Source organism: Salmo salar, chromosome ssa22 (assembly GCF_905237065.1).
Source record: "Salmo salar chromosome ssa22, Ssal_v3.1, whole genome shotgun sequence".
In the NCBI taxonomy this organism is placed as follows: Eukaryota; Metazoa; Chordata; class Actinopteri; order Salmoniformes; family Salmonidae; genus Salmo; species Salmo salar.
Window position 1 is genome coordinate 31,194,637 of NC_059463.1, and position 144,179 is coordinate 31,338,815.

Genomic DNA, 144,179 nt, shown 5'->3' on the forward strand with positions numbered 1-144,179 from the left:
CTTTGATGCCCCAGCTTTGATGCACCTGTACTAGAGGTCGACCGATTAATCGGAATGGCCGATTAATTAGGGCCGATTTCAAGTTTTCATAACAATCGGTAATCGGTATTTTTGGACACCGATTACATTTTTATTTTTTTTACGCCTTTATTTAACTAGGCAAGTCAGTTAAGAACACATTCTTATTTTCAATGACAGCCTAGGAACGGTGGGTCAACTGCCTTATTCAGGGGCAGAATGACAGATTTTTACCTTGTCAGCTCGGGGATTCAATCTTGCAACCTTACGGTTAACTAGTCCAATGCTCTAACCACTTGCTTTACATTGCACTCCACGAGGAGCCTGCCTGTTATGCGAATGCAATAAGAAGCCAAGGTAAGTTGCTAGCTAGCATCAAACTTATCTTATAAAAAAACAATCAATCAATCATAATCACTAGTTAACTACACATGGTTGATGATATTACTAGTTTATCTAGGCCTGTCTTGCATTGCATATAATCAATGAGGTGCGCATTCGCGACTGTCATTGCTCCAACGTGTACCTAACCATAAACATCAATGTCTTTCTTAAAATCAATACACAAGTATATATTTTTAAACCTGCATATTTAGCTAAAAGAAATCCAGGTTAGCAGGCAATATTAACCAGGTGAAATTGTGTCACTTCTCTTGCATTCATTGCACGCAGAGTCAGGGTATATGCAACAGTTTAGGCCGTCTGGCTCATTGCGAACTAATTTGCCAGAATTTTACGTAATTATGACATAACATTGAAAATTGTGCAATGTAACAGGAATATTTAGACTTAGGGATGCCACCCGTTAGATAAAATATGGAACGGTTCCGTATTTCACTGAAAGAAAAAACGTTGTTTTCGAGATGATAGTTTCCGGATTCGACCATATTAATGACCTAAGGCTCATATTTGTGTGTTTATTATATTATAATTAAGTCTATGATTTGATATTTGATAGAGCAGTCTGACTGAGCGGTGGTAGGCACCAGCAGGCTCGTAAGCATTCATTCAAACAGCACTTTCGTGCGTTTTGCCAGCAGCTCTTCGCAATGCTTCAAGCATTGCGCTGTTTATGACTTCAAGCCTATCAACTCCCAAGATTAGGCTGGTGTAACCGATGTGAAATGGCTAGCAAGTTAGCCGGGTGCGCGCTAATAGCGTTTCAAACGTCACTCGCTTTGAGACTTGGAGTAGTTGTTCCCCTTGCTCTGCATGGGTAACGCTGCTTCGAGGGTGGCTGTTGTCGATGTGTTCCTGGTTCGAGCCCAGGTAGGAGCGAGGAGAGGGACGGAAGCTATACTGTTACACTGGCAATACTAAAGTGCCTATAAGAACATCCAATAGTCAAAGGTATATGAAATACAAATAGTGTAGAGAGAAATAGTCCTATAATTCCTATAATAACTACAACCTAAAACTTCTTACCTGGGAATATTGAAGACTCATGTTAAAAGGAACCACCAGCTTTCATATGTTCTCAAGTTCTGAGCAAGGAACTTAAACGTTAGCTTTTTTACATGGTACATATTGCACTTTTACTTTCTTCTCCAACACTTTGTTTTTGCATTATTTAAACCAAATTGAACATGTTTCATTATTTATTTGAGGCTAAATTGATTTTATTGATGTATTATATTAAGTTAAAATAAGTGTTCATTCAGTATTGTTGTATTTGTCATTATAACAAATAAATAAAAAATAAAAAAATCGGCCGACTAATCAGTATCGGCGGTTTTTGGCCCGCCAATAATCGGTAGCGGTATCGGCGTTGGGAAAAAAAATCATAATCGGTCGACCTCTAACCTGTACTGACCTAGCCTTCTGCATGATAGCGGGGTGAACAGGCCATGGCTCGGGTGGTTAATGTCCTTGATAATTTTTTTGGCCTTCCTGTGACATCGTGTGCTGTAGGTGTGCTAGAGGGCAGGTAGTTTGCCCACGGTGATGCGTTGGGGAGAATTCGCCACCCTCTGGAGAGCCCTGCAGTTGCAAGCGGTGCTGTTGGTCGTACCAGGCGGTGATACAGCCCGACAGGATGCTTTCAATTTCAATCTGTAAAAGTTTGTGAGGGTTTTAGGGGACAAGCCAAAAGTCTTCAGCCTCCTGAGGTTGAAGAGGCTCTGTTGCGCCTTCTTCACCACATAGTCTGTGTTGGTGGACCATTTCAGATCGTCAGCGATGAGTACGCCAAGGAACTTGAAGCTTTCCACCTTCTCCACTGCGGTCCCATCGATGTGGATAGGGGCGTGCTCCCTCTGCTGTTTCCTGAAGTCCATAATCAGCTCCTTTGTTTTGTTGACGTTGAGTGAGAGGTTATTTTCCTGGCACCACTCTCCCAATGCCCTCACCTCCTCCCCTGTAGGCTGTCTCGTCATTGTTGGTAATCAGGCCTACTATTGTCTTGTCGTCTGCAAACTTGATGATTGAGTTGGAGGCGTGCATGGCCACGCAGTCATGGGTGAACAGAAGGGGGCTGAGCACGCATCCATGTGGATCCCTGTGTTGTTTCATATGTTCACCACTGGGGGGCCGCCCATCAGGAAGTCCAGGACCCACTTGCACAGGGTGGGTTTCAGACCCTGGGCCCCGAGCTTAATGATGAGCTTGGATGGTACTATGGTGTTGAATGCTGAGCTATAGTCAATGAACAGCATTCTTAGATAGGTATTCCTCTTGTCCAGATGAGATAGGGCAGTGTGCAGTGCGATGGCGATTGCATTGTCTTTGGATCTATTTGGGCGGTAAGCAAATTGTAGTGGGACTAGGGTTTCAGGTAAGGTAGAGGTGATATGATCCTAAATTAGCCTCTCAAAGGACTTCATGATGACAGAAGTGAGTGCTATGTGGCGACAGTCATTTAGTGCAGTTACCTTTGCTTTCTTGGGTACAGGAACAATTGTGGACATCTTGAAGCAAGTGGGGACAGCAGAGTGGGACAGGGAGAGAATGAATATGTCCGTGAACACTCCAGCCAGCTGGTCTGTGCATGCTCTGAGGATGCGGCTAGGGATGCCGTCTGGACCGGCAGCCTTGCGAGGGATAACACATTTAAATGTCTTATGTCAGCCACGGAGAAGGAAAGCCCACAGTCCTTGGTAGCGGGACGCGTTGGTGGCACTGTGTTGTCATCAAAGCGGGCGAAGAAGGTGTTTAGCTTGTCCGGAAGCAAGACGTCAGTGTCCACGACGTGGCTGGTTTTTCCTGTGTAGTCCATAATTGTCTGTAGACCCTGCCACACACGTCTCGTGTCTGAGCTGTTGAACTGTGACTCCACTTTGTTTCTGTAGTGATGTTTTGCGGCCATATTCCCAGTCACCTTGCCATGGCTAAATGGCTACCCGGAACATATCCCTGTCCGCGTGATCAAAACAATCTTGAAGCATGGATTCCGATTGGTTAGACCAGTGTTGAAAAGACCTTAGCACGGGTAATTCCTGTTTGAGTTCCTGCCTATAGGAAGGGAGGAGCAACATTAAGTTGTGATTAGATTTGTTCAATGGGGGGCAGGGGAGGGCCTTGTAGGCATTTCAAAAAGTTGAGTAGCAGTGGTCCAATGTTTAACCAGCGCGAGTACTACAGTCAATGTGTTGGTCTAACTTCGGAAGCGCTTTCCCCAAATTTGCTTTGTGAAAATCCCCAGCTACAATAAATGCGGCCTCAGGAAATGTGGTTTCCAGTTTGCATAAAGTCCAGTGTAGTTCCTTGAGGGCCGTAGTGGAATCGGCTTGAGGGGGAATATACACGGCTGTGACTATAACCAAAGAGAATTCTCTTGGGAGGTAATACAGTCGGCATTTGATTGTGAGGTAATCTAGGTCGAGTGAACAAAAGGACTTGAGTTTCTGTATTAATCATGAGTGGTTAATCATGAAACATACACCTCCGCCTTTATTCTTCCCGGAGAGTTCTTTATTCTTGTCTGCGCGAAGGACTAAGAACCCAGATGGCTGTACGGATGGGGGCAGTATATCCCTGGGGCTTAGGATAGTCGAGGTAATATGTACATCTACAGTTGAAGTCGGAAGTTTACATACACCTTAGCCAAATACATTTAAACTCAGTTTTTCACAATTCCTGACATTTAATCCTTGCAAAAATTCCCTGTCTTAGGTCAGTTAGGATCACCACTTTATTTTAAGAATGTTAAATGTCATAATAATAGTATAGAGAATGATTTATTGCAGCTTTTATTTCTTTCATCACATTCCCAGTGGGTCAGAAGTTTACATACACTCAATTAGTATTTGGTAGCATTGCCTTTAAATTGTTTAACTTGGGTCAAACGTTTCAGGTAGCCTTCCACAAGATTCCCACAATAAGTTGGGTGAATTTTGGCCCATTCCTCCTGATAGAGCTGGTGTAACTGAGTCAGGTTTTTTAGGCCTCCTTGCTCGCACACACTTTTTCAGTTCTGCCCACAAACTTTCTATAGGGTTGAGGTCAGGGCTTTGTGATGGCCACTCCAATACCTTGACTTTGTTGTCCTTAAGCCATTTTGCCACACCTTTGGAAGTATGCTTGGGGTCATTGTCCATTTGGAATACCCATTTGCGACCAAGCTTTAACTTCCTGACTGATGTCTTGAGATGTTGCTTCAATATAGCCACATAATTTTTCATCCTCATGATGCCATCTATTTTGTGAAGTGCACCAGTCCCTCCTGCAGCAAAGCACCCCCACAACATGATGCTGCCACCTCTGTGCTTCACGGTTGGGATGGTGTTCTTCGGCTTGCAAGCCTCCCCCTTTTCCCTCCAAACATAACAATGGTTATTATGGCCAAAGAGTTCTATTTTTGTTTCATCAGACCAGAGGACATTTCTCCAAAAAGTATGATCTTTGTCCCCATGTGCAGTTGCAAACCATGGCCTGGCTTTTTTATGGCTATTTTGGAGCAGTGGTTACTTCCTTGCTGAGCGGCCTTTCAGGTTATGTCGATATAGGACTCGTTTTACTGTGGATATAGATACATTTGTACCCGTTTCCTCCAGTATCTTCACAAGGTCCTTTGCTGTTGTTCTGGGATTGATTTGCACTTTTTGCACCAAAGTACATTAATCTCTAGCAGCCAGAACGCGTCTCCTTCCTGAGCAGTATGATGGCTGTATGGTCCCCTGGTGTTTATACTTGGGTACTATTGTTTGTACAGATGAACGTGGTACCTTCAGGGTTTGGAAATTGCTCCCAAGGATGAACCAGACTTGGGGAGGTCTACATTTTTTTTCTGAGGTCTTGGCTGATTTCTTTTGATTCTCCCATGATGTCAAGCAAAGAGGCACTGAGTTTGAAGGTAGGGCTTGAAATACATCCACAGGTACACCTCCAATTGACTCAAATGATGTCAATTATCCTATCAGAAGTGTCTAAAGCCATGACATCTTTATCTGGAATTTTCCAAGCTGTTTAAAGGCATGGTCAATTTAGTGTATATAAACTTCTGACCCACTGGAATTATGATATAAGTGAAATAATCTGTGTCATGCACAGAGTAGATGTCCTAACCGACTTGCCAAAACTGTAGTTTGTTAACAAGAAATGTATGGAGTGGTTGAAAAACAAGTTTTAATGACTCCAACCTAAGTGTATGTAATCTTCCGACTTCAACTGTAGGTAGATATAAAGTGACTATGCATGGAGAATAAACAGAGAGTAGCAGCAGCGTAAAAATGCAAATAATCCGGGTAGCCATTTGATTAGCTGTTAATGAGTCTTATGGCTTGGGGGTAGAAGCTGATCAGAAGCCTTTTGGACCTAGACTTGGCGTTCCAGTACCGCTTGCCGTGCGGTAGCAGAGAGAACAGTGTATAACTAGGGTGGCTGGAGTTTTTGGCAATTTTTTAGGGCTTTCCTCTGACACCGCCTGGTATAGAGGTCCTGGATGGCAGGAAACTTGGCCCCAGTGATGTAATGGGCCTGTACACACTATCCTCTGTAGCGCCTTGCGGACGGAGGCCGCAAGTTGCCATACCAGGCAGTGATGCAACCAGTTAGGATGCTCTCGATGGTGCAGCTGTAAAACCTTTTGAGGATCTGAGGACCCATGCCAAATCTTTTCAGTCTCTTGAGGGTGAATAGGCGTTGTCGTGCCCTCTTCACGACTGTCTTGGTGTGTTTGGACCATGATAGTTTGTTGGTGATGTGGACACCAAGGAACTTGAAGCTCGTAACCTGCTCCACTACAGCCCCGTCGATGAGAATGGGGATGTGCTCGGTCCTCCTTTTTCTGTAGTCCACAATCATCTCCTTTGTCTTGATCACGTTGAGGGAGAGGTTTTTTTCCTGGCACCACACTGCGAGGTCTTTGAACTCCTCCCAACAGGCTGTCTCATCGTTGTTTGTGATCCTTGCCCTGAGCTTGTCTACTTTATTATCCAGAGACTGAACATTAGCGAGTAATATACTCGGAAGCGATGGATGGTGTGCATGCCTCCTGAGTCGAACTAGAAGTCCACTCCGAATACCTCATCTCCGCCCGCGGTGTTTTGGAGCAGCCTCTGGAATAAGTTCAATTGCCCTTGGTGGTAAAAACAAAGTATACAATTCGGAAAAGTCTTATTTATGGTTGTAATGCTGGTGACTTACCGCCACTCTGATATCCAAAAGTTCTTTACGGCTGTATGTAATAACACAAAAAAATATCTCGGCTAATAATGTAACATATAACACACCTGGCCTCCTAATCTTTATTTGGCGATGCACAAGGCTGCAATATTTAGATAAATAGAAAGGCTCCGTGTTCATGGCTGCATGCTTAATATTAAAGTGGAATCCTGTAGTGTTGATTAACCATATTTGACCTGTGCTAGCCTAAAGATCTGGGCTCTGATAGCACATAGCTCAGGCTGCTAACATGCCTCTGGGGAATGCATTGCAATTCAGTGGCAATTAAATGGGTACTTTTCATCACTCTGTAGTCCGTACCACAGCACACCGCACACATATTCACCAGTCACTCACAGGATGTCTAAAGTTTAAACAGGCTGTCAAACTCTGCCCCTCGTCTCAGAATTAAGTTAGAACTGATTTTCAGTTTAGTATTTGACTGCCTGCTTCATGTGTCATTACGCATACGGCAGCATTTACAATATGCCTCTGAAAATAAATGCAATTAGAAAGGGAGGAAATGCAATAACCCGTAAATGAAACGCATGAACGTGGGTGAAATGCTTTTCCCCCATCTGAATGTGAGAAGAGCAACCCAGCGCTAAGACAGACTGGGGCACTAAGGCAGGAACTCAATATAACCCCTCATAGCAATGTTAATACAGTGTCTTTGTTTACAAGACTTGGCACATCTTATTCTGAAAATTGGAAATGTGAAACTAGGCCCTGCTCTGTACTTTGTAAATGCTGCAATGCAGTAGTAATTGAATTGAGCCCATAATGTACTGCCAACCCAGCAGTGGAGGAGTTCAGCAGGGCAGACAGGGAGGTGTGGTGCATGACTGGCTGTGTGTGAAGGAGAGTTGGATAAACTGGCCCTGCCCGAGGGAGAGATTGCTCTGATCCCTGACTGTGACATTGAGATTTGACCCCACTCTCTGGAGGCTGGTGGACACCCTGAGGGTCTTAACTGGGACAGCTCTACTGTCTTCTAGGATATTCTTGTACCTTTTGTTACAGGTTTTGGAGTTTGGTTCTATTTGGGGGTGAACGTGCCCTGATTGGTCATCCTCGTTGGTCAGGATGTGTTGCACCTGTCACCTTGATAGTAAGTCATTACAGGTGATATTTAATAGCTGCAGAGCCAATGCTCCAGGTGGCATGAGAGATGTTAGAAGAGCTAGACTGTTGTTTAACTCTCACTCTTTAAAGCTGCACTATGTAACTTTTTGGGCGGCCTGACCATATTCATTTAAAAATGTGTTATAGATGTGGCATTCTCATTGAAAGCAAGATAAGAAGCGGTAGATGTTCTATGTGTGCTATTTCTATGCTTCCCATTCTTAAGTTTTGTTTTTGCGTCTTTTACTTTCGGTTTTGCACACCAGCTTCAAACAGTTGAATACAATATTTTTGGTCATGGAAAAGATACGTAACAGCAGTTTAGATGGTAGAATTATTATCTACACTATACTTGCTTTTTTTTGTCACAAACTGAAATTAGGCAAACTGATTTGGCAACCAGGAAATGGCTGTGTGATATTTGCATAGTGCATCTAAGTTTGCTCTCCAGCGTGCGGGACGGAGGGAGGAAAACTGGGAGAGAGTGAGGAAGCAGTGTGCCGGGATGAGCACGTCACTTTAATATTGGGCCAGTGTCTGTATCTCTGTGCCGCAGTGAGGTGCCCCTGTCCGTCTTTGCTCAGTGTCCAGTCAGTGCAGTTGGCCCCTGCAGTGTGAGGGGCCGAGACACCTCCCTGCTCTGGTCCAGTGACTGGAGCAACACCATATCACGGTCCGGCCTAGCTCCAGCTATGCTGTTTTCATTTGAGGTCAGGTCTCCAAAGTGCTCCTGCTTCTTCACCCCTACATAGAAAACCGGCAGGCCTCCTCCTTACAGTTCTCTCGCTCTCTTTTGTTTTCTTTCTGACCTTGACTACATATTGAATTATATTGGCCCGCTCTATGCTTTCAAACAAACCCAAAATCAGTTTGAGAGCTGTTTATACATAGGCGCTCAGCGTGAATTGCAAATGACAGGCAAATCCGACCCGTCTCAGCTCCAGCTAATCTGTGGCAGACAAACAGCAGGCCAGGCATGGGAGCAAACACCTGATGCGGGGATTGAGGGTCGGACAAACTAAAGGAACAGATTAACATTGAAACAACCACATCACACATCCAACAACTGCACAGGCACAGAGCTGGGGAAGGGCAAGGTGAATTACCAGAAGAATCATCCTGGTCTTTCACTTAACTTTCCTCTTAAATTTGTAGTCCCTGGGGTCATTTGCACAGCTGCAATCTTAAGCACAATAGCAGAGCTCCTCTAGAGAACATCTCACCTAACCTCTGCAAATGTGTACCAGAGGTCTTTGTGCACAAAACCACCTGTATATTGAGGCCCCGGTGCACTGCTATCAGGGGTGTCATGCACAAAGTATGTGAGGAAGGGGGAGGGGGGTCTTTATTCTATAACTAGAGGACGCCTGATATCTCCAAGTATACGTTGTCTAGTATTGTCTCTTTGCTACAGTTGAAGTCGGAAGTTTACATACACCTTAGCCAAATACATTTAAACTCAGTTTTTCACAATTCCTGACATTTAATCCTCGAAAAAATTCCCTGTCTTAGGTCAGTTAGGATCACCACTTTATTTTAAGTATGTTAAATGTCAGAATAATAGTAGAGAGAATTATTTATTTCAGCTTTTATTTCTTTCATCACATTCCCAGTGGGTCAGAAGTTTACATACACTCAATTAGTATTTGGTAGCATTGCCTTTAAATTGTTTAACATGGGTCAAACGTTTTGGGGAGCCTTCCACAAGCTTCCCACAATAAGTTGGGTGAATTTTGGCCCATTCCTCCTGACAGAGCTGGTGTACTTTTTCAATTCTGCCCACAAATGTTCTATAGGGTTGAGGTCAGGGCTTTGTGATGGCCACTCCAATACCTTGACTTTGTTGTCCTTAAGCCATTTTGCCACAACTTTGGAAGTATGCTTGGGGTCATTGTCCATTTGGAAGATCCATTTGCGACCAAGCTTTAACTTCCTGACTGATGTCTTGAGATGTTGCTTCAATATATCCACATCATTTTCCTCCCTCATGATGCAATCTATTATGTGAAGTGCACCAGTCCCTCCTGCAGCAAAGCACACCCACAACATGATGCTGCCATCCCCGTGCTTCACGGTTGGGATGGCGTTCTACGGCTTGCAAGCCTCCCCCTTTTTCCTCCAAACATAACGATGGTCATTATGGCCAAACAATTCTATTTTTGTTTCATCAGAACAGAGGACATTTCTCCAAAAAGTACGATCTTTGTCCCCATGTGCAGTTACAAACCATAGTCTGGCTTTGTATTGGCTGTTTTGGAGCAGTGGCTTCTTCCTTGCCGAGCGGCCTTTCAGGTTATGCCGATATAGGAGTCATTTTACTGTGGATATAGATACTTTTGTACCGGTTTCCTCCAGCAGGTCTTGCCTGATTTCTTTTGATTCTCCCATGATGTCAAGCAAAGAGGCACTGAGTTTGAAGGTAGACCTCGAAAAACATTCACAGGTACACCTCCAATTGACTCAAATGATGTCAATTAGCCTATCAGAAGCTTCTATAGCCATGACATAATTTTCAGGAATTTTCCAAGCTGTTTAAAGGCACAGTCAACTTAGTGTATGTAAACTTCTGACCCACTGGAATTGTGATACAGTGAATTATAAGTGAAATAATCTGTCTGTAAACAATTGTTGTAAAATGTACTTGTGTCATGCACAAAGTAGATGTCCTAACCGACTTGCCAAAACTATAGTTTGTTAACAAGAAATTTGTGGAGTGGTTGAAAAACGCGTTTTAATGACTACAACCTAAGTGTATGTAAACTTCCGACTTCAACTGTATGTAGGGCCAACTACTTGAAGCGTTGTCTGTCTTCCCAGTAGCGTACGTGGTGTGTGAACTGCTGACTGCTCATAATTTGCAGATGATCGTTGACACATCAACCAGGATTAAGGGGCAGGGCAATTTGTGACTGTTGTTGTTTCCGTAATCAGTGGCTGTATTGGAGGGGAAATAGTATCTCCTCTCCTAGGCAATCAGCAATTACACTTAACAAAAATATAAATGCAACATGTAAAGTGTTGGTCCCATGTTTCATGAGCTGAAATAAACATCACAGAAATGTTCCATATGCACAAAAAGTGTATTTCTGTAAAATGTGGTGCACAAATTTGTTTACATCCCTGTTAGTGAGCATTTCTCATTTGCCAAGATAATCCATCCACCTGACAGGTGTGGCATATCAAGAAACAAATTAAAATGCATGATCATTATTACCCAGGTGCACCTTGTGCTGGGGACAATAAATGGACAATCTAAAATGTGCAGTTTTGTCACACAACACCACAGATGTCTCAAGTTGAGGGAGTGTGCAATTGGCATGCTGACTGCAGGAATGTCCACCAGAGCTGTGGCCAGAGAATTGAATGTTCATTTCTCTACCATAAGCCTCCAATGTCGTTTTAGAGAATTTGGCAATACCGGCCTCACAACAAAGCCAACTCCTCCTTTGGCTGCCTTTCCTTCCAGTTCTCTGCTGCCAATGACTGGAACAAATTGCAAAAATCACTGAAGCTGGAAACTCATATCTCCCTCATGAGTTATTTTCTATTAAGGTATCTTTACTTTTACTCAAGTATGACCATTTAGTACTTTTCCCACCACTGGATGTGGCTGGGGTTTATAGAATTTATTTCACATGACCCATCAATTTAGAGAAGTGTGTCTGAGTAAGCGTAATCTAATATTTATAAAATAATTGTACTTTCTGTTTACCTGGAATTTTTCCTTATTGTAGGCTACTACTTTAAGTCTTAATCTTCACTACACTACTCAAAGGTTTAGCACGACCTCACATGTGAATCCTTAAAGAGATAGTGGGGTTGGCTTAACAGGGTGTGAACAATGCTGAATGGGTATAGACAAAGGAGAGATCTCCAGTAGTATCAAAACATTCAAAGGTCCTTTTCTCAAAAGTGAGGTTAAAAATGTATCAAGTTTCAAAGCAGAATTACTTTCCCATTGTTCCTCAAAAATGCAGTATATGATATACAATTTTGTAGCTCTGAGTCTCTACTTTTATCCAGTGTTAAAAAACATAATTTCACATATGTGCTCTTTATGACAGACTGTTACAATTAGGTGAAATAAACTGGGTTTTTCGCCACCAAGTTTCACCACTCAAAATGTATCTAATTGGTGGAACAACCCAGTTATAAAATGACAAATAAAATGTATTGCATAACATGCTATATCCTGAAAATGTGCTTAAAGTAATTAGATAGAAAGGTGAAGGCGTTTAACAGAGTTCAGCTCGACTCCTTCCTGTCCTCTTCCCAGGTTTTCCGCGCTCGTTTTCCCAGGACAAGTGGCGGAGAAGAGTCTTCCTCCTTGGAGCAGGAGGCCCGTTTCCCACTCGAGGCGTTCTCCAAAACTCTGGGGAGAGAAATTCTCAGAAGTGAGTCTAGGGCCTTTGATCATATAACAAGCCCCAGGATAATGGAGCAGAAAGGCCAAATCACATTATTAGAAAATAATCAAGTAGGACAATGCAGGACATCTATGGAGATATTCTCTCACAGACAAACGGAACAGCAACAGCTGTCTATTAGCCCGGATGAGTCCTGGTTCATGTGGTTGATCCGGGGGAAAGAACAGAAGAACATTATGGTTATATCTCCCATCCCTATGTGGTATCACCACTAATGATATAGCTAGATTAAAGCACTCCTTGGCAACAGTGTTTCCAGGGAAACGATGCTGATGTGTTGAAGTGTTGGTCATGGTGGTCAATGCAGTACAGTGCAGATCCTAATTGACTGTCTACGGTCACTGCAGATGGCTAATAACATAAAGGATCTCCCTGTTCTGCTCTGTTCTCTTCTCACATTCCCTTGTGGCCACATACCCATGAATACAGACAGAAGGTCAACATGTGGAGGTCATGTCTCTGCAGAGGGCAGCAGGTCACAGACCCCCTCTACACTGTCAGGCTCATTAGGGCCCTGTGGAGTGAATATAAAACATCACTAAATGTAAAGCAGGGATAGGCAACTTTGATGGGAGTGGGGGCCACAGAAAAACGGAACTAATCCTGAGGGGCCGTAGTGGCTCATGGGCCTGCAGTACCCACATCCATACACCCCTCCTGCAATTCAACACATTTTGCCATGGGGCAGAGAGAAGATTTAGCAATTTTATAACGGATTTCCTGCAATTCTACACATTTTGCCATTGGGTGGAGGAAAATGTTTGCAGTTTTTAATATGATAACTGATGATCAATGGGCCCTATCCCGGTTAGTAATTCAACCATTCTTCATACAAGTTTAGATAGTCCAGCGTCCGGCTAACTTACCAATCTAAAATAGTTTTGCTGACATGGGCTAATTGAGTGACAGCTGATGCACAACCACATTTCGAAATTGCACCTTATTGGTCCGCAGTTGCCCATCCCTGACGTAAAGTGTCAGCCTGGCAGGGTGCTGCAGCTCAAAGAGCACAGTCTCAATAAGAGCTACGGTGGCCCTTCAGGTCACCCTCCTAGGATTTTTTATTCTATTTCACCTTTATTTTAGCAGGGAGTCCAATTGAGACCAATGCCTCTTTTTCAAGGGAGCTCTGCATGAACACAAAATATAAAATGTAATAATAGCATACAATACTAGAATTCATTTAAGAAGCAAAACACATTCTTCAACAATGAGGTCCTCCATTATCAACTTGAACTGCCCTAAAGGCACCAGAACATCAAGGTGCAGAGAGCTCTGCAGATCATTCCATATACAGGGCGCATGCAGATATACCTAATTCCGTAGAGATCAACCGGACATCTAGAGTTAACCATCGGGTCTGCTGATACGTATGTCTGTAATTTAACAATGAAGTAAGGTATGGCGGAAGTTTGCAAAAGAGGGTTTTATAAAGAAATAGAGAACAGTGCATTGATCTACGAGACTTAAAAGAGGGCCAGCCTACTTTCTGATACAGAATGGAGTGACGTGTACTGAAACTGTAGCCCATAAGAAAGTGCAGTGAGTGCACTATGACAAACATCCAATTGTTTCAATACAGCAGTAGCAGCATTCATATAGACAATATCACCATAATCTATAACCGGGATGAATGTCAACTGAATGTCTGTTTTTTTTGTTGCTATTTAACGAAAGGCATGACCTATTCCTATAAAGCAGTGTTCACCAACCGGTCGATCTCCAAGCAATTCCTAGTTGATCACCAAACATTTCTGTAAAAAAAAATAAAAAATGTTTTCTTTCTTCACGCTGTTAATAGTAGGTGCACTTGATTCAGCAGTGTAATGTCGTGTGTGTAGGTGGCAGGGAAGTCAGGCGCAGGAGAATCGAACTTGGTATAAATGGAGTAGTTTGATAACGTTTAACAAATCTCCAAAACCAAAGTACATAATAAGAGGGATGGTGAGTCAGGTGGGAGGCAGCCTCACCACTGCTCTCTCCTCTGACTGACCATCAGATGCAAGCCATCAGTCCAGTAAAAAAATAAACAAATGATTATGCTCACTCAGCTGTCACTCACAAGTATTACAACAAATGATCAAGTACCAGTGGGATCAAATACCTAAAATGTTGAAATATAATTTATAAATGGTCTGAGAAGTACCACATTGGCAGAGAAATTCAAGCGTAGCCAATATGCAGTGAAAATGTATTGGGCCTATAGTCTACTGCACAAACCTTATCGCTACAGAACAGTTTTTATTTGGTTAATGTTGCATATGCTTGTTTTTTATGTTTAAAAAAAATCAGAGTGATAGATCTCTGCTTCCATTTTGACTCAGAAAAGGTTGGTGACCACTGCTACAAAGGAAGCCCATTTTAATTCTTAACTAACTCATCAATATGCTTTTTGAAAGATAGCTTTTCTTCAATCCAGATTTTTATAAGCCGGGACAAAAACAATGTGGGCACCATCCAAAGCAAATATGCAGAAACCATCAGATACATTTGAAAGCTTTTTGGAAAATAACATACAGTTGAAGTCGGAAGTTTACATACACTTAGGTTGGAGTCATTAAAACTCGTTTTTCAACCATTCCACAAATTTCTTGTTAACCTGTTAGGGCTAGGGGGCAGTATTGACACGGCCGGATAAAAAACGTACCCGATTTAATCTGGTTACTACTCCTGCCCAGTAACTAGAATATGCATATAATTATTGGCTTTGGATAGAAAACACCCTAAAGTTTCTAAAACTGTTTGAATGGTGTCTGTGAGTATAACAGAAATCAAATGGCAGGCCAAAACCTGAGAAGATTCCATGCAGGAAGTGGCCTGTCTGACAAGTTGTGTTTCATCTTGGCTCTTTTTATTGAAGACTGAGGATCTTTGCTCTAACGTGACACTTCCTACGGCTGCCATAGGCTCTCAGAGCCCGGGAAAAAGCTGAACGATATCGAGGCAGCCTCTGGCTGAAACACTTTATCGCGTTTGGCAAGTGGCCGATCAGAGTACTATGGGCTTAGGCGCGTGCCCGAGTCGACCCCATGCTTTATTTCTTTCGTCTGTTTACCTAAACGCAGATTCCCGGTCGGAATATTATCGCTTTTTTATGAGAAAAATGGCATAAAAATTGATTTTAAACAGCGGTTGACATGCTTTGAAGTACGGTAATGGAATATTTAGAATTTTTTTGTCACGTATTGCGCCATGCTCGTCACCCTTATTTACCCTTTCGGATAGTGTCTTGAACGCACGAACAAAACGCCGCTGTTTGGATATAACTATGGATTATTTTGAACCAAACCAACATTTGTTATTGAAGTAGAAGTCCTGGGAGTGCATTCTGACGAAGACAGCAAAGGTAATATCATTTTTCTTATAGTAAATCTGACTTTGGTGAGTGCTAAACTTGCTGGGTGTCTAAATAGCTAGCCCTGTGATGCCGGGCTATTTACTGAGAATATTGCAAAATGTGCTTTCACTGAAAAGCTATTTTAAAATCGGACATATCGAGTGCATAGAGGAGTTCTGTATCTATAATTCTTAAAATAATTGTTATGCTTTTTGTGAACGTTTATCGTGAGTAATTTAGTAAATTCACCGGCAGTGTTCGGTGGGAATGCTAGTCACATGCTAATGTAAAAAGCTGTTTTTTGATATAAATATGAACTTGATTGAACAAAACATGCATGTATTGTATAACATAATGTCCTAGGGTTGTCATCTGATGAAGATCATCAAAGGTTAGTGCTGCATTTAGCTGTGGTTTGGGTTTATGTGACATTATATGCTAGCTTGAAAAATGGGTGTCTGATTATTTCTGGCTGGGTACTCTGCTGACATAATCTAATGTTTTGCTTTCGTTGTAAAGCCTTTTTGAAATCGGACAGTGTGGTTAGATTAACGAGAGTCTTGTCTTTAAAATGGTGTAAAATAGTCATATGTTTGAAAAATTGAAGTTTTTGCATTTTTGAGGTTTTTGAATAACGCGCCACGGGATTACACTGGCTGTTGAGTAGGTGGGACGATTTGGTGCCACCTACCCTAGAGAGGTTAACAAACTATAGTTTTGGCAAGTCGGTTAGGACATCTACTTTGTGCATGACACAAGTACATTTCACAACAATTGTTTACAGACAGATTATTTCACTTATAATTCACTGTATCAGAATTCCAGTGGGTCAGAAGTTTACATACACTAAGTGACTGTGCCTTTAAACAGCTTGGAAAATTACAGAAAATGATGTCATGGCTTTAGACGCTTCTGATAGGCTAATTGACATAATTTGAGTCAATTGGCGGTGTACCTGTGGATGTATTTCAAGGCCTAGCTTTAAACTCAGTGCCTCTTTGCTTGACATCATGGGAGAATCAAAAGAAATCAGCCAAAAAATTGTAGACCTCCCCAAGTCTGGTTCATCCTTGGGAGCAATTTCCAAACGCCTGAAGGTACATTTACATTTTACATTTTAGTCATTTAGCAGACACACTTATCCAGAGCGACTTACAGTAGTGAATGCATACATTTCATACATTTTATTTCTGTGCTGCCCCCCCGTGGGAATCGAACCCACAACCCTGGCGTTGCAAACACCATGCTCTACCAACTGAGCTACAGGGAAGGCTACGTTCATCTGTACAAACAATAGTACGCAAGTATAAACACCATTGGACCATGCAGCCGTCATACCGCTCAGGAAGGAGACGTGTTCTGCCTCCTAGAGATGAACGTACTTTGGTGCGAAAAGTGCAAATCAATCCCAGAACAACAGCAAAGGACCTTGTGAAGATGCTGGAGGAAACAGGTACAAAAGTATCTATATCCACAGTAAAACGAGTCCTACATCGACATAACCTGAAAGGCCGCTCAGCAAGGAAGAAGCCACTGCTCCAAAACCACCATAAAAAAAGCCAGGCCACGGTTTGCAACTGCACATGGGGACAAAGATCGTACTTTTTTGAGAAATGTCCTCTGGTCTGATGAAACAAAAATAGAACTGATTGGCCACAATAACCATCGTTATGCTTGGAGGAAAAAGGGGGATGCTTGCAAGCCGAAGAACACCATCGCAACCGTGAAGCACAGAGGTGGCAGCATCATGTTGTGGGGGTGCTTTGCTGCAGGAGGGACTGGTGCACTTCACAAAATAGATGGCATCATGAGGGAGGAAAATTATGTGGCTATATTAAAGCAACATCTCAAGACATCAGTCAGGAAGTTAAAGCTTGGTCGCAAATGGATCTTCCAAATGGACAATGACCCCAAGCATACTTCCAAAGTTGTGGCAAAATGGCTTAAGGACAACAAAGTCAAGGTATTGGAGTGGCCATCACAAAGCCCTGACCTCAACCCTATAGAAAATGTGTTGGCAGAACTGAAAAAGCGTGTGCGAGCAAGGAGGCCTAAAAAACCTGACTCAGTTACACCAGCTCTGTCAGGAGGAATGGGCCAAAATTCACCCAACTTATTTGGGAAGCTTGTGGAAGGCTACCCGAAACGTTTGACCCAAGTTAAACAATTTAAAGGCAATGCTACCAAATACTAATTGAGTGCATGTAAACTTCTGACCCACAGGGAATGTGATGAAAGAAATAAAAGCTGAAAAAAATATTTCTCTCTACTATTATTCTGACATTTCACATTCTTAAAAATAAAGTTGTGATCTTAACTGACCTAAGACAGGGAATTTTTGCAAGGATTAAATGTCAGGAATTGTGAAAAACTGAGTTTAAATGTATTTGGCTAAGGTGTATGTAAACATCCGACTTCAACTGTATACTTATTTTTCCCTGCATTAAGTACCAAGTCCAGTTCAACAAAGGCTTTCTGAAAACCATAAAAGTTCTGAAAGAGCCTTGTCAACAGAAGGGCCAACAGAATGCACTAAAGTATCATCCGCATACAAGGGGAGTTTACAATTTCTTACTGAAAAAGAAAAATTGTTATATAGATAGAAAAAGTACAGGGCCCAACATCGACCATTGGGAGACAACTTTTCATAATATCAAGGAATCCTGATTTAACACCATCAGAAGAAACACATTGTGTCCTGTCTGTCAGGTAGTTTTAAAACCAATTGCAGTCTGCCTGACCCAGGCAATTTACAATGTCATTTATCACCAAAGAAGCAGCAGACATAGTGCTATGAATGGCCTGAAACCAGACCGATGGACACTAAGCTGTGGCTGAGTGTTTATTAAAGATTCAACATTTTTCGCTAAGCAAGACAGTTTAGAGATCGGGTGATAATTATTAATGTCAGAGCGGCACCACCTTGAGGAGAGGGAGCACATGAGGAGCCTTCCAGGTCCTAGGGATCACACCCGAAATACAGTCAGGTCCATAATTATTGGCACCATTTAATAAAGATGACCAAAAATAAATACAAATACTGATCTATATTGTATGCTCAAAGAAATGAGGAAATAATATTATTTTATACTAATACAAATGCTCAGGGAAATATATTTTGCTTAGCAAGTAATAAAACAAATCTCAAAAAGATGGGGTCAAAATTATTGGCATCTCTGTTTTCAATACTGTTTTTCAATAACCTTTTCTAAAAAGTTTTATGAGATTGGAAAACACCTTGGGAGGGATCTTAGACCATTCCTCCTTACAGAATCTTTCCAGATCCTTGATATTCTTCATCTACTCGTATGAACTGCCTTCAATTCAAACCACAGGTCCGGAGGCTAAGATGACCATTGCAAAATGTTGATTTTATGGTCAATTAACCATTTTTCTGTGGATTCTGATTAGTACTTGGGGTTATTGTATTGCAGGAAGATCCACTTGCAGCCAAGTATCAGCCTTCTGGCAGAGGCAACCAGGTTTTTGGCTAAATTGTCCTGGTAATTGGTAAAGTTCACAATGCCGTTGACCTTAACAATAGCCCCATGACCAATGTAAGCAAAATAGTGCAATAACAGCAATGATCCACCACCATATTTTACAATAGGTATGCGGTACCTTTCTGCATATGCTTCTGTTTTTCAACCTGTTTGCCTTCCAGCAAGACAATAACTCCAAGCACACATCAAAATCCACAAAGAAATGATTAATTGGCCACAAAATGTACATTTTGAAATGGCTATCTCAGTCAAAACAGGGGTGTCAATAATTTTGACCCCTACCATTTTGAGAAAAGAAATGATTACTTGTTAAACAAAATATTTTTCTATGAGCAATTGTATTAGTATAAAATGATACAGGTTAACTATACATTCACGTACATACTACCTCAATTGGGCCGACCAACCAGTGCTCCCGCACATTGGCTAACCGGGCTATCTGCATTGTGTCCCGCCACCCACAACCCGCCAACCCCTCCTTTATGCTACTGCTACTCTCTGTTCATCATATATGCATAGTCACTTTAACCATATCTACATGTACATACTACCTCAATCAGCCTGACTAACCAGTGTCTGTATGTAGCCTCGCTACTTTTATAGCCTCGCTACTGTATATAGCCTGTCTTTTTACTGTTGTTTTATTTCTTTACTTACCTATTGTTCTCCTAATACCCTTTTTGCACTATTGGTTAGAGACTGTAAGTAAGCATTTCACTGTAAGGTCTACACCTGTTGTATTCGGCGCACGTGACACATAAACTTTGATTTAATTTGATTCACGGTACTACTGGACTCTGACATTGCTTTGCAAAGTCTGATTAAGGACATTATTCAGTTGTACATGTACATGTCTACCTCGGTAACCTCATTGCTGCTATCCCTGCATTTCAGTTGCATGCCTCCTTGCACATTCAATTTGCCTTCATTGCACATTTAGACTTGCCATTTGTACTTGCCATCAAGAGTCAGAATGCACTCCCAGGACTTCTACTTCATCACCCAATGTTGTTTTGGTTCCAAATAATCCATAGTTATATCCAAATAGCGGCGTTTTGTTGTGCGTTCAAGACACTATCCGAAGGGTAACGAAGGGTGACGCGCCCGGCGCGTATCGTGACAAAAAAATGTCAAAATATTCCATTACCGTACAAACAGCGTTTGACATGCTTCGAAGTACGGTAATGGAATATTTATATTTTTTTTTGTCATGATACGCGCCGGGCGCGTCACCCTTCGTTACCCTTCGGATAGTGTCTTGAACGCACAACAAAACACCGCTATTTGGATATAACTATGGATTATTTGGAACCAAAACAACATTGGGTGATGAAGTGGAAGTCCTGGGAGTGGATTCTGACGAAGAACAGCAAAGGTAATCCAATTTTTCTTATAGTAAATCTGAGTTTCGTGAGTACCAAACTTGGTGGGTGTCAAAATAGCTAGCCATGATGGCCGGGCTATCTACTCAGAATATTGCAAAATGTGCTTTCACCGAAAAGCTATTTTAAAATCGGACACCGCGATTGCATAAAGGAGTTCTGTATCTATAATTCTTAAAATAATTGTTATGTTTTTTTGTGAACGTTTATCGTGAGTAATTTAGTAAATTCACCGGAAGTGTTCGGTGGGTATGCTAGTTCTGAACGTCACATGCTAATGTAAAAAGCTGGTTTTTGATATAAATATGAATTATTTCTGGCTGGGTACTCTGCTGACATAATCTAATGTTTTGCTTTCGCTGTAAAGCCTTTTTGAAATCGGACAGTGTGGTTAGATAAAGGAGAGTCTTGTCTTTAAAATGGTGTAAAATAGTCATATGTTTGAAAAATTGAAGTTTTCGGATTTTCGAGGAGTTTGTATTTCACGCCACGCCTATCATTGGATATTGGAGCAGGTGTTCCGCTAGCGGAACGTCTAGATGTAAGAGGTTAAAATCAATTTTTATGCGATTTTTCTCGTAAAATAGCAATAATATTCCGACCGGGAGTCGTTGTTTTCGTTCAAAGACTGAAAATGTAAACATGGAGTCGTCTCGTGCACGCGCGCCCCCGTCTCATTGTTCTCAGATCGACCACTTACCAAATGCGCTACTGTTTTTCAGCCAGACTGCAAAGTCATCATTCAACGTTCTGCCACCTTCTGAGAGCCTATGGGAGCAGTAGAAAGTGTCACGTTACAGCAGAGATCCTTTGTTTTGGATAGAGATGGCAAAGAAGGCCAAGAAACGGTCAGACAGGGTACTTCCTGTACAGAATCTTCTCAGGTTTTGACCTGCCATTTGAGTTATGTTATACTCACAGACACCATTCAAACAGTTTTAGAAACTTTGGAGTGTTTTCTATCCAAAGCTAATAATTATCTGCATATTCTAGTTTCTGGGCAGGAGTAATAACCAGATTAAATCGGGTACGTTTTTTATCCGGCCGTGAAAATACTGCCCCCTATCCATAACAAGTTAAGTCTTTTTTTTTGAGGGTCGGAAACCTTTAAAAATCAAGATTTAAAAAAATTATTTTATACAAAACCAGGAACTTTTTGTGTTGAATTGTGTTGCGAATTCCATTATGTGAGCGGTGAGGCAGTCATAGCTTAGGCCTAGGCTACCAGCTATGCGAGAGAAAGATGAGCAGGGTGTCATGTAAAAATCTTCCCAGCTTGAAATAGTTCCCAATTGTTCTGCTTGTGTTGTGATTGTGACGTCATGTTGTAAACATTTTCCCAGTCAATAATTACAGCACGTCTGTGTCGATGGCTATAGCTCATGCAGATGTTTCTCTCACACCCCCCTCATCCTTGATTTATCTAGCTAACCAGCATAATTAGCTGTAAACTGGTCGAGATGGCTTGTTCTCAGAGGTGTGCAGTTTTAAGTTGTTTGTATGCTAGCTAATTTAGAAAATGCACATATTTTCTTTATGAAGATTTTAGAATATTTGCATGAAAATCTGTCACCAATTTCATGGAAACCTAGCTACAGACACACACGCAGAACATTATGGTGACTGATAAGGTAGGAAAACATGTACACACACACACTCTCTCTCTCTCTCTCTCTCTCTCTCTCTCTCTCTCTCTCTCTCCAATGAAGTTGTGCAAATGTGCCTCATTTAAGGCTGCTGTCAGTATGGCTGAGATGAATGTAGGGGTGGCTTTGCATGTGTTCAGAGTTGGATGCAGAACCGTACCACATACACATTTTAGTTGCATACAAAGACCTGCTGAAATTTAATCCACTAAGCCTTTTAAGGAACATCAACCCCACACTTTTGTTCGGTGAAAAAAGTTGTCTACACAGATACACACACTCAAATCTGAGTGTGAGAAGTGGACAGCTACATTTTAATGGCAATTTTTTTTACCCCCTTTTACTCCCCAATTTTGTGATTACGATCTTGTCTCATTGCTGCAACTCCTCAACGGGCTCGGGAGAGACGAAGGTCAAGTCATGCGTCCTTTGAAACATGACCCACCAAGCCGCGCTTCCTAACACCTGCTCGCTTAACCCGGAAGCCAGCTGCACGAATGTGCTGGAGGAAACACAGTTCAACTGATGACCGAGGTCAGCCAGCAGGCACCTGGCCCACCACAAGGAGTCGCTAGAGCGCGATGAGCCAAGTAAAGCCCCCCCCCCGGCCAAACCCTCCCCTAACCCGGACGACGCTGGGCCAATTGTGCGCCGCCCTATGGGATCAAACCCCCAGGCTGTAGTGATGCTGCAATACAGCGATGCAGTGCCTTAGACCACTGCGCCACTCAGGAGGCCACACCGAGACTGATGCGGATCAAATTGACATCTGACTTCTCCCCAGGATAGACTTTCCTGAAACTTGATAAAACTAACTGTAGAAAAAAGGCACTGATGGCCAACTACATCTGTTGAATGGTAGAGCATGGCGCTTGTAACGCCAGGTTTGTGGGTTCGATTCCTACGTGGGACCAGTATGAAAAAGTTTGAAAAATGTAGGCACTCACTACTGTATGTCGCCCTTGAGAAGAGCACCTGCTAAATGACAAAAATGTAAAGATTTATAAAAAAAAACTCTACTGGTCCTTACTCAAACTTTTGCTTAGACCAGAAGCTTAGAACTTTGGTCTAAAATGGCTAGCCGCTAGCTTTTCTCATAAGCAAACCTGGAACAATTAGATACTATGCTAAGTAGGATTAGCTAAGCACCTTGATTATATCCGGTAACAGAATAACGAATCAACCTATGAGAGATCTTACACTGTAGAGCCACCATCCAATTGCATTTGTTAAAACAGGCCAACTTGGCCATCAGAGGGAGATTCTAAAACCTCCAACTTCAAGGTTTACTTTGTTACCATTGGTCAGAGTTAGAAAATAAACGCATAAAATGAGGGATTTTTGTATGGGGTCAATGAGTGTTGAATTTGGTCATCAAAAACTGTTATGGCTAATTTACTACGTGGGGCTTACTTGATCGAACAGAAGTTTCGTAATGGCTAGGTTACTACGAATGCACTGATATAAATTGGACACGTGGCATTTCGGCAACTTAAAAAAAATGACTTTATCGGAGTTGTGCCTGTTGTCATTGAGATAGATAGGACATATCATTGACATAACACATTACATCATGGACATTGGACATGGACAAGTAGTCAACAAAGTGTGGATTCCTATAAGTTTGGAGCAATGAAGAACAAAATGTACTACTTTAAAATGGAGATAGCCTTAATTGCGCTGCCAATGTGGTCACAGAAGCTATAATGGCACAGATACATAGATGAGTCCTCTCTCTCCATGGCCTGTTGTTCATATGTGTATTTGCCTATTCATTGGCTAGAATAGTCCCACCAGATCTCACAGCTGAGTGAGCATAATAATATACAGTACCAGTCAAAAGTTTACTCATTCAAGGGTTTTTCTTTATTTTAACTGTTTTCTACAATAACAGTGAAGACATCAAAACTATGAAGTAACACATATGGAATCATGTAGTAACCAAAAGAGTGTTAAACAAATCAAACATATTTTATATTTGAGGTTCTTCAAAGTAGCCACCCTTTGCCTTGATGACAGCTTGCACACTCTTGCATTCTCTCAACCAGCTTCATGAGGTAGTCCCCTGGAATGCATTTCAATTAACAGGTGTGACTTGTTAAAAGTTAATTTGTGGAATTTCTTTCCTTCTTAATGCGTTTGAGCAGATCAGTTGTGTTGTGACAAGGTAGGGGTGGTATACAGAAGATAGCCCTATTTGGTAAAAGACCAAGTCCATATTATGGCAAGAACAGCTCAAATATGCAAAGAGAAACGACAGTCCATCATTACTTTAAGACATGAAGGTCAGTCAATGTTGAACATTTCAAGAACTTTTAAAGTTTCTTAAAGTGCAGTCGCAAAAACCATCAAGCACTATGATAAAACTGGCTCTCATGAGGATCGCCACAGGAAAAGAAGACCCAGAGTTACCTCTGCTGCTGAAGATAAGCTCAGATTTACCAGCCTCAGAAATTTCAGAAACTGTTCAGGGACTCTGTGAACCAGGCCTTCGTGGTTGACTGCTGCAAAGAAACCACTACTAAAGGACACCAATAACAAGAAGAGACTTGCTTGGGCCAAGAAACACAAGCAATAGACCGGTGGAAATCTGTCCTTTGGTCTGATGAGTCCAAATGTGAGATTTTTGGTTCCAACCGCCATGTCTTTGTGAGACGCAGACTAGGTGAAAGGATGATCTCCGCATGTGTGGTTCCCACCGAGAAGCATGGAGGAGGAGGTGTGATGGTGCTTTGATGATGACACTGTCTGATTTACTCAGAATTCAAGGCACACTTCACCAGCATGGCTACCGCAGCATTCTGCAGCGATATGCCATCCCATCTGGTTTGCGCTTAGTGGGACTTTCATTTGTTTTTCAACAGGACAATGACCCAACACACCTCCAGGCTGTGTAAGGGTTATTTGACGAAGGAGAGTGATGGAGTGCTACATCAGATGACCTGGCCTCCACAATCACCCGACCTCAACTCAATTGAGATGGTTTGGGATGAGTTGGACTGCAGAGTGAAGGAAAAGCAGCCAACAAGTGCTCAGCATATGCGGGAACTCCTTCAAGAGTGTTGGAAAAGTATTCCAGGTGAAGCTGGTTGAGAGAATACGAAGAGTGTGCAAAGCTGTCAACAAGGTCAAATGTGGCTACTTTGGAGAATCTAAAATATATTTTGATTTGCTTAACACTTTTACGGTTACTAAATGATTCCATATTTATTATTTCATAGTTTTGATGTCTTCACTATTATTCTACAATGTAGAATAAGATCACACTATCTACCAAGAGAGTTCTCATCTATATTATTCGTAGACATCTATTTTCCACCACAAAACGATGCTGGCACTAAGACCACACTCAACCAACTTTGTAAGGCCATAAGCAAACAAGAAAATGCTCATCCAGTAGCGGCACTCCTAGTGGCTGGGGACTTTCATGCAGGCAAACTTAAATCGGTTTTACCTCATTTCTACCATCATATCACATGTGCAACCAGACGGAAAAAAACTCTAGACCACCTTTACTCCACACACAGACATATATACAAAGCTCTCCACCGCCCTCCATTTGGCAAATCTGACCATAATTCTATCCTCCCGATTACTGCTTACAAGCAAAAACTAAAGCAGGAAGTAGCAGTGACTCGCTCAAAATGGAAGTGGTCAGATGACGCAGATGCTACGCTACAGGACTGTTTTGCTAGCACAGACTGGAATATGTTCCGGGATTCATCCAATGGCATTGAGGAGTATACCACCTCAGTCACCGGCTTCATCAATAAGTGTATCGACGACGTCGTCCCCACAGTGACCATACGTACATATCCCAACCATGAACATGGATTACAGGCAACATCCGCATCGAGCTAAAGGTTAGAGCTGCTGCTTTCAAGGAGCGGGACACTAATCCGGACGCTAATAAGAAATCCCGCTATGACCTCAGACGAACCATCCAACAAGCAAAGCGTCAATACAGGATTAAGATTGAATCCTATTACATCGGCTCTGACGCTCGTTGGATGTGGCAGAACTTGAAAACTATTGCGGACTACAAAGGGAAACCCAGACGCGAGCCTACTAGATGAGCTAAATGCCTTTTATGCTCGCTTCGAGGCAAACAACACTGAAGCATGCACGAGAACACAAGCTGTTCTTCTCAAAGCATGCACGGACCAACTGGCAAGTGTCTTCACTGACATTTTCAAACTCTCCCTGACCAAGTCTGTAATACCTACATGTTTCAAGCAGACCACCATAGTCCCTGTGCCCAAGGAAGCAAAGGTAACCTGTCTAAATGATTACCGGCCCATAGCACTCACATAGGTAGCCATGAAGTGCTTTGAAAGGCTGGTCATGGCTCACATCAACAGCATCCTTCCGGATACCCTAGACCCACTCCAATTCACATACCGCCCCAACAGAGCCACAGATGACGCAATCTCAATCGCACTCCACACTGCCCTTTCCCACCTGGACAAAAGGAACACCTATGTGAGAAGCTGTTCATTGACTACAGCTCAGCGTTCAACACCATAGTGCCCACGAAGCCCACCAGTAAGCTAAGGACCCTGGGACTAAACATCTCCTTCTGAAACTGGATCCTGGACTTCCTGATGGGCCACCCCCAGGTGGTAAGTGTAGGCAGCAACATGTCTGCCACACTGTTCCTCAACACTGGGACCCCTCAGTGGTGTGTACTTAGTCCTCTCCTGTACTCCCTGTTCACCCACGACTGCGTGGCCAAACACGACTCCAACAGCATCATTAAGTTGCGACCTGCATGCTCTCATCGGCTGGCCCTCGCTACATATTCATCGTCAGACCCACTGGCTCCAGGTCATCTATAAGTCTTTGCTAGGTAAAGCTCTGCCTTAGCTCACTGGTCACCCTAACAACACCCACCCGTAGCATGCGCTCCAGCAGGTATATCTCTCTCGTCATCCCCAAAGCCAACACATCCTTTGGCCGCCTTTCCTTCCAGTTCTCTGCTGCCAATGACTGGAACGAATTGCAAAAATCGCTGAAGTTGGAGACATATCTCCCTCACTAACTTTAAGCATCAGCTATCTGAGCAGCTTACCGATCACTGCAGCTGTACACAGCCCATCTGTAAATAGCCCATCCAATCTACCTACCGCATCCCCATAGTTTTTATTTACTTTTTTGCACACCAGTATTTCTACTTGCACATCATCATCTGCGCATCTATCACTACTGTGTTAATTTGCTAAATTGTAATTACTTCGCTACTATGGCCTATTTATTGCCTTACCTCCTCACGCCATTTACACACACTGTATATAGACTTTTTCTATTGTGTTATTGAGTGTACGTTTGTTTATTCCATGTGTAACTCTGTGTTGTTGTTTTTGTCACACTGCTTTGCTTTATCTTGGCCAGGACGCAATTGTAAATGAGAACTTGTTCTCAACTGGCCTACCTGGTTAAATAAAGGTGAAATAAAATCAAATAAAAAAGTTTGCTGACGACACAACAGTGGTAGGCCTGATCACTGACAACGATGAGACAGCCTATAAGGAAGAGGTCAGAGACCTGGCATTGTTGTGCCAGGACAACAACCTCAGGAGACTGAAAAGATTTGGCATGGTCCTCAGATCCTCAAAAAGATCTACAGCTGCACCATCGAGAGCATCTTGACCGGTTGCATCACCGCCTGGTATGGCAATTGCTCGGCATCTGACCGTAAGGCGCTACAGAAGGTAGAGCGTACGGCCCAGTACATCACTGGGGCCAAGCTTCCTGCCATCCAGAAGCAATATACTTGGCGGTGTCAGAGGGAAGACCAAATAATTGTCAGAGACTCCAGTTGCCCAAGTCAGACTGTTTTCTCTGCTTCTACCCCCAAGCCATAAGACTGCTGAACAATTAATCAAATGGCCACTGGACTATTTACATCGACCCCACCCCCCCATTTGTTTTGTACACTGCTGCTACTCGCTGTTTATTATCTATGCATAGTCACGTCACCCCTATGTGCAAATTACCTCGACTAACATGTACCCCCGCACATTGACTCGGAACCGGTACCTCCTGTATATAGCCTCGTTATAGTTATTTTATTGTGTTACTTTTTATTGTTTTTTGCTTTAGTTTATTTGGTAAATATTTTCTTAGGTCTTTCTTGAACTGTACTGTTGGTTAAGGGCTTAAGGGCTTGTAAGAAAGCATTTCATGGTAAGGTCTACACTTGTTGTATTCAGCACATGTGACAAATAAAGTTTGATTTGATTTGAAAATAGTAAAAATAAAGAAAAACCCTTGAATGAGTAGGTGTGTCCAAACTTATGACTGGTACTGTGTGTATATATATATTTTTTAGGAACTCAGTCGGGGTGTCAACTTACTGTTGAGAGTCAGAATAGTAGAATACACAAGGTACAATTTACAAATTTGGTTGCGCACCAGCAGTTTTTATCTTGTTATGTCAGTCAATCAATTATTCCCATGTCAGCTGACATTTTTTAGATTGGTAAGTAAGTCTAGCCAGCTATCTAAACTTGTAGTAACCATGGTTGATTTCCTGACCATTGGACCCCCATTGATTGTGTTAGTCACTCTCACTCAGAGATCATATTAAAAACCGCAAATAAAATGTCTGTCCTATGTTGTTGTTCCCAAAAATTTTCTCTGCGCTCAATGGCAAAATGTGTAGAATTGCAGCAAACTTGCCATAAAACCTGTTTGGGATAGGGGCAGTATCTTCACAGCCGGATAAAAAACTTACCCGATTTAATCTGGCTACTACTCCTACCCAGAAACTAGAATATGCATATAATTAGTAGATTTGGATAGAAAACACTCTAAAGTTTCTAAAACTGTTTGAATGGTGTCTGTGAGTATAACAGAACTCATATGGCAGGCCAAAACCTGAGAAGATTCCATACAGGAAGTGCCCTGTCTGACAATTTATTGTCCTTCTGTAGCATCTCTATCGAAAATACAGCATCTGTGCTGTAATGTGACATTTTCTAAGGCTTCCATTGGCTCTCAGAAGGCGCCAGAAAGTGTAATGTGGTGTCTGCAGTCTCTGGGCTAAGTACAGCAGCTCTGTTTGTGAGTGGTCAGGCTGAGAACAGTGACACCACGAGACTACTCAATTTTTTTCTTTCAGCCTTTGAATGAATACAACATCGCCCGGTTGGAATATTATCACTATTCTACGAGAAAAATAGCATACAAATTGATTTTAAACAGCGTTTGACATGCTTCGAAGTACGGTAATGGAATATTTAAAAAACATTGTCACAAAATGCGCTCGCGCGTCACCCTTCGGATAGTGACCTCAACGCACGAACAAAACGGAGCTATTTCAATATAACTATGGATTATTTGGAACCAAAACAACATTTGTTGTTGAAATAGAAGTCCTGGGAGTGCATTCTGACGAAGAACAGCAAAGGTAATCCATTTTTTTTTATAGTAAATCTGAGTTTGGTGAGGGCCAAACTTGGTGGGTGTCAAATTAGCTAGCCATGATGGCCGGGCTACGTACTCAGAATATTGCTAAATGTGCTTTCGCCGAAAAGCTATTTTAAAATCTGACACCGCGATTGCATAAAGGAGTTCTGTATCTATAATTCTTAAAATAATGATGTTTTTTGTGAACGTTAATCATGAGTAATTTAGTAAATTCACCGGAAGTTTTCGGTGGGTATGCTAGTTCTGAACATCACATGCTAATGTAAAAAGCTGGTTTTTGATATAAACATGAACTTGATTGAACAAAACATGCATGTATTGTATAACATAATGTCCTAGGAGTGTCATCTGATGAAGATCATCAAAGGTTAGTGCTGCATTTAGCTGTGGTTTTGGTTTTTGTGACATATATGCTTGCTTTGAAAATGGCAGTGTGATTATTTTTGGCAGGGTACTCTCCTGACATAATCTAATGTTTTGCTTTCGCTGTAAAGCCTTTTTGAAATCGGACAATGTGGTTAGATTAACGAGAGTCTTGTCTTTAAAATGGTGTAAAATAGTTGATTGTTTGAGAAAATTGAATTGTGGTATTTTAGTTGGTTTTGTATTTCGCGCCGTGCGATGCCATTGGCTGTTGGCTAGGGGTTCCGCAGGCGGAACGGCGTTAAAATGCACAATTTTCTCTACACCCCATGGCAAAATGTGTAGAATTGCAGGAAATTAACTCGCACATTTTTCCTCTGCGCTGTCAATTGGGGGATCCCAAAAATGTTTTGCCCTAAATTCCACTTTGGTCCCCCAAAAGGTTAGGGCCAACTCTGACTGCTATGTGTACATAGCCCATCTGTAAATAGCCCACCAACTACCTCACCCCCATATTGTTATTTTTTTTTTTTTCTGCTTTGCACCCCAGTATCTCTACTTCCACATTCATCTTCTGCACATCTGTCACTTCAGTGTTTAATTGCTAAATTGTAATTATTTCACCACTATGGCCTATTTATTGCCTTACCTCCCTAATCTTTTTCTATTGTGTTATTGACTGTACATTTGTTATCCCTTGTGTACCTCTGTGTTGTTTGTGTTGCACTGCTTTGCTCTATCTTGGCCAGGTCGCAGTTGTAAATGAGAACTTGTTCTCAACCGGCCTACCTGGCCCCTCTTGATGAGTTCAGATTTTTTGTGGCCCCCACCCTAATCAAAGTTGCCATCCCTGAGCTAAATGGAAGGAGCTTCCGATAGTATACAGCTAAGACATGACGTACATAAACTAAAAAAAAATACAATTGAAGTGTAGCAGTTTGGTAGTGGAAAAAGCATTAATCTGTGTCAAGTCAAGCGAGACAGCTGTCCTGGCAGATGCCTCAGTAATTTCACAAGGAGGCCTACAATTACCTGCTATTGGTAATTTCCCTGCATCAGCTAACTCCAAATGACAAAAAGCCAGCAGAGTGAACTGAGCAGAAGAATGCATTTCTCCAACAGATGACAACAGTGGCAACATGGCAGGAGCTGACATGGGTGATAATTATGATGATGATGAACATCAGGAGTGTGTTGGTGTGAAGGTTTTGTTATTAACTTTGTCTGAAGATCAGAGTCACTTACTCATAGCATCTGCCAGCGAAGATGTCGGAGACGGAGCTGAAAAAACAGAGGAGAACATACCATTAATAAACTTCTCAGAGCATCAGTCAGTCATCCCAGCAGAGCATCACCTCATTGGAACAGCAATGCAGCAGCATCTGATAGCAATGCAGTACAAAAGTAACACACAGACAGAGAGAAAGAGAGAAAAGAGAGCGGGAGAGTCATTGGCACCAATACCAACAGGCTATGAATAGGACTATAACACTCCTGAATCTGTCACTGATGTCCATGGGCTTTCACTTCTCTTAGCTCAGCATTTATCACACATACAGCCTGCCACAGGGAAAACCTCTGTAAAACGTTGCTAAACAAGTCATGCCTCTGAAGGACATGGTGACTCAGAGCTCTGGTTCTGGGAAAGAATGGGCCTAAGCTGTAGGATTTATACCAGTCAGGATTCTTGGCTGACTGAACCTGGGGGATGATATGGGATTCAGAGATCAGCATGGGGCACACAAACAAGATAAAAGGTCAACCCAGCTTTCAGGAAATGTTGGATCCTAAGCAAACAATAGGAAAGTTTAGGTACAAAATATATTTTTCTGATCATTGCTAGACAACCATTTTCAGGTCTTGACATAGTTTTAACTTAAATCTACTTGAAAATCTAACTCGGCCACTCAGAAACATTCACTGTCTTCTTGGTAAGCAACCCCAGTGTATATATTGGCATTGTGTTTTAGGTTATTGTCCTGCTGAAAGATTCATTCATCTCCCAGTGTCTGGTGGAAAGCAGACTGAACCAGTTTTCCTCTAAGATTTTGCCTGTGCTTAGCTCCATTTCATTTCTTTTTTTATCCTGAAAAACTCCCAAGTCCTTAACCATTATAAGCATACCTATAACATGACGCAGCCACCACCATGCTTGAAAATATGGAGAGTGGTACACAGTAACGTGCTGTATTGGGTTTTCCCCAAACATAACACTTTGTATTCAGAACAAAAAGTGATTGCTTTGCCACATTTTTTGCAGTATTACTTTAGTGCCTTGTTGCAAACAGGATGCATGTTATTCTGTATAGGCTTCGTTCTTTTCACTCTGTCAATTAGGTTAGTATTGGGGAGTAACTACAATGTTGTTGATCCATCCATTAAACTCTAACTGTTTTAAGGTCACCATTGGCCTCAGAGAAATCCCTGAGCAGTTTCCTTCCTCTTTGGCAACTGAGTTAGGAAGCACTCCTACATCTTTGTAGTGACTGGGTGTATTGATATACCATCCAAAGTGTAATTAATAACTTCACTATGCTCAAACGGATATTCAATGTCTACTTTTTTATTTACCCATCTACCAACTGGTGCCCTACTTTCCAAGGCATTGGAAAACCTCCCTGGTCTTTGTGGTTGAAATTCAGTGCTTGACTGAGGTACCTTACAGATAATTGAATGTAAGAGGTACAAAGATGAGGTAGTCATTCAAAAATCATGTTAAACACTATTATTGCACACAGAGTGAGTCCATGCAACTTATTATGTGACTTGTTAAGCACATTTGTACTCCTGAACTTATTTACGCTTGCCATAACAAAGGGGTTGAATACTTATTGACTGAAGACATTTAAGCTTTTCATTTTTTTTTGAAGGGCCTCCGGAGTGGCGCAGCAATCTAAGGCAATGCATCACAGTGCTTGAGGCTCCACTACTGAGTCGGGTTCGATCCCGCACTGTGTCACAGCCGGCTGCGACAGAGTGACCCATGAGGCAGCGCACAATTGGCCCAGCGTTGTCCGGGTTATGGGAGGGTTTGGTCGGCCGGGATGTCCTTGTCCCATCACGCTCTAGCAACTCCTGTGGCGTGCCGGGCGCATGCACGCTGACATGGTCTCCAGTTGTACGGTGTTTTCTCCGACACATTGGCTGGCTTCCGGGTTAAGCGAGCAGTGTGTCAAGAAGCACGACCCTGCGAAGCCGCGCTGCTTCTTGCCACACTGTGGGCAAATACTCTCCTTTGATGGCCCTGGCACGCTGGAGAAGTGTGCTCTTCACAGATGAATACCAGTTCCAACTGTACTGGGCAAATGGCAGACAGCATGTATGGCGTTGTGTGGGCGAGCGGTTTGCTGATGTCAACCTTGTGAACAGAGTTCCCCATGATGGCGGTGGGGTTATGGTATGGGCAGGCATAAGCTACGGACAACGAACACACTTGCATTTCATCGAAGGCAATTTGAACGTGACGTGATCCTGAGGCCCATTGTCGTGCCATTCATCTGCCGTCATCAACTAATGTGTCAGCATGATAATGCATGGCCCAATGTCGCAAGGATCTGTACACTATTCCTGGAAGCTGCAAATGTCCCAGTTCTTCCACGGCCTGCATCCTCACCAGACATCTCACCTATTGAGCATGTTTGGGATGCTCTGGATCGACATGTACGACAGCGTGTTCCAGTTTCCACCAATATCCAGCTACTTTGCACAACTATTGAAGATAAGTGGGACAACATTCCACTGGACACAATCAACAGCCTGATCAACTCTATGCGAAGGAGATGTGTCAAGCTGCATGAGGAAAATGGTGGTCACACCTGATACTGACTGGTTTTCTGATCCATGCCCCTACCTTTTTTTTAAGGTATATGTGACCAACATGTGCATATCTGTATTCCCAGTCATGTGAAATCCATAGATTAGGTTCGAATACATTTATTTAAGTTTACTTGGCATTATCTGAACACCCCTGTAGGATCAAGCAGCAATTCATCAGGCCTATGCAGAGTGCCATAGGGCAGACTATGTGACCGGCTGCTGGCGTTGGCTTGTTTAGCTCATGACTATTCCTGATGACAATTATAGCCAATTGAGCGTCAGTCGCTCTCTGGAGAAGGCCAGTGGCCTTTTAGCTTTATTGGATGGTCTTACATCTGCTGATCAGATCATACAGGGTGCAGTGCAGACTAGCCGCAGCGGCCCTCAGCTCAGACAGGGGATGTTTCTTTTCTCTGCTTAAAAGACCAGCTACAGTCAACGGTAGTAAATAGCAAGAGGCTTGGGCAATATGGAGCCTAAACAGTTATATAAGGCAGCTGTTAGTCAAAGTGAAACACCACAGCTGCATAGAACAATTAAAGCAGCAGCATTAAAAGGGAGAATAATCACTGTAGAAAGTTTCTGCCACAATCCAATAAGATGTCCATTTCGTTGGTCTGCTTTACTCATTACTCTCCACAGACAACTCAACGGTTGCCACTTATAGCAAAGGGGAAGGTGTGTGGGCGCACATGTGTGTCTCCTGCAATTGTGTGTGGAAAAATCTAATTAAAGATACAAACTAAGTAAAGCTAGTTGTCAAGGCTAGGACAATAGAAGAAAGTAATGCAAATGCAATCTGTTCAGGGTGCACCTAAGTGGATGTAGATAAGATTTTTTTATAGTAAAACATTGCACTGTTCAGCTCTATGAGGTGACTCCTATATACCGTACACGCTCCAGCTCAGACAGGCAGAGACCAATGATAGATGAGATGGCTAATCTGGAAGGAGCAGGTCTTAGCCTACTGTTTAGGCTTATTCAGTGCCGGGGTATCTCACTAGAACCCAGTGTTTTCCATTAGCACCTGCTAACGACTAACCAGCCGGTTACAGACTAATTTTCAGACGGATACTTTTTACACTTCATATTAACTAGGTTACTTTTCATTTAAAAGCCCTCTCTCGCTAGAATGAACTATATGTATATTCTAGCAATTGATAGGATAGGTACCTGTCAGTCACAAAGCAAGCGATAACAGGGAAACGCAGTCTGCTGTCTGGCTCGCCTCCTGGTACAATGTGTGCATGCCGTGGTTGGTTGCGGTCAAATTTCTTTAAAGAGTGATGCTCATGAAATTGCACGTCCCATGTAATGTAAGTGGTAACGATGAGAAGAAATACATGACTTAATTATTGTTTTCTGGCACATTCATTTATTTTCTTTTGCGTGTTTCACATAGCCAGCCACACGGAGTCGTGGCGCATAGTAGCCTATTTACTATGCTTTGACAACTGAACAGCAAGTGTTGACTAGTTTATAAAAGGGGTCGAACGATCTGAATAAAGTCTATCTCCAATATCCCTTTTCCATTCATAAATCATGCAACGTGGTTATATGTCCATAGTATCACATCGGGACAAATAAACCAAAGGATTTCATAAGTTTCCTTTCCTAGGATGTCAGGGCTTGCCACTAAAGCGAGTGACTTATCTGTCAGTGTAGCCGACCGAATCGCATCGGTGGGAGAAAACATTTGATGAAGATGGTGAATCATCACTGCAGGAACAAAAGGCAACGGAGAGCCTCATTCTGGTCCAAATATGATAATTAGGGCCCTCACAGAATCCAGACATTAAAACGGAATTCAACAACATATTTTTTTAATTAAAAATGTATTAATTTGCCCAAGTTAATCATAAGACATGAACATAATGCATCAGTGATTTGTATTTCTTGCAACTTCTGAAGAGGCAACGAGAATGCCCCTATCTGTGTGTGTGTGCGTCACTTTGTGTAGCCATTAGCAATGATGCTAATGAAAACAGTCTTCTGGTAAACGGAAAGGCTTTCCCAAAAACCTTCTCAATTAAATATTAACAAGAAAGTAGCCTATGCTTACTTGGCAGAATGATATCATGATTGTTTCTGTTATACCAGTGGGTATTTGTTTAGCAAACTCTGCCATTACATGTGTGCTACAAAAACACCGCTAAACAACAGCCTATTGCTAGGTGCACACTTGAATTGAAGGGTAACTACACCCAAAAATCTACATTTCTCAGATTTTCCCAGACCTCAAAAGTGGTCTCCTGATGCGGTTTAAAGCTGCAAAATGTTACTTTTTGGGCAAACCGACCAAATCCATATAGAAATGAGTTATAGATTTGTCATTATCATTGAAAGCAAGTCTAACAAGCGGTAGATCTGTCTTATGTGCGCTATTTCTATGCTTCCCGATCTTAAGTTTTGTTTTTGCGTCTTTTACTTTCGGTTTTGTACACAAGCATCAAACAGCTGAACATACAATATTTTTGGTTGTGTTAAATATATTTCACAGCGGTTTAGATGGTACAATGATTCCTTACACTATACTTGCATGTTTTTCTCACATAAACTGAAATTAGGCAAACTATTCACATTTTTGCAACCAGGAAATGGCGGAGCGAATTCTGCATAGTGCACCGGTTGTAGACTTAGAACATCCAATTTTGTTGTAAAAGTGTGATTTTGAGAAAGAAAATGGAAACCTGTCTATTTCTTACCACTCAGAACTTCAACCAGATTGAAAACGCCCCTGTGACCCACATGGAAACAAATGTGTGGGGAACGTGCCGGGAGTAAAGTGACATTCAGCAGCAAACATATCAAATTGACAGAGAATAAAAAAAACGTTTGGAATAAAATAACCTCCAGTGCTATGACAGTCTGTGTGTGGAAGGGGTGAGTAATAGATGATGTGATATGATTTTGTTCATGGTACGCATCCAAAAGAGTTTGAGATCTTCCAAGGACACGCCAACTGTGGACAGACAACTATATCCCATGGTCATCATATCAAGCAGATAGTTTGGGTCTGAATAAATACAAAAGCCAGGATAATGTGAGGTCCACTGAGTATTTTATCCAAAAACAGCAACTGAAAGGATGAGTCAAACTTGGCCTTGGAACAGAGGAACGGAGAGTGTGTGGCGCGAGGCATAATCAAATATGACCCCTTATCAAGCTTAAATCCACTGAGATCAGTGTCTTGGAGCCTTGGAGGGCCTGGGAGGCAGGTAAGGACAACCCAGCACAAGGAGCACATGTCTGGGGATTTAAGCAGGTCTTTTTGAAGCTGGTTCCAGTGTCATTGGAAAGCTATTAATAATGAAAAGACCAGCGTAAATGCTTTGAGACTAGGGGAAAATGAACAAAAAATAATGAACTAACAGAGAGGAACCTCTAGTGAACTACTGAGTGCTAATAAAGCACACTTTTTCAGCAGATTAACTCTGGCTTTGTAAAAACTACAAAGTCCCTCTGAGTCCATTAAATTAATGAGTCGTTATAGTGGGATGGGAGGTGTTACCACATTTTAATTGCCTAATTCAAAGAAACCTAGCTAATTTGACATTTACAGTATATTAAGCGCATTTATTTTTTGCCTGCAGAACAGCCTGAATTCTTCGGGCATGGAAACATTGCTCAATTGATATCAAGGGACCTACCGTGTGCCAGTAAAACATTCCCCACACCATTACACCACCGCCACCAACCTGTACCGTTGACGCTAGGCAGGATGGGGCCATTGACTCATGCTGCTTATGCCATCAGCATGACACAACAGGAACCGGGATTCGTTGGACCAGGTGATGTTTTTACACTCCTCAATTGTCCAGTGTTGGTGATCGTGTGCCCACTGGAGCTGCTTTGTCTTGTTTTTAGCTGATAGGAGTGGAACACGTGTGGTCATCTGCTGCAATAGCCCATCTGTGATGGGTAAACCCTAGACACTGTCGTGCGTGAAAAGCCCAGGATGTCGGCTGTTTCTGAGATACTGGAACCGGCGAGCCTGGCACGAACGATCATACCACGCTCAAAGCCGCTTAGGTCACTCGTTTTGCCCATTCTAATGTTCAATCAAACAGTAATTGAATGCATCGATGGCAATCTGCCTGCTTTATATAGCGAGCCACGGCCATCTGACTCACTGTCTGTAGGAGTGAACCATTTTCGTGAACTGAGTGGAGTACCTAATAAATTGGCCATTGAGTGTATTTCACTAAATTGTTGTATGCTTTTATCTTCATACATCCCTGAGAGAAATGTATCGCTAAAGTAAATCCTTATCTTACATTGTGTTGCCCATGCTGCTCATAATTAGACTGAAGAGGCAGTCCTTGGTTTAAGCTGGCCCTTGAACTCAGTCATTACTCTCTCAACACTGAAACGGTTTTGTCTCCATGTTTGATGAATGTGTTAGGCCCTCATTATAACCTCTTACCTAAGGCCAAAATGCTAACATCTACACACCCTCTTCTATTTTAACTTCCAGTCTCCAAATGTTGTGGCAGGGACAGTCTAAACGTCCCTGTCAAGCAATGTGTAGCATGACCACAACCCTGATGTGAGACCGGACAGGATCCTACAGTAGCTGGTACCATATTCTGTGGACCAGGTATCAGACAGAGAGTGAGAGTGGTAGTGGTGAAGAACATCAGGGTTTGTCTAGCTTCTGTGACTGCAGGACATACACCTCCAAGCATGATGGCGTTCTGCCGTCCTGTGGGTTCCCTGCGGGCTGTATCCTGATGTGACTGCTCAGACCCTGCCTGGATGCACTGAAGATATACTGAGGGATGCTGCAACACAATGACCGAGGGCTTAATACTGACTGTGGAACTAGTACTTTGCAGAAGCTTATCTAAGTTCAAATGATTCCAGCTCTAAGATGGCCTTATTAAGATACAAATTCATCTGGCTATAATTGTTGAAGCCTATGCCTACTCACTGTTTTAGGGTTATTTTTGCATGCTCTTTGATATATTACTCCCCTCTCTGCTCATGGAAGTAAATCAATGCATGCCAGGGGAGCGCAACTTAAAAGTAAAAATCAATAAAGTAAATGTAGGCAGAAGAATCTACAGTTGTGCCTAGAGGGAATGAGATTCACCAGAAAGATAAACCGGAGAACCACAAAAAAGCAAACACATTGGGTCAATCTATCCATAACAGCTGTTGTGAGCAGCCCTGATTTATCCCATAATGAGCAAAAAGCTGGAAGTAATGAGTCTCTCCTAAACATTAAATCAAAACCAAACAAGGCCCTGCTTTAAGAACACTTAGTATTCACCTCCCTAAGCTGGCCTTTCTATGATTAGAAGACTGCATTAAATGTTCTCTTCAGAGACACTCAAAACACCCAACACCGGCAGAGAGCTCTGCACTACTTCTAAGGAAACTTCAACAAAACCCACCACGTTGAATAAATTAAAGAGATAACCCACTTCAGAAATGAAATTCCTATCAATTTGGTGATAGTCTATGTTCTATGAGTAGGTAAAATAACTATTTCAACCATGATTTAACTACTAAGTGTTGTGTCTGTGAAATAAGGAAATCGTGTTGTAATGCGTCATCACAATGTTCTTGTCACTGGAGATAGGGAATAACTATGACATTTCATAACGCTTTTAAAACAATTATTTGCACTCCAGATCACTAAATCAACCAATAGATGGTATGGCAATACTTGTCTAGAACACATCCATCCGTCTATATCGTCATAAAGTATACACTACCGTTCAAAAGTTTGGGGTCACTTAGAAATGTCCTTGTTTTTGAAAGAAAAGCAAAACAATTTTACCATTAAAATAACATAAAATGTATCAGAAATACAGTGCAGACATTGTTAATGTTGTAAATTAATATTTTAGCTGAAAAAGGCTGATTTGTTATGGAATATCTACATAGGTGTACAGAGGCCCATTATCAGCAACCATCACTCCTGTGTTCCAATGGCACATTGTGTTAGCTACTCCAAGTTTATTATTTTAAAGGGCTAACTGATCATTAGAAAACCCTTTAGCAATTATGTCAGCACAGCTGAAAACTGTTGTTCTGATTAAAGAAGAAATAAAAATGGTCTTCTTTAGACTAGTTGAGTATCTGGAGCATCAGCATTTGTGGGTTCGATTTACAGCTCCTGTTCTGAGAAATGAAGGCTATTCATGCGAGAAATTGCCAAGAAACTGAAGATCTCGTGCAACGCTGTGTACTACTCCCTTCACAGAACAGCGCAAACTGTCTCTAACCAGAATAGTGGGAGACTCCAGTGCACAACTGAGCAAGAGGACAAGTACATTAGTGTTTAGTTTGAGAAACAGACGCCACACAAGTCCTCAACTGGCAGCTTCATTAAATAGTACCTGCAAAACACCAGTCCCAACGTCCACAGTGAAGAAGCGACTCCGGGTTGCTGGCCTTCTAGGCAGAGTTGCAAAGAAAAAGCCATAACTCAGACTGGCCAATACAAAGAAAAGATTAAGATGGGCAAAAGAACACAGACACTGGACAGAGGAACTCTGCCTAGAAGGCCAGCACCCTGGAGTCGCCTCTTCACTGTTGACGTTGAGACTGGTGTTTTGCGGGTACTATTTAATGAAGCTGCCAGTTGAGGACTGGGAAATCTGACTTCAGTGACTGGGAACTCGGGGGGAAAAACGAGCTCCGACTGGGAAAATACGCTTTGAACGGTCATCCAACTCGGAATTATAAGTTGGGAACTCGGGCCTCTTTCTAGAGCTACGAAGTGAAGATCACTGACATCATCATGATTCGACCTTGTTTTTTCCCAGTTCCCAGTTGCCTTGAAAGCACCATAAATCCAGTGAATGCCAGACTTTGATGTCAAAATCTGCCCACGAAGGACTGCCGCACCACCTTCCTGTTCAAGTGAGCAAAGCATAACAAGGTGATTCCAAAAATGCCTTTGTATGCTGCTGCATAAATTATGTTATATGCCAGGGAGATATGTACAGAGCATTCGGAAAGTATTCAGACCCCTTAACTTTTTCCACAATTTGTTACGTTAGAGGTTTTTAGTGATGTTTGCAAGTGTATACTGCTCAAAAAAATAAAGGGAACACTTAAACAACACATCCTAGATCTGAATGAAAGAAATAATCTTATTAAATACTTTTTTCTTTACATAGTTGAATGTGCTGACAACAAAATCACACACAAATAATCAATGGAAATCCAATTTATCAACCCATGGAGGTCTGGATTTGGAGTCACACTCAAAATTAAAGTGGAAAACCACACTACAGGCTGATCCAACTTTGATGTAATGTCCTTAAGACAAGTCAAAATGAGGCTCAGTAGTGTGTGTGTGGCCTCCATGTGCCTGTATGACCTCCATACAACGCCTGGGCATGCTCCTGATGAGGTGGCGGATGGTCTCCTGAGGGATCTCCTCCTAGATCTGGACTAAAGCATCCGCCAACTCCTGGACAGTCTGTGGTGCAATGTGGCGTTGGTGGATGGAGCGAGACATGATGTCCCAGATGTGCTCAATTGGATTCAGATCTGGGGAACGTGCGGGCCAGTCCATAGCATCAATGCCTTCCTCTTGCAGGAACTGCTGACACACTCCAGCCACATGAGGTCTAGCATTGTCTTGCATTAGGAGGAACCCAGGGCCAACCGCACCAGCATATGGTCTCACAAGGGGTCTGAGGATCTCATCTCGGTACCTAATGGCGGTCAGGCTACCTCTGGCGAGCACATGGAGGGCTGTGCGGCCCCCCCAAAGAAATGCCACCCCACACCATGACTGACCCACCGCCAAACCGGTCATGCTGGATGTTGCAGGCAGCAGAATGTTCTCGACGGCGTCTCCAGACTCTGTCACGTCTGTCACGTGCTCAGTGTGAACCTGCTTTCATCTGTGAAGAGCACAGGGCGCCAGAGGCGAATTTGACAATCTTGGTGTTCTCTGGCAAATGCCAAACGTCCTGCACGGTGTTGGGCTGTAAGCACAACCCCCACCTGTGGATGTCGGGCCCTCATACCACCCTCATGGAGTCTGTTTCTGACCGTTTGCGCAGACACATGCACATTTGTGGCCTGCTGGAAGTCATTTGGCAGGGCTCTGGCAGTGCTTCTCCTGCTCCTCCTTGCACAAAGGCGGAGGTAGCGGTCCTGCTGCTGGGTTGTTGCCCTCCTACGGCCTCCTCCATGTCTCCTGATGTACTGGCCTGTCTCCTGGTAGCGCCTCCATGCTCTGGACACTACGCTGACAGACACAGCAAACCTTCTTGCCACAGCTCGCATTGATGTGCCATCCTGGATGAGCTGCACTACCTGAGCCACTTGTAGACTTGTAGACTCCGTCTCATGCTACCACTAGAGTGAAAGCACCGCCAGCATTCAAAAGTGACCAAAACATCAGCCAGGAAGCATAGGAACTGAGAAGTGGTCTGTAGTGTCCACCTGCAGAACCACTCCTTTATTGGGGGTGTCTTGCTAATTGCCTATAATTTCCACCTGTTGTCTATTCCATTTGCACAACAGCATGTGAAATGTATTGTCAATCAGTGTTGCTTCCTAAGTGGACAGTTTGATTTCACAGAAGTGTGATTGACTTGGAGTTACATTGTGTTGTTTAAGTGTTCCCTTTATTTTTTTGAGCAGTGTATAAAAAACAAAAATATGAAATATCACATTTACATAAGTATTCAGACCCTCTACTCAGAACTTTGTTAAAGCACCTTTGGCACTGATTACAGCCGAGTCCTCTTCGGTATGACGCTACAAGCTTGGGGAGTTTCTCCCAATCTTCTCTGCAGATGCTCTCAAGCGCAGTCAGGTTGGATGGGGAGCATCGCTGGACAGCTATTTTCACATCTCTCCGGAGATGTTAGATCGGGTACAGGTCCGGGCTCTGGTTGGGCCAATCAAGGACATTCAGAGACTTGTCCCGAAGCCACTCCTGCGTTGTCTTGGCTGTGTGTTCAGGGTCGTTGTCCTGTTGGAAGGTGAACCTTCGCCCGAGTCCTGAGCGTCTGGAGCAGGTTTTCATCAAGGATCTCTCTGTATTTTGCTCCGTTCATTTTTCCCACGATCCAGTCCATGCCGCTGAAAAACATCCCCAAAGCATGATGCTGCCACCACCATGCTTCATCGTAGAGATGGTGGCAGGTTTCCTACAGACATGATGCTTCGCATTCAGGCCAAAGAGATCCATCTTGGTTTCATCAGACCAAAGAATCTTGTTTCTCATGGTTTGAGAGTCACTTAGGTGCCTTTTGGCAAATTCCAAGCGGGCTGTCGTGTGCCTTTTCCACGGGGTGGCTTCCGTCTGGCCACTCTACCATAAAGACCTGATTGGTGGAGTGCTGCAGAGATGGTTGTCCTTCTGGAAGGTTCTCCCATCTCCATAGAGGAATTATGGAGCTCTGTCAGAGTTACCATCGGGTTCTTGGTCACCTCCCTGACCAAGGCTCTTCAACCCCGATTTTGTTTTTTTAAGAATGTGTTCTTGCGGACCTTCAATGATGCAGACATTTTTTGGTACCCTTCTACAGATTTGTACCATGACACAATCCTCTCTCGGAGTTCTACGGACAATTCCTTCAACCTCATGGCTTGGTTTTTGTTCAGACATGCACTGTCAACTGTAGGACCTTATATAGACAGGTGTGTGCCTTTCCAAATCATTTCCAATCAATTGAATTTACCAAAGGTGGAATCCAATCAAGTTGTAGAAACATCTCAAGGATGATCAATGGAAACACGATGCACCCAAGCTCAATGTCGAGTCTCATAGCAAAGGGTCTGAATACTTATGTAAATAAGGGATCCGTTTTCACTTTGTCATTATGTGTGTAGATTGATTTAGATTTTTTTTTAAATCCATTTTAGAATAAGGCTGTAACATAACAAAATGTGTCAAAAGTCAAGGGGTCTGAATACTTTCCGAATGCACTCTATACTGTAGCTAAGAAAGTAATACTCAGTTTATGTTGTGTAGTAAGCTGTTAGTAGCCATGTGCCTCACCCTAATAATTTGGTCTATTTTCACCTCTTAAAATGTTGCCTAGTGTTCTGACTTGGTGGTGCACATGTAGCCTATAACCTGTTTTAGAGAAACTTCATCATTGAATATTGTAACAGCTTTCATTGCCTGCTTCTATGCTCGCTTTACTTATCCTACGGTTCTGACTTGGTGTACTGGGAGAATATTGTAAGAACGGCCCATGTTCTGAATTCTGTCGCTGTACATTTCAAAAGTGCTGAACAAATCGTTATATTGACTACGTCCGCCCTAGCGCGCTCATGAATGTCTTAATTGAAATTAAGGATTGCCTCTTATCTGCTTGTCGTCCCCTTATGCCATTGTTTGTACATCTCAATTGTCAGTAGAAACCACATCAGCCACATCAGCCATATCAGTTATGTTTTTAGGCTGATTGAACTATTTCGCTGCCAGACAAGGCTCCGCTTATAGCCAGGTGTAGCAGTGGTAAGGTGTTGGGACTGCCGTTGGGACTCTGCTGTTGGGACAGCTTTCGGCCCTAACAGTTTGTGGGCACCGTTTGTCACCGTTACAGTGCAATACATGTATTGTTTAGTGTGGTGTTGTGTAGTGGCTTTGCTGGCATGCATCCCCAAAAAGGTTGTGTGTGTCCCCACCACCAAAATATACATGCTGAACTCGCCACTGGATGATATGCATGCAATGCTTAATTATAAAGGTACCTCAGAACTCCCCAGGTCACCCCCCTCTAGCGCTAACTTTGTGTTCCGGCACCTCTTGATTTACAAATTAAGCACTGGTTAAGGTAAAGGTTAAGGTTAAGTAAGGATTATGGTTAAGGTCAGGTTTAGGGTAGGGACGTCCCAACGATCTCAGATAGTGCTGACCGTTTGTTTAGGCGATTTAACAGCTTGCTAGCTACATCACATGCTGATACTGACTTTGATATTATCACAGACAGAAGTGGAAACCAAGACACTTCACAGGGGCTACAAAGCAGAAGCATCTGTTTATTACGTTTTCTCACTAGCCAATATGCTAGTGAGAGGAAGTGCAGTAGCGGGTAGCAGGAGAGGATGGACTGAAACTGGCCCGACATTCTGCTAATTTTCTCATCAAAGAAACATCTGATCTCAATACATTTTTCCTTTTTCCAAAACTATAATCAGTTACAAACACAGTGAACTAAGTTTTATAAACGTCACCCTTTGCCAAAGTTTTTTTTAAATTGCGTTGTTTAGAAGGAGAGCAAGATCGAATTGAGTTTGTGAACATGCACACTTCACAGAGGAGGCGTTAAAGGAGTTTTTGTAGGGTTTTTTGATAAACGCTGAAAATAAGGTCTATGATAAACACATTTTTAGGATATCTTACACTTGTTTTTGAGATAATCTTCATCAGCTAATGTCACTTTTTGTGAATTTTGAAGCATTTATGTAGGCTAATTTTAAAAAAAAATCACAAACCACAAAGGCTTTATAATTCATAAAGGTCAATTCAACTGACTGAAATTATCTCATATAACACAATGTATAAGATCTCCAAAGCCTGTGTTAACCAAAAACAGGTTAAATTACCAGAGATGCTCACGTCGCTATTATATTAGGCTATCGGTATTACTGGGCTATATCAGCCAATAGGCTAGACGTAGTTTGAAGAGAGCAGAGTTAGAGAGACTTGCACTTTCTCTAAAGCTACGTGTCATAGCCTACCTTCTAGGAGAGGGATGATTTTCAGACTTGGGTGATCAATATGGGTGATCAATATTTATTTCTAAGCAATGTAGTAAACTTTAGCCTAATCATATTTAGGAATTACATTTCCTTGAAAAGATAACTGCCCCGTGCTTCTCCGCCCAAGCATAGGCTTTAGACTACTCTATTTAATTGAGACCACACCCAGACCTGGTCTTGCACATATGGCTAATGAACTGGAAACAGCAAGAATGATGAGATTGGACATGTGCACTTTCTCTTGAGCTACGTTTTGCATATAGGATATAGCCTACGTTTTAGGATGATTTGCAGGCAGAGACAAATAAATGGGTAACAACTATTTAATGAAAATGTGCATCGCTCACTCACCATGGTAACCTATGCACGCGTTGCGCCTTTTCAATGATGATTACATTTTTCTATTGCACCTTGACTAATGTTGGTTGAGCATCCTCCACTTATTTTCATTATCCACATTTTATTTACAGACACTGTAGTAAAATATAGTCAGCCTACTCAATTTCATTGAGACTACACTACTACTAGGCGCACTTGATCTCGCATGCCCAACATGGAGGTAGGGTACTTAACTTTAAGCAGGAAATTCTGCAAGTGTGTGAATAACGTGACAAAGATGTGCTTTTAATACAATAGCTAGGCTAACGCACACAACGCAGAAAGACGACTGCTTCCAAATAACCCGTGGGACAACAAAAATATTTTCATCCCACAATTGTCAGTCTGACTACCCACTCCCAACCGCAGCATGAAAAATACCGACCGTGCTGAAATGTTCCACGGGGATCCAGCTGGAATGCAGCCCTCTACCTCAGACCTTATTTATGGCATTTATCTCAAAACCCTATTTTTTCCCATTCAATTAATATGCCCCATAGGAATCGTTGAACGAACCACAGGTAACTCGTTTCAGTTTTTTAGTAATGCAAACGGGCAAACTCCTAGTGTTGGGTCGTTCGGGAACGACTTGGCTCTAAGAGCCGGCTCTTGTAGGCGAACGTTGGGAGCCGGCTCGCATATCAGAAGAGACACATTTATTTATAAAAATACAAAATTCAAAGAACGAAAAAATTAAATATAGGCCTAAATGCTCAAGAGCACACATTCGTTCTGACTGTCTGCTCAGACTAACAGTCTCACCTGCTGTTCCTGTCAATCAGACACGCAGTGTCAACCAATGAACTAAAGATGCGTGAGGGAGGGCCGAGCCAACTCACTGACAGTCACACACTTAGCAGCAGAGGAGAGAGAGGAAGGACAGCTGTGAAAACAACAGCTGGAAAATGAGTCTGAAGCACAGTAGCATTTGGATGCATTTTAATAATGTAGACAATGTTAGAGCACAGTGTAGAATTTGCCAAAACAAAATCTCATAAAGCTGGTTCTACGCACAACCTACACCGGCATATGCGAACTGTGCACCCAACTGTGAAGCTAGCTGTAGCGGAGCTTTGAGAAACTAGCGGGCCTGCTACGGATAGTGGTGGAGCCAGCACCTCCACACGTGAAGATTTTTCGATGTCTAGCTGTCTTCTGGACTGCTTTGAATTCAGTGACAGACACACCTCAGAGAATTTGGCAGAGGAACTGTTGAGAGTGGCCAGAGAATGGCAAGTAGATGGAAAAGTGGTCTGTTGTGTTAGCGACAATGCAGCTAACATAAACAAAGCCATGAAAATGTTTAAATGGACCCATCATCCATGTCTTGCCCACACAATCAATCTGATTGTAAGAGATGCTCTGAAGGTGATGAAGTCCACCGTGGACAAAGTGAAAGCAGCTGTGGAATACTTCCACAGGAGCACAGTAGGTGCTGAAAAAGTCTACACAATGTCAAATGGGAATGCCTGAGCTGAGGCCTAAACAAGACTGCAGAGTCCTGGAACCCTCTGAGCAGGTCACTGTGGAGATGAGTGGAGAGAGGTACAGTAAGCAGTTATTACTACATCATTATTTAATCCAGTATTATACATGTATATGAGCAGTAGATGAGAATGTAGCACCAGTAGACAAAACATGAACCTGAACTAATACATTTCTGTTCTCTCTTTTCAGCTATGTGACAGCCTCAAAAAGTATACTCCTGTGTAAGGGAGTATAATTTGGAATTTGGAATGGAATATAATTATGTGCTATCAGAAACCGCTGCACTTGACCCCAGGTTTAAGAAGTTAGCCTTTAGTGATGCCAGAGTGATTGATTTGGCTCTTCAAAGAATAACCTCAGCAGCATGTAGGGACAGCACCAGCAGTCAGCTGGCTCAGGCACCAGGGCAACAGGAAGAAGAGGGATCAGATGGAGCAGAAGCACCAGCAGTAGCGCCACAAACGTCTGCTGTTTGGATGCTGTTTAACGAGAGAGCAACTGGGGATGCAGCACGAAGGAATCCCTCAGCAGATGCCGAAATGGAGGTCCGATCCTATTTGGAGGAGCCCCTCTACCAAATCCTCTGAGCTGGTGGAAGAACAAGGCCTCGGTCTACCCACGGCTTACTAAAGTCATGACAGGGAGACTCCGCATAGTGGCCACATCCGTTCCCTCTGAGAGGGTCTTCTCGCAAACGGGAAAAATAATTACTGAAAGAAGAAACCGCATCAGCCCCTCGAAAGTGAGGCAGCTTGCATTTCTGAATGCAAATATCTCATAAATGCAAAATATGGTCAGCATTGCTGTGGCTGCTGGTTATAACATGGCAATAAAGAAGAGAGAAAAGAGGGACCTGTTTAATGTTTTAAGTGGGATACTGCAGTTTTGCACATTGACATTTATTTTTCTTTGATATGGTGCAATATTCTATTATTATGCTGTTCAGATTGTATTAGTTTTGAATTTTTACATTTATATGCACTTTGTTTATATACATTAAAAAAGTTATATTTTAAATGCAAATGTTTAATAGCATTCTTTTTCATAACAAACCAATGCATTTTTAAATACATTGTGGTTAAGGTAGAGTATGATTTCATTCACTAATTGAATTAGAATTGTTTTAACACCAATCATAGTGAAACTATCGCAAACTGTTTGACTTGAAAAAATACAAAACATTTTTTTTTTTAAAGAGCCGTTCGGGAGCCAAAAGAGCTGTCTCTTTTTGGTGAGCTGAGCCGAACGAGCCGGCTTACTGAAAAGAGCCGGAATGCCCATCACTACAAACTCCATGCTCAGAGAGTGCATTGCATTGTGGGTTTTATAGATCGACTTGAGCTGCAATCGATTTCCACATGTTGCTACCAACCTTATTATTTAACGAAAAAAATGAAACATGTTGAACAGGGTGGTATGTTCAACAAGTACAGTAACTTTAGTCTTCAACTAACCAATGTTGGAGCGTCTTTCTAAAATAAAGTCAATTTGAACTATTCTGGGCTATAGTGTAGGCAGGCTGTGGGCGTATGATCCTGATAGAACTCTTTCCAGAGGTGCGTGTTGAGCTCTGTGTGAGCACCAACGAAATACTCCTGCTGAGAGTCCAACTTTAGCTACATACAAAATGTCTCAGTAATACTACGCACAGGACAGATCTCCTGTTTTGAGAAGTGTGAAGCATTAACACAGAGAAACCCTGAAGACAAGTCAAATGTCTGCTTGTTGAGGAGTGGAGCATCAGCTATTCAGCTTGCACAGGATAACGTTTTCCCAAGGTACAGATATAGGATCAAATTCAAGATACCCTCCTAGGACTGTGGCGGTCACGAAATTTCGACAGCCGGTGATTGTCAAGCAAATAACTGTCGGTCTCACGGTAATTGACCGTTAATTAACATAATCACATTTAGCATCTTTTGGCTTCCACACAGGTGACTACCTCATGAAGCTAGTTGAGAGACTGCCAAGAGTGTGCAAAGCTGTCATCAAGGCAAAGGGTGGCTATTTGAATATATATTTACATATTTTGTGGTTACTACATGATTCCATATGTGTTATTCATAGTGATGTCTTCACTATTATTCTACAATGTAGAAAGTAGTAAAAATAAAGAAAAACCCTTGAATGAGTAGATGTTCTAAAACTTTTGACCGTCAGTATACATTTTGAAAAGTCAAATAAATCCATGTAATATAGTCTACACCTTCACAATAAATCCATTATTTACTTTAGATAGGTCTAACGAAACATGATATGAAGAAAATGTAGTCTATTTCAGAAGAACAGAATAGCATACTCTGAGTTGACCTTATGTTAGGTCCTGACCTGGCTATGCCATATGACTGTGGGCTACACTAGATTATTTAGCAGACAAAATTTGCTTAGAGGCATTATTTTATATTATTTTATAGTATAAAGAATACAATTGAACAAAGCTGAATAAAATAGAAAGGATATTTTCTCCAAACAATTTGAGGGAGTCCACTCATGCAGCTATTCTGTGTTGAGCGGATAAGAAAGAATTAGGTACTCCTATATGCTTAATTAAGAGTTATTAATGTAATGTTCTACAAACGTTGGGCTATATGTTTTGATTTTTAATACATTGAAAGGCATGAGCTCCGCTTTGTTTTTTGCACCGGCTCTACACACTTCCTCAGTCTCTCATTCACAATTAGAGAAGCACTTGATAATGCCTAAAAATTCCCAGGGGCATCCTCTTTGTGTGGCCATAATACACCGGGAAAAAATCCATGCCTTTTGCAGCCCTTCTCCTGGAGTGCTACCTGCTCCAAAGCAATTCTCACTCACAGGCTACAAGTGAAGACAGACATCGGGGACGCAAATGCGCGCGTCCTTATCCAATTCCTAAGTGCATAATGAAGATATTAGAAGAACTGTCCACATTTACTTTTCGTCAGCCAACAAGATGAGTAGGCCTAACGAACAGCAAAAGCACTAGCCTACGTCAATCTACTATCCCCCATAGTATAAAAGTTGTTCCTATTATATTCTGTGCGAGAAATAAATATTCCATACTCTTGGACAGTTGTGGGATGTGATAGATCCCAAATTAATACAACCACTACCATCACTCAAACTTTTTTACGCAATGAGGCTGACGCAACAGATCAGAACATTTAGCTTAAAATGTTGATAAACTATTAGGCTATTTCTTCACATTATAAGCACAGCAATGCGCACACGACAGTAAGGGCAAATGTTCCATTAGTGGGAAAACACCATTATCAAAATTGACCACAAATGTGAATATGCATGTAACGCTTTTATTATAAAGGTGCATTTTTATGGTGAAAATGATCTTCCACAAACTTGAAACTCCTGCGCTGCTTATGTATGCCAGTTAGGCTCTACACCCCTTGTAAAGGGGATTAATGTGCTTAATTTTAAGAAGTTATTTGGCAACTTTAGTTGTGATACAAACCTTATCAAAAGATATAGGCCTATGGGCTAGTCTACATGAGGTGCGTGACCATGATTCTAAAAAGTAAAAAAAACAAAAAAATGGCATTGTTTCTTGCCTTAAAATGGGCTTCATTCAGAAGTGATAATATATAATTCACAACTGATAAGCTAACAGTCACCCATCAGACTATTCTTGATTTAATCTAGACTTTACATATACTAAATAATGTATGCATAGTCACTTCAGCCCTACCTAGATGTACTAATTACCTAGACTAACCGGTACCCCCACACATTAACTCGGTACTGGTACCCCCTGTATATAGCCTTGATATTGCTATTTTATTGTGTTACTTTTGTATTATTTTTACTCTTTCTTGAAGTGCACTGTTGGTTAAGGGCTTGTAAGTAAGCATTTCACATTAAGGTCTACACCTGTTGTATTCGGCGCATGTGACAAATAAAATTTTATTTAATGTGTGAAATTCGTTTTGATTTAGAATGGACCATTATCATGCACCTGTCTCGAAACAGGGGCAGGGAAAAAATGCATGTCATCTGGACTTACAATAGCAAATGGAAGACGCTTTTCCTGTGGCTAATTTTCATGCTAGCCAGGTAGGTTATACACCTGTTGTAAAGATAAGCAATGTGCTTAATATTTGCTTAATATTAGGAAAGTTGAGAAATAAATAGTTGGCCTAGCCTATAGAAAGATGATGAAATCCTCCTCTTTTTAAGAGGCCATCACTCTGTTTTCTCAAGCAATTTCATAGTCTATAGAAATGTTGCTCATGGGCTCTCATGAAGTGTTTGATTAGATTTTCAATTACATTTGCAATGATGTCAGAGTGATTACAGGGACAATAGAGTGGCTAATATGGTCATCGCAACAGCCCTATACCATCACACACGCCTAACCTTAACCATTAGTGGGGAAAACGCAAAACTGACCCAAGATAAGCGTCTCCGGGCAACTTCACCTTACTCAATTCTGCCGTCTCCTGGGCTCCCTCACCTGCTGATGGACACCTCACTGAGACATGGGCTCGGTGACCTGGAAATGACCGCTACAACAGAAGGCTGCTGCTGCTTCTCAGAGGGCTCCTCCACTGGTGATGTCATCAATACGCAGCAGGCCTCTGAGTCACTGGGGCTGGGATCACTCTGTTCCTGTTGTGCTGCCTTATCTACGGGATGGAGGGAAAATAACATGGACTGTACACATGATCATAAAACTGGTATAAAATCATTTAGTGGTGAAAATGAGCTACGAGGAATCTGTGCTAGGAAACTTTGCTTGAAATCCATGTCATGGCTTATAATCTGGATCGGTCCTATTTTAACGTTGTAAACATGATTTGAGCAGACTGTGTGATAGATGCTAAAGTCATCCATGTTAAATTATATCTTATCTCATAGATATTTCCTCAAAGTAATGGGGAATACTTTTAACCACAAACACACCACTGTGTCTTCTAGGCAGAGGGCAAAAGGTTCATGACCATCAGTTAATGACATTCTATATGTGGCTGACATTCTGAAGTGTGACTAATGCATTATGAATATGATTACCTCTGCATGTACTGATGTTTCGGTCTATGATGGGGGATTTCCATGGAAAAATATTAAATGCTTTATTTGGCAACAGTTGATCGCCATGTGGGTGTTTTTTTAAAGGAGCAAGCCAACAGCATGCTAGGTAGTGGTAGGTATCAATAGCAAATCCAGCACGGCTGGAAGCTATAGCGAGCCGCGATTAGTCAATGTTGCTGCCATATCGCCAACAATTTGCAACTTGAAGCCTGGCCTGTTCATGCTCTGTTTGACTAGCTCCACTAGCTTCAAACACTTTGGCGCTAGCTTGGTGTTTGGTCTTGCCTTGGTGTTTGGTCTTGCCTTCCACTGAAAATTAATAGGCAGCATCACTTTTTCACCAAGTGTGACCTTTATCAAGACATACTGGGCATGAATCCCAATAGAGCTTGCGGGTGTGTTGCATGGCAGCAAAAAATAATATACATAATAAATCATGTGGAAATATGTTTCCAAATGTTATGCAATGCATTTGTTTATTTTTTTGCTTACGTGCAAAGACGAACAACACATGCAGAGTTAAGAGTGTGTATTGTCTTTCATAATGAATTGTAGTCTGGGGCTGTAACTCCCAACACCACATGAGAAAGATGGCATGAGTATGGTGGTGTCAAATCAAATCAAACGTTGTCACATGCGCCGAATAAAACAAGTGTAGACTTTACAGCGAAATACTTACTTACAAGCCCTTAACCAACAGTACAGTTCACGAAGAGTTAAGAAAATATTTACCAAATAAACTAAAGTAAAAAATAATTTAAAAAACGAACACAATAACATAACAATAATGAGGACATATACAGGGGGTACCGGTACCGAGTCAGGGTGCGGGGGTACAGGTTAGAGGTCATTTGTACATGTAGGTAAGGGTGAAGTCACTATGCATAGATGATAAACAGCTAGTAGCAACAGTGTATAAAACAAATGCTGGGGGGGGGGTCAATGTAATAGTCCGGTGGCCATTTGATTAATTGTTCAGCAGTCTTATGGCTTGAGGGTAGAAGCCTTTTGGTCCTAGACTTGGCGCTCCGGTACCGCTTGCCGTGCAGGAGCAGAGACTTGGGTGACTGGAGTGTCTGACAATTTATGAGCTTTCCTCTGACACCGCCTATTATATACAGTTAAAGTCCGAAGTTTACATACACTTAGGTTGGAGTCATTAAAACTAGTTTTTCAACCACTCCACAAATATCTTGTTAACAAACTATAGTTTTGGCAAGTCGGTTAGAACATCTACTTTGAGCATGACACAAGTCATTTTTCCAACAATTGTTTACAGACAGATTATTTCACTTATAATTCACTGAATCACAATTCCAGTGGGTCAGAAGTTTACATACACTAAGTTGACTGTGCCTTTGACCAGCTTGGAAAATTCAAGAAAATGACGTCATGGCTTTAGAAGCTTCTGATAGGCTAATTGACATCATTTGAGGCAATTGGAGGTGTACCTGTGGATGTTTTTAAAAGCCTACCTTCAAACTCAGTGCCTCTTTGCTTAACATCATGGGAAAATCAAAAGAAATCAGCCAAGACCACAAAAAAAACTGTAGACCTCCACAAGTCTGGTTCATCCTTGTGAGCAATTTCCAAACGCCTGAAGGTGCCACATTCATCTGTACAAACAATAGTACGCAAGTATAAACACCATGGGACCACACAGTCGTCATACCGCTCAGGAAGGAGACGCGTTCTTTATCCTAGAGATGAACGTACTTTGGTGCGAAAAGTGCAAATCAATCCCAGAACAACAGCAAAGGACCTTGTGAAGATGCTAGAGGAAACAGGTACAAAGTATCTACAGTGAGGGAAAAAAGTATTTCATCCCCTGCTGATTTTGTACGTTTGCCCACTGACAAAGTAATTATCAGTATATAAGTTTAATGGTAGGTTTATTTGAACAGTGAGAGACAGAACAACAAAAAAATCCAGAAAAACGCATGTCAACATTTTTATAAATTGATTTGCATTTTAATAAGGGAAATATGTATTCGACCCCTCTGCAAAACGTGACTTAGTACTTGGTGGCAAAACCCTTGTTGGCAATCACAGAGGTCAGACGTTTCTTGTAGTTGGCCACCAGGTTTGCACACATCTCAGGAGGGATTTTGTCCCACTCCTCTTTGCAGATCTTCTCCAAGTCATTAAGGTTTCGAGGCTGACGTTTGGCAACTCGAACCTTCAGCTCCCTCCACAGATTTTATATGGGATTAAGGTCTGGAGACTGGCTAGGCCACTCCAGGACCTTAATGTGCTTCTTCTTGAGTCACTCCTTTGATGCCTTGTCTGTGTGTTTTGGGCCATTGTCATGCTGGAATACCCATCCACGACCCATTTTCAATACCCTGGCTGAGGGAAGGAGGTTCTCACCCAAGATTTGATGGTACATGGCCCCGTCCATCGTCCCTTTGATGCGGCGAAGTTGTCCTGTCCCCTTAGCAGAAAAACACCCCCAAAGCATAATGTTTCCACCTCCATGTTTGACGGTGGGGATGGTATTCTTGGGGTCATAGGCAGCATTTCTCTTCCTCCAAACATGGCGAGTTGAGTTGATGCCAAAGAGCTCCATTTTGGTCTCATCTGACCACAACACTTTCACCCAGTTGTCTTCTGAATCATTCAGATGTTCATTGGCAAACTTCAGACGGGCATGTATATGTGCTTTCTTGAGCAGGGGGACCTTGCGGGCGCTGCAGGATTTCAGTCCTTCACAGCGTAGTGTGTTACCAATTATTTTCTTGGTGACTATGGTCCCAGCTGCCTTGAGATCATTGACAAGATCCTCCCGTGTAGTTCTGGGCTGATTCCTCACCGTTCTCATGATCATTGCAACTCCACGAGGTGAGAACTTGCATGGAGCCCCAGGCCGAGGGAGATTGACAGTTCTTTTGTGTTTCTTCCATTTGTGAATAATCGCACCAACTGTTGTCACCTTCTCACCAAGCTGCTTGGCGATGGTCTTGTAGCCCATTCCAGCCTTGTGTAGGTCTACAATCTTGTCCCTGACATCCTTGGAGAGCTCTTTGGTCTTGGCCATGGTGGAGAGTTTGGAATCTGATTGATTGATTGCTTCTGTGGACAGGTGTCTTTTATACAGGTAACAAGCTGAGATTAGGAGCACTCCCTTTAAGAGTGTGCTCCTAATCTCAGCTCGTTACCTGTATAAAAGACACCTGGGAGCCAGAAATCTTTCTGATTGAGAGGGTATTAAAGACTTAAAGGGAGAGGTTTAAAATGTCAGTGAAGACACTTGCCAGTTGGTCCACGCATGCCAGGATTACGTCCTGGTAATCCATCTGGCCCCACGACCTTGTGAATGTTGACCTGTTTAAAGGTCTTTCTCACATCGGCTACCGAGAGTTATCACAAAGTCATCCAGAACAGCTGGTGCTCTCGTGCATGCTTCATTTTTGCTTGCCTCGAAGCGAGCATAAAAGGCATTTAGCTGTTTTGTAGGCTCGCGTCACTGGGCGGCTCGCGTCTGGGTTTTTCTTTGTAGTCCGTAATAGTTTTCAAGCCCTGCAAAATCGGACGAGCGTCAGAGCCAGTGTAGTAGGATTCAATCTTAATCCTGTATTGACGCTTTGCTTGTTTGATGGTTTGTCTGAGGGCATAGCGGGATTTCTTATAGACGTCCGGATTAGTGTCCCGCTCCTTGAAAGCGGCAGCTCTAGCTTTTAGCTCGATGCAGAGCTCTAGCCTTTAGCTTGATGTAATCCATGGCTCATGGTTGGGATGTACGGCCACTGTGGGGATGACGTCGTCGATGCACTTATTTATGAAGCCGATGACTGAGGTGGTATACTTCTCAATGCCATTGGATGAATCCCGGAACATATTACAGTCTGTGCTAGCAAAACAGTTCTGTAGTGTAGCATCCGCGTCATCTGACCACTACCGTTTTGAGCGAGTCACTGGTACTTCTGCTTTAGTTTTTGCTTGTAAGCAGGAATCGGGAGGACAGAATTATGGTCAGATTTGCCAAATGGAGGGCGGTGGAGAACTTTGTATGCATCTCTGTGTGTGGAGTAAAGGTGGTCAAGTGTTTTTTTCCCTCTGGTTGCAAATGTGACATGCTGGTAAAAATCTGGTAAAACTGATTTACGTTTGCCTGCATTAAAGTCCCTGGCCACTAGGAGCTTCGCTTCTGGGTGAGCATTTTCTTGTTTGCTTATGGCCTTATAGAGTTGGTTGAGTATGCTCTTAGTGCCAGCATCGGTCTATGGTGGTAAATAGACGGCTACAAATAATATAGATGAGAACTCTCTTGGTAGATAGTGTGGTCCACAGCTTATCATAAGGTACTCTACCTCAGGCGAGCAATACCTCAAAACTTCTTTAATATTAGACATCACGCACCAGCTGTTATAGCTCTATATTGTCCGTGTCGTCGTTCAGCCACAGCTCGGTGAAACATAGGATATTACAGTTCTAATTGTCCCATTGGTAGGATAATCGTCGGTCATCCATTTTATTTTCCAATGATTGCATGTTAGCAAGTAGAATTGGTTGCAATGGGAGTTTACTCGCTTGCCTACGGATTCTAAAAAGGCAGCCTGATCTGCGTCCTCTTTTCCTCCGTCTTTTCTTCACACAAATTACATGGATCTGGGCCTGTTCCCGGGAGAGCAGTATATCTTTCTCGTCGGAGTCATTAAAGGAAAAAGCTTCTTCCAGTCCATGGTGAGTAATCCCAGTTCTGATATCCAGAAGTTATTTTCGGTCATAAGAGACGGTAGCAGCAACAGTATGTACAAAATAAGTTAAAACAGAAGTTACAAACAACGTTAAAAAACAAACAAAATAGCACAATTGATTATGGCCATGTAAAACATCTGCCGTCAGTGCCATTTTATCATTTTATCATGAATCTTTAAAGGGGTATGACTAATGCCCACATTGAGACATCACTATGACAGAACACGGATCAGAGCCAATATAAGAGGGCTGGCTGGGGTCATAGAGGTTCGAATAAGCTACCTCCTAATAAAGAAGATAGATTAAAGCTTATTGACTGAGCTCTGCTGAGAAGGCTGGGGGCTGTAAGATCTCCTGTGGTGACAGTGTTAACCCTCCTGTTTCATTCCCTCGGCATGCTAATAAGGGTTACGGTGGTACCTGCAGAGCTGGAGCCCACTCCCTGGTCCTCCTCTCCTCCCTCATCCATTACTTCCTGCTTTATCTCCCTCTTCCTTGCAGTCTCCAGGCGACAGCGGACCTGGGCGATAAGGCGGGAGAACTCACTGTTATGCTGCTTCCCTGCAAGACAGAGGAGAAGGAGGGGTGAGAAACCAGGACAGGCACAGAGAGTACAGACATGCATATACACAGTCTCACACCCAGGCAGACATATCCTGTTTCTGAACTTTGCAAAGCGGGAGACCTGCATTTCGATTCCATTTAACACTCAAAGAAAAACCCACATCCAAACACATCGAGAAACAAGTGTGGTTTAAGTCAGATAAATCAACGCACCTATCATACAAACTCTCTCCTAAGTATTTTCTTGTTACAGTGAATTCAGAAAGTAGCCTTATTCTAAAATAAATTACATTTAAAAAATGTCTTTGTCAATATACACACAATAACCCATAATGACAAAGCGAAAACAGGTTTTTAGACATTTTTGCAAATGTATTAAAAATAAAAAACAGAAATAGCATATTTACATAAGTATTCAGACCCTTTGCTATGAGACTCAAAATTGAGCTCAGGTGCATCCTGTTTCCATTGATCATCCTTGAGATGTTTCTAAAACTTGATTGGAGTCCACCTATCGTAAATTCAATCGATTGGAAATTATTTGGAAAAGCACACACCTGTCTATATAAGGTCCCACAGTTCACAGTGCATGTCAGAACAAAACCAAGCCTTGAGGTCAAAGGAATTGTCTGTAGAGCTCCGAGACAGGATTGTGTCGAGGCACAGATCTGGGGAAGGGTACCAAAAAATGTCTGCAGCATTGAAAGTCCCCAAGAACACAGTGGCCTCCATCATTCTTAGATGAAAGAAGAGCTGGCCTAGAGCTGGCCACCCGGCCAAACTGAGCAATCAGGGCAGAAGGGCCTTGGTCAGGGAGGGGACCAAGAACCCGATGGTCACTCTGACAGAGCTCCAGAGTTCCTCTGTGCAGATGGGAGAACCTTCCAGACGGACAACCATCTCTGCAGCACTCCACCAATCAGGCCTTTATGGTAGAGTAGCCAGACGGAAGCCACTCCAGAGCCCGGACTTGAGCCCGATTGAACATCTCTGGAGAGATCAGAAAATAGCTCTGAAGCGACGCTCCCATCCAACCTGACAGAGCTTGAAAGGATCTGCAGAGAGGAATGGTAGAAACTCCCCAAATACAGGTGTGCCAAGCTTGTAGCGTCATACCCAAGAAGACCCAAGGCTGTAATCGCTGCCAAAGGTGCTTCAACAAAGCACTGAGTAAAGGGTCTGAATACTTATGTAAATTTGATATCAGTTTTACATTTTTAATACATTTGCAAACATTTCTAAAAACCTGTTTTTGCTTTGCCATTATGGGGTATTGTGTGTAGATTGATGAGGGGGAAAAAACGATTTAATACATTTTAGAATAAGGCTGAAACATAACAAAATGTGGAAAAGGTCAATGGGTCTGAATACTTTCTGAATGCACTGTATATCATAACTAGAGACATGCGCTCTGGAATAGAGACCATGTTAATGTAAGGTCCTGGTGGGAGTTCGAATATAGGGGCCCTCTCTGTGTACATTGTTGAAAACAGCCCAATATCCAGTTGCAGTGAAGGGGAAGGATAGTGTGTCATGGGAGGAGGTTTTTGTTTTGAATAGGAAAAGACAAAGACACTCAGGGTTTTACTAATATGATATTTCAACTGACGAGGGAGAACTCCATAAAAAGGCCTCTTATCAGCCTACGCAGAGTCTGTCAAATGATAACAAAAATCAAATCACAAGTTCCTGCTGGTGAAATAAACTCATCAAAACACTGGCCGATTTAGGCAGACAAAGCTAATGGATAAAGTTTGCAGAAGGGATTCAAGTAGAGGGCCAAAACAGATGTGTTCAGTTCAGCAGAACAAAAACATAAAATGTGGGGGGGGGGAAAAATACAATAACATAACTGAGAACAAACTCCAGAGAATGTAAAACCAAGAGTATGGAATCGCAATTTCAGGGTTGTTATGGCGAAACAATGGATCTGAGAGAAACAAAAAGCACAAAATATTTCTGCTCAGACCTCATACCTGGTTCCAGATTTAACTGAAAGGACAGTGTTTCATTCCTGTGCATATTAAACTCCTCATAGCATACGTGTCCTGTCAATACAACTTAGGGCCAAAGTAGTCCAGATCACACAGAGAACACACGCACCAGGACAGAATTGCATTACACCCGCCAGTGTAGTTAAGTGATTTCAACATGAGATTCCTTTCCTCTGCTATGCCTGTTATAGCCATGTTCTGCAGGACATTGTGTTCTCTCAGCTAGAGCACAGCTAACCTCCACTCATCTCTTGTGATCTGACTAAAGCAGATCATAATGATAGTAGTGACGGGGGACAAAATTGATACAGTTACATGTCGGGATATTATTTTTAAATAGGTACCCAATTTGTTTTCAGCACTTTTATTTCCATGACTGATAAGTTTTCTCATGGCTCTCATCCCTCTGTAGCAGACATAAGGTGAGCAATATGTTTGGATAATGGAATCGCAATAAATATAGAATTGTGAGGACCGTGATAATATCGTATCGTGAGGTCCTTGGCTATTCCTAGCCCTAATGGATAGATCCTCTGGAATCTGCTCAAGATATTCTTATTCTGATCACTTTCACATCTTGTACTGTAAACCAGTATCTAAAACCACTCATAAATCACCATAAGACAAGACCAGACATTAGAGTCCTCCCATCGTAAAACATTGTGGACAGATATTCAGCTTCTGAAAGCACTGGACCCTGGCTGCAGCTGCTTAGGCCATTCTTGCAGCACCAAACATTCCAGCAAGTCCGATGGTCAGAGTAAATTGAATTGAAGTGTGTGCGTGTGCATGCATGTGTGTGCCCCTGCATGATCCTGCTGCATGGTCCACATTAGGCCTCCATTTCACGCCTCCTTCTTTCCCCGAACCCTGACTCAGCAGTACTGTTCTGTTTGCACATGTACTGTACAGTAAATTAGATTCACCAGATTCACCAAGGTGGGATATTCAGTGGCAGAACACTGATAAATTGTACCCGTTTACTTGCTTATCAGCAGGACTTTACAAAGCAAGAACGAAGAGGGCTAACATTGTGTTTTGGATTCCAAGGTATAAATATTAATTACAAAATATATATATTTTTTAACTCAGATTAGGCCTACAAGACAAGTGGCTGAATCAGACTATTATTCTGAGGACTGTTTCTGACGTGGCTAAGACAGGTTTCCACCTTGAAGAGTCTTGAGTGAGACCACTGAATGAAGGTCAAAGAACCCAAGTTTTATTGGAATGTCACTGTGATCTGATGGCATGTAATATTTGAATATATTTGGAGGAATGAAAACAGACTTCAGTATATTACACCACCCAGTTAGAGCAGCATTCAGAAAGCCAAGGTGAATACACACAATTCATGGGTTCATTATGTCATGACCGTTCACGAGAATCCAAATAGGTCAGATCAGGTTTGCAATAAATAACTTTACTCAGACCCCCTCTCACCTGCAGAGGGGGAAGAAGGGAACTGGTGGGGATTAACCACTCACGTCCTGTTGTAAATCAAGAAGATTCTGGTCTGCCTCTCCAATATTCATCAAAGAAATGTACTTTGTTTCAAGATATTTTTTCCAGCTGAAACTCGAACACGTTCAAAAGCAACTACTGGAACAATATTTCTTACCTAGAATGTGGGGAGTGGTCAGAGGCGATCTATAGAACACTGTCATTTTTTTTTTTTTGTAATGTCATTATAGATGTTATTGATGGGTTCTGATTTCTTAACTTTTGAAATCATGAAATATACTTTTTCATTTCACTGAGGGAGAGGGTAACGTATAACATTTACATTATGTCAGGATATGTTATTGTTAGCCATCAGGGATCCAATGGGAGGAGAAGAGACACAGTCTGGTACAAGTCACCATGACAGCCGTAAGCTGGGGAGGAGTAAGGAATTTGGGCAGAGGTCAGGTTAGATGAAGTGAGGAAGAACATATCACTAATATTCTGGATAGCAACAGAGGTGTATTGGCTGTTCAGAGGTATAAGGAGGGGCTCAGCAAAGGAGCAAGGGTTAAATATCAGTGCTTGTGTGAATATTTTCTTTGTCTTATGCAGCTATATGACCCAGTGGGCGAATAAACTTAGTTTGAGCTTGATTAAGCGTCCGTTAGTTTTTTTACTCTGTTTATTTAGAACCTAACATTATAAAGGAAATACTGCAACCTAGAACATATACCCACTACATGTACAAAGTTTCCATACTATGCGTTGTGCATGTTAAAACATATATTTTTTTAAATGAAAGCGTTTTTGTTGAGAGGGATGTGATGAGAAAATATAAGAGAATTGTTTTACATAACTTTGTACAAGTGACAAGTCACGCCTCTGAGTGAGGTCAGAGAGCGTGTCAGCTTGACGAAACAGCCACTTTCGAACAAACTATATAAAATGTTGGGTTAAGAAATTAACATAACATACCAGAAAAGCGTTGACCTGCAGCTGTACGTTTAAAGTGGTCTGAACTTTGAATCTCAACACGAGGTACAGACGATAAACTCACCTCCCGGACAATCACTGGTATGGCTGATTAGCCATCCTAAGTAAAGTATCTTCGAAAGTGAATTTTAGTGGGACCATTCTACTACTCTGCTCAAACCATCATATTACACTACTCTCATCACCCCACTGGGAACCATCGACATGGCTGGCTAGCCTATCTTTAAAGAATCTGAAAGAGCTAATGGAAGGAAAATAAACTCTGTAGTTCTGTTCAGGACTACACAAGGCACCTGACAACTACAGAGAAGAACAACAGTAGAAGACTTGTTGGAACCCTTTTGGATAATCAGAGCCTTACAAGCGTGCCGGGGAAAAGGCACAACTTCCTTTCCAAGGTGGCCCTGTCTACCGAGAGAGATCCGGGAAACAAAGGCATTTCACGTAAATACATTCATGATTTCTTACTCCAAGCAGGCGGCAGTTCATGAGCAAAGTATGTGATTACTGTAAGAGAGAGTAGTTTCTAAATGTACCAACGTTAAGTGTCTCTGTACCTCTCTCTCTCTCCATCACTTTTGTAACAAGCAGCCATAATGTTATCAGTCCGCTAGGGACATGTTTTTATTGTAGTAAGTGTGTATTTTTATCCTGTGTTACCATTAATTAGCTAGTACATAAATATTAAACCAATTTGTGTTGTACTGAATCATAAGTAAGGCTCAGGTTTTATCAGATGCAAGGTTACAACTGATCATAATGATGATATGATACAAGGTTATGATTAATAAGTTGACTGTTTATAGATGTGATAGGTAAAGACCTTTTAGAGTTTAATTCGGGAGATGGTAACTCTTTAAAGAACCGCTGTCGTGGTGCCGCAGATCCTAATGAGTTAAATGATACATGATTAATTTAATCTGGTAACAATTAAACATAGTTAGTTGATTAGATAAATAACAGTCCTCAGATTCATTCTAAAGTCAAGTCACGGCAATTACTTAGTTGCCCGTGACTAATCTCGTTTTGGCCAGAGCTTTTCTTCTATTTACATGTCAATACAATATCTGCTCATAGCTATTTGTTGGGTTTGAAATCAAGACATGCTATTTTTAATTCTGAAATTCATATTAGTCTTTACGAAGCAAATTATAGTTTAACTGAATTAACTTCCATCACTTGTTTGTTTCGTAGCCAGGGATATTCCATGTACAGAGTGAACTCTAATGCGTGCAATGCCTGCTTTCAAAGTTTTGTGGCTAAAAAGAATATGTTTCATATGCAGCCCCAGAGTGACAAAGCACTTTTATGGCTGTAGTTCAAGTCTAAGCTGTAAGGAAGAAATGACAGTTGCATGGACAAATACTGATCATTATCAAAACAGTAATTTACATCTAAACGAGCTCAAGACCTGGTATCTGTTCCAACTTCTATCTGTGTGACATCCTGTCAGCATCTGTTGAAGACCCATACTGCTGCCTTGCTTGCTCCTGTAGCCTAACTGACTCAAAGTGGAGTACATCTTTCTCAGTAGCAGGATGACTGTCTCCAGGAAATTCCATGTTTGATGTGGATCCAATCACACAGTCACCTCGTTCTTATTGGCAACCCGTTAAGTCAATCACACAGGGACCACCACTCTGTGCGCAACGTGCGCAAACGTCACCATCCGCAACTGATAAAATGTCACCACGACCTGCCTCCAAACATGGGTTCAGCTGCACACAGAGAAAGAGAGAAAAAGGGAGCAGAGAAGAAAGAAGAGAAGATCATTATCTCCTTTCTCTGGCCTTATCGTCTCAGGCTTTGATCCAGCTCAGGTGAGCAGCTTTCATGAACAATAACAAAACAGATGTCCTTAACAGTGAAACTTCCTTTTACTACTTGATGGCTAGATGGCCAATAGTCGTTAAGATGAAATGATGGGTGTTTAATACTGTGCATGCATGGAGGCAGACAAGAGGGCTAAAGGTTAATTGCAATAAGCCCAAAATAAATGAGGGGTTTAATCGTTTTGAGGGGAAATCGCAGCATCTGGAAATCAGAAGGACAGAAAGAGAAGATGTATGTGAGAACTGACAGAAAAAGGCAACAGATTTTTTCTAATACTGTATTAAACGTTTTGGTCTCTAATCTTAACATTTCAAGATGAAGTTTAATAATAGAGGTAAAATTGCCTTAAAGTTTTTATGTTTTCTTTTGGGGTAGGTTAAGGCCACCATTAGCCATAAGAGCATATGATATTATAACGCACCAGCATAGAGCAATACATGTAGTAAAGGAGTAATTCCAAAAAGAACATTGAATGCAGAGAGACATCCGAGTGAAAAATATAATCATTGTTCAGTTATAAAATGTTGTCAACTGTCAGTAATTGCCTGGGCACAAATAAATGGCTTATTATGAATCACAGATGTTTGATGGAATGAGGAACATGTGCAGAGGAAAATGGTGGTAACCTGGTTTCTTATCTAGATATTATTCTGTTGGGCATAGGCTGGATCCTGAAGCCAGCTGTCTTGGCAGAGGGTCAGGGTAATAATTAGGTAGATATGATGCTATACACTGTATACAGTGGGGTCCACAATGATTGAAACCATTGATAAAGATGAGCAAAAAAAGGACTGTATAAAATAGATTATTCAAGTACTGAGCTACAGGTAACTTCCAAAATAAAGAAAACACTTGAGTAAATGAGGGATACAAAGCATATTGAAAGAATGCTTTCACACAGGTGTGGTTCCTGAGTTAATTAAGCGATTAATATCCCATCATTCTTAGGGTCATGTATAAAAATGCCCAGTTGCCCATTATTTTGATTACCATGCCTAGAACAACAAATCTCATTGACTTTGAAAGATGGATCTCAAAGGAGCATAGGGGGTTTAAAGTGTGTTGGCACGCGCACCAGTCACCAGATCTCAACCCAATTAAACACTTATGGGAGATACTGAAGAGGCGCCCGAGACAGCAATTTCCACCACTATCAACAAAACCCCAAATTATGGAATTTCTCGTGGAAGAATGGTGTCGCATCCATCCAAGAGTTCCAGACACTTGTAGACTTTATGTCAAGGCGCATTGAAGCATACAATATATACTGCTCAAAAAAATAAAGGGAACACTTAAACAACACAATGTAACTCCAAGTCAATCACACTTCTGTGAAATCAAACTGTCCACTTAGGAAGCAACACTGAGTGACAATAAATTTCACATGCTGTTGTGCAAATGGAATAGACAACAGGTGGAAATTATAGGCAATTAGCAAGACACCCCCAATAAAGGAGTGGTTCTGCAGGTGGTAACCACAGACCACTTCTCAGTTCCTATGCTTCCTGGCTGATGTTTTGGTCACTTTTGAATGCTGGCGGTGCTTTCACTCTAGTGGTAGCATGAGACGGAGTCTACAACCCACACAAGTGGCTCAGGTAGTGCAGCTCATCCAGGATGGCACATCAATGCGAGCTGTGGCAAGAAGGTTTTCTGTGTCTGTCAGCGTAGTGTCCAGAGCATGGAGGCGCTACCAGGAGACAGGCCAGTACATCAGGAGACGTGGAGGAGGCCGTAGGAGGGCAACAACCCAGCAGCAGGACCGCTACCTCTGCCTTTGTGCAAGGAGGAGCAGGAGGAGCACTGCCAGAGCCCTGCAAAATGACCTCCAGCAGGCCACAAATGTGCATGTGTCTGCTCAAACGGTCAGAAACAGACTCCATGAGGGTGGTATGAGGGCCCGACATCCACAGGTGGGGGTTGTGCTTACAGCCCAACACCGTGCAGGATGTTTGGCATTTGCCAGAGAACACCAAGATTGGCAAATTCGCCACTGGCGCCCTCTGCTCTTCACAGATGAAAGCAGGTTCACACTGAGCACGTGACAGACGTGACAGTCTGGTGACGCCGTGGAGAACGTTCTGCTGCCTGCAACATCCTCCAGCATGACCGGTTTGGCGGTGGGTCAGTCATGGTGTGGGATGGCATTTCTTTGGGGGGCCGCACAGCCCTCCATGTGCTCGCCAGAGGTAGCCTGACTGCCATTAGGCACCGATATGAGATCCTCAGACCCCTTGTGAGACCATATGCTGGTACGGTTGGCCCTGGGTTCCTCCTAATGCAAGACAATGCTAGACCTCATGTGGCTGGAGTGTGTCAGCAGTTCCTGCAAGTGGAAGGCATTGATGCTATGGACTGGCCCGCCCGTTCCCCAGACCTGAATCCAATTGAGCACATCTGGGACATCATGTCTCGCTCCATCCACCAACGCCACATTGCACCACAGACTGTCCAGGAGTTGGCGGATGCTTTAGTCCAGGTCTGGGAGGAGATCCCTCAGGAGACCATCCGCCACCTCATCAGGAGCATGCCCAGGCGTTGTAGGGAGGTCATACAGGCACGTGGAGGCCACACACACTACTGAGCCTCATTTTGACTTGTTTTAAGGACATTACATCAAAGTTGGATCAGCCTGTAGTGTGGTTTTCCACTTTCATTTTGAGTGTGACTCCAAATCCAGACCTCCATGGGTTGATAAAATGGATTTCCATTGATTATTTTTGTGTGATTTTGTTGTCAGCACATTCAACTATATAAAGAAAAAAGTATTTAATAAGATTATTTCATTCATTCAGATCTAGGATGTGTTATTTTAGTGTTCCCTTTATTTTTTTGAGCAGTGTACATTTGACCTTAAGAAAGGCCTCAGGACCAGGGGAAGCAAAATAGCCCCATAACATCAACAATCCACCAACATGGAGAATGGGGTCATTTGTGGACATTTCTTTGAGCATACAATACAGGTCAGTATTTCAATCATTTGGCACCCCACTGTATGTTAAAGGACAATTCCCCCACTTTATAACTGAGTAAAACATTAAGGACATCTTCCTAATGTAGCGCTGCACTCGCCCCTTTTGCCCTCAGAACAGCCACAATTCATCAGGGCATGGACTCTACAAGCTGTCGAAAGCATTCCACAGGGATGCTGGCCCATGTTGACACGAATGCTTCCCAAAGTTGTGTAAAGTTGGCTGGATGTCCTTTGGGTGGTGGACCATTCTTGATACACATAGGAAACTATTGAGGGTGAAAAACCCATCAGTGTTGCTGTTCTTGCTCTTGCCACAAACTATAACCCATTCAAAGGCACTTAAAACTTGTGTCTTGCCCATTCACCCTCTGAATGTCACACATATAAAATCCATGTCTCAGTGGTCTCAAGGCTTAAAAATCCTTCTTTAACCTGTCTCCTCCCCTTCATTTACACTGATAGAAGTGGATTTAACAATTAACATCAATAAGGAATGATAGTTTTCATCTGGATTCACCTGGTCAATCTGTCATGGAAAGTTCAGGTGTCCTTAATGTTTTGTATACTCGGTGTATATGAACAACAGTAAGATTTGATACACTGATGTTTTATCGTTTTTGTTAGTCATACTGCACAATTCCTTGTTTTTGTAATTTTGAAGTTTCTGTATTCCGTTTATGCATGCCCATTTATGCTTTAAAGCTCTGCCAGCCCAACAACTTCCAGTGTAGCACCTGACGCAATCTTCTGTACTGAGAGCTGTCGAAACACAGTAAACACGAAATGTCTTTCTACACCCATTACCTTCAAGACCTCCCCCTTATTACGGTGAACAATGTTCATCGTATTGTGAGAGGATCAGCTATTGCTTAAAAAAAAGGGATTTAAGCTGTACATAGTTACATCAACAACTACTAAGGTGAGTATTCACAACTAGCTAGCTATAAAAACTACCCATATGTTATTGGGTCAGTTCCCCTTGATTTTGATATTCAGTCATTTTTTCTAAAAGGATAAGTTGTTTTATTTGTATTTCTCAGTTTCCAGCAAGGCTCTTGTGACAAGAGGTTAGTGTGAGGGCAACTTGTTACAGATCAATGAGGAAGTCCGAGAAGCAACACCGTTTGAGAGTAGGAAGAATGAATATAGCAAGCACAAGCTTTACTGCTCTGGTTGTTATAAGCAAGTTCCTGGGGATTCATAAAAGTGTCTAAAAATAATGGCATGGTGAGGATACTTGGGAATTGATTAGCTAGATAGTGTAGCCAGCATAGTACACTTCAACAGTCATATTGTAAATAATCACTAAAGGTGTGAATTTAGGATATGCTCCCCTGAAACTCGACTGAACAAAAATAGAAATGCAAAATGTAAAAAGTGTTGGTCCCATGTATTGTGAGCTGAAATAAAAGATCCCAGAAATATTCCATGCGCACAAATAATTTATTTCTCTCAAATGTTGTGCACAAATATGTTTACATCCCTGTTAGTGAACATTTCTCCTTTGCCATTATAATCCATCCACCTGACAGGTGTCGCATATCAAGAAGCTGATTAAACAGCATGATCATTACACAATGGCGACAATAGGCCACTCTAAAACGCGTAGATTTGTCACAAACACAATGCCACAGATGTCTCAACTTTGAGAGAGTGCAATTGGCATGCTGACTGCAGAAATGTCCACCAGAGCTGTTGCCAGAGATTTGAATGTTCATTTCTCTACCATAAGCGGCCTCCAACGTCGTTTTACAGAATTCCAACCGGACTAAATAACGCAGACCATGTGTAACTGCGCTAGGACCTCTACATCCGGCTTCTTCCCCTGGGGAATCATCGGAGACCAGCCACCCGTATAGCTGATGAAACTAAGGAGTATTTTTGTCTGTAATAAAGCCCTTTTGTGTGGAAAAACTCATTCTGATTGACTGCGCCCCTGCCCAGTCATGAGAAATCCATAGATTAGGGCCTAATGAATGTATTTTAATTGACTTATTTCCTTATATGAACTGTAACTCAGTAGAATCTTGAAATTGTTGCATGTTGCGTTTATATTTTGTTCAATATAGTTTGAGGATTTTTTTCTTTGAATTGTCAGTCTTTCTAATATTCTTGGTTTGTTGACCTATATTTGAACAGCACTGTTATTGTTGTTTAATCCTTGAATTATTTTCACAGACTGTGTTAAAGGACTTACTCCCTGTCATCCTGGCCCACTACCGTTGCTCCTGTGTTGCTGGGAATACTTTGTGCAACCTCACAGTCGCACTGCTCTACCAGACAGAACACTACTGTCAACTTGGGATTGGTGTGGTTCCCCCTGTCCATAGTTGCACTGAGAGTGAGCAGAGGTGGCACAAGCAAAGAACAATGGTAAGGCTGTGTGTGAATGTTTATTGAAGGCTAATATGAATAATATAAACGAGTGATGTGAATGTGATGATGTAAGTGCCCCTTGGTATTCCTAGGGTGTGAAGCCAGGCCCTGTTAACAGGATGATAGTCCTGCCAGCAAGACCCAAAGAGGAGACTGGCTGAGGGAGTGAGGTAAAATGTTTAGCATTCATCACAATCTGAGCTAATTTTTGACAACCGCTTTAAATTTGTGTAGCCAATATGCCTTGATTAAAATAGCCACAGTACATCAGATTATGCCAATCCTGAAACAATCCCTAGTGGTTCCTAACTCTAGACACTTGTGTAGATCCAAAAGGGATAGGTAAAAGCAGCCAATCAAACCAAATGAAATTGTATTTGTCACATGAGCCAAATACAACAGGTGTAGACCTCACAGTGAAACGCTTATTTACAAGCCCTTAACACTTATTTTTCTTACAACTGCATTGTTGGGTAAAAAATAGATAAGTAAGTAACAAATAATTAAAGAGCAGCTCCGGTACCACTTGCCGTGAGGTAGCAGGGAGAACAGTCTATGACTAGGGTGGCTGGAGTCAAACCATTTTTAGAGCCTTCCTCTGACACCGCCTGGTATAGAGGTCCTGGATGGCAAAAGGCTTGGCCCCAGTGATGTAATTGGCCGTACACACTACCCTCTGTAGTGTTATACCCTATTTGGTAAAATACCAAGTCCATATTATGGCAAGAACAGCTCAAATAAGCAAAGAGAAACAACAGTCCATCATTACTTTAAGACATGAAGGTCAGTCAATACAGAACATTTCAAGATCTTTAAAAGTTTACTCAAGTGCAGTCGTAAAAACCATCAGGGCTATTTCACCAAGGAGAGTGATGGAGTACTGCATCAGATGACCTGGCCTCCACAATCACTCGACCTCAACCAAATTGAGATGGTTTGGGTTGAGTTGGACCACAGAGTGAAGGAAAAACAGCCAACACGAGCTCAGCATATGGCAACTCCTTCAAGACTGTTGGAAAAGCATGTATATCCAATCCTTCTGAATCGACAAGTGTCTTGGCAGCAGGAACCAGGGGTTGTTTCCTGATAGGGCCTATGACGGAAATTCCTTGCCTTTATCACAGGAGTACCTTCAATGAGACAGAGCTACTGTATCTAGTTAGCATGCTTCCTAGCTGGACTGCTACATCCAAAATAATAGTGTTTGCAACAATAACAGCCAATTTTCATCTTAGCGACTGTCTTAAACAGTCCAAACAACATTTATACATTTTAGTCATTTAGCAGACGTTCTTATCCAGAGCGACTTACAGTAGTGAATGCATACATTTCATACATTTTTTCCCCCGTACTGGTCCCTCGTGGGAATCGAACCCACCCTGGCGTTGCAAACACAATGCTCTACCAACTCAGCCACACAGGCAAATCATTACGGATTCCTAGTGTATCAGTCTGTATCTTTGGTGCTAATGTAAGCAATGCTAGCTAGCTAAGTAGCTATACCTGCTGCATCTGAAATAAAGTGTTTTCAATGACTACAGACAAATATTATTCAAATCAGAAACCCATTTGCATTGCTAGTTATAGCCTTATGTTAGCTAGCTAACATTGAACCTAGTTTGTTAGCTTTAGCTACTTGCAGATTCATACTGACAATGTTTGTATTGGTAGTAGTAGGAGTTGGGATTATGACGGGAGATTATGGCCGTCTATTGTATTTCATGAACATGTGTGCATGTCTAGACAATAGTGACCCATCCACTTAGCTAAATGTGGCTGGGAGGTGGTTATAGCATTTCCTTCACATGATCCATCAATTTAGACAAGTGTGTCAGGTAAACGTAATAAAATAATGACGTTTACACACTTTGTTTTTGATATTGCTACTATGCAAGTAACCACTTCACTGTACCATTTACACCTTCTGTATCCTGTGCATGTAACAAATAAACATAGATTTATTTGATATGTGTGTTTACCACATGGCCTCACATGTGAATCCTTAAAGAGATGGGTGGGCTTAAGGCTTAAGAGGCTGTGAACGATGCTCAATGGTTATAGACAAAGAAGAGCTCTCCGGTTGGTGTACCAAAACATTCAAGGGCCATTTTCTCAAAAGTGGGGTTAAAAGTATATCAACTTTCAAAGCAGAATTACTTTCCCATTGTTCCTCAACTGCAGTGTATGATACTATTTTCTAGTCTCTACTTTTATCCCCCCAAAAAAACACAATTTCAAGTTGATACATAAGACCGAATCGAGGCGGTTGGTTTCAGGGATGTAATTGAATTATTGTTATTTGAATCAGCTGGTGGAGTGCAATGGGGAAAAAAAACAGAACATAGTGCCCCAGGACAGAGTTTGGAAAACCCTGGTGTAAGGCACGGCATGGGCTTTGTACCGCTAATGAAGGTGAAGCACTGTTTGCTTTCTAAACACCTGAAAGAGCAATTTCCTGCAATGTAGCATGAAATATCATGAATTGTGACACAGGAACCAAGACATTTAAAATAAATCTTATTTTATTAACAGGAATAGAGAAACATTACAGGGCTACTTCCTAAATATTTGGGAGAGGAGAGGGGAGAGACCAACAGGAGGCCAGCTCCCTATGAGGGGCGAGTCCAACCGGCCTCATCTCGCTTTAACCATTGCAACCAGGTTCTTCGGCACCTGTAAACGCTACCTCTGGAATTCACGTGAGCCGTTAAGGACTGCAGCAACAACGGCAGTTTTGCAGGAGCAATTAAGTAATATGGTGCAGGGATTTCTCTGCCATTTTAACCCATGGGTGGGCCCCCTAAGCATTTCAAAACCCTACGTTATACACACACTAGAGGTGGACCGATTAATCGGAATGGCCAATTAATTAGGGCCGATTTCAAGTTTTCATAACAATCGGTAATCGGTATTTTTGACCACCAATTTGCCTATTTTTTTTTTTACACCTTTATTTAACTAGGCAAGTCAGATTAAGAACAAATTCTTATGTTCAATGACGGCCTAAGAACGGGGGTTAACTGCCTTGTTCAGGGGGGATTCGTTTTTGCAACCTTCGGTTACTAGTCCATCACTCTAACCACCTGCCTTACATTGCACTCCACGAGGAGCCGGCATGGCAGGCTGACTACCTGTTACGCGAGGGCAGCAAGAAGCCAAGGTAAGTTGCTAGCTAGCATTAAACTCTTATAAAAAACAATCAATCAATCTTAACATAATCACTAGTTAACTACACATGGTTGATGAAATTACTAGTTTTTCTAACGTGTCCTGCGTTGCATATAATCGATGCAGTGCCTGTTAATTTATCATTAAATCACAGCCTACTTCGACAAACGGGTGTTGATTTAACAAGCGCATTTGCGAAAAAAGCACCAATGTACCTAACCATAAACATCTATGCCTTTCTTTAAAATCAATACACAAGTATATATTTTTAAACCTGCATATTTAGTTAATATTGCCTGCTAACATGAAATTGTGTCACATCTCTAGCGTTCATTGCACGCAGAGTCAGAGTATATGCTACAGTTTGGGCCGCCTGTCTCGTTGCGAACTAATTTGCCAGAATTTTACGTAATTATGACATAACATTGAAGGTTGTGCAATGTAACAGGAATATTTAGACTTAGGGATGCCACCCTTTAGATAAAATACGGAACCGTTCCGTATTTCACTGAAAGAAAAAAACGTTTTGTTTTTGAGATGATAGTTTCCGGATTCGACCATATTAATGACCTAAGGCTCGTATTTCTGTGTTTATATTATTATGATTTGATAGAGCAGTCTGAGCGGTGGTAGGCACCAGCACGCTCGTAAGCATTCATTCAAACAGCACTTCGCTGTGCTTGAAGCATTGCGCTGTTTATGACTTCAACCCGGGTGGGTATAATTTGTGGAATGTTCCAACAGGAATCTATTCCAAAAACTTCGTAAATAACAAGGTTGCCAAAAAACAACACATACAAAGTTGTATAGCGGCAGAATAAGATACCTGGTAGGGAGTGGTCTATTTTATTGCGTTTTTCACTCATCACGTTTATTCTGAAAAATGTCTGTCCTCACTCTGGTTGCCTATGGACAAACATTAAGAATAAGCTACGTGGTGAGTTGATGCCTATTCGGCAGCTAGTTAGCTAGGTTGGTATGCATTGCTACTTTGTATACATTGTTGGTTGGCAACCATTTACTTTACGCTTTTTGGAACAGATTCCTGTTGGAACGTTCCACAAATTATACCCACCCCTTCAAGCCTATCAACTCCCAAGATGAGGCTGGTGTAACCGATGTGAAATGGCTAGCTAGTTAGCGGGTGCGCGCTAATAGCATTTCAAACGTCACTCACTCTGAGACTTGGAGTAGTTGTTCCCCTTGCTCTGCATGGGTAACGCTGCTTCGAGGGTGGCTGTTGTCGATGTGTTCCTGGTTCGAGCCCAGGTAGGAGCGAGGAGAGGGACGGAAGCTATACTGTTACACTGGCAATACTAAGTGCCTATAAGAACATCCAATAGTCAAAGGTATATGAAATACAAATCGTATAGAGAGAAATAGTCCTATAATTCCTATAATAACTACAACCTAAAACTTCTTACCTTGTGAATATTGAAGACTCATGTTAAAAGGAACCACCAGCTTTCATATGTTCCCATGTTCTGAGCAAGGTACTTCAACGTTAGCTTTCTTACATGGCACTTTTACTTTCTTCTCCAACACTTTGATTTGCATTATTTAAACCAAATTGAACATGTTTCATTATTTATTTGAGGCTAAATTGATGTATTATATTAAGTTAAAATAAGTGTTCATTCAGTATTGTTGTAATTGTCATTATTACCAAAAATATATATAATAATAATACATTTAAAAAATTGTTTGTTTTTTTATTGATTTTTATTTAATATATATTTTTATTTATTTATTTAAAATCGGCTGATTAATCGGTACCAGCAATTTTTGTTCCTCCAATAATCGGTATCGGCGTTGAAAAATCATAAATCGTCCGACCTCTAACACACACACACACACACACACACACGGGATGGAAAAACTAAGTTTGCAGAAAAGATAATGGACTTGTTTATATTTTTGAATACTAATCTTTGAGAACTAACAATCACCAAAATAAAAGCGAGACACTCAGGGAGATTTGAAAATCCCCAAAACAATGAATTTAGCAGTATTAATTTTGTTATGTTTGAGCAAAAGAACACAGCATTATCCATGGCAAACTGCATAGAATTGCAGGAAACTACCTTTAAAACTGCAACATTCTCACATCTACATGGCAAAATGTGCAGAATTGCAGGAAATTAGCTTTAAAACTGAAAAAAAAAAATGGATCAGCTCCATGGAGAAATTAGTTCAATTGCACGAAATTGGCTTAAAATGTTCTCTACAGAGCCAAGATGGGGGCCTCTAAAATATAGCCGCGCTGTCGGCCGACCGCATTCATTGCCACGCCCCCTGCCACACCCACCACCTAAGCCCCTTTTTGATCCCGAAAAAAACCTGTGGTGTTCCCTTAAACATGGACAGTCGCCTACAACCAGCTCAATTTGAAGCAATTCTTGACTCTGACCATATGTCCTTCAGTTGTGATGTGAACATTTGTGTCATGAAGTGCACTCATACTGGTGGCTACAGCATTGACTGATGCTGTAACACTCCCTAATCTATTGTCCACAAGGGGGAAATAGAACACAGGGATTGAATTAAGATTCTTTTTTATTAGGCCTCTGAATCAACACAAAAAAAAGTAATTTACTAAATTACTCCCATCGTTTTGAGTCACTAGGGGTTGACAGTCTGATAAGGAAAAGCTAAAATAAATGGTTTCTAAAGCTACCATAACCAGAAAGGAACTGTGAAGCTTGAACACACTTTCATACACAGAACATCAAAAGTCAGTTAACCTGCGCGTCGCTAGTCTGAGTACCAGTCTCTTTAGCCAACATTCCAATCCTTGTCATTGCTAAATAACATACTCAGATTAGCTCATCGCAGCAGTGCTGGCATAATATCACCCATTTCATATTTTGTGTCTGTTAGTTGCTAAACTAACTTCCAATCGTTAAAAAAAATTCATTACTATTTGCTGTTCAACAGGTTTATGAATCCAAGCTGAATATAATACATTTGATTATGAACAAAACATTTGTCTGCTGGGCTTGATAACATTAGGTACACAGAGCCAGCTAAGCAAACGTTACCTCAGTTCAGGCGATAGATGAACTGTCATTCCAAATATGATTGAATATTTACCATCTAACTCAGACTACACAAACAGAGAAAGAACCCATGTGTGCATTGGGAAAAACATTTTCACATTCTACACACAATACCCCATTATGACAAAGCAAAAACTGTTTTGAGAAATTTTAGGAAATGAATAAAACACAAAATATTGAAATATCCCATTTACTAAGTATTCAGACCGTTTATTCAGAACTGTTGAAGCGCCTTTGGCAGCGATTACAGCTTCAAGCCTACTTGGGTATGACGCTACAAACTTGGCACACCTGTATTTTGGGAGTTTCTCCCATTCTTCTCTGCAGATCCTCAAGCTCTGTCAGATTGAACGGGGAGTCGCTGCACAGCTATTTTCAGGTCTCTCCAGAGATGTTCGATCTGTTTCAAGTCCGGGCTCTGGCTGGGCCACTCAAGGACATTCAGAAACTTGTCCCGTAGCCACTCCTGCGCTGCCTTGGCAGTGAGCTTAAGGTCATTGTCCTGTTGGAAGGTGAACCTTAGCACCACAGACTGGGGCTAAGCGCTGGAGCAGGTTTTCATCAAGGATCTCTGTACTTTGCGTCGTTTATCTTTCCCTCAATCATGACTAGTCTCCCAGTCCCTGCCACTGAAAAACATCCCCACAGCATGACGCTGACACCACCATGTTTCAGCGTAAGGATTGTATTGGCCAGATGATGAGCGGTACCTGGTTTCCTCCAGACGTGACACTTGACATTCAGGCCAAAGAGTTCAATCTTGGTTTCATCAGCCCAGAGAATGTTGTTTCTCATGGTCAGAGTTCTTTAGGTGACTTTTGGCAAACTCCAAGCGGGCTGTCATGTGCCTTTTACTGAGAAGTGGCTTCCGTCTGGCCACTCTACCAAAAAGGCCTGATTGGTGGAGTGCTGCAGATGGTTGTCCTTCTGGAAGGTTCTCCCATCTCCACAAAGGAACTCTGGAGCTCTGTCAGAGTGACCATCCGGCTCTTGATCACCTCCTTGAACAAGGCCCTTCTCCCACGATTGCTCAGTTTGGCCGGGCGGCCAACTCTAGGAAGTCTTGGTGGTTCCAAACTTCTTCCATTTAAGAATGATGGAGACCACTGTGTTCTGGGGTACCTTCAACGCTGCAGAAATGTTTTCGTACACTTCCCCAGAACTATGCCTCGACACAATCCTGTCTAGAAGCTATACGGACAATTTATTTGACCTCATGGCTTGTCAACTGTGGGACCTTATATAGACAGGTGCCTTTCCAAATCATGTCCAAATCAATTCAATTTATCACAGGTGGACTCCAATCAAGTTGTAGAAACATCAAGGATGATCAACGGAAATAGGATGCACTTGAACACAAATTCGAGTTTCATAGCAAAGGGTCTGAATACTTATGTAAATAAGTTATCCGTTTTTTTATAAATTAGCAAAAATATCTAAAAACCTGTATTCGCTTTGTCATTGTGGGGTATTGTGTGTAGATTGATGAGGATTCTAATTTATTTAATCCATCTTAGAATAAGGTTGTAACGTTAGAAAATGTGGATAAAGTCAAGGGGTGTAAATACTTCCCGAATTAACTGTATTTGACTCACCTGACTTAACTGTCAACATTCACCTCACTGGTCAAAATGTGGTAAGCTGCAGCAGCAGCAGGTGATAAGACAACCTGGCGCCAATGATTTTTTTCTTCTTGTCAATCACTCAAGCAAGAGCCTGCCGCCTGGCCAGCTCGTGCACATGCTCAGGTCTATCAACATTTCTTACTATGCGAAACAGGAGGGCTGGCATTGAAAAACCCGAGTTTACTTTTTGTAACAGAGAAAAAAAAATACAAAAATACAAGAATCCCAGACAACACAAAAAAAAGCTCAAGATACTTTGACGGATCTGCATGATTCACGTGGGTCACGAATTTAGATCAGAAAATCCGGAAATTACAAGTGATTCAATACGATAATATTAGGCTATTTGGAAAGGGCACAATGGCTGCAACTTCACTCGGTGATGGTGGGAGTGGTTTTGCTGAATAGAATCATGGGCGTTTGAACCTTGAAAATAAAAATATTGAAGCAAAAGGACAATAAAAGCATTATATAGGTCGTTGAACATCTATTTAAAATATTTAAAGATGTTATTAGACAAAGACAAACAGAGGAGCTAAAAGTGCCTTCAGAAAATATTCACACCCCTTAAACCTTTCCACATTTTGTTGTTAAAACCTGAATTTAAATTAGATTTTTTTGTCACTGGCCTGCACACAATACCGCATAATGGTTGAAGTGGAATTATGTTTTTCGAATATTTTACAAATTACATTTTAAAAGCTGAAATGTCATGAGTCAATAAGAACTCAGCCCCTTTTATGGCAAGCCGAAATAAATTCAGGAGTAAAACATTTCTTAAGTCACATAGGTTGCATAGACTTAATAGTAATAGCGTATACCCCGATATGGAATAGAACCTGTATTAAATTCTGGATGTCACCCAACCCTAAGTGTGAAATAGGACAAAAATACAGTTCCAGTCAAAAGTTTGGACACATCTACTCATTCAAGGGTATTTCTTTATTCTTCAATGTAGAAAATAGTAAAACTAATAGTGAAGACAACAAAATTATGAAATAACACATATGGAATCCTGTAGCAACCACAAAAGTGTTAAACAAATTGAAATATATTTTATATTTGAGATTCTTCAAAGTAGCCATCCTTTGCCTTGATGACAGCCATGTTCGTTAAAAGTGTGCCTTGAATTCTAAATAAATCACCAAGTGTCACCAGAAAAGTACCCCTACACCATCACACTTCCTCCTCCATGTTTCACAGTGGGAACCACACAGGCGGAGATCATCCATTTACCTACTCTGCATCTCACAAAAGACATGGCGGTGGGAACCAATAATCTCAAATTTTGACTGATCAGACCAATGAACAGATTTCCACCAGTCTAAATGTCCATTGCTCATATTTATTGGCCCAAGCAAGTGTCTTCTTCTTATTGGTGCCCTTTAGTAGTGGTTTCTTTGCAGCAATTTAGTAGTGGTTTCAACAGCAACAGTTGATGTTGAGAGGTGTCTGTTACTTGAACTCTGTGAAGCAATTATTTGGGCTGCAATCTGAGGTGCAGTTAATTGCCGATTTCTGAGGCTAGTACCTCTAAAGAACTTATCCTCTGCAGCAGAGGTAACTGGGTCTTCCTTTCTGTGGCATTCCTCATGAGAGCCAGTTTCAACATAGCGCATTATAGGTTTTTGCGACTGCACTTGAAGAAACTTTCCAAGTTCTTGAAATGTTCCGTATTGACTGACCTTCATGTCTTAAAGTAATGACGGACGGTCGTTTCTCTTTGCTTATTTGAACTGTTTTTGCCATAATATGGACTTGGTCTTTCACCAAATAGGGCCATCTTCTGTACACCAACCCTACCTTGTCACAACACAACTGATTGGCTCAAACACAATAAGGAATGAAATTCCACAAATTAAAAGCTGAAATGTCTTGAGTCAGTAAGTATTCAACCCCTTTGTTATGGCAAGACTAAATAAGTTGCATGGACTCTGTGTGCAATAATAGTGTTCAACATGATTTCGGAATGACTACCTCATCTCCGTAGCAGACACATTCAATTATTTGTAAGGTCCCTAAGTCGAGCAGTGAATTTCAAACTCAGATTCAACTCCATAGACCAGCAAGGTTTTCCAATGCCTCGCTATTGGTAGATGGGTAAAAAGCAGACATTGAATATCCCTTTCATGGTGAGGTTATTAATTCGACTTCAGATGGTGTATCAATACATCCAGTCACTACAAATACAGGTGTCCTTCCTAGTTCAGTTCCCGGAGAAGAAGGAAACCGCTCAGGGTTTTCATCATGAAGCCAATGGTGACTTTAAAACAGTTACAGTTTAAGGGCTGTGATAGGATACTGAGGATGGATCAACAACATTGTCGTTACTCCACAATACTAACCTAAATGACAGAGTGAAAAGAAGGAAGCCTGTACAGAATAAAAATATTCCAAAATATGCCTCCTGTTGCAACAAGGCACTAAAGTAAGACTGCAAAAAATGTGGCAAAGCTATAAACATTTTGTTCTGAACACAAAGTGTTATGTTTGGCGCAAACCCAATACAATAAATTACTGAGTACCACTCTCCATTTTCTTCAAGCATAGCAGTGGCTGCATCATGTTATGGGTATACCTGTAATCGTTAAGGATTGAAGAGTTTCAGGATATAAAAAAAAAACGGAATGGAGCTAAGCACAGGCAAAATCCTAGAGGAAAACCTGGTTCAGTCTGCTTTCCACCATACACAGATGAATTCACCTTTCAGCAGCACAATAACCTAAAACACAAGGCCAAATCTACACTGAAGTTGCTTACCAAGACGCCGTTGAATGTTCCTGAGTGGCCTAGTTACAATCTATGGAAAGACCTGAAAATGGTTGTATTACAATGATCAACAAAAAATTTGACAGAGGTTGAAGAATTTTGAACAGAATAATGGGCAAATGTTGCACAATACAGGTGTGGAAAGCTACTACCTGGAAAGACTCCCAGCTGTAATCACTGCCAATATTGATTCTAACATGTATTGACTCAGGGGTTTGAATGCTTATCTAATGAAGATACAGTATAATAGCTTTTACATATGATTTTTCTTACAAATGTTAGAATTTTGGCAGAGTATTTTGTGTAGATCGTTCACAAAAATCTATTGCATTAGTCATCTCAGGGATCCTAATTGAAACATCACTGAGTACCAATTTCCGGTTTTGCTCATCACTAAAGTCAATAAACATTCAATCATAAAATGTCAAACTGTGTAAGACTTCAATAAATACTTCATAATAACTGCCCAAATGTTATAAGTGTAGGAGTTGTTCTTTAAGGGCTGTGGAGACAAACTAATTTCAGTGTGCCCCTGTAGAGGCCCAGGGCTGACAGATTATTAACATAGCCTGCCAAGGGCACAGGAGCAAGCTGCAGTTAACTTAAAAAAAATATATAATAATAATTAAAATGCAGTTGAAGTCAGAAGTTTACATAAACTTAGGTTGGAGTCATTAAAACTCGTTTTTCAACCACTCCACAAAATTCTTGTTAACTATAGTATTGGCAAGTCGGTTAGGACATTACTTTCTGCATGACACAAGTCATTTTTCCAACAATTGTTTATAGACAGATTATTTCACTTATAATTCACTGTATCACAATTCCAGTGGGTCAGAAGTTTACATACACGAAGTTGACTGTGCCTTTAAACAGCTTGGGGAAATTCAAGAAAATTACGTTATGGCTTTAGAAGCTTCTGATAGGCTAATTGACATCATTTGGGTCAATGGGAGGTGTACCTGTGGATGCATTTCAAGACCTACCTCCCAAACTCAGTGCCTCTTTGCTTGACATCATGGGAAAATCAAAAGAAATCAGCCAAGATCTCAGAAAAGAATTGGAGACCACCACAAGTCTGGTTCATCCTTGGGAGCAATTTCCAAATCCCTGAAGGTACCATGTTCATCTCTACAAACAATAGTACGCAAGTATAAACACCATGGGACCACGCAGCCACCATATCGCTCAGGAAGGAGACGTGTTCTGTCTCCTAGAGATGAACGTACTTTGGTGCGAAAAGTGCAAATCAATCCCAGAACAACAGCAAAGGACCTTGTGAAAATGCTGCAGGAAACAGGTACAAAAGTATCTATATCCACAGTAAAACGAGTCCTATATCGACATAATCTGAAAAGCCACTCAGCAAGGAAGAAGCCACTGTTCCAAAACCGAAATAAAAAAAGCCAGACTACGGTTTGCAACTGCACATGTGGACAAAGATCGTAGTTTTTGGAGAAACGTCTCCGGTCTGATGAAACAAAAATGGAACTGTTTGGCCATAATGACCATCGTTATGTTTGGAGGAAAAAGGGGGAGGCTTGCAAGCCGAAGAACACCATCCCAACCGTGAAGCACGGGGGTGGCAGCATCATGTTGAGGGGGTGCTTTGCTGCTGGAGGGACTGGTGCACTTCGCAAAATAGATGGCATCATGAGGATGGAAAGTTATGTGGATATATTGAAGCAACATCTCAAGACATCAGTCAGGAAGTTAAAGCTTGGTCGCAAATGGGTCTTCCAAATGGACAATGACCCCAAGCATACTTCCAAAGTTGTGGCAAAATGGCTTAAGGACAACAAAGTCAAGGTATTGGAGTGGCCATCACAAAGCCCTGACCTCAATCCTATAGATTTGTGGGCTGAACTGAAAAAGTGTGTGCGAGCAAGGAGGCCTAAAAAACCTGACTCAGTTACACCAGCTCTGTCAGGAGGAATGGGCCAAAATTCACCCAACTTATTGTGGGAAGCTTGTGGAAGGCTACCTGAAACGTTTGACCGAAGTTAAACAATTTAAAGGCAATGCTACCAAATACTAATTAAGTGTATGTAAACTTCTGACCCACTGGGAATGTGATGAAATAAAAGCTGAAATAAATTATTCTCTAATATTATTCTGACATTTCACATTCTTAAAATAAAAGTGGTGATCCTAACTGACCTAAAACAGGAAATGTTTACTAGGATTAAATGTCAGGAATTGTGAAAACTGAGTTTAAATGTATTTGGCTTAGGTGTATGTAAACTTCCAAATTCAACTGTGTATGTGTGTGTAGAGATAGATAGATAGGATTGGATTAGATTAGATTTTGATCGATAGAGATATATATATATATATTATAATAATAATAATTATAATAAAAGCTGAAGTTCACTGAGAGAAAAAAAAATAACTGGTCTCCATTGACAGAGTTCTGTTTGGCATTGTTTTAGGGTCCTGCTCGCAACCTTGCTGTTCAATGACACAACAATAGCACACTGATGGAGGCACATTCATTGAGTGTGCCAATCTTGTTCAAACGTTTGGAAGAGAAAGCGAGACTGCTACCACATACTGCATGTGGCCAACACTCTGTGTTTGTGCGTGTGTCGCCATATCCCTGGTGTCTGCCCATTCACTGATCTAAACAGCCATCGGAGTGAGTCATCGCGGGGACGGGCGAGCCCGGCTCTGGTCTGATTAATCAAACTGTTTTCATTTAAGACAGCTATTTATAATACACCCCTCCATGAGTCAGATCAATATTTCAATCTCCATATTTAGCAAAGTTAGCACCACCAAGCTATTTCTAGTTCCACCCACCTTTTATCTTCCTCTGGCTATCACAGCCACTTAACCTTGCAAAGTGCCATACGGTCCCCTTACAAACTCTCGCTCTCTCTTTGTCTGTCTGTCTGCCCAAGAGGCAAGGCAAACACAATCTGTCTCAGATTCTTCTGCATAAATTAAGTCCCGCTGGGTAAAGGCTATTACAGGTCAGAATTATTCACCAAAAAGACACTGAAACACCCCAGTAAACCTAAACGTTTCCCTCCTTCATGGTGTAATGTCTGCTGCTGTGAGAGTCCCTGATGCTTAATCACTTCATCACAGTTAGAGGCCTTCTCAGACTATACAGCCACACAGCCACCAGGGACCAGGGGAGCTTATGGTCTTCCTGGCAATTCTCTCCGCTGAAGTGGGTCCTTAGCCATACGAGGGCATTAAGCAGGATCAATGGTCCACCCCTGTTGCACTCCCACTGTATTGATCTGATCTGTGTATGTGACAGAGCTGCTCCTCTTATCTCTGGTTCTGGCCTGATTCACTTCACAGCTCTCAGAGGAAGATGACTTCTCCTAAACTGGTACAAGGACTAAAGTGAGTGCACCACTCTAGTGGACTGGAATGACTAAGCACTCTGAAATAATAAACACCGGCAGTGTTTTAGTATCTATTTTTTATTTAACTAGGCAAGTCAGTTAAGAACAAAGGCGGTCATTGTAAATAAGAATACTACAAAATTATATTAGTAAGCACTACATGATCGAGGGGGGAACCTCAGAGGAAAATTACTGGCATGAGCTCCCCAAGGAGATCACGTTCAAATGAAAAAAAGCATCGACAAATCTAGCAGCTAACAGTTCAATCGATAAAAACAAATCTAAAGTAAGCACTATGTGGTAGAGGAATACTACAGTGTTTAGTATAGTATTCTACACAGTACACTGCAACATTCTTAAGTAAGCACTACATAATCAAGGGCTACTACAGTGTGTAGCATAGTATTCTACAAAAATATTATAGTAAGCACTATAGTATAGTATTCTCCAGTACATTACACAATTCTATAGTAATCAGTACACAATTGAGGGATACTACAGTGTTTGGGTATAGAATTCTCCAGTATATTACAACATTCTATAGTAAGCACTACATGATCGAGAGGGATATTACAGTGTGTAGTATAGTATTCTCCAGTATACTACACAATTCTAAAGTAAACACTACACGACCGAGGGATACTACAGTTTAGAATTCTACAGCATACTACAGAATTCCATAGTAAGTACTTTAATATTCTATAGTAAACTATAGTATTTTTTGATGTGGGAGGTTAACTATGGATAAATTCATGAATACTTTGCACCAGTGCAAACAGAGTGAGAATACACTCAGAGCCCAGTGATGCTGCTAAACTATTTCTACGCCAACCCCTCACTGAGGTGACGTCAGCTCTGACTCACCAGGAGAAATCATTCAGATTCACTGAGAGACGAAACAGGGATCAACGGTCAACTTAATATCGCACACATCCATTGTAGACAATAATACACATCAGTGCTAAAGTCGATGGAGAAAAAGCCTTCAAAAAACAATTCTGAACTCACAAAGCACGTTTCCATCCACAGTTTTTATGCAAATAAAGTCATACTGTATAAAAAGAAATCACGACATCCGTGATGGAAACAGGAAGCTTTGGTACAAAATCTATAGGTGCCGACAGATACACTTGTTTGTTCGACATGCAGGGGATTTTTTTGTGTCGGTAAAATGTATTCTGCGAGAAATGGCAGTGGAAACGCTTTTATGCGCAAATATTCATATAATAACCATCATATTGAATTAAACTTGGATTTACGCAATGATATGGTGTGTGATCCTTCCACTACGACTTGGGAAACCATGCAATTTCTTAGGCTACAGATGAAATAACTTATGATGAACGTCACAGGGTGGTGAGAGAGTACATTGATCTTGATGATCCATTCCAATAAATAGAGGGTCTGATTCGGGTGACATGATGATCAATGCTTGACTGCCGTTTGACAAATAAAATATTCTCGCTCTTATCCATAATAATCTCATCATGTAGACTAGCCTACCCACACAGCCTACCTGCACTGTATGCTGTTGGCAAAATCAGGCACATTTGCTATTTAAACGCAACAGTTTGTGACAAAACTATTGGTAGAGCTGAAAATGCGATGGAAACACATTGAACTTTATATTTTTTATTCGGTAAATGAAAAATAACATTGTGTGCACTACGTCATCACTCACTGATTTCTATCCGTAACAAATCCGTTTGATGAAAACACCACTGGTGGGAAAATGCGCATATTTTCTTTATGCAGATTTTAGAATATTAGCATTAAAATCTGTCAAAAATTGGATAACAACCTAGCTACTGACAACAGATCAATGGAGGAAGCGTACCAGTCAGACATGACTTACTGTAAGTTGAATGCATCTCATCGATTTGCCCCAGACTTTGGTTGTTAGAGAAGACCATAGCCTGCAACACAATTGGACAACAAAAAGACCATGTAAAGTGATCATTTGAACTTCAAGAACACACTCGACCAGGTTGTTTACGAGGGACAACACCTTTTATTGGACATACTGCCATGTTGGGAACAACAGAAACTATCCGGTGGTCCTGTGGCGCTAGTCAATGATGCTTTGATCCTGTTTTGGTACGTACACTTTTGGTTTTCCCCTGCAGTTGGTTCCTGGCCCTCTCGTTGGCCTCCACTTCTTTGGCGATGTCTTTGGCTATTGAAAGAAGATGAACAGAGACCTTTATGACCCTCTGGATCACAGACATGGCTTGTTTATGTGAACTGTTGTTTTTACCACATTAAGGTATATGACCCAGAGACTGAGGAAATGAAGTATCCCCAGAGATGCACATTAACTATCAAGTAGTTACATTTTTCTGGGAGATTTGTACACACACGTCTTCTGGCCATTTCATGTCGATTAGTCTGAGCAGGTACTGTTGGATTAGAGAACCTGTCCACCGAGGTAAAATATATTAAGTAGTGTGTTGTTAATAGCCTTTATCCTCTGACATGCCCAACTACTGACTGGATAGTACAGGCCAAGAGCTAGGTCTAGGAGGACATGCCATTATACACCGAGCATGATCATGTATCAAGGTCACTCACTGACATTCTTAGAGCATGTACAAGTACTGTAATAAACACCCTCAAGACATCACAGAAGCATGGCAAAAGTCAAGGCAAAAAAAAATATTTGAGCTCTAGCAAGTATTTTAAGTCTTGATAAGAGTAGACTCTCAAATCATGTGCTAGGCTCAAAGCATACCTTGGTGTTTCATTCAAACACTGCTTCCCATCAGAGATGACTATTCTGTTGTACTGAACCTCTGACCGTTCCATGCAGAGGCAGATTCTGTGTCATCATGGGGAAATACTAACTCAGAGAGGACTTGGCAGGGCTGTGACATGGTCTGCAGTGCTCTCCCCAAACACAGTCGTCAGTGGGCCTGGCTCTGTACACACCACACTGGGCTGCTGTAAATTACCTCCGCTACACGCGCACGCACACATATTGGAACTAGCAGGTGTGATTTCACATTTGTCTTGTAAAGGTTCGTCAATCGTGAATGATAGCTTGGAGTCAAAAATGGCCAAAACATTTATAGAACGATGGCTTTGAATGGAGGAAACTACATTTATGGTGGTCAGAAGACTGCTTTGAAATTAAAAGCAGATTTGTATCATCAGCCAAGGTTGACGCCCTGTCATCGTCATTTTTCACACAGTGAAAATGGCGCTCTTACCTGATTTCGGTTCGAGGGCGTCGCACTGGGCATTGTAGAAGAGTACAAAGTCCTGGTGCCTCCTGACTAGCTGGTCTCTGGTGCCCTGGGCAGAGAGGTGGCACTCCTTCAGCCTCTTCTTCAGCTCCTGCATGGACAGCAGAGTGTATACCAGCTTCCTCATCGGCTTCCTCTCGGCACCTAGGGAGCTGTGCCATATGAAGCCATAGAGAAGATCAGTTTACAACTTGTTATAACATGGTCATTAGACTATTATTCATTCCATGATGAACTACAGTGAGGAAGTGTTGTTATTGCAGCACTCGGACCTCTGGCTGGCCCAATAAGAGTCCATCATAGGGAGGGCACCACAGAAGAAGACAACATAAATTTAATGTCCATAGTTAACCTTCGAATCCATATAAACTAGTGACCCACAGTGTTTGTCATTTTACCCTGATGAAGACAGCTTGTCTGTCGAAACAACGGTTATTAAATTATAGCATCTGAGCTCCTAGAGTGTGAGGCTCTCCTTTTCTTTATTATGGTTAACCTAAGGCCTGATATGCAGGGCGGAGCGAGGCTCTGTAATGAAACTATATTAGAGGCCGGGAGTCACTGCGCTACCACTTGTAAGAACAGACACATATTTGGAGCCAGACATCTTGGCAGCAGTATATGGTATAAAGCTCTTCGCTATCGCTTACCCAGTGGTGTAAAGTACTTAAGCAAAAATACTTCAAAGTACTACTTAAGATGTTTTTTGGGGTCTCTGTACATTATTTATATTTTTGACAACTTTTACTTCACTACATTCCTAAAGAAAATAATGTACTTTTTACTCATACATTTTCCCTGACATCCAAAAGTACAGGTTACATTTCGAATGCTTAGCAGGACAGGAAAACGGTCCAACTCACACTTATCAAGAGAACATCCCTGGTAATCCTTACTGCCTCTGATCTGGCGGAAACCCTAAACACAAATGCTGATTTTGTAAATGATGTCTGAGTGTTGGAGTGTGACCCTGGCTATCCGTAAATAAAATGTAAAAAATACAATTGTGCCATCTGGTTTGCGTAATATAAGGAAGGTGAAATTAGTTATTGTTTTACTTTGATAGTTAAGTATTTTTTTGCAATTACATTTACTTTTGATACTTAAGTATATTTCAAACCAAATACTTTTACTAAGTAAGATTTTACTGGGTGACTTTCACTTTTACTCAAGTTTGACAATTGGGTTTTTCCACTACTGCGCTGACCACCCACATTAGGCTAATAAATATATTGGGGTTTTATCTGGGCTTTCTAAGTAATTCTGTTTCAGTTCTGTTGTTGTTCCCCTTTCCTACTAACCATTATGTGAAGTATACTTTCAAATCTCTGCTTTCAGATAGAAAGTCCATGAGGAGGATTCAGGACAGGACAAGGTTCTGACCACATGGCATCTCATCACCAAGACGCAGTGCCTGTATTTATATGAGTACAGTAGCATTGAAAACTCATCACCAGCTCCTATTCAGAGCTGAGTGGCAGGTCAAATGTGTTGAAGAGTATAGGAACTTGTGTAATCCATCACTCTGACATCAAGGTCACGAATCAAGGGTTCCGTGCTGTCATGTACACTTTGCCCGTTTATGATGGAGAATCAAATAGCTCAGAACTATATTTATCCTACTGTGGAACCTTCCATTAGATTTCTACAGAAATAAACATTTCCAGGTTGACTTCAAATTTGAAGGTAGAGTAGACAGTACTTTCAGCAGAGGAAGGGATATTACATCTCCCCAAACATAAATCTAAACAAAATATACAACACAAATACATGTTAAAATAAATCAAAACATAAGTCACATACCTGACCTAGTGCTAGCTTTACATCAAAGTTAATAGAACATTCTAGGGGAATTCTAAGGGACACTTTTTTGAAGTTTCAGCTTAGTTTGGATGTCATCAGTGTCAAGGATGTCTAAAATAAGTAGAAACGTCAAAAAAGTGAACTCTTGAACCCCTGTGAGATGTGTGTTCAATGGTACCTCCTAAGGCTCTCCTTCTTTTCCCCTTGGGTCAGACAGCTGTCCAGGTGCTTGTTGATGAACTGTTCAAGGATGCCCACAGAACACACAGGACACTCCACTGCAAAACACACACAGCAGGATTTATAGACAAACACACATATAGAAAAGGAGAAACACATTGTGAAGTGGCCAGAGTTCCATGCAGCATTGAAATCATCCATCATTTTTAAGGGATAATCCAGTACTTGTGAATGCTTTTTAGCCAGTAGTTCTGAAGGTAGTGCTCAACACCCAAAAGTGGTCCAAAAAGTGGTCCCCTACTACATCACATATGTCCAGATACAGTACCAGTCAAAAGTTTGGACACACCTACTCATTCCTGGGTTTCACTTTATTTTTACTATTTTCTACATTGTGCAATAACACATTTGGAATCATGAAGTAACCAAAAAAAGTGTTAAACCAAAACATATTTTATATTTGAGATTCTTTAAAGTAGCCACCCTTTGCCTTGATGACAGCTTTACACACTCTTGGCATTCTCTCAACCAGCTTCATGAGGTAGTCACCTGGAATGCATTTAAATTAACAGGTGTGCCTTGTTCAAAGTTAATTTGTGGAATTTCTTTCCTTCTTAATGTGTTTGAGCAGATCAGTTGTGTTGTGACAAGGTAGGGGGGTATACAGAAGATGGGCCTATTTGGTAAAAGACCAATTCCATATTATGACAAGAACAGGTCAAATAAGCAAAGAGAAATGACAGTCCATCATTACTTTAAAACATGAAGGTCAGTCAATACAGAACATTTCAAAAACCTTAAAAGTATCTTCAAGGCAGTTGCAAAAACCATCAAGCGCTATGATGAAACTGGCTCTCATGAGGACCGCCACAGGAAAGGAAGACCCAGAGTTAACTCTGCTGCAGAGGATATGTGCATTAGAGTTACCAGCCTCAGATTGCAGCCCAAATAAAATGCTTCACAGAGTTCAAGTAACCGACACATCTCAACATCAACTGTTCAGAGGAGACTGCGTGAATCAGGCCTTCATGGTCGAATTGCTGCAAAGAAACCACTACTAAAAGGACACCAATAAGAAGAAGAGATTTGCTTGGGCCAATAAACACGAGAAATGGACATTAGACTGGTGGACATCTGTCCTTTGGTCTAATGAGTTCAAATTTGAGATTTTTGGTTCCAACCCGCATTGTTTTTCTGAGACGCTGAGTAGGTGAACGGATGATTTCCGCATGTGTGGTTCCCACTGTGAAGCATGGAGGAGGATGTGTGTGAGTGCTTTGCTGGTGACACTGTCGGTGATTTATTTAGAATTCAAGGCACACTTAACCAGCACAGCTACCACAGCATTCTGCAGTGAAACGCCATCCCATCTGGTTAGCGCTTAGTGGGACTATCAGTTGTTTTTCAACAGGACAATGACCAAAAACTCCTCCAGGCTGTGTAAGGGCTTTTTGACCAAGAAGGAGAGTGATGGAGTGCTGCATCAGATGACCTGGCCTTCACTATCACCCAAATGTCTTCACTATTATTCTACAATATAGAAAATAGTAAATATAAAGAAAAACCCTTGAATGAGTAGGTGTGTCCAAACTTTTGACTGGTACTGTATGTGCATCATGTCATTGCTCTCTCGCTCTGCTGTGTGTGTGCATCTTGCTAGCTGTCACTCAGAAGGTGAGGGGCTGAAGCTCATTGGATAGAACTCAAATTGCTAGGGGGCTGTCCCACATGGGGGAAAAATGTAAGAAAAATAGCGCAGCACAGCTTCCAGAAAAACAGTAGCTTTCAATCTAGGGATTCTGTGGTTAATTGAGGTAAAACAGTAATTCTGCTCATAGATTATGCATGTATGAACTACACATCCAGCTCAAACTGGGAGGTTTAAGAAATACTTAGTAGTCGCCAAAGGTCCTGAGCATGTCTTTAATGGACAAGAATATCCTATACAACTAGTAATATGAAAAACAGTACAACCAACATTGCTTTCTCTATGGAGGGCATTTCCATTTTAAGCATAGGCCCATACTGTATGCATTAGAAACACTATGTTTTGGCAGCCAAGTCTCTCATATTCAAAATGTTCCAATGGAAAATAGAATTAGTGTCTTCACACACACCGAATAATTCCTGGAGACAGTCAGTCAGCAGGCAGGCCTTACCTTTAACTAGAGGCTCCAGGTCCTGTGATGAGGACTGTGAATCAGCCAGGGACAACAGCCCTGTCATGGAGAAGTCAATCTTCTCCATCTTCACAGACACCAGCATCTGGGCCGGTATGTCCTCAATGGGCTCTTCCTTCCCAGAGACCTGATGATCAGGGTCTACTTTCACAGTCTGTGTCGGACAGGGGCTCTCCTTCACTGTTTGGCTACGTAGAGGAGTGCCAGACAGTCTCTTTCTGCAGGGAATAGGTTGCTGTGCTGGCGGGGCCTCTGTAGTGAGAGAAGTTGTGGAGGTTGTGGGGCCCTTTCGGAAAAAGTGATTGAAGATGGAGGCCTCCTTCTTGGGGCCCGTGGTCCGTCTAGGTTTTTTACACTTGACAGATGAGGCCGGGGTCTTCCGGGATATTGGAGGCGAGTCAAAATTAGCGTTTGACAACTGCTGTCTGGGATAAGAACATCACAGCTTTAGTGTGAATAAATAGTCAATCAGTCACAGCAGAGGAACAAGAGGACAAAGCTGACAAATCCTCCAGGTCTAAGTAGTCTGATAAAAATTCATTCACAATTTCACACAAATATGTACAACAACCAAAAATCACACACACACACACACGTGAAACAAACACTCACTAAAATGGCTAAACAAAAACAGTTGCATCTGTTGAGGTGCAGGATTTCTTGGAGGTCTTGTGGCCCATTGGAAAGAGTAATGTGAGCCCCTTGACAGAAACTGCACATGTCCAATTATCTTGCACTTCCCTGCGAGCAAAAAAGACTGGGCCAGTTGGCCACAATCTTGGAAATGTGGAAAGCAAACAAATACAGCTGGTGCCTGGTAGCTACAGAGCCATTACTGGGCCATAAAGTGGAATCAATGAGGTGTGCAATGCTCTGCTTTCCATATTGAAACCATTTTATTTGTCTTCGCTCTGAGCATTAGAGCAGGTCACAACACACTCCTGCACACAGGGCAGCCAGCACCCTCACAGCACACACTATGCGGAGCAGAAAAAGCCATAAATCCCCCACTAGGACTGCTCACAGTACCATACCCCTAAGTTAAATACAATAGGGTTAGAGCCTTGGGCAAGTAACTACTTCAAATCCCCAAGCCAACGAGATAAAAAAAAAAATCTGTCAATCTGGCCTTGAGCAAGGCACTTAACCCCAATTGCATCCCCGGTCGCAGCCAAATATGGCTGATCCCATGCTGTGACCCAACTCTCAGGCATGGGAGGGAGTGGGATATGCAAAAGAATGAATGTCCATTTCACCACACACTGTCCAGGTTATTAGCACCCACTATTTGGCTTCACTCCAGAGACTACAGTATGTGAGATAACCAGCAGGGTCAAGGACACATTTAGACACCTTTCAGAAGCAGGGGAAAGCATACACTAACAATAAGCAGCAGTAGACTGGCCATACAGACAATGCACAGACCAAAGACTGAATAAATTGAAGTAGCAAAGTGTTGAAACATAGCCTTTATAGTACCAAAGAAGGTCATGTTGAATACATCCTTTAGACAGGACTGTGTCATGGTGGTTAAATAACTGCTTGCTAACATGTTATTTTAATGGATGGTATCTTACATTTCTTTGAAGAATTCCAACATTTAGGCCTAGGCTAATGCAATAGTTTAATAGAGGCTGACAGTAAGGCTAAGTATTGACACACATGTAAAGCTTTTTTCTAATTATGTTAGTTTTATCATGTACCCCATTAAAGTCAAAGCAGAAGCAGTACTGTTGTGTAAAATGTAATGGTTACAATATCAATTTCAGTGATACTGAGCCCAACATTACTTGGTAGATATCAGATCAAAGTCAGATTTAGCAAAGTCCCATCCCTATTCAATAGTAGAAATGCCTCTCCATTAGAGGTCGACCGATTAAATCGGAATGGCCGATTAATTAGGGCCGATTTCAAGTTTTCATAACAATCAGTATTATTGGACACCGATTTGCCTATTTTTTATTTATTTATTATAATATTTTTTAACTAGGCAAGTCAGTTAAGAACACATTCTTATTTCAATGACGACCTAGGAACGGTGGGTTAACTGCCTTATTCAGGGGCAGAACGACAGATTTTTACCTTGTCAGCTTGGGGATTCAATCTTGCAACCTTACGGTTAACTAGTCCAACGCTCTAACCACCTGCTTTACATTGCACTCCACGAGGAGCCTGCCTGTTACGCGAATGCAGTAAGAAGCCAAGGTAAGTTGCTAGCTAGCATTAAACTTATCTTATAAAAAAACAATCAATCATAATCACTAGTTAAACTAGTAATATCATCAACCATGTGTAGTTATCTAGCCTGTCCTGCGTTGCATATAATCGATGCGGTGCGCATTCGCGAAAAAGGACTGTCGTTGCTCCAACGTGTACCTAACCATAAACATCAATGTCTTTCTTAAAATCGATACACAAGTATATATTTTTAAACCTGCATATTTAGTTAATATTGCCTGCTAACATGAATTTCTTTTAACTAGGGAAAATGTGTCACCTCTGCAACAGAGTCAGGGTATATGCAGCAGTTTGGGCCACCTGGCTCGTTGCGAACTAATTTGCCAGAATTTTACGTAATTATGACATAACATTGAAGGTTGTGCAATGTAACAGGAATATTTAGATTTAGGGATGCCACCCGTTAGATAAAATACAGAACGGTTCCGTATTTCACTGGAAAAATAAATGTTTTGTTTTCGAGATGATAGTTTCCGGATTCGACCATATTAATGACATAAGGCTCATATTTGTGTGTTTATTATATTATAATTAAGTCTATGATTTGATATTTGATAGAGCAGTCTGACTGAGCGGTGGTAGGCACCAGCAGGCTCGTAAGCATTCATTCTAACAGCACTTTCGTCGTTTTGCCAGCAGCCCTTCGCAATTCTTCAAGCATTGCGCTGTTTATGACTTCAAGCCTATCAACTCCCAAGATTAGGCTGGTGTAACCGATGTGAAATGGCTAGCTAGTTAGCCGGGTGCGCGCTAATAGCGTTTCAAATGTCACTCGCTCTGAGACTTGGAGTAGTTGTTCCCCTTGCTCTGCATGGGTAACGCTGCTTCGAGGGTGGCTGTTGTCGATGTGTTCCTGGTTCGAGCCCAGGTAGGAGAGAGGAGAGGGATGGAAGCTATACTGTTACACTGGCAATACTAAAGTGCCTATAAGAACATCCAATAGTCAAAGGTATATGAAATACAAATCGTATAGAGAGAAATAGTCCTATAATTCCTATAATAACTACAACCTAAAACTTCATACCTGGGAATACTGAAGACTCATGTTAAAAAGGAACCACCAGCTTTCATATGTTCTCATGTTCTGAGCAAGGAACTTAAACGTTAGCTTTTTTACATGGCACATATTGCACTTTTATTTTCTTCTCCAACACTTTGTTTTTGCATTATTTAAACCAAATTGAACATGTTTCATTATTTATTTGAGGCTAAATTGATTGTATGTATGTATTATATTAAGTTAAAATAAGTGTTCATTCAGTATTGTTGTAATTGTCATTATTACAAATAAATAAATAGGCCGATTAATCGGTACCGGCCTTTTTTGGTCCTCCAATAATCGGTATCGGCATTGAAAAACCATAATCGGTCGACCTCTACTCTCCATACAAAGAGCACAACATTGCCTGCTCCACCTAACCTCATTGAAAGATAGTTAATCAAAATGCCAATACTGGATTATGGGAGTAGATAAAAGAGCAGGCCACATAACAGGTAATGACTGCCTACTGTCTTCTAATCAGAGTTACATAATGGTGCCGGAAGGGATGGCTGCCATTTACGAGCTCCAAACCAACATCCAGAAGTGGCGCTTCTAGTGGCCGGGGACTATACTGCAGGCAAACTTAAATCCATTTTACCTAATATTTCTACCAGCATGTCACATGTGCAACCAGAGGAGAAAATAAATAAATAAATAAATAAATAAACAAAAAATAAACTCTAGACCACCTTTACTCCACACACAGACGCATACAAAGCTCATCCTCCATTTGGCAAATCTGACCATAATTCTATCCTCCTGATTCCTGCCTACAAGCAAAAATTAAAGCAGGAAGTACCAGTGACTCACTCAATACGGAAGTGGTCAGATGATGTGGATGCAACGCTACAGGACTGTTTTGCTAGCACAGACTGGAATACGTTCAGGGATTCATCCAATGGCACTGAGTAGTATACCACATCAGTCGCCAGCTTCATCAATAAGTACATCGACGATGTTGTCCCCATATTGACTGTACGTACATATCCCAAACGGAACCCATGGATTACAGGCAACATCCGCACCGAGCTAAAGGCTAGAGCTGCCGCTTTCAAGGAGCGGGACACTAATCCGAAAGCTTATCAAAAATCCCGCTATGCCCTCAGACGAACCATCAAACAGACAAAGCATCAATACAGGACTAAGATTGAATCCTACTGCACCGGCTCTGATGCTCGTAAGATGTTGCAGAGATTGAAAACTATTGCGCACTACAAAGGGAAACCAAGCCGCGAGCTGCCTAGTGTCACGAGCCTACCAGATGAGCTAAATGCCATATATACTCACTTCGAGGCAAGCAACACTAAAGCATGCATGAGAGCACCAGTTGCTCTTTAAACAGATCAACATTCACAAAGCCACGGGGCCAGACGGATTACCAGGATGTGTACTCAAAGCATGCGCAGACCAACTGGAAAGACTCTTACTTGACTCTCCCTGATTGAGTCTGTAATACCTACATGTTTCAAACAGACCACCACAGTCCCTGTGAAAAAGATAGCGAAGGTAACCTGCCTAAATGATTACCGCCCGTAGCACTCACGTCGGTAGCCATGAAGTGCTTTGAAAAGTTGTTCATGGCTCACAACACCAGCACGCCATAAACCCTAGACCCACTTCAATTCGCACACCACCCCAACAGATCCACAGATGACGTCATCTCAAATTGCACTCCACACTGTCCGTTCTCACCTGGACAAAAGGAACACCTATGTGAGAATGCAGTTCATTGAGTACAGCTCAGCATTCAACACCATAGTACCCACAAAGCCCATCACTAAATTAATGATCCTGGGACTAAACATCTCCCAATGCAACTGGATCCTTGATTTCTGACAAGCTGCCCCCAAGTGGTGTCATGACGTTGGCCTGTGGGTAAGGTTTATGACCCCCCCATAAATACCTTTCTCCCTTCCCTCTCTCTCTCTGACTCTACTGAATGACTCTTGAATAGCCTTTGTTAACCTGTTGGGGATAGGGGGCAGTATTTGCACGGCCGGATAAAAAAACTTACCCGATTTAATCTGGTTACTACTCCTGCCCAGTAACTAGAATATGCATATAATTTTTTATTTGGGTAGAAAACACCCTAAAGTTTCTAAAACTGTTTGAATGGTGTCTGTGAGTTTAACAGAACTCATATGGCAGGCCAAAACCTGAGAAGATTCCAAAGAGGAAGCGCCCTCTCTGACCATTTCTTGGCCTTCTTTGTCTCTGCTGTAACGTGACATTTTCTAAGGCTCCCATAGGTTCTCAGAAGGCGCCAGAACGTTGAATGATGACTCTGCAGTTACTGTCTGAAAAACAGTAGCGCATTTGGTAAGTGGTCGATCTGAGAACAATGAGACGGGCGCACGCATGCACGTGAAGAGTCCATTTTACTTTCTCAGTCTTTGAACGAAAACAACGACTCCCGGTCGGAATATTATCGCTACTTTACGAGAAAAATCGCATAAAAATTGATTTTAAACAGCGTTTGACATGCTTCGAAGTACGGTAATGAAATATTTAGATTTTTCTTGTCACGAAATGCGCCGGGCGCGTCACCCTTCGGATAGTGTCTTGAACGCACGAACAAAACGCCGCTATTTGGATATAACTATGGATTATTTGGAACCAAACCAACATTTGTTGTTTAAGTAGAAGTCCTGGGAGTGCATTCTGACGAAGAACAGCAAAGGTAATCATATTTTTCTTATAGTAAATCTGAGTTTGGTGAGTACCAAACTTGGTGGGTGTCAAAATAGCTAGCCTGTGATGGCCGGGCTATCTACTCAGAATATTGCAAAATGTGCTTTCACCGAAAAGCTATTTTAAAATCGGACACCGCGATTGCATAAAGGAGTTCTGTATCTATAATTCTTAAAATAATTATGTTTTTTGTGAACGTTTATCGTGAGTAATTTAGTAAATTCACCGGAAGTGTTCGGTGGGAATGCTAATCACATGCTAATGTAAAAAGCTGGTTTTTGATATAAATATGAACTTCATTGAACAAAACATGCATGTATTGTATAACATAATGTCCTAGGAGTGTCATCTGATGAAGATCATCAAAGGTTAGTGCTGCATTTAGCTGTGGTTTTGGTTTTTGTGACATTATATGCTAGCTTGAAAAATGGGTGTCTGATTATTTCTGGCTGGGTACTCTGCTGACATAATCTAATGTTTTGCTTTCGTTGTAAAGCTTTTTTGAAATCAGACAGTGTGGTTAGATTAACGAGAGTCTTGTCTTTAAAATGGTGTAAAATAGTCATATGTTTGAGAAATTGAAGTAATAGCATTTCTGAGGTATTTGAATATCGCGCCACGGGTTCCACTGGCTGTTGACTAGGGTGGTACGCAAACGTCCCACCTAGCCCAGAGAGGTTAAACATAGAGATTCTGGGAACATCAAACAAGTGGGGGGAAAGGAACCATATTTCGGTAATAGAACCAGTTGAAAATATGCGTTGGTACTTAATGTATATGATGTCTGTTCGGTGGTCATCTGAGACATTATGACTGATGACAAACTGTATCTGGGAAAGTCTACACATTATAGTTATCAGATTCACATGGAACTGTTGTGCAATTTAAAATGTTTAAATGTAAAACTATTTGTGAAAAGATTAAATGTAATTTTAGCTTCCAAATGAGAGAATTGGGTTTTCATAAGGTTAGAGCTCTGCTCAAATCAGTGGCCCGCCCGCGTGAAGAGACATGGGTTATGAACTATGAAACATCCTTCTCTCCCGCCACTATATAAGCCCTTGACGAAAATGTAACCTCCTGTTCCAAGGACGATAGTCCATACGTTAAAAAGGACTAACATGTCAACTACAGAACTAAGCCAACCTCAGCGTGAGCTTTGGTTGTGAATGGTATGAACTTTGAACTCTTATTCACTAAAGAAGTGAGACATCCTAGCCGTTGAGTTAGCAGCGGCCACTGTAAACGTGGGCTAGTAAAGGACGGACGACGATACTACAAAGTATACAATTTAGCACCAGTGACATTCTTCCGAGGACAGGAAGATCTCTGTTGGCCAACACGGCCAGCATCTACGACCAACCAACCGAAGCGCAGCTCAGAGTAAATATTTATTGCATTTTCCTTTTCCAAATGGGCGGTAATTTAGAATGCATAAGATACTGTATTTACGATAGCACAACTTCTCCCTTTGTTCCTCAGTCTTCCCGCTCTTTCACTCAAACCCAACCCCCTCCCTTTGTGTAACCAGCCGTCATGTCGGCCCGTCCACCAGGGGCGTTTTCTGTATGACATAATTTGCATTCTGTGTATATGGAATTCTGTGTGATTAGTTAGGTATTTAGTAAATAAATAATTAAACTCAATTTGTATTGCTGATTCAACTTGTTAGCCAGGGTCCGTGAAGATAACCAATAATTTACAACTTTCAGATGAGACTGAAATAAAGTGACGATTAATATTGACTGCTATTGAAATAAAATATTACTAGGTCTTTAAGAGTTTATTCGGAAGATAACAGCTCTAAAAACATTATTTCGTGGTGCCCCGACTTTCTAGTTAATTACATTTACATGATTAGCTGAAATCCAGTAATATTAATTACAGAGAAAGAATTTTATAGAATAGCATGTCATATCACTTAATCCGGCATAGCCAAAGACACAACAATACTCTGAGTTGTTCTTATGTTAGGTCCTGATCTGGCTATGTCATATGAATGTGGCCTAGACTAGATTATTTAGCAGACAAGATTTGCTTAGAACTCCTTTGAAATATTTGTATTATTTTATACTATGACTAATGCAGCTATTCTGTGTTGAGTGGTCAACAAACAGGTACTCCTATATGCTTAATTTAACGGCAGTAGAGTATAAGCACAAATGTTCCATTTGCGGGAAAACAACATTCGCAAAAGTGAAAGCAAATGCCAATATGCATGTAATGCTTTTATTATAAAGATGCATTTTTATGGTGAAAATTATCTTCCCCAAACTTGAAACTCACATTCTGCATATGTATGCCAGTTAGGCTCTACACCCGTTAAGCGGATGTGCTTAATTTTAAGAAGTTATTTGGCCACTTTAGTTTTGATTCAAACCTTATCAAAACATATAGGCCTATGGGCTGGACTATATGAGGTGTGCGACTATGATTTCAGAGTAGTGATGCAGAGTAGCATCCAGAGTAGTGATGCTAGACGGGCGGGCAGGTGCAGGCAGCGATCGGTTGAAGAGCATGCATTTAGTTTTATTTGCATTTAAGAGCAGTTGGAAGCCACGGAAGGAGAGCTGTATGGCATTGAAGCTCGTCTGGAGGTTAGTTAGCACAGTGTCCAAAGAAGGGCCAGAAGTATACAGAATGGTGTCGTCTGCGTAGAGGTGGATCAGAGAATCACCAGCAGCAAGAGCGACATCATTGATGTATACAGAGAAGAGAGTCGGCCCGAGAAATGAACCTTGTGGCACCCCCATAGAGACTGCCAGTGGTCTGGACAACAGGCCCTCCGATTTGACACACTGAACTCTATCTGAGAAGTAGTTGGTGAACCAGGCGAGGCAGTCATTTGAGAAACCAAGGCTGTTGAGTCTGCCGATAAGAATGTGGTGATTGACAGTCGAAAAGCCTTGGCCAGGTCGATGAATACGGCTGCACAGTATTGTCTCTTATCGATGGCAGTTATGATATCGTTTAGGACCTTGAGCGTGGCTGAGGTGCACCCATGACTAGCTCGGAAACCAGATTGCATAGCGGAGAAGGTACGGTGGGATTCGAAATGGTCGGTGATCTGTTTGTTAACTTGGCTTTCGAAGACCTTAGAAAGGCAGGGACATCTACTGCACCTGGTTCACAGGAAGGCCAAGAAGATCATCAAAGACCTCAGCCATCCGAGCCACGGCCTGTTCACCCCGAAGGCAGAGACAGTACAGGTGCATCAAAGCTGGGACAGAGAGACTGATAAACGCATATGTCCCGAAGCAAGCACCAGCTAGCCTTTTGCTAGCCTCGAGCTAGGCCCATATACCAGCTAAATCTAGGGCTACAAAACCTATTTTGCCAATTGGCCTGGACACTTCATTGTCGACACGGAGCGCCGCCGATCCATCACGACTGGACTGCCGACGTGATCACCCGGTGTGGTCTAAACAGGCTATTCTGTTACAATGTCGCTGAAGAACCATCGACTATCCCCGGCCCGGTAGCTTTTCTGAACGCTGTGTCCACTGCTCGCCTAGCGTAGAAGTGACTACCGAACAGCAGCACCCTGACTCATCTATTGCTGCTCATTTGACCCTATGACCACTTGGCTACACAGCTGATGCCCCCCTGGACTGTTTCAATAACACGGTACCTAATTACGTTTACCTGTCGGACCCAGCCTCGAACTCAGGTCCCGTACGTACCTAACTGACCTGCTCTGCCTATTCATCAGCACTTACCCGTTGTTGTCTTAGCTCTCCTGAACAACACCTGTGATTGCTTTATACCTCTCTCTCTCATGTCAATATGCCTTGTCTACTGCAGTCTTGGCTAGATCAAATTAGTTTATTTCACTGTAGAGCCCTCAGTCCCGCTCAACACGCCTTAGATAGCTCTTTTGTCCCACCCCACACACATGCGGAGGCGTCACCTGGCTTAACTGGTGCCTCCAGAGACGAAACCTCTCTCATCGTCACTCAACGCCTAGGTTTACCTCCACTGTACTCACATCCAACCATACCACGCCCAGAAATCCACTCCTTTTATTCTCTGTTCCCAAAGCACTATACGACCAGTTCTCATAGTCTTTAGCCGTACCCTTATCCTACTCCTCCTCTGTTCCTCTGGTGATGTAGAGGTTAACCCAGGCCCTGTAGCCCCCAGTTCCACTCCTTTTCCCCAGGCGCTATCATTTGTTGACTTCTGTAACCGTAAAAGCCTTGCTTTCATGCATGTTAACATCAGAAACCTCCTCCCTAAGTTTGTTTTATTCACTGCTTTAGCACACTCCGCCAACACTGATGTCCTAGCCATGTCTCAATCCTGGCTTAGGAAGGCCACCAAAAATTCAGAAATTTCCATCCCCAACTACAACATGGATGCAATCTACTGCAGAGATAGACCGCAGAGTTCTGTCATGCTATACAGGTCTGTGCCCAAACAGTTCGAGCTCCTACTTTTAAAAATCCACCATTCCAGAAATAAGTCTAACTGTTGCCGCTTGTTATAGACCGCCCTCAGCCCCCAGCTGTGCCCTGGACACCATATGTGAATTAATTGCCCCCATCTACCTTCAGAGTTCATACTGTTAGGTGACCTAAACTGGGATATCCTTAAACACCCCGGCCGTCCTACAATCCAAGCTAGATGTCCTCCTTATCACACAAATAATCAAGGAACCTACCAGGTACAACCCTAAAGCCGTAAACGCAGGCACCCTCATAGATATCATCCTGACCAACATGCCCTGGAAATACACCTCTGCTGTCTTCAACCAGGATCTCAGCGATCACTGCCTCATTGCCTGCGTGCGTAATGGGTCCGCGGTCAAACGACCACCCCTCATCACTGTCAAACACTCCCTAAAACACTTAAGCGAGCAGGCCTTTATAATCAACCTGGCCCGGGTATCCTGGAAGGATATTGACCTCATTCCGTCAGTAGAGGATGCCTGGTTGCTCTTTAAAAGTGCTTTCCTAACCATCTTAAATAAGCATGCCCCATTCAAATAAAATGTAGATCTAAGAACAGATATAGCCCTTGGTTCACTCCAGACTTGAATGCCCTTGACCAGCACAAAAACATCCTGTGGTGTACTGCATTAGCATCGAATAGCCCCCGCGATATGCAACTTTACAAGGAAGTTGGGAACCAATATACACAGGCAGTTAGGAAAGCAAAGGCTAGATTTTTTAAACAGAAATTTGCATCCTGTAGCACAAACTCAAAAGAGTTCTGGGACACTGTAAAGTCCATGGAGAATAAGAGCACCTCCTCCTAGCTGCCCACTGCACTGAGGATAGGTAACACCGTTACCACTGATAAATCCACGATAATCGAGAATTTCAATAAGCATTTTTCTACGGCTTGCCATGCTTTCCACCTGGCTACCCCTACCCCGGCCAACAGCTCTGCACCCCCCGCAGCAACTTGACAAGCCTCCCCCACTTCTCCTTCATCCAAATCCAGATAGCTGATGTTATGAAAGAGCTGCAAAATCTGGACCCCTACAAATCAGCCGGGCTAGACAATCTGGACCCTCTCTTTCTAAAATTATCCACCGCAATTGTTGCAACCCCTATTACTAGCCTGTTCAACCTCTCTTTCGTATCGTCTGAGATCCCTGAAGATTGGAAAGCTGCCGCGGTCATCCCCTCTTCAAAGGGGAAGACAGTCTAGACCCAAACTGTTACATACCAATATCTATCATGATCTTCTTGGCCTTCCTGTGAACCAGGTGCTGTAGATGTCCCTGCCTTTCTAAGGTCTTCGAAAGCCAAGTTAACAAACAGATCACCAACCATTTCAAATCCCACCGTACCTTCTCCGCTATGCAATCTGGTTTCCGAGCTGGTCATGGGTGCACCTCAGCCACGCTCAAGGTCCTAAACAATATCATAACAGCCATCGACAAAAGACAGTACTGTGCAGCCGTCTTCATCGACCTGGCGAAGGCTTTTCGACTGTCAATCACCACATTCTTATCGGCAGACTCAACAGCCTTGGTTTCTCAAATGACTGCCTCGCCTGGTTCACCAACTACTTCTCAGATAGAGTTCAGTGTGTCAAATCGGAGGGCCTGTTGTCCGGACCACTGGCAGTCTACGGGGGTGTCACAGGGTTCAATTCTTGGGCCGACTCTTTTCTGTTCCCATCAATGATGTCGCAATTGCTGCTAGTGATTCTCTGATCTACCTTTACGCAGATGACACCATTCTGTATACTTCTGGCCCTTCTTTGGACACTGTGTTAACAAACCTCCAGACGAGCTTCAATGCCATACAACACTCCTTCCGTGGCCTCCAACTGCTCTTAAATGCAAGTAAAACTAAATGCATGCTCTTCAACCGATCACTGCCCGCACCCGCCTGCCCGTCTAGCATCACTACTCTGGACGGTTCTGACTTAGAATATGTGGACAACTACAAATACCTAGGTGTCTGGTTAGACTGTAAACTCTCCTTCCAGACTCACATTAAACATCTCCAATCCAAAATTAAATCTAGAATTGGCTTCCTATTTCACAACAAAGCATCCTTCACTCATGCTGCCAAACATACCCTCGTAAAACTGACTATCCTACCGATCCTCAATGATGTCATTTACAAAATAGCCAACACTCTACTCAGCAAATTGTATGTAGTCTATTACAGTGCAATCCGTTTTGTCACCAAAGCCCCATATAGTACCCACCACTGCGACCTGTATGCTCTCGTAGACTGGCCCTCGCTTCAAATTTGTTGCCAAACCCACTGGCTCCAGGTCATCTATAAGTCTTTGCTAGGTAAAGCCCCGCCTTATCTCAGCTCACTGCTCACCATAGCAGCACCCAGCTGTAGCACGCTCTCCAGCAGGTATATTTCACTGGTCATCCCCAAAGCCAACTCCTACTTCAGCCACCTTTCCTTCCAGTTCTCTACTGCCAATGATTGGAACGAATTGGAGAAAAAAAAAAAAACAAAAAAAATCAAATCACTGAAGCCTTATATCTCCCTCACTAAATTTGAGCATCAGCTGTCAGAGCAGCTTACCGATTGCACCTGTTTTTTGCTCCATTGCACCCCAGTATCTCTACTTGCACATTAATCTTCTGCACATCTATCACTCCAGTGTTAATGCTAAATTGTAATTACTTCGCCACTATGGCCTATTTATTGGCTTACCTCCCTAATTTTACAACATTTGCACACCCTGTATAAAGATTTTTATATTGTGTTAATGACTGTATGTTTGTTTATCCCATGTGTAACTCTGTTGTTTGTGTCACACTGCTTTGCTTTATCTTGGCCAGGTCGCAGTTGTAAAGGAGAACTTGTTCTCAACTGGCTTACCTGGTTAAATAAAGGTGAAATAAATAAAAGAGCTTCAATCTCCAGGCCATTGAACTGTAAAACAGTCACCACTAGCCTGCCTCCGCCCAGTACCATGCCCTGAACCTTAGAGACTTCTCCCCTATCTACATAGAGTCATTGAACACTGGTCACGTCAATAATGTTTACATACTGTTTCACCCACTTTATATGTACAGTATATACTGTATTCTAGTCATGGCTCATCCCATACGACTTGTATTTTCTTCTGGATTACGTGTGTTTTGTTTTAGTTTCTTTTGCTATATAACTGCATTGTTGGAGATAGAAACAAGCATTTCACTGCAAATCTGTGTACATGACCAATAAACTTTGATTTGATGATGGAGCAGTGACAGCCCGTTCCTCATCAGACTGTCTTACCGTAGTGAGTTTTTCTATCAGCCCATGATGTATAACCAGTCTACAGTCTTCAGAACTGGATAATAATTGCTTTATTTGCCTCAAAATAATAGTAAATAAATCATATTGTTTGTTCTCTCTCAGTTTAGTTTATTAATTTCACCACTTAAAAAGAAAAACAAGCACACACACAACTTCAAAAGCTACAATAAAATCAATTTAAAAAAATGTCATTGTGGTCCTCTTGAGACAAGATGGTTAGGCAAGAACCAAAACAGCTGCACACAGTAAGACAGCGAGATAATAAAACAAAAACAAATAACATCTATCGCATCATTGCAGTTTCATCGTTAGGTACATTCAAATTGGCACAGAAGACATAAAACTGTTTTTTCGTTTATTTTTAAAGCTGCCCTGAGAAGACGTTGTTTTTATGGGCAGAGGCAACACATTCCACTCTGAAGCTCCAGCATACAAGAAAGTACCTTTCCCAGCATTACTCCTGAAACTGTATAAGCACAAATTAGCAACACCTTATCTGGTGCTATGATTGTGTGCATCCCTAACATGGGGAAAGTAATCAGTTAGATATCTGGGTGCAGGACCATTAATACTCCTGTAAACCAAACCCAGTCTAATCTGGGAAACCCTCAACAAGCAGCCAGTAGAGTTCCTGAAAGCAGCACATGTCTATGTGAGAATGTGGACTCACCTTCAATACCACCCTATTCTATCTGGAGAGTACCCTTCAGCAGCTTAGATAAGCCCCCAAACCAGGAAGTACTAGCGTAGTCAAAATGGCATTGAATGAGGGCAGTGGCTAGCACTCTACTGGAGGCCTTATCAGCATATTGGACTTTATAACCAAAAATGTAGTCCTTGCATTAACCTTCCCTAGCACTTTAGTGGCCATACTCACACCTCCCAGGATTCCATCAAGGATGCATCCCAGGTAGCTAAGAGGTTTTAGTAGTCAACACCTCACCCCCTAACTCCACTCTGATTTCACAGGACCATCATAAAGTGGTGATTGAGAATAGCCTATGCCTAGGCTATAGACGTTCATTCTTGTTATTTTTGAAAGGGGCAACTTTAGGACAACACCTTAGGCTAGAATATTTGATAAATAAGCTACTGTTTATAACTTGAACTTGTCTTAAAGCTTATGATAGGCCTAGTAGGTAGTGATGAGCAGTTTGCAAATGATTAGTTATTTTTGAACAACTCTTTTTACTGACTCGAGAGTCATGATTTGTTTTACTGAGTGACACTAGGTTATTGGCCATTTGGTTTTAAACCTCGCATGGAGGGATTTACCCAGATCACGTGAATCATTTATTTCTTAATAAGCTTAACTTGATTAAACTTGTCATTTGATTTTTCTATTGGCTATTGATATTGTTGGTTCTCTCTTATTATTAGTCCCCTGGCTACCTTACGTTTTTTATGCTATTCAAACAACTTTGAGATGGAACTCCATTACATTCATTGTTTGATTAGAAGAAAGCCATGCATAAAACAATGAAAGCGTAGCCTAAGAGCCCAAAGTCAAATTCATAGCCTATTGAATGGAGAGAGAAGGTAATAGAGGCTAAGTTTTTTTAAAACAGCTAGTGTCCGTTACAAAAAAAAAGGCCCATGCATCTGACAGAGAAAAACTATATTTTCTGACTGGCCATTTTGCACTGCTTTGGTGGAATTCTCCATTCTGTCTGGCCTACATCCCACTATTGCGTTCTGTATACAACATATTTACTGAATTAGGCTATAAAAATAGGAATAGGTCAAGTATCAGAATGTCACGGGTGCTGCCCTGCAAGATGTTCTTCACTGCGTGGCGCCAGTCAAGTTCAAATAGGCTAAACCATCGTCTGTCACATCATGATGCCATCACCATCAATGACAGCTGTCAATAGATGATGCTGTCCTAATATCGCCCAACCCCTAACACACCACACACACACACACACTACCCCTATGCCCTCTGGGGAAGAGCGAGGAGATGGAGGACACTGTAGATTTGTACTTTTCCCCCACGAGGTGAGCTTTAGCATGGGTTGAGCCCAGGCGGAGGAGAATGAGATGAGTTGGAGATGATCTAAGCCTACATGACAGTTTTATCTGATTGCCTGCCTGATTTACTATTCAGATGCACAGAGTCCAGGCCAGTTCCATTGTGAATAACAGGGAGGAATGCAGAGACATGGTTTTAGAGGAGGCATGAATCACCCAGTTCCCAGAGGAAAGGGCATCCTGATAGTTACTAGGAAACCAGGAGACCTGCTCCCTATACACATCGTCCAATCTCATTCACAACATCTGTATAGGGAGGGAAATACATTACCCTAAAGGCCAAAGTGAAGTATTCCATGCTGCTTGCTTTTTTGTTGTCATTTAATTGACATACTGTAACACTATGCAACTGTCACATAAAGTGGTAGAAAAATGCTATTAACAGTGGGCGTTAGATCAATGAGCTGACAAATCGCAAGGCCAGGCGAAGCCTCCAGAGGGAAAATAATCTGTTATCATTCCTTCCACTTTATCCTCAGTATAATCATTCTAAAATGACATTTTAATTGCATCCCCAAACATCGGAACAAAACTTATAAAGGCAGTACACAAAACAGCACTGTTTGACTGGTTCTGAATGTATACACTGAGTATACCAAACAGTAGGAACACCTTCCTAATATTGAGTAGACATCCCCTCAGAACAGCCTCAATTCGTAGGGGCATGGACTCTACAAGGTGTTGAAAGTGTTCCACGGGCATGCTGGCTCATGTTGACTCCAAACCTTCCCACAGTCGTGTCAAGTCGGCTGAATGTCTTTTGGGTGGTGGACCATTCTTGATACACACGGGAAACTGTTGAGCGTGAAAACCCCAGCAGTTTTTGACACAAACTGGTGCGCCTGGCCCTCATTACCATAAATCTTGTGTCTTGCCCATTCACCCTCTGAATGTCACACATACACAATCCATGTCTCAATGCTTAAAAATCCTTCTTTAACCTGTCTCCTCCCCTTCATCTACACGAATTGAAGTCGATTTAACAAGTGACATCATTAAGGGATCATAGCTTTTACCTACAGTGCATTCAGAAAGTATTCAGACCCCTTCCCTTTTCCACATTTTGTTACGTTACAGCCTTATTCTAAGATGGATTACATTATTTTTTTCCCGCTTCAATCTACACATAGTACCCCATAATGACTAAGCCAAAAGATCAGTGGGACAGAATACTTTCCAAATGCACTGTAGATTCACCTGCACTGTAGATTCACCTGTCTTGGAGAGAGCAGGTGTCTTAATGTGTTGTATAATCAGTGCATAATACACATGTATTTGAAAATAATACGCACTTTTCAAAGAATGCTTTAAATCTTAGGTTGTCTTTTACAACTGAGAAATAAACTAATGAAACCTGCCAGTTGGGCTTATGGTATCAGGCATAGATTTCACCTTGAGACACTGAGCATGGTGGCCTTTTCAAAATACAAAGTGTTGTGGTTTCTCTATTATGAATTGGCAGTTCATCTATGGTATTGGTAAGCACATTCATCAAGGCTCAGTTGAGCTACATGTTGCCTGAATAGATGCTTCAAGATATAGGCTAGATACATTATGGATTTTCTCTCAATTTCTCTGTTTTTCTACCAGCATATCATGTGAGTATTTAATACATAATAGGTACCTTGCAGATTTAAAGTTTGTGACCAGGTCATCCAGTATCCGGTTGTTTCTTAGGTCCTGTTCTGTTGTAGGCTAAAATAGAGAAAAATAAATGCTTGTCTGATTTTGACATGTTCAAGCCACCTAAACAGATTACATTTGAAAGATAGTTTTATTTTCATGATACAGTGCCACCATGCATCATACTTACTGAATTGCATACTGGACATTGTAATTTGTAGGACAGAAATTTTCTTATGCACAAAGAGCAGACTGTAATGAGAAATGCACATAATCAGGTGTGGATACAGTATTGTTATGAGACAAGTGTTATCTTCTATAGCCTACACCAAACGGTACAGCTATAACATTGTTTTGAAAACGAATGGATAGTTTGTGTCTAGTGACGACAAAATCTGGGTAACTTACAGTTGTGAGAGCATTTGGTCATCATTGCGATACTCAGGAATTCGAAACAAATGGGACATCGGAGAATGGTATCAACATTCTGCATTACAGAAATAATACCGTCAGGTAGGCTAGTATGATAGTTACATGGTGAGCATCACATTAACTAACTGCTTTTAGTAACGCGTTGCTAAAAGCATCTAAACTGACATGATGGTTATACACACTGCTGGGCTAAATAGCTAGCTTTTTTTGTTTGCTAACTAACGTTAGCTATATGCGTGTTTAAAAAGGCAAAACAATAAAAGTAAGTTAGCTAGCTATAGTAACTGGCTGACACATATGTTATATTCGCTTGCTAACATGGGTTTAGACTATTTTGTTAACCTATTTTGTTAAGCGAAAATAGTTAACGTTAGCTAACTAACTAGCGTTAGCTGGTCGAGGTGGGAGTTGTTTTGAACCAGCACTTACTTTGAGGCAAGTCAGATTTGGTGGTAAATCAGCTTCATTCAAATTGGCCATGATGACAGTTCTCGATAAGCAGTACTTAGTTTCTTACAGTTTTGATTCGCTAAACCCAAAGTGAGAAAATAATTCAGAAACTCTGTGACGAGTAAGTAACGTTAGCTATGTATTATCCCGCCTAGATTTATTTTCGTACCAAATGCACATTTCCGGGAGGATGACGATTCTTCTTCTATGGTATAATGGCGTTTGCAACAAACAATGTGCATTCCGCCACCTAATGAGCGGGTTGATAATAAGGATCACAAGAAAGGAAAATATTTGGGTAAAAATAAATAAATGATCATACAAACTACCAAAAAAATAAATGAACTAAACAAAATCAACCTGCTTTTCGGTAAAAACCTCATTCTAATCAGGTCCCAACACAGGCTCAGAAGCATCCTGTGAGGGCGGGGACATTTCCTAGCAACAAAAGTCCTTGTAGTGCTCCTGCCATTAAGTCTTGGAGCCCTAAAAATGTATCGGCTGCAGATATAATGATACCCAGCTTCTTGGACTTCTTAGACACTTGTGTCGTACAATTAATCACTGGGCTATAATGGCCACAAAATCCACCTTTTCCACAGTAAGTGTATCCAGATCACCCAATTTACTTAGAACACTAGCAACAGGTTGCAATGCATCCACCGCCATATCTTCAACACTGTTGCCTCTTGGACTCTCTTCATCGCCTCCGCATAGGAGATTCGCTGCGCAGCCCTGATCCTTGACACCTCGACCTCCGTAACCCTAATAGGGCACTCAAGGAAGTCCGGAGTATGATCCCCACCACAGTTGCAACATTTTCCATTCACAGATTATTCAACATCATACTTCTCCCGTCTGCAAACATTTGACACGTGAACATATCCTTTACAATTTCCACACTGTAGTAGTTACAGTTGAAGTCGGAAGTTTACATACACCTTAGCCAAATACATTTAAACTCAGTTTTTCACAATTCCTGACATTTAAAATTCCCTGTCTTAGGTCAGTTAGGATCACAACTTTATTTTAAGAATGTGAAATGTCAGAATAATAGTAGAGAGAATTATTTATTTCAGCTTTTATTTATTTCATCACATTCCCTATGGGTCAGAAGTTTACATACACTCAATTAGTATTTGGTAGCATTGCCTTTAAATTGTTTAACTTGGGTCAAACGTTTTGGGTAGCCTTCCACAAGCTTCCCACAAAATGTTGGGTGAATTTTGGCCCATTCCTCCTGACAGAGCCGGTGTAACTGAGTCAGTTTTGTAGGCCTCCTTGCTCTCACACGCTTTTCAGTTCTTCCCCCAAATTTAGGATTGAGGTCAGGGCTTTGTGATGGCCACTCCAATACCTTGACTTTGTTGCCCTTAAGCCATTTTGCAACAACTTCGGAAGTATGCTTTGGGTCATTGTCCATTTGGAAGACCCATTTGCCACCAAGCTTTAACTTCCTGACTGATGTCTTGAGATGTTGCTTCAATATATCCACATAATTTTCCTACCTCATGATGCCATCTATTTTGTGAAGTGCACCAATCCCTCCAGCAGCAAAGCACCCCCACAACATGAGGCTAACACCCCCATGCTTCAAGGTTGGGATGGTGTTCTTCGGCTTGCAAGCATCCCACTTTTTCCTCCAAACATAACGATGGTCATTATGGCCAAACAGTTCTATTTTTGTTTCATCAGACAAGAGGACATTTCTCCAAAAAGTCAGATCTTTGTCCCCATGTGCAGTTGCAAACCATCATCTGACTTTTTTATGCCGGTTTTGGAGCAGTGGCTTCTTCCTTGCTGAGTGGCCTTTCAGGTTATGTCGATATAGGACTCGTTTTACTGTGGCTATACATACTTTTGAACCTGTTTCCTCCAGCATCTTCACAAGGTCCTTTGCTGTTGTTCTGGAATTGATTTGAACTTTTCGCACCAGAGTACGTTCATCTCTAGGAGACAGTACGTGTTTCTTTCCTGAGTGGTATGATGGCTGCGTGGTCCCATGGTGTTTATACTTGCGTACTATTGTTTGTACAGATGAACGTGGTACCTTCAAGCATATGGAAATTCCTCACAAGGTTGAACGAGACTTGTGGAGGTCTACTTTTGTTTTCTGAGGTCTTGGCTGATTTCTTTTGATTTTCCCATGATGTCAAGCAAAGAGGCACTGAGTTTGAAGGTAGGCCTTGAAATACATCCACAGGTACACCTCCAATTGACTCAAATGATGTCAATTAGCCTATCAGAAGCTTCTAAAGCCATGACATCATTTTCTGGAATTTTCCAAGCTGTTTAAAGGCACAGTCAACTTAGTGTATGTAAACTTCTGACCCACTGGTATTGTGATACAGTGAATTGTAAGTGAAATAATCTGTCTGTAAACAATTGTTGGAAAAATTACTTGTGTCATGCACAAAGTAGATGTCCTAACCGACTTGCCAAAACTATAGTTTGTTAACTTCACTAGGGTAGGGGGCAGTATTTTCACGGCCGGATGAAAAACATACCCAAATTGAATGGCCTACTACTCGGGCCCAGGAACTGGAATATGCATATTATTAGTAGATTTGGATAGAAAACACTCAGAAGTTTGTAAAACTGTTTGAATGATGTCTGTGAGTATAACAGAACTCATATGGCAGGCAAAAAAATTGAGAAAAATCTAAGCAGGAAGTGAGAATTCTGGTGCTTGTAGTCCTTTCAAGTCTTGCCAATCAAACACACAGTGACTAAGGATTCATTTTGCACTTCCTAAGGCTTCCACTAGATGTCAACAGTCTTTAGAACCTTGTTTGAGGCCCGACTGGAATGCTGGGAAGTTGGTAACCCAAGGAATGACATCACTTCATTGGCGCGCATTCATGAGAGGGTTAGCTCTGTTCCAAAATCTTTTTCAAGACACAGGAACCGTCCAGTTGAAATATTACTGAATCTTCCCGTTCTCTAGGCCCTAAAGAGTGATGTTTTACAACGTTTGACATGTTTGAACGAACGTAAATACAATTTTTTTTACTTTCGTCGTGACATTTCCCTTGATAGCTACCTACACAAATAGCTAGCTAGAACAAAGTGTTAAGATTAAAATTAATTAAAAAGATTTAAAAGCAATACAAATAAGCCCTACATTTGGAGTACCTTACTGAACGCGCAAACAACATGGAGTTATTTGGACATAAATTATGGATTTTATCGAACAAAACAACATTTGTTGAGTACCTGGGATTCCTGGAAGTGCCTTCTGATGAAGATCATCAAAGGTAAGTGAATATTTCTAATACTATTTATTCATTTAGATGACTCCAACATGGCGACTATCTGTATTGCCTAATGTTTTTTTTTGAGCTCAGTACTCAGATTATTGCAAAGTGTGATTTCCCAGTAAAGTTATTTTGAAATCTGGCAATGCGGTTGCATTCAGGAGATGTTAATCTATAATTCTTTGAATGACAGTTTAATATTTTATCAATGTTTTTGACGAGTATTTTTGTAGATTGTGGTGCTGATTCACCGGCAGTATTGGAGGCAAAATATTTTCTGAACGTCACGCGGCAATGTAAAATGCTGTTTTTTAATATAAATGTGAACTTTATTGAACACAAAAATGCATGTATTGTATAACATAATGTCCTAGGAGTGTCATCTGATGAAGATCGTCAAAGGTTAGTGCTTCATTTAGCTGTGTTTTGTGTATTTGTGATGCATGCTAGTTGCTTAGAAAATGGCTGTGTGGTTATTGTGTCGATGTACTCTCCTAACATAATCTAATGTTTTGCTTTCGCTGTAAAGCCTTTTGGAAATCGGACAATGTGGTTCGATTCAGGAGAAGTGTATCTATAAAATGGTGTAAAATAGTCCTATGTTTGAGAACTTTGAATTATGACATTTTGTGGTTTTAAATCTGGTGCTCTGATTTTTCACTGGCTGTTGAATAGGGTGGGACAATTTCATCCCTCCTTCGCTAGAGAGGTTAACAAGACATTTTTGGAGTGGTTGAAAAACAAGTTTTAATGACTCCAACATAACTGTATGTAAACTTCCTACTTCAACTGTAGGTAACAACACATCCGCCACCCTGATCCTCAATGCGGGGGCCCCTCAGGGGTGCGTGCTCAGTCCCCTCCTATACTCCCTGTTCACTCATGACTGCATGGCCAGGCACGACTCCAAAACCATCATTAAGTTTGCCGATGACGCAACAGTGGTAGGCCTGATCACCGACAACAATGAGACAGCCTATAGGGAGGAGGTCAGAGACCTGGCCGTGTTGTGCCAGGACAATCACTTCTCCCTCAACGTGATTAAGACCAGCCACCCTAGTCATGGACTGTTCTCTCTGCTACCGCACAGCAAGCGGTACCGGAGCGCCAAGTCTAGGTCCAAAAGGCTTCTTAACAGCTTCTACCCCCAAGCCATAACACTCCTGAACAGCTAATCAAATGCCCCCCCCCTTACGCTGCTGCTACTCTGTTTATTATCTATGCATAGTCACTTTAACTCTACCTACAGTACATGTACATATTACCTCAATTACCTCGACTATCCAGTGCCCCCCAACATTGACTCTGTACCAGTACCCCCTGTATATTGCCTAACTATTGTTATTTTACTGCTGCTCTTTAATTATTTGTTACTTTAAAAAAATCTATATTTTACTTAACACTTATTTTTCTTAAAACTGCATTGTTGGTTAAGTAAGCCTTTCACTGTAAGGTCCACACCTGTTGTGTTCGGTGCATGTCACAAATAACATTTGATTTGATTTGAAATGCTCTCACCACATACCTCACATGTCAAGGCTTCACATATTCAGGTAGAGTCTCCTCAAACAACAATATTATCGACAAGCTTTTCTCCTTCCTTCCTTTTACCATTCAAGTCAGGCGACGTGCACTGACCACTCCTGGGATTTCCTGACTGAGGTTCTCATCAGCTATATCCAAAGAGACTCCAGCTATAACTCCTTTGGCAAGGCACCCTGCTCCGAAGATCAATACGTTACTTCTGACGTGGACAATTTTGCCAGATCCAGTGCGCACTTCTTCTGTTCTTCATCAACACAATTGTCCAAAACAAAGCCACTTCCAGTCACCTTGATTGAATCCACCTTTCATCACAGATTTCCCAAATGAATCTCCTTGTCCAAAACACGCAGCCTAATAAGAAATGCATTATTGGACCGGTCCTTGTCTTCTACTACAACTTCTGCTAATTTTGTTCCATTCTTTGAATTCACAATTTTCCATTCATTATCACACACTTCACTTTCGGATTCAAGCACAGTCACCATTTCCTCCTTCACTGACCCTTCCCCCAGTTCATGCTTTGGGTTGGATTCTTCTTGTGAATTTCCGGCAGACTACACGCTTTTTGGCCTATTGCTAGCTTTCTCAGTTCGGAATGTGGATTCCACATTGTGATAAAACAAAAAAATATAGGGAATAGGAAAAACTTAAATTGCACCACCATCTAACCCTGCACCACATGAGGTTGGTGGCACCTTAATTCAGGAGAACGATCTGGTGGTAATGGCTGGAGCAGAATTAGTGGAATGGTATCAAATACATCAAACACATGGTTTCCATGTGTTTGATGCCATTCCATTCGCACAGTTCCAGCCATTATTGTGAGCCGTCCTCCCCTTAGCAGCCTCCACTGCCCTGCACCTACACACTATCCCCAAAAACCCACCATCCCATCCCACTACTTGGCCCTAAATGATCCTACACCAGGCCTTTAACCTGGGAGGATGAAACTTCTTCTCTCAAAACTTCCTGTAGAACTTCTGCACTAAAATCTCTCACACCCACATTTTTCTCTTCTGCTGCAACTACCACATCTATCTTCTGTGATTTCTGCTCCATCAGCGCAGTGCAGTTGATCACCTTGGCTATAAACTTAATAAATGCAATCTTACTAAAACTCATCTTCTCTGGTTCTCTCTCTTCAGGGCTACTCACTGGAGCTCCCATGCCACTCACTCACCCTCACAGAACAGCAAATATAACCTAACCTGACCTTATTAGGAATGAACTCTGTGTCAAAACTCAAGACAGACAGGGTATTCTCAGTCTCGACATTTCCACCGGGTCTACATCTCACCAAACGGCGAGTGTCACAAACACTAGGAATGTTCCTTTTCATTTGATCCACCTCTACACTCAACACTACCCCACTGATCATCCCTTTTAGCTGCACCCTGCTCTGGTGAGCAAAGCACACTACAGGTTGAGCCCCGAGCTGCGTGACTCGAAGCGCCTGTGCTTCATCTGGGAGGCGGATACACAAAAAATCGAAACAATTCCACTTCTCAAAACTTTCACAGATGTAAGCATTCCCAGTTATATGGGTCGGGCAAAAAGCAGGAATCCAATCTTTCCAGAAATCTCACTCCTACCGGTTCAAAATCCTCTCTGGTAGGATTCTCAGGGCATACGTTGGAAGTCTCCACTACATCTGTCGCTGCAGGTAGGCCCACTTCATCCTGTAAGGCAGTAAGTTCAAATACAGATCACTGTAATTAATACCATGCACTTTTACAACGTTCATTTCATTTTAATAATGTTGAAGTAGTAACAATGAAATGTTCCTCACTAAAATAGAAGAAGATGGGACTTTAAACGCTGTTTTTTACATGTGGATTTTGAAAATAAAATTCTAAAATGAAGATGTGTCAATTTGTTTGTCTATTTGCCATTTAAAAACTATGCAGCTATTGGAGTAAACTGATTTTGGGTTAAGCCAAGTAACTATGAGTAAGGGCAAACATCATAAGCTTTTAAGCTGAGTTTGAATAAGACATCCGATTACCACTTTGCATTTAGAACATTTGGTTTTATTATAGCCAGTGGCGACCGGTCATTCAGAGCCCCACCTGTTTAGCTATACATTACTGTTTTGCATGTTATTTTGTCATTAATATGTGTCACATATCAGTTTGCAAACAACTTTAAAAAATAATTGAGTTAATAAAGCTGAATACAAACATGGTCTCTTTTTGCTTTCTTGAATAAGGCTGCTCAGAAATGCAGGTGTTTCAGCCTAGCTCAGTGCTTTCTGTGATGGTGGGGCAGCCACCGGAAAATACGGAGCATTGGGGTTGGTAATGTTCTCTAGTTGCACTGTGATTGGCTAAATGTTCTGTCACTCATGGAGACACTACGTCATGGCAAAATCTACAGGGAGATCTCGAAAGTTCAAGCCCCTTGGGTGCTGCCATAGAGTTACATTAGAATTGCCCATCCAAGAAGGCTCAAGGTCATTGGCCACAGATAAAATGACATCAAATTACGTTGAATCTAGTGTTCGTTTTCCAAGTCGGGAACTCTGGGAATCTTTCTAGAGCTGTGACCTGATGATCACTGACTTCATGATTCAAGCTTGTTTTTTTTCAGTTCCCAGTTGTCTTGAAAGCACCATAAATCCAGAGAATGCCAGACTTTGATGACAAAATTTGCCCACGAAGGACCACCGCGCCACAAAAAGGTGAGTCCAAAAATGTCTTGCATGCAGCTATATAAATTATGTAATATGCCAAGGATATATGTATACTGTAGCTAAGAAAGTAATACTATGCATATGTTGTGTAGTAGCCCATGTGCTTCATCCTAATAAATGTGTCCTTTTCCCCCTCATAGCTTATTTAGCCTACTTGTCTGACTTGGTGGTGCACATGTAGCCTATAGCTTGTTTTAGAGGAATGTAATCATCGAATATTGTAAGAGCTTTCATTGTCTGCTTATATGCCCCCTTTATTTATTCTACAGTTCTAACTTGGTGTACAGGGAGAATACTGTAAGAACGCCTCATGGTCGGAATTCTGTTGCTGTACATTTCAGAAGTGCTTAACAAATAGTTATATTGACTACGTCCGTCCTAGCTCGCTCATTAATGTCTTTCCTCTTATCCACTCGTCATCCCCTTATGCCATAGTTTGTACATCGCAATTGTCAGTAGAAACCACATTTGTTTAAGTGGACAATGGTGCCGGAGGGGATCGCTGCCATTCTATGGGCTCCTAACCAACTTTCAAATTGTTTGTAACTTATTTTGTACATAATGTTGCTGCTACCGTCTCTTATAACCAAAAAGAGCTTCTGGATATCAGAACAGCGATTACTCACCTCGAACTGGACTAACATTTATTTTCTTTAATGATTCCGACACGAAGGACATACTGCTTCTCCAAGACCAGGCCCAAATTCCTGTCATTCGCATGAAGAAAAGACAGAAATACTGGGGGCGGAGATCAGGTGCCTTGTGAGAATTCGTCGGCGAGTGAGTAACCAACCTCTACCATCCATACTATTGGCCAATGTCCAATCACTGGAGAATAAAATGGATGATCTCATTTGAAGACTATCCTACCAACGGGACATTAAAAACGGTGATATTTTATGTTTCACAGAGTCGTGGCTGAACGACGACACAGATAACATACAGTTGGCTGGGTTTTCTGTGCATCGGCACACAGAACAGCTACGTCTGGTAAGACGAGGGGTGGAGGTGTGTGTCTTTGTCAATAACAGCTGGTGCGCAATGTCTAATATTAAAGGAAGTCTCGAGGTATTGCTCGCCTTAGGTAGTGTGGTCTTCAGCTTATTATAAGGTGCTCTATCTACCAAGAGACTTCTCATCTATGTTATTCGTAGCCATCTATTTACCACAACAAACCAATACTGACACTAAGACCGCACTCAATGAGCTGTATAAGGCCATAAGCAAACAAGAAAATGCTCATCAAGAAGTGGTACTCCTAGTGGCCAAGACCTTTAATGAGGCAAACTTAAATCAATTTTACCTAATTTCTACCAGAGGAAAAAAAAACTCTAGACCACCTTTACTCCACACACAGAGACGCATACCAAGCTCTCCCTTGCCCTCCATTTGGCAAATCTGACCATAATTCTATCCTCCTGATTACTGCTTGAAAAAATTACGGACTACAAAGGGAAACCCAAACGCGAGCTGCCCAGTGACGCGAGCCTACCAAACGAGCCTTTCATGCTCGCTTCGAGGCAAGCAACACTGTAGCATGCACGAGAGCACCAGCTTTTCTGGATGACTGTGTGATAATGCTCTCGTGAGCCGACATGAGCAAGACCTTTAAACAGGTCAACATTCACAAAGCCGCGGGGCCAGAAAGATTACCAGAATGTGTACTGGTGTACTCAAAGCTGACCAACTGGCAAGTGTCTTCACTGACATTTTCAAACTCTCCCTGACTGAGTCTGTAATACCTATGTGTTTCAAGCAGACCACGATAGTCCCTGTGCCCAAGGAAGTGAAGGTAACCCGCCTAAATTATTACCACCCCATAGTACTGACGTCGGTAGCCATGAAGTGCATTGAAAGGCTGGTCATGGCTTACATCAACAGCATCCTCCTGGATACCCTAGACCCACTTGTATTCGCATACCGCCCCAACAGATCCACAGATGACGCAATCTCAAACGAACTACACACTGCCCTTTCCCACCAGGACAAAAGGAACCCCTACTGTGTGTGAGAATGCTGTTCATTGACTACAGCTCAGCGTTCAACACAATAGTGCCCACGAAGCTCATCACTAAGCTAAGGACCCTGGGACTAAACACCTACCTCTGCAACTGGATCCTGGACTTCCTGACGGGCCACCTCCAGGTGGTAAGGGTAGGCAACAACACGTCTGCCACGCTGAACCTCAACACTGGGGCCTCTCAGGAGTGTGTACGCAGTCCCCTTCTGTACTCCCTATTCACCCACGATTGCGTGGCCAAACACGACTCCAATACTATCATTAAGTTTGCTGACGACACAACAGTGGTAGGCCTGATCACCAACAATGATGAGACAGCCTATAGGGAGGAGGTAAGAGAACTGGCAGTGTGGTGCCAGGACAACAACCTCTCCCTCAATGTGAGCAAGACAAAGGAGCTTATCGTGGACTACAGGAAAAGGAGGGCCGAACAGGACCCCATTAACATCAACGGGGCTGAAGTGGAGGTGGTCGAGAGTTTCAAGTTCCTTGGTGTCCACATCACCAACTAACTATCATGGTCCAAACAGACCAAGACAGTTGTGAATAGGGAACGACAAAACCTTTTCCCCCTCAGGAGACTGAAAAGATTTGGTATGGGTCCCCAGATCCTCAAAATTCTACAGCTGCACCATCGAGTCCTGAACGGTTGCATCACTGCCTGGTATGGCAACTGCTCGGCATCTGACCGCAAGGCACGACAGAGGATAGTGCGTACGGCCCAGTACATCACTGGGGCCAAGCTTCCTGCCATCCAGGACCTATATAATAGGCGGTGTCAGAGGAAAGCCCATAAAATTGTCAGACTCCAGTCACCCAAGCCATAGACCGTTCTCTGCTACCGCACGGCAAGTAGTACCGGATCACCAAGTCTAGGACCAAAAGGCTCCTTAACAGCTTCTACCCCTAAGCCATAATACTGCTGAACAATTAATCAAATGGCCACCGGACTATTTGCATTGACACCCCCTCCATTTGTTTTGTACACTGCTGCTTCTCGTTGTTTATTATCTATGCAGTCACTTCACCTCTACCTACATGTACAAATTACCTCAACTAACCTGTACCCACACACATTGACTCGGTACCAGTGCCCCCTGTATATCGCCTTGTTATTATTTTATTGTGTTAATTTTTGTGTTCAGTGGTTATTCATTTAAATGTTGTGTCATACTGCAGCACACCTTGTGGGCTGCCGCAGAATTCTATGCCACGTTATTTAAGTGTGAGCCATTGTTGCCATTAACCCTTTCACACGTACCATCAAACGGGTGTGATCATTTTACAGTGGTCCATGTAGCTACGATCAAACCAGTGTGATTAGAACGCTTATTTAGAACGCCTATTTAGAGTGGCCAGTTTCGAATGACGCAACAATCAGCATTTGAGCTGGCCACACTGTTTTTTCAAAAACGTTTTGCACAAACACAGTCCTTACAAAGTTATGTCCAGAATGTGAGCAGTTTACTTTTGGATGCAATGTTCAGACATTCACAGCAGTATCTACAACATAACACAATCATCCAAACCGGAAAAATGTAGGCTACATTTTTTTCTAGCGCTAACTGAGGAAAGATTGACATAACACAAGCAGTCATATTTGTATAACTCTCGCTGACAAACTACAATATGAAATAGTAATTACTATTTATAATTGAATCACATCATGGGTGAGCTCACCATTGATCTAAATAATTGAGTAAAACACTCTAGAAATTGAAAGTAATCCGACGATGGTTAATGCAGAAATTCTGGAGACGTTTAGAAATTCTGACAATGAGTCTGAGTATGAAAGTCAGGATGAGATTCTGATAGTGACAGGGAGGAGCTGCCCCCTAACCTTGTAGCCATTGAGAACCCTGAATCTGAGGACAACTTGTCCACTGATGAAGTCCCAGGTCCCTTTGAAGATGCTGGTGGTGATGGAGGCAGACAGACAGCGGATGAAGTACAGGAGTTCTGTGGTAGCTGGAAGGCTGCCAGCCATTTCACCCCTCCTGGCCCTTCTGTTTGCTTTGATGAGTCCCAGTCTGGAGTGCAACGTCCCTTGCCATTTCCATCTGAGGCAGAGTGCTTCAAGTTGTTTCTGACAGAGGAGCTGGTGGGAGACATAGTAGAGGAGACCAATCGCTATGCCTTGGAGCTACAGGAGAAGAGAGAGCCAGGAGTGGGGGGGGGGAACTCGCTAAATGGGTGACAACCACAATTAGTAAAATGTATACCTTCCTGGTGACAGTCTTTCTCATGGGGATAGTAAAGAAGAACTCCGTAAGAGACTACTGGAGCACAGATCTTATGTTTGCCACTCCCTTCTTTGGCACCCTCTTTTCCCAAGACCGCTTCCTAGTTCTGCTGCGATGCCTGCATTATGTCAACAATGCTACTGCCATCCTAAATGACTGTTATACAAAATAATAAATGTTCTTACCAGCCTGACATCAGCATTTGGTTGGGTGTTTGTGCCATACAAGGACCTATGCATTGATGAGTCCCTGATGTTATGGAAAGGTAGGCTGGCGTTCCGTCAATATATTCACTCCAAAAGGCACAGGTTTGGCGTCAAGTTCTTTGTCATGTGCGACGTGAAGACAGGATTTGTCCAGAACATTATAGTTTACAAAGGGTCCAACATTGAGGGGCTTGGGGTGTCCGGGTCCGTGGTGATGACCTTGCTGGCTCCTCATCTCAGCAAGGGACACACTTTGTATGTGGAGAATTGTTACAGCAGTCCCACACTCTTCCAGCATCTGCTCTCCAACAGCACAGGGGCCTGTGGCACAGTCAGGTAGAACAGGAAGGGGATGCCAGCATTCGGATGCAGGAAGCTGCAGAGAGGGGAGGTGGAGTTCAAGGAGAACGGTCAACAGCTGGCAGTAAAGTGGCATGACAAACGATACGTCCATGTCCTCTCCACTGTCCATACAGCAACCATGTCAGTCACAGGGAAGGTGGACCACCTGACGGGAGAGAGAAAAATCTAACCAGACTGTGTGCTTGACTATAACCTCAAAATAGGGGCAGTGGATAAGGCGGACATGATAAACAGCTTTGTGGAATGCATTCGGAAAACAACCAAGTGGTATAAGAAGTGTCACGTTAAAGGGTCAGGAGACAGGTGCAGGAATGCGTAGTAATATTTTGATTTCACCCAAATTACAGAGTGCCATGTAAAGGAACAAACAAACACGTATACAACACACAGGGTTGAAACCCAAACAAAAGAGCGAGGAGTACCTCAAATAAATAACGCAAGCGCACAATCATTATCACACGGGATGAGACCTGTAATCATCTGCGCAATCTACAATGGCACAAAAGCCTGACTGCCATTAGGTACCGAGATGAGATCCTCAGACCCCTTGTGAGACCATATGCTGGTGCGGTTGGCCCTGGGTTCCTCCTAATGCAAGACAATGATAGACCTCATGTGGCTGGAGTGTGTCAGCAGTTCCTGCAAGAGGAAGGCATTGATGCTATGGACTGGCCCGCCCGTTCCCCAGACCTGAATCCAATTGAGCACATCTGGGACATCATGTCTCGCTCCATCCACCAACGCCACGTTGCACCACAGACTGTCCAGGAGTTGGCGGATGCTTTAGTCCAGGTCTGGGAGGAGATCCCTCAGGAGACCATCCGCCACCTCATCAGGAGCATGCTGATGCTCAAGGTAGTCACCCATGGAGGCACTGCAAAGTCTGCCTGTCTGGCACCAGGAGAAGTAAGCAGGGGAAGTTGACAAAATACATGTGTTTAGCTTGTGATACACCTCTATGTATTTCACAAAGCCATGGGGAGTATCATATGCTCAAGCACTATTGAGCACATCTGCAGCAATAAGTGACTGACTGACCTGACAGGTGACTTGACAGGTGACCTGCCATGATACTATGCCTTTAGAGGTGGGGGTGGAAATGCAGTTGTTCAGTCACTGCATGAATATTAAATATGGGTTATGCATATTCCGTTTTTTTCCCTCTAGTAAAACAAGTTGTTGTTGTTGTTCAACCAACCACCACCAATACTGCAATAAAATAGACGACTATTACATATTGGCCTATGTGTTTTCTTGCTGTGTTTTCATCCAGTAAAACTGTTAAGGAGTGTACTGTAGCATACAAAAGCTGGCCTCAATCTTCAGCTCCAAAGATGTCCAGCTCCAGCTCCAGTTCCAGTTCTGATATTGGCAAATACTGTCTGTGGTTTCTGAAAGTACAGAATAAAGAGGAATTATTCATTAGAATACAATATAAGGATATAGCAATAAAACAATATTACAAAGAAGTAACATAAAACACTGCTATAAAAATAGTATATTGCATTGACAAAATCACAAATTTGAGTTATAACAGTAAGAAACTAACTTTTGAGCTCCGCAAGGTGGCAAGGCAGGGCAGAACAGAGCTATGCTAAATAGGCCAAATAAAAACAAACCATGGTCATATTATTTTATTCATTTAACTAGGCAAGTCATTTAACAACAAATTATTATTTACAATGACGGCCTACACCGGCCAAACTCAGACGACACTAGGCCAATTGTGCACCGCCCTATGGGACTCCCAATCACAGCTGGTTGTGATACAGCCTAGATTCGAACCAGGGTGTCTGTAGTGACGCCTCTAGCACTAAGATGCAGTGCCGTAGACCGCTGTGCCACTTGGGAGTCATAAGGCCAGGGTAGCTTCAAAATACAACACAATCTAATACTTCTCAGATGCAATTAGCATTGTTTTCCAGAGCTAATAGAAGAATGTAGCTAGCTACCTAAGCATTGAGTATAACACCATAAAGGTTATGAAATGAGTAACGTTACCTCGCGTGTCCGCGGTTATAAGGAATATACACAAATATATTATGCTCCATACATACAGTAAGCTACAATAGAAAAGACATACAGAAACTATTATAACGTAATAAGGCACGTACTTTGACAGAAACACACACAATTTCCAAAGTTATTATTAGTAATGAAAACAACAATAACTGCGATGCGGGCAACAGATGAAAAATGCAAACACGTGTGTGTGCAGATCCTGTTCTGACGGGAGATGCACAAATGTCTGCAGACTTGAACTGCACAAACAATTGGGAAGTGCTTGGGGAATTTTGTCTGGATCAGAAATGTCCAAAGAATTAATGGTCCGGAAAAGTAAAAATGACAATTTTTATGTGAATGAATGAGGAGGCAGAACACACCTCAATTCAAACTGTTCTTAGAAAATAAAAACTTGTTCGAAAATCATTTGAAATTGAAGTTGAAACAGCTTATAAATAAAAACAGGCTGCGTGCCTTGGTTTGAGGGCAACGCGGATTAAATGTACTGTTGCGTAACAATCACATTCTTGAATGGAGAGAACGTTCTAACATTACGTGCATAAAAACCTCACCCTAGGGCGACCGTTAGATATTTGGAACTCACGCATGACAGGGTTTTAATGCTAGTTAGTGCTAGTTTGACCACCAGAGGGCATCTTTGAGAAGCATTTGACAGTTTTTAATATTGGCTGTACTAAATAATTTCAAACCTTTTTTTGTAAGAACATAGTATATGGGATTGATTTTAAGAAATGTAGCTTAATTAATTTGATTAAGATTATGGTGTTTCTATTCCAAGAAAAATGAAAAACTAAACCCTCAGGGTTTCCCGTTAGGAAAATATGGCGCTGTACAAAAACGTAAGAAGATTCTTAAGAGAACAAAATAGGTTTATAAGATAGTTCTTAAGTGCAATTTCTCAACAATATCTTAAGATTTAATGATTTTCTCACAAACTTCTCAAACAACTTACAAATCTTCTTAAGGATTAGCCACTTTTTTTCAATTTTCGCCTAAAATGACATACCCAAATCTAACTGCCTATAGCTCAGGCCCTGAAGCAAGGATATGCATATTCTTGGTACCATTTGAAAGGAAACACTTTGAAGTTCATGGCAATGTGAAAGTAATGTAGTAGAATATAACACAATAGATCTGGTAAAAGATAATACAAAGAAAAAACAACTGTTCTTGGTATTTTTTTGCACCATCATCTTTGAAATGCAAGAGAAAGACCATAATGTATTATTCCAGCCCAGGAGCAATTTAGATTTTGGCCACTAGATGGCATCAGTGTGTGTGCAACGTTTTAGACTGATCCAATGAACCTTTTCATGTTCAAAATTGTGCAACAATAGCATGGTATTATTTCACTGTAATAGCTACTGTAAATTGGACAGTGCAGTTAGATTAATAACAAGAATTTAAGCTTTCTGCCAATATCAGATATGTCTGTCCTGGGAAATGTTATTTTTAGTTACAACCTCATGCTAATCGCATTAGCCTACGTTAGCTCAACCGTCCCGTGGAAGGGACACCGATCCCGAAGAAGTTTTAAGATGTTTGTTGCTAGGCTTTGTGAATCTTGGACCAGAAGGCTCAAGCCCTTCAGGGTTGTCACTAGTTACCATCATAGAAATAAGAATGAATAGAACTGGGGTCCACATTCAAGTCAATGATGCCATAATAGGTGGACTGGGGGCGATTGTGAGTGTACCCATATGTCTGTCGCTTGACAGATAACCACTGGCTTGGACAGGGAAGATACAACCTCCAGTGCTCCTGACCAGCAGCCTTTTGCAGTAACAAGTGACTCAGAAGGGGGTGAGTAAATAAGGCCAGATATTCAAGGTATTTGCTATTTTCTGTTATTATAGGAGAATATAAATGTATCGCTACAGCACATATATAAATCAGTATATCAACAGTTAATGACTTTTATTTAGTAAAAGTCCCAGCATACAACATTTGAGTCAAATCCATTTGAATTATACTTTTTGTCTTGAAGAGTTCATGCAATATTTCACTCCAATCAAAATAAAATGTTATTGGTTGCGTACACAATAATAATAATAAATGGGACTTATATGAAGCTTTTCAAGGATCCAAAGTTGCTTTACAATTATAGAAATAAAAAAACAAAAAACAAAACAGACTAAACAAGCCATGAATAAAATAGATGTGGGCTGAAAGAAGGGAAAGAGTGTGAGGTATCAGTCTATGGGGAGGGGGATGGTTGGGATCTCGATATGAACCCAGTTTGGGTAAGGGTTAGGTGCTGCTCAGTATGGTGAAGAGAGCGTGTCTTAGGATGGGGGGGGGGGGGGCTTAAGGGTAGGCCTTGTCAAAGAGGTGGGGCTTTAGGAGGGATTGAAAGATTGATGTTCCAGAGCCTAGGAACAACCCTGGAGAAGGCCCTGTCGGTGGCCCACTGTGGCAGAACTGATTGCGTTGTGGGTTGGTGGGGGAGAAGAAGGTCTGAGAGATAAGGTGGTGAAGGGCTTTGTAGGTCAAATCAAAATCAAATACATTTTTTTTGTCACATCCACATGTATAGCTTGTGTTTCTAGCTCCAACAGTACAGTAATATCTAACAATTCACAACAATACTCACAATCTAAAAGTAAAATAATGGAATTAAGGAATATTTAAATATTAGGACGAGCAATGTCTAAGTGGCATATACTAAATACAGTAGAATACAGTATATACATATGAAATGAGTAAAGCAAAAATATGTAAACATTATTAAAGTGACTAGTGTTCCATTATTAAAGTGGCCAGTGATTTCAAGTCTATCTATATGGGGCAGCAGCCTCTAAGGTGCAGGCTTACATAACCGGGTGGAAGCCGCCTGGTGATGGCTGTTTAACAGTCTGATGGCCTTGAGATAGAAACTGTTTTTCAGCCTCTCGGTCCCAGCTTTGATGCACCTGTACAGACCTCGCCTTCTGGATGATAACGGGGTGAACAGGCAGTGGCTCGGGTGGTTGTTGTCTTTGATCTTTTTGGCCTTCCTGTGACATCGGGTGCTTTTGGTGTCCTGGAGGGCAGGTAGTTTGCCCTCGATTATGCATTGGGTAGACTGGAGAGCACTGCGGTTGATGGCGGTGCAGTTGCCATACCAGACGGTGATACAGCCCGACAGGATGCTCTCAATTGTTCATCTGTAAAAGTTTGTTAGGGTTTTAGGGGACAGGCCAAATTTCTTCAGCCTTCTGAGGTTGAAGAGGCTCTGTTGCACCTTCTTCACCACACTGTGTGGGTGGACCATTTCAGATCATCAGTGATGTGTACGCTGAGGAACTTGAAGCTTTCCACCTGCTCCACTGCGGTCCCGTCGATGTGGATAGGGGCGTGCTCTATCTGCTGTTTCCAGAAGTCCACAATCAGCTCCTTTGTTTTGTCAACATTGAGTGAGAGGTTATTTTCCTATTACCACACTCTCAGGGCCCTCACCTCCTCTCTGTAGGCTGTCTCGTTATTGTTGGTAATCAGGCCTACTACTGTTGTGTTGTCTGCAAACTTGATGACTGAGTTGGAGGCGTGCATGGCCACACAGTCATGGATGAACAGGGAATACAGGAGGGAGCTGAGCATGCACCCTTGTAGGGCCCCTGAGTTGAGGATCAGCGAAGTTGAAGTGTTGTTTCCTACCTTCACCACCTGGGGGCGGCCCATCAGGAAGTGCAGGATCCAGTTGCACAGGGCGGGGTTCAGACCCAGGGCCCCGAGCTTATTCTTTTGACACGTAAGTTATAAATATTAATAACAGCCCTTACAGTGTGAGTTCTTTTAGCACGCAGTACCAGAATTCTATGCTGCTGTTCTAGAATTTGATTGTTGCATTTTGTCGCTATTCTCAACAAACCACATTGTATCAATATCGCAATATCTGCTTCATATGAGGCTTTATAAAACTTTCTTCCTATAGTAGTAGCATTGAGTATCAATAGTATTATTGTTAATTGTATAATTATTATTATCTATATTTCATTTGTTATTATCTGAAAGAGGCTTTTCTATTAGCTTGTCTTTTTGGGCTGCACGTGTGAGATAGGGTGGGAAACCTGAGGCGCTAAATCCGGTGTATTTGATACAATAGTGGCATACAAAAAGTGAGAGTGTGGTATGAACATATATTACATATGCAGACCATTGCTAAGGCCGGAAAAGGCTGGCACCCTAAATACTTTTTCTTCATTTTAAAAATGTGTTTAATTTATTCTTCCCTGGAAAAACGAGGCTACATTTCATCACCATGTCAACATATTATCACCACTGTCACCAAGCGAGGAAGATATTGTAACGGCTGTCTTCGTGCAGAGAGGACCAAGGCGCAGCGGGTTGCGTGCTCAACATTATAATTTATTAAATCTGAACACCAAAAACAATAAACAAAGAAACGACGACAGGAAACAGTTTTGCAGGCTACACCAACGCAATGCAAAAACAACTACCCACAAAAACCCAAACACACACCTATATATAGGACTCTCAATCAGAGGCAACTAGAAACACCTGCCTCCAATTGAGAGTCCAACACCCAAACCTAAACATAGAAAACTAAACTAGACAGAACGTAGATATACATACAAAACACAAATCCTCTGCCACGTCCTGACCAAAACTAATACAATTACTCCCTCTGCTGGTCAGGACGTGACAGTACCCCCCCCCCCCCAAAGGTGCAGACCCCGAATGCACCTAAAAGAAAACACAAAAACCCCCAAACAACAAAAATATCCCCCTAAACTAAAGGGAGGGAAGGGAGGGTGGCTGCCGTCAACGACGGCACCTGTGCAACACCCCCCCTCCCCAACCCACCTATACTGGAGGTGGCTCTGGCTCCGGCCTACTGTCCTCCAGACTGTAGACAGACTCACTCGGTTCCGGATCGCAGGCAGACTCACTCGGTTCCGGATCGCAGGCAGACTCACTCGGTTCCGGATCGCAGGCAGACTCACTCGGTTCCGGATCGCAGGCAGACTCATTCGGTTCCGGATCGCAGGCAGACTCACGAGGCACTGCTGCCGAGGCACTGCTGCCGGACACTCTGGACGAGGCACTGTTGCCGGATACTCGGGCCTGGTCTGACGCACTGCAAGCCTGATGCGTGGGGCTGGTAGTGGAGGTACCTTGCCTAGGGACACGCACCTCAGGGCTAGTGCGAGGAGCGGGAACCGGCCGAGTTAGAGTGGGCTGACGCACTGGAAGCCTGATGCGTGGTGCTGGTACTGGACGTGCCAGCCTGGAGACACGCACCTCAGGGCTAGTGCGAGGAGCGGGAACAGGCTGAGTTGGACTGGGCTGACTCACTGGTAGCTTGATGCGTGGTGCTGGTACTGGACGTGCCAGACTAGAGGTTCGCACTTCCGGGTCAGCACGAGAGACGGGAATTGGAAAGACTGGGCCCTGGAGGCGCACAGGTGGTCTTGATCGCACCTCCTGCACAACCCGTCCTGGCTGGATAGAACTAGCAGCCCTGTACGAGCGGGGTGCTAGTACAGGGCGAACTGGGCTGTGCAGGAGCTTGATGGTTACCGTGCGTAGAGCGGGCGTAGGGTAGCCTGGTCCTAGGAGGCGTACCGGTGACCAGACACGCTGCGCAGGCATCCTCCTACCAGGCTGGATGCCCACTCTAGCACGGCATCTGCGAGGGGCTGGAATAACGCGCACCGGACTGTGCGTGCTTATGGGCGAGATCGTGCGCACTTCTTCATAACTCGGCGCCCTCCACTCCATATACTTCTCCATATAAACACGGGGAGCTGGCTTAGGGCTCACCCTTGGCCCAGCCAAACTACCTGTGTGCCCCCCCAAATTTTTTATTGGGGTTGCCTCTCGTGCTTCTCCCTCAGCGCGTACATAGCCTCGTACCGACGCCTCTCTGCCTTAGCTTCCTCTATTTCCTCCCTTGGGCGACGGTATTCCCCAGCCTGGTGCCAAGGTCCAGCCCCATCCAGAATCTCTTCCCAGGTCCATTTCTCCCGCCAGTCCATATCGAATTCCCATTGCTCCTTACTCCGCTGCTTGGTCCTTTTGTGGTGGGTAGTTCTGTAATGGCTGTCTTCGTGCAGAGAGGACCAAGGCGCAGCGGGTTGCGTGCTCAACATTATAATTTATTAAATCTGAACACCAAAAACAATAAACAAAGAAACGACGACAGGAAACAGTTTTGCAGGCTACACCAACACAATTCAAAAACAACTACCCACAAAAACCCAAACCAAACACACACCTATATATAGGACTCTCATTCAGAGGCAACTAGAAACACCTGCCTCCAATTGAGAGTCCAACACCCAAACCTAAACATAAAAAAACTAAACTAGACAGAACGTAGAAATACATACAAAACACAAACCCTCTGCCACGTCCTGACCAAAACTAATACAATTACTCCCTCTGCTGGTCAGGACGTGACAGATATTTCTCATCAAATGCGGTGAGTATTATGGCTTGGATAGGTTTTAGCCTGGTCGAGGCGGAGGACAATGAAAACAGGGGGGTGGACAAAGTCATGTAACAACAAAGTGAGGTAGTTTGTGCAGGCGTTCAGATTGAATGGTGCGTGCGTCTAATCAGCTATATTGTATGCAGAGAACGTGGCGTGAGTGAAGCAAGGTTGTAGATATAATGGGTTATCGTACACTATGGCGCTAGACAGGATTATCTAGGTTTATGCTTTGGCGCCATCTGAATGTTACATGGGTGGACCAGTTATCGCTCTCCTTCTAAAACGTTGTTACATTTATATAAACTTCAAGTATTACTAGCTATACAGTATATTTAGTTTATTTTTTATTTAGTTTATAAACTTCTCCTGTGTTTATTGATAAATCCCCCATCATAGTAATATTTCCTCCATCATATCCCCCCCACGATACCTTCCCCCATTTCTAGTCAGAGATTTCCGATTTCCCAGTTGTTTTGAATGCAGCATTATAGTGAATTCGCATTCTGGGATTAGGGTGTTTTCGCAAATGTAAACAAACATGGCTGCCATCATAAAGAATGTAGTTGCTGTTAGCTTAGCTGACACAAATTTATTTTCTAAACAACATTACATTAGTCTTTTGTGCTCACCAGAGATGTGGTACATTGTAAACTAGTCTAGCTGTTAGGTTGCTAACTTATGTTTTGTTTTTTGTCAGCGCAAATTTTTATTTAAACTGGTTTATTGAAAGAGTTTGGCTGTGGATGTGTTCCGTGTGATGCTTGGATGATGAAGTTAGCATTTATCTTTTACAATAAAATGTAAAATTGATGAATAAAGTTGAAGACTTACTTTCCATCACTACAAAAAAATATTTAGATGCTGTTCAGACAACAATGGTGTTTAGACGCGTTTGTTGTGTCATACGTTCTGTTGCTACTGTTCCAATCACATATTTGAGCTCGTACGCTGCAGGGACCAGTCAACTATGATCACAAATACGTGATTGTACGCGTCAAAGGATTAACCTCATCTTTATCAAATTATCCATAAAGGGACCACTCTGAACAGAATACTTTTTACTCCACTTACGTCTACGTGTGGGTGTGCAGGTTGTATATTATTATTATTATTCTATTCTTACTTCATCAGATCATCATAATAACCCATTATACAAATATTATGGTACTTTATCTCTAGTAACCCATTATACATTTCTGTTACATCACAAATTCCTCATCTAGACTAGTGTTCTATTCATACAGGGGTTTAGATATTTACATTAGCTCTATTTAACAGCATATTCGGAAATAGTTCTTTCTTCTTTCTTATCCCCATACATAATAACATTATACATCAAACTCCACTGATGAGACATTTTTAACGAGACATGTTATCCTCTTTACTAACGAGACATGTTATCCTCTGACTGTAGATCCAACGGTGGTGTTGGACAGACCCCTAGATTTAAATTTGTATTTATTACGGATCCCCAAGGCAGCAGCCACTCTTCCTAGATAACGTTACAGATTGAAAAACTCAGCTCACAGAACTGGTTGGGGCATTCATTCACCTCTTTCACGTGTGAGCTAGTCCCCTTACAGCTCTCATTCACTCAATGTTTAATAGCTTAATTTCAATCCTCTTATTATCCAAATTTCAATCCGTTTATTATCCTAATGTCAAATTTCAATCTTAATAGTAATAAGTTCAATCATTTATTTTCCACATTACAATCAGCTCTTGTTATCCAAATATCAATCTTTCAGTTTATTATTCCATATCTCACAATCACACAACTTTCACATCAACATCCACATTCACTTAGTACTATTCCCAAAAACACTCGGTAATCTCCTCATTAACACGTGCATCGTCAACGATTATCTCTTGTCGTTACTTGCTATGCACCATATGTATCATCAATGGTTCTCTTGCCGCTACTTGCTATACATATAAATAACACCCCGTACTCAAAAATACCTTGTGTTATTTTTTAGTGGCTGCAGACCACATAGACATTTCTTCTAAATGCCTACAGACAGCTGTCAGCGGGGCTTTCCATGGTATCATTGCGCCCTCACTCTAGTCTTCTCATAAAACTAGTCAATAGCCTTCTCTCTATAAGGCTATGGGTACCTTTTTATGCATTACCTGCCTCGATTTTATTTTTTTACAAATTCATTGAAATTGACTTACTGAAATCAGTTGCCGTCCCTCAATTGTTCGCGGATGATGTGTCTCCTCCTGGGCAGCTCACAGTAAGGGTGTGGTCTGGGCGGGTCTCGTCCTCTTTTGGTCAGACAGGAATTTCCTCCATGCTTCATAAAATGCGCCACCGGTTTTCCTCGCAGACTCCCACTGGATAGCTCCACAGACAGAATCAATCATGCTATTCGTTGACACCAATTTTTTATGGAAATTCATATTTATTTGTCAGCACGCAGGAGAGGTTCCAACCAATTCAATGCAACCAACTCAATGCACCATAGTACACATCAATCAGGAGCTCTCCCTGGGTAGTCCCAGTAGTTGTCTTATATACGGCTATACACAGCCAAGTTATATTTACATGATTTAGCATAATTCATTAATCATTACTGTTTTGTTTCATTCATGTGATGAACAAATACTGGTTCATAACATGTGACAGACCAATACCTCACGAGGCTTCTTCTTTCTAAGCTGAGACCTTGAAACTGAGATATCTTTCGTTCGTTCTCAAAACAAGGTCTGGGCATACTGCCAAATTGCAGATATTGGAAGGACTGATGCTGGAGATGAGAAGCAAGTACAGGGAGGGAACATTAATGAAACACGGACAGGAACAGAATACGGATAGCGTCTGGACAGGGGAAAACAAAAACGACAATAATGCTGGCTCGGGGATCAAACTGAGAAATAGACAGATAAAGAAGCAATCAATAAAGTGAAGGAGTCCAGGTGATTCCAATGAGCGCTGATGCGCGTAATGATGGTGATAGGTGTGAGTAATGAAGCGCAGCCTGGTGCCCTCGAGCGCCAGAGAGGGGAAGCGGGAGCAGGCGTGATAAGTGAGGATTCGTTAAATCAGTCACTTGCATGAACACAGAAATTGGTCATTAGAACAGCACATGAATAGAACACATAAATTAGTTATAAGAAAAACACAAACATCAAAATTCCCATTACATTAGCCTGTTATTTTTTTATTCCTTTGTGTCACGGCTGTCGAAAGGATCGGACCAAAGTGCAGCGTGGTTGTAGTTCCACATTTTATTAAATCCGTGAATCTTTGCAAACCAACAAACCGTGACACAGAGAGAAACAAACACTACTCAAAATATAATCACCCACAAAACCCAGGAAGAAAAACCCCTATTTAAATATGATCTCCAATCAGAGGTAACGAGGACCAGCTGCCTCCAATTGAAGATCAACCCAAAAAACAACAACATAGAAATAGAAAAACCAGAACCTAAACATAGAAATAGAAATAGTAGAAAAACACAAAACACCCCGTCACGCCCTGACCTACTCTACCATAGAAAATCACATCTTACTATGGTCAGGATGTGACACTTTGCTTTGTTTGTTTTTAAAAGACAATAGTTTTACGTTTCCACTAATGCAGTGCATGTCCCATGAGAATTCAAATGTGATAATGAATCTGAAAATCTGAAAATTTTTATTATGTCTATTGATGGTCTATGTGGTGCCCATTAACAAAAAACAAAGGCTGACAGATATATGGATGGACACACACACACATGCGATTTCCTGCAGACTGTTTCGTGTCAGATCTTTTGAAGGTTTGTCTCAAGCATGACCAGTCACACACGAGCCGAGGCACCAACAGTAAACCACCCATCCACGTTCCCTCCAGACGTGCTGATGAGTTTGGAAACTGAGGGAATGTTCAATTACTGGATTCTCAGTCAAGCAGCAATGACCTTTTCGCTTTACCAGACTGACACGCTGCAGAGCATTGCTGATGAGACGCTCCACTGTCATATTTCCTGAGACTCTGATTATAGAGTTAAATCCGCATCTAGAGATTGGAGATTTTATCTTGAGCGAGGGTTAGCTTCCTTATGGCTCAGAGATGCTTAGATGCATTTTTGAGGACAGATATTCTTGATCAACTCAGTTCTGTGGATTAGCCAGACTTGGAATGCAGCATTGAAAGTGATCAGGAGGAATCCACAGTCAACGTTACTTATGAGGAAAACATATACCTACAGTATTGTAGGATGAGGTGATGTGACACAGTTTTCAGCTTTGGGGACAAGATGGTCAAATTATTTATGGACGTTAGCAACATAATACTAATGTGTAAAGTACACAGTGTCCAATCCCCACAGTGTTGATGTGGGAAATAGAATGGCCTAGAAGAAGTGTCGACATTCCATCTGTGCATTTTCCATGACCATCACACTATCCCAGGCCCACAACTCACCTAGCAGGAAGACAGGATTGTCACAACCCATTCTACTGTATGTATAAACTAATGAGTATTTAGGAACTTGGATCTGGATTTTCCCCCATCCTGAGGAACCCATTAGAGATTTCCTTTTAGGGATAGCCCCCATTTTTTTCAATTTTCACCTAAATGACATACCCAAATCTAACTCTCTCTAGCTCAGGCCCTGAAGCAAGGATATGCATATTCTTGGTACCATTTGAAAGGAAACACTTTGAAGTTTGTGGAAATGTGAATTGAATATAGGATAAGATAACACAATAGATCTGGTAGAACACAATAGATCTGGTAGAAGAAAATACAAAGAAAAAAACAACCAGTTTTTCTACCACCATCTTTGAAATGCAACAGAAAGGTCCCACTTCCAGCCATCATTCTGGTGATGGCAGCAGTGTATGGGCAAAGTTTCAGATGGATAACTTGAAGTTTGAGCGAGCGACATGACATTTAGTGTGAAGTCACCAGGTACATTTGGGCATATCGTGAAGGAGCCATTTGCATTCATGTTACATTTTTCTGCAAGAATATCGTCAAATCTGTATACTTGGACTTTGATTTAGCTTTTCCTGTATTAGTAACCATATTATAAGTTCAACATTTGCAAAACAACCAGTTTTCATAACTTCATAACTCTGAATATTCTTAGACTTTTTGTCCAAATGGAAAAGGCAAGCTGTCGCAAAAGGTTAGCGCCTACATTTTGCGACTGAGACAGGGCTTCCGGATACTCCCGCAAAGCCCAGCTCATTGGCTATCTAGCTAGCTGTTTGACCCCAATTGGTGCTTATTTGACAAAGATACAGTCAATCAAATGCAGACCGGCAGCGTCATTGGCGTGCCATGAAGGCGTCGCTCTCTGACCAGATTTGGTGTCCTATAGGATATACGACACCCCTAATGATATAGTGAAGTCTGGTTACATTCTAGGATCTCTGAAGAATACATACGGACGTGAATTGACCGGTTAAAACAACGTTTAGGGTTAGATTTTCACAGATACCTTTCTTTGCAAATTGAACGAGTGGAAATACAAAATCGATCGTGTATGCTATATGGACCTTTTCAGGATATGAAAAATTATTTTATCTAACAAAACGACACTTCATGTTATCTTTGGGACCCTTTGGATGATAAATCAGAGCAAGATTTCAGAATGTAAGTACACATTTCACCTACAAAGGTGAATTTATCAAACCAAAGTGTTTTTCTCCTGAAACAATAGCATGGCAATAGCTACTGTAAATTGGATAGTGCAGTTATATTAACAAGAATTTAAGCTTTCAGTTGATATAAGATACTTATATGTACTGACATTTGTTGTTTCTCTAAAATCTGCGATGTTGACATAAGGCGCTGCATGTGTCACATCCTGACCAGTATAAGGGGTTATTTGTTATTGTAGTTTGGTCAGAGCGTGGCAGGGGTGTGTTTGTTTTGTGTTGTCGGGGTTTTTGTTCTATGTTTTGTATTTCTATGTTCTTTCTATGTTGTGTATTTCTTTGTGTTGGCCTGGTATGGCTCTCAATCAGGGACAGCTGTACTTCATTGTTGCTGATTGGGAGCCATATTTATGTAGCCCTTTTTCCACCTGTCTTTTGTGGGAAGTTGCTTTTGCACTGCTGTGGTTAGCCTGCAAAACTGTTTAGCTGTCGTTCATTTTTCTTGTTTTGTTTAGTGTTCAAATAAAGTTAAATATGAGCATTCACATACCCGCTGCATTTTGGTCCAATCACTACGACGGCCGTTACAGCATGATCTACAACTGTCCCGTAAACGGGACGCCTATCCCTAAGAAGATTTATTTAAAGATCCAATGCAGTCATTCTGATCTCAATATCAAATAATTTATGGGTAACAGTTAAGTACCTTACTGTGACTGTTTTCAATTAAAATGGTCAAAATAATAATAGCTTCTTAGCAAAAACTTTGCTAGGACTCTCTCTGAGTGGCAAGGGGAAAACTGATAACTTAGCTGTTATAGGCAGAAAGGTTTAGAACACTCTTTCTTAATAGTCTATTAACTAATTTACCACCTGGTGGTGTCACCTGTAATGATGGGGCGGTGAGTCGGAAGCAGGTGAAACGTTTTAATAAAACAACAAAACCAATAACACAGCACTAACATAAGGCAGAACGCCGATAAACAAGAACAATACTAACTGGTGAGTGAACCTGGGAGAGTGACATACAAAGGGGAGGAAATGATGAAGGTAATGGAATCCAGGTGTGAATCATCATAATGAATCATCATCATAATGATTCACAGGTGTGCGTAATGAGTGCCAGGTGTGCGTAATGATGAATCCCAGGACCAGTGGTTAGTACTTTGGCGAAGTCTTACGCAGGAGGGGAGGAGCAGGAGCAGATGTGACATCACCAGGCAGACCAAAACTCCATCCCAACAAAACATGCTGAAATTGAAGGTGGTCCTTTCAAACACCTCTTACACTAAAAGGGCATTATCATAATTTTCACAGTTTCAAAGTATTATTCCAACCTCATGATGTGAAAATATATTTTAAAAAACATAAGAAAATCACGTTTTTTACTTCACTAGGCCTTTAACAGGGGTGTGCTGCTAAAGTCAATCAACACACGTCTTTCACCTCGAGAGAGATCTGCTCTGGGCCACTGGGACAGCACAGAAAGAAAACCGGTTATGATTTCTAACTTTGGCTCGGTCACTATTGACTTTGTTGTTTTCTTTCTTTGTTATGCTAATCTTTTCAATTTGCACTGCTTATTTATCTTCTGTCATCCACACTTCAATTACTGAAATAACTCACACACAGATTATTTACACTGGTGGCTACCACAGCCACTATTGCTATAAATGCACCTCAAAGATCAGAGGATAAATTTTTTTAATGTTAAAAAAATGTACCCCTTTTTCTCCCCAATTGGTAGTTACAGTCTTGTCTCATCGCTGCAACTCCCGTACGGACTCGGGAGAGGCGAAGGCCAAGAGCGGTGCGTCCTCCGAAACCCAACCAAGCCTCACTGCTTCTTGACACAATGCCCATTTAACATAGATGCCAGCCACACCAATGTGTCAGAGGAAACACCGTACCCCTGGCGACTGTCAGCGTGCATGCGCCCGGAGCCTGGACTCAAACCCAGAATCTCTAGTTGCACAGCTAGCACTGCGATGCAGTGCCTTAGACCACTGCACCACTCGGGAGGCCCTGATCAGAGGATTTCTGAGAAGACACTTATATAGTGCTTTGTTTTGCACATGAAGTGGTCCATATAAAGATGTGGATGGATGGAGAGTTGATGTCAGTGAGTTTGATTTGTGTCTGTTTCTCTTCTGCATACAACACAGCCTTTGATGAAAGTTTGAATATTTATGGAGAATCAAGTTCAATGCATTGTTAGTCCCATTTTGAGTTCATATTCTGAGTGAGACACTACGTTGTTAAGATGCATCGTGTCTAGGCTGTTACGGTGACAGTATTGCCGCCACACAGGCGGTCACGAGTCATGATGGCAGTCAAGTTTCACATGACTGTTTGGTCATGGTAATTATGCTTCTCCAAGCTCTGATGCTGCCGATGGTCATTAGTAGCCTACCAAACTTGCTAACTCCCTGGTACTCAGCACTCTACTGTCCCTCTAATCACACCAACATCAATGCAAATGTCATCAAAAATCTAATCAAACACTTAGTGAGAGCCCATGAGCTCATGTTGCGTGACATTTCTATAGGCTATGCAATTGCCTGAGAAAACAGAGTGATGGCCTTTATTAAAAAGAGGAGGATCTCATCAGCTTTCTATAGGCTAGGCCTACTATATTTATTTCTCAACTTTCCTAATATTAAACACATTGCTTCTCTTTAAAACAGGGGTATAACATTCCTGGCTGGCATGAAAATTAACCATGGGGAAAGTCTCCTCCATTTGCTATTTAAGTACATAGATGACATGGAATTTTTTCCCATGCCCCTGTTTCAAGACAGGTGCATGATAATGGTCCATTCTACATCCAAACAAAATTCACACATATATTATTTAGTATATGTAAAGACAAGATTAAATCAATAATATTCTGATGGGTGACAATATTAGCCTATCACTTGTGAATGATATATTATCACTTGTGAATCATGCCCAGCTTGTGTTCAGTAAGGCAAGAAACGGCGCATGCCTTTTGTTTGCGACTTTTTCAAATCATAGTCGCACACCTCATGTAGCCTAGCCCATAGGCCTATATGTTTAGATAAGGTTTGTATCAACTAAAGTGGCCAAATAACTTCTTAAAATGAATCACATTAATCCACTTTACAATGGGTGTAGAGCTTAACTGGCAGCGCTTGAGTTTCAAGTTTGGGGAAGATAATTTTCATCATAAAAATAAAAGCATTACATGCATATTCACATTTGCGGTCACTTTTGAGAACAGTGTTTTCCCGCCTATGGAACATTCACGCTTATAGCCTATTGCCGTGTGCGCAGTGCTGCGCTTATAATGTAAAGAAATAGCCTACTAGTTTTCAAAATTTTAAGCTAAAAACATTCTGATCTGTTGCGTCAGCCTCATTGCTTAAAAACATTTTTTTATGCTAGTGGTTGTATTCATTTGGGGGCATTGGTCAGGCAGATGACCAAGAACCCGATGGTCACTTTGACAGAGCTACAGAGGTCCTCTGTGGAGATAGGAGAACGTTCCACAAGGACAACCATCTCTGCAGCACTCCACCAATCAGGTCTTTGTGGTAGAGTGACCAGACGGAAGCCACTCTTCAGTAAAAGGCACATGACAGCCCACTTGGAGTTTGCCAAAAGGCACCTAAAGGACTCAGACCATGAAAAACAAGATTCTCTGGTCTGATGAAACCAAGATAGAACTCTTTGGCCTGAATGCCAAGTGTCATGTCTACAGGAAACCTGGCACCATGCCTACGGTGAAGCATGGTGGTGGCAGCATCATGCTGTGGGGATGTTTTTCAGCGGCAGGGACTGGGAGACTAGTTAGGATTGAGGGAAAGATAAACGGAGCAAAGTGCAGAGAGATCCTTGATGAAAACCTGTTTCAGGACCTCAGACTGGGGCGAAGGTTCACCTTCCAACAGGACAACGACCCTAAGCACACAGCCAAGACAACACAGGAGTGGCTTCTGGACAAGTCTCTGAATGTTCTTGAGTGACCCAGCCAGAGCCCGGACTTGAACCCCATCTAACATCTCTGGAGAGACGTGAAAATAGCTGTGCAGCGACGCTCCCAATCCAACCTGACAGAGCTTGAGAGGATCTGCAGAAACTCCCCGAATACAGGTGTGCCAAGTTGTAGCCTCATACTAAAGAAGACTCAAGGCTGTATTTGTTGCCAAAGGTGCTTCAACAAAGTACTGAGTAAAGTAAAATACTTATGTAAAAGTGATATTTAGTTGTTTTATTTTTAATACATTTGAAAAAAAGTGGAAAAACCTGTGTATGCTTTTTCATTATGGGGTATTGTGTGGTTGATTGATGAGAAAAAAATTACAGCCTGGATTGAACTGTATTGAAATCGTTGTAAACTGTGTGGAGCAACGACATTACTTCATGCCAATTAGATTCAGGCGTATTCATGCCCAAGTGTGAGAAATCTCAAGGGTTGAGAGTTGTTGTTGTTGTTGTGATCTTGTTATGCTGTCTTTCAAGTGGGAGTGCGTTGAGGGAGTGCCAGAGGAGGAGAGGCCTGTCAGATTCAGAATTTCTCTTTGAACAAGTTACATTTTTAATAGGTTGCTTACTCTAGCACTGTCTGTCGTTTGGTTCAAGGAGTGGGTATGCATTCTGCTACTTCCTACTCAATACTTCTGTACACACTCAAGCACACTCACACACTCCATTGTCTTCAATCGTCTTCTTGTTGACCATTACTTTACACCATACAGTAGGTAATATCAGCACTTCTGATCCTCTGCAGGGAGGGACGTTTATTAAAGGACGCTCAGTCTATTGACATTCTGCCTGTGTGTATGATGAAATGGCTGTGTATGCGTCACACTGTGATCTGTGATGGGGCTTATCAGCAGCCAGCCACAGTACAGGCGAAGAGAGAACAGCTAGTGTTTCTATTATATCAGAGGAGTGAACTCTGATTTGTCTCATCCCTGCCTCCTGTCTGTGTCTGATCATAATGAGGCCCTCAGTAGGTGAATCATTCTATAGTCATCCAGGTCTGTCTGTCTGTCTGTCTGTACTCACTCCCAGGGGTTTTCCATTGATCACCACTCATCGCTGAGGCAATTTGCAAACACAGGCAAATCATTAGTCAGTGTTGTGAAAACAAAATCCTTTATCAGAAAGATGGACTTGCCAGTGTACAATGCCCAATAGAATGCAGTTTTAATCATGCATAGACTAGACATTTGTACTGTACAGAAAGATGATTAAAGGACAACAACACTGCACTCCCAATGATGTAGTGGAGAGACTCTCTGCACCTTGCCTATGCAGTATTGCACCAGTGTACTGTATTATAATTGTGTAAGTTGAGGGTCTGAATACAGGTGGATGTATTAGTTTCTGTAGGAGCAAGGACTGGATTTCGCAGGTTTAATGGTCAAACCACATTGACACCATCAGCCACCACACACGAACTGTCTATCTCTTCCTCTATCAATAAAGCTAGTAGGAAAACAGATAATTAGTTACCAGGTAAAGAAATAGGTAAAAACTCTTATTTCCTGTAACACAGAATCACCATATATCAGCAATGTGTCTAACTGCCATATAAATTAAATAATTACTCAGGAAATAATCCTACATATGCTTAAAGGGCTAAACCCAAGTGGTAATAGGACAGGATAGTCCCCAATGCAGCAGCTGTAGTGGAATATATGTACCAATGGTGGCTGCTGAGTGGAGGATGGCTCATAATAATGGCTGTAACGGAACAAATGGAATGGTATTTGATACCATACCTATTTTTAAAATGTTTTATTTAACCTTTATTTGACTAGGCAAGTCAGTTAAGAACAAATTCTTATTTTAAAATGATGGCCTACCCCGGCCAAACCCTCTCCTGACCCGGACGATGCTGGGCCAATTGTGCTCAGCCCTATGGAACTCCCGATCACAGCCAGGTTGTGATATAGCCCGGGATTGAACCAGGGTCTGTAGTGATGCCTCTAGCATTGAGATGGAGTGCCTTAGACCGCTGTGCCACTCATTCCGCTCCACGAGCACTTCCTCCCCAATTAAGGAGCGGCCAACCTCCTGTGATATGTACAATAACACCTCCTGTGATAAGTACAATAACAGATTTTGTGTCACTGGCCTACACACAATACCCCATAATGCCAAAGTGGAATTATGTTTTTAGAAATGTTTACAAATTAAAAACGAAAAGATTAAATGTCTTGAGTCAATAAGTATTGAAATTGTATTATTCTCATGCGCTGAATACAACAGTGAAATGCTTACTTACGAGCTCCTAACCAACAATGCAGTTAAAAAAAAAGATATGAATAAGAATAAGAAATAAAAGTAACAAGTAATTAAAGAGTAGCAGTAAAATAACAATAGCAAGACTATATACAGGGGGGTACCGGTACAGAGTCAATGTGCGGGGGCACCGGTTAGTCGAGGTAATTGAGGTAATATGTACATGTACAGTAGGTAGAGTTATTAAAACCTCTTGGGGCTATGTGGGACGCTAGCGTGCCACCCGTGGTGCACCCTATCAACAGCAGGTGCATTTCAAGAGCGGCAAATTTGAAACCAAATAAATGTCAAAATTCAAATTTTTCAAACATACAACTATCTTACACCCTTTGAAAGATAAACATCTCCTTAATCTAACCACGTTGTCCGATTTCAAAAAAGGTTTTACGGCGAAAGCATAAAGTTAGATTATGTTAGGAGAGTACATTGACAATAGCTGTGTGTAATGTTTTGTCAATTCAAAGACAGGCGTCACCAAAACCATAAAACCAGCTAAAATGATGCACTAACCTTTTACAATCTCCATCAGATGACACTCCTAGGACATTATGTTAGACAATGCATGCATTTTCAGTTCTATCAAGTTCATATTTATATCCAAAAACAGCGTTTTACTATGGCGTTGATGTTCAGGAAATCGTTTCCCTTCAATAACCGGCAGTCAAGTCAGCACCAGAAATTAAATAATTAAAATTAGAAAACATTGGTAAAATATTATATTGTCATTTAAAGAATTATAGATTTACATCTCTTGAACGCAATCGACTTGCCAGATTTAAAAATAACCTTACTGGGAAATCACACTTTGCAATAATCTGAGCACTGCACCCAGAAAAATACGCTTTGCGATACAGACAAAGGGCCATGTTGGAGAGATCTAAAATCGAAAATACTATGTAAATAATCCATTACCTTTGATTCTCTTCATCAGATGTCACTTCCAGGAATCCCAGGTCCATAACGAATGTAGTTTTGTTCAAAAAAGCTCATCATTTATGTCCAAAAAAGTTCCGTGTTGTTAGCACATGATCTAAGCCCGCCGGACTTCACTTCATGAACGAGGGGAAAAAATATATTTACGTTCGTTCAAACATGTCAAACGTTGTATAGCATAAATCATTAGGGCCTTTTTAACCAGAACATGAATAATATTCAAGGTGGACGAATGCATTCTCTTTTAAAACGTTTTGGAACGAGGGTACCCAACATGACCTCGCGCCAGAGTCTAATCGGCCATCACCGTTCCAAGGCTCTTGTTCGGTCAGATCTCATAGTAGAAGATTCAAAACACTTTGTAAAGGCTGGTGACATCTAGTGGAAGCAATAGGAAGTGCCAAAACATTAATCAGCCCCTGTGTGTTTCAATGGCATAGGCTTAAAGGTAATTCAACACATCAGGTATCCACTTCCTGTCAGAAAATGTCTCAGGGTTTTGCCTGCCAAATGAGTTCTGTTATACTCACAGACACCATTCAAACAGTTTTAGAAACTTTGGGGTGTTTTCTATCCATATATAATAAGTATATGCATATTCTAGTTACTGGGTAGGATTAGTAACCAGATTAAATCGGGTACGTTGTTTATCCAGCCGTGAAAATACTGCCCCCTAGCCCCAACAGGAGTGACTATGCATAGATGATAACAACAGAGAGTATCAGCGGTGTAAATGAGGGGTGGGGGGAGGGGGCAATGCAAAAATTCTGGCTAGCCATTTGATTAGATGTTCAGGAGTCTTGTGGCTTGGGGGTAGAAGCTGTTTAGAAGCCTCTTGGAACTAGACTTGGTGCTCCGGTACCGCTTGCCATGGGGTAGCAGAGAGAACAGTCTATGACTAGGGTGACTGGAGTCTTTGACAATTTTTAGGGCCTTCCTCTGACACCGCCTGGTATAGAGGTCATGTCCTGAACACAAAGTGTTATGTTTGGGGCAAATCCAACACAACACATCACTTCATATTTTCAAGCATGGTGGTGGCTGCATCATGTTATGGATATACTTGTCATCAGCAAGGACTCAGGAGTTTTTTAGGATAAAAATAAATGGAATAGAGCTAAGCACAGGCAAAATTCTAGAGGAATACCTGATTCAGTCTGCTTTCTAACAGACACTGGGAGTCAAATTCAACTTTTATCAGAACAATAACCCAAAAACAGATGGCCAAATATACACTGGAGTTGCTTACCAAGACGACATTACATGTTCCTGCGAGGCATAGTTACAGTTTTGACTTAAAACGGCTTGAGAATCTATGGCAAGATTTGAAAATGCCTGTCTAACAATAATCAACAACCAACTTGAAAGAGCTTGAAGAGTTTTGTTAGGAATAATGTGCAAATATTGTACAATCCAGGTGTGCAAAGCTCTTAGACTTACCCAGAAACAAAATGTTTAATCCATTTTGCATTCAGGCTGTAACACAACAAAATGTGGAATAAGTACGTGTTGTATGTGGGTGATGATTGTTTCCCAACCCTGTTATGTAATTGGAATGTGCCAGCACTAATCATTACATGATGGAGTCAGGTGGGTGGTCCATAGGGGGGCTAGTATGTAAGTATGTCTTAAGAGGGGTGGTCCATAGTGGGGCTAAGCCCCCCATCCGTAAGTTGGAGAATTGTTTTATTTTTCAACCACCTGAAACAGCTTTTAACTGCAATTTAGAGACATAATCTTTATGCTTAATTCTATGTAAAAAAAAAAGTTCATTTTTTTCTGCATATCTAAGCATACCTTTTGAGCTGTCTGTATCCTTCTGACTGGTGTTAAT

General features: G+C 41.9%; 1 protein-coding gene across 5 annotated transcripts; it reads right to left on the reverse strand.

The window, feature by feature from the left end:
• Nucleotides 1-11,329: 11,329 nt before the first annotated feature.
• LOC106583181 (E3 ubiquitin-protein ligase RAD18) lies at nucleotides 11,330-108,962 on the reverse strand. Of its 5 annotated transcripts, XR_001323456.2 has the most exons (14): nucleotides 108,725-108,962; nucleotides 108,272-108,350; nucleotides 108,054-108,115; nucleotides 107,865-107,935; nucleotides 90,485-90,930; nucleotides 88,324-88,423; nucleotides 86,307-86,494; nucleotides 85,431-85,513; nucleotides 85,203-85,273; nucleotides 84,953-85,013; nucleotides 57,355-57,495; nucleotides 51,659-51,830; nucleotides 31,078-31,113; nucleotides 12,098-12,115 (listed from the first exon to the last, which is right to left on the reverse strand). XR_001323456.2 is itself a non-coding variant. In XM_014167078.2 (13 exons), the coding sequence occupies exons 1-13, from the start codon at nucleotides 108,773-108,775 to the stop codon at nucleotides 11,989-11,991; spliced, it is 1,605 nt and encodes a 534-aa protein (XP_014022553.1). In that variant the 5' UTR covers nucleotides 108,776-108,962; the 3' UTR covers nucleotides 11,330-11,988. The 5 variants fall into 5 exon arrangements, 2 of the variants coding, with proteins under 2 accessions (XP_014022553.1, XP_014022555.1); XR_001323457.2 differs by lacking the exon at nucleotides 51,659-51,830 and having other exon boundaries at nucleotides 11,330-12,115; XM_014167078.2 differs by lacking the exon at nucleotides 85,431-85,513 and having other exon boundaries at nucleotides 11,330-12,115.
• Between the last annotated feature and the right edge of the window lie 35,217 nt (nucleotides 108,963-144,179).

What these genes read in the sequence shown, in the direction of transcription:
- LOC106583181 (XM_014167078.2), bottom strand. Translation starts at nt 108,775, where the DNA reads ATGGCCAATTTGAATGAAGCTGATTTACCACCAAATCTGACTTGCCTC. An exon ending in CGCCCTCGAACCGAAATCAG is followed by an intron (nt 85,274 to 86,306) that starts GTAAGAGCGCCA and finishes TTCTTTCAATAG; the next exon opens with CCAAAGACATCGCCAAAGAA. An exon ending in TGAGATGCATTCAACTTACA is followed by an intron (nt 57,496 to 84,952) that starts GTAAGTCATGTC and finishes TCTGTCTTGCAG; the next exon opens with GGAAGCAGCATAACAGTGAG.